This window comes from Impatiens glandulifera, chromosome 1, assembly GCF_907164915.1.
Source record: "Impatiens glandulifera chromosome 1, dImpGla2.1, whole genome shotgun sequence".
Classification (NCBI taxonomy): Eukaryota; Viridiplantae; Streptophyta; class Magnoliopsida; order Ericales; family Balsaminaceae; genus Impatiens; species Impatiens glandulifera.
The window spans coordinates 9,090,352-9,234,530 of record NC_061862.1 but is presented as its reverse complement, the minus strand read 5'-3'; the positions used below and the strand labels follow the sequence as shown (position 1 = coordinate 9,234,530).

General features: G+C 32.3%; 13 protein-coding genes, 1 long non-coding RNA gene, 1 other non-coding gene and 1 pseudogene across 21 annotated transcripts; 8 read left to right on the top strand and 8 right to left on the bottom strand.

Annotated features, from left to right (window-relative positions):
- Positions 1–1,907: 1,907 nt before the first annotated feature.
- LOC124941223 (RNA polymerase II C-terminal domain phosphatase-like 4) lies at positions 1,908–2,939 on the bottom strand. Its single transcript, XM_047481538.1, has one exon. It carries the CDS (start codon positions 2,937–2,939, stop codon positions 1,908–1,910), a length of 1,032 nt encoding a protein of 343 aa, XP_047337494.1.
- Positions 2,940–9,404: 6,465 nt separating this feature from the next.
- LOC124918782 lies at positions 9,405–9,822 on the bottom strand. Its single transcript, XR_007097520.1, has 3 exons — positions 9,724–9,822; positions 9,560–9,637; positions 9,405–9,480 (listed from the first exon to the last, which is right to left on the bottom strand). It is a non-coding gene; the product is annotated as an uncharacterized LOC124918782 (long non-coding RNA).
- A 21,339-nt stretch (positions 9,823–31,161) lies between these two features.
- Positions 31,162–32,824, top strand: LOC124941139. The gene is made up of 2 exons (XM_047481445.1): positions 31,162–31,908; positions 32,153–32,824. The coding sequence occupies exons 1-2, from the start codon at positions 31,162–31,164 to the stop codon at positions 32,822–32,824; spliced, it is 1,419 nt and encodes a 472-aa protein (XP_047337401.1).
- Positions 32,825–47,610: 14,786 nt separating this feature from the next.
- LOC124941032 lies at positions 47,611–52,296 on the bottom strand. Its single transcript, XM_047481341.1, has 8 exons — positions 52,264–52,296; positions 50,909–51,079; positions 50,522–50,594; positions 49,625–50,124; positions 49,114–49,170; positions 48,412–48,525; positions 47,747–48,331; positions 47,611–47,637 (listed from the first exon to the last, which is right to left on the bottom strand). The coding sequence occupies exons 1-8, from the start codon at positions 52,294–52,296 to the stop codon at positions 47,611–47,613; spliced, it is 1,560 nt and encodes a 519-aa protein (XP_047337297.1).
- A 49-nt stretch (positions 52,297–52,345) lies between these two features.
- LOC124922005 (glutamyl-tRNA reductase-binding protein, chloroplastic-like) lies at positions 52,346–54,404 on the top strand. Of its 4 annotated transcripts, XM_047462718.1 has the most exons (12): positions 52,346–52,393; positions 52,480–52,557; positions 52,637–52,735; positions 52,828–52,920; positions 53,038–53,133; positions 53,225–53,290; positions 53,371–53,455; positions 53,536–53,603; positions 53,705–53,770; positions 53,979–54,029; positions 54,155–54,219; positions 54,307–54,404. In XM_047462718.1, exons 2-12 carry the CDS (start codon positions 52,501–52,503, stop codon positions 54,368–54,370), a joined length of 810 nt encoding a protein of 269 aa, XP_047318674.1. In that variant the 5' UTR covers positions 52,346–52,393; positions 52,480–52,500; the 3' UTR covers positions 54,371–54,404. The 4 variants fall into 4 exon arrangements, with proteins under 4 accessions (XP_047318674.1, XP_047318678.1, XP_047318675.1 ...); XM_047462722.1 differs by lacking the exon at positions 54,307–54,404 and having other exon boundaries at positions 52,637–52,723; positions 54,155–54,223; XM_047462719.1 differs by lacking the exon at positions 52,346–52,393 and having other exon boundaries at positions 52,637–52,723.
- Positions 54,405–54,594: 190 nt separating this feature from the next.
- Positions 54,595–55,771, bottom strand: LOC124922006. Of its 2 annotated transcripts, XM_047462724.1 has the most exons (3): positions 55,502–55,771; positions 55,058–55,438; positions 54,595–54,950 (listed from the first exon to the last, which is right to left on the bottom strand). In XM_047462724.1, exons 1-3 carry the CDS (start codon positions 55,649–55,651, stop codon positions 54,825–54,827), a joined length of 657 nt encoding a protein of 218 aa, XP_047318680.1. In that variant the 5' UTR covers positions 55,652–55,771; the 3' UTR covers positions 54,595–54,824. The 2 variants fall into 2 exon arrangements, with proteins under 2 accessions (XP_047318680.1, XP_047318679.1); XM_047462723.1 differs by having other exon boundaries at positions 55,058–55,771.
- Positions 55,772–66,816: 11,045 nt separating this feature from the next.
- Positions 66,817–69,101, top strand: LOC124921273 (annotated as a pseudogene).
- Positions 69,102–77,622: 8,521 nt separating this feature from the next.
- Positions 77,623–78,994, top strand: LOC124921306 (transcription repressor MYB5-like). The gene is made up of 2 exons (XM_047461943.1): positions 77,623–77,964; positions 78,049–78,994. Exons 1-2 carry the CDS (start codon positions 77,660–77,662, stop codon positions 78,680–78,682), a joined length of 939 nt encoding a protein of 312 aa, XP_047317899.1. The 5' UTR covers positions 77,623–77,659; the 3' UTR covers positions 78,683–78,994.
- Positions 78,995–83,768: 4,774 nt separating this feature from the next.
- Positions 83,769–83,884, bottom strand: LOC124923139. The gene has a single exon (XR_007098153.1). It is a non-coding gene; the product is annotated as a small nucleolar RNA snoR98 (small nucleolar RNA).
- A 311-nt stretch (positions 83,885–84,195) lies between these two features.
- LOC124920936 (40S ribosomal protein S28-1) lies at positions 84,196–84,955 on the bottom strand. 2 transcript variants are annotated; one of them, XM_047461524.1, is made up of 2 exons: positions 84,812–84,955; positions 84,196–84,607 (listed from the first exon to the last, which is right to left on the bottom strand). In XM_047461524.1, exon 2 carries the CDS (start codon positions 84,601–84,603, stop codon positions 84,406–84,408), a length of 198 nt encoding a protein of 65 aa, XP_047317480.1. In that variant the 5' UTR covers positions 84,604–84,607; positions 84,812–84,955; the 3' UTR covers positions 84,196–84,405. The 2 variants fall into 2 exon arrangements, with proteins under 2 accessions (XP_047317480.1, XP_047317482.1); XM_047461526.1 differs by having other exon boundaries at positions 84,196–84,604; positions 84,812–84,894.
- A 2,400-nt stretch (positions 84,956–87,355) lies between these two features.
- LOC124940871 (fatty acyl-CoA reductase 2, chloroplastic) lies at positions 87,356–89,896 on the top strand. The gene is made up of 9 exons (XM_047481321.1): positions 87,356–87,719; positions 87,811–87,914; positions 88,012–88,211; positions 88,277–88,377; positions 88,468–88,681; positions 88,764–88,925; positions 88,989–89,070; positions 89,164–89,564; positions 89,660–89,896. Exons 1-9 carry the CDS (start codon positions 87,356–87,358, stop codon positions 89,817–89,819), a joined length of 1,788 nt encoding a protein of 595 aa, XP_047337277.1. The 3' UTR covers positions 89,820–89,896.
- Positions 89,897–91,839: 1,943 nt separating this feature from the next.
- LOC124920810 lies at positions 91,840–92,899 on the top strand. The gene is made up of 2 exons (XM_047461372.1): positions 91,840–92,481; positions 92,557–92,899. Exons 1-2 carry the CDS (start codon positions 91,863–91,865, stop codon positions 92,754–92,756), a joined length of 819 nt encoding a protein of 272 aa, XP_047317328.1. The 5' UTR covers positions 91,840–91,862; the 3' UTR covers positions 92,757–92,899.
- Positions 92,900–95,033: 2,134 nt separating this feature from the next.
- Positions 95,034–95,801, top strand: LOC124922461 (calcium load-activated calcium channel-like). The gene has a single exon (XM_047463188.1). The coding sequence runs from the start codon at positions 95,113–95,115 to the stop codon at positions 95,695–95,697; it is 585 nt and encodes a 194-aa protein (XP_047319144.1). The 5' UTR covers positions 95,034–95,112; the 3' UTR covers positions 95,698–95,801.
- On the bottom strand, positions 95,766–108,471 carry LOC124922459 (kinesin-like protein KIN-7K, chloroplastic). 2 transcript variants are annotated; one of them, XM_047463186.1, is made up of 24 exons: positions 108,321–108,471; positions 107,852–108,097; positions 107,664–107,761; positions 106,706–106,795; positions 105,863–105,915; positions 105,653–105,718; positions 105,521–105,574; positions 105,151–105,210; positions 104,058–104,136; positions 103,179–103,246; positions 102,820–102,882; positions 102,630–102,734; positions 101,478–101,582; positions 100,472–100,579; positions 100,258–100,401; positions 99,519–99,701; positions 98,692–98,850; positions 98,345–98,545; positions 97,628–97,768; positions 97,400–97,525; positions 97,269–97,319; positions 97,014–97,061; positions 96,552–96,746; positions 95,766–96,466 (listed from the first exon to the last, which is right to left on the bottom strand). In XM_047463186.1, the coding sequence occupies exons 2-24, from the start codon at positions 108,067–108,069 to the stop codon at positions 95,900–95,902; spliced, it is 2,982 nt and encodes a 993-aa protein (XP_047319142.1). In that variant the 5' UTR covers positions 108,070–108,097; positions 108,321–108,471; the 3' UTR covers positions 95,766–95,899. The 2 variants fall into 2 exon arrangements, with proteins under 2 accessions (XP_047319142.1, XP_047319143.1); XM_047463187.1 differs by having other exon boundaries at positions 97,628–97,759.
- A 28,953-nt stretch (positions 108,472–137,424) lies between these two features.
- LOC124921047 (zinc finger protein GIS) lies at positions 137,425–138,699 on the top strand. The gene is made up of 2 exons (XM_047461648.1): positions 137,425–138,102; positions 138,243–138,699. The coding sequence occupies exons 1-2, from the start codon at positions 137,585–137,587 to the stop codon at positions 138,535–138,537; spliced, it is 813 nt and encodes a 270-aa protein (XP_047317604.1). The 5' UTR covers positions 137,425–137,584; the 3' UTR covers positions 138,538–138,699.
- Positions 138,700–143,216: 4,517 nt separating this feature from the next.
- On the bottom strand, positions 143,217–144,078 carry LOC124922209. Its single transcript, XM_047462974.1, has 2 exons — positions 143,590–144,078; positions 143,217–143,526 (listed from the first exon to the last, which is right to left on the bottom strand). The coding sequence occupies exons 1-2, from the start codon at positions 143,783–143,785 to the stop codon at positions 143,336–143,338; spliced, it is 387 nt and encodes a 128-aa protein (XP_047318930.1). The 5' UTR covers positions 143,786–144,078; the 3' UTR covers positions 143,217–143,335.
- Between the last annotated feature and the right edge of the window lie 101 nt (positions 144,079–144,179).

The window sequence follows — 144,179 nt, the reverse complement described above, 5'->3', positions numbered from 1 at the left end:
TATATTTAAATATATGTTTTTTTATTATAATAATTTTATATAAATATATGGAATGGATGAGAGAGAATGAATAAAATGATTAAAGAGAGATTAGATTGATGAGAGAGAAGAGATAAAATAATTAAAAATAAATGAAATAGATTAAATAGATGAGAGAATGAATAAAAAAATATTTATAATTGATGAGAGAGAAAATTGCTGAGATTATAATTTTAATGGAACCAATTCCTGTTCTACCCACCTGTTAAACATTTTTTCCTAAACTACTCACATTTCTCAATCTAAATCATTAATTTTCCTTTTAATTACACATCTTCCACACCAATCCACTAATTACAATATTTTATAAATATAAATATATATAATTAAAATTAATAATACATATATTAAATAAATAAATATATATATATATATATTATTTTTACTAAATTTTATAAATATATTATATAATTAAAAATAAACATTATAAATTAAATAATTTAAAATAATATTATAAACTAAATTAAAATATATTACATATACCTTTAATATTATATATTAAAATAAAATATATTATATTATATAAATATTAAAATAACATATATATTACATAAATATTAAAATAATATATATATTTTTTTTACTTGATTTTATAATATAATATATATAATTAAAACTAAATATACTAAATTAAATAATTAAAATAAATATTATAAACTAAAATAAAATATATAACATAAACCTAAAATAAAATAAAATAAATTACCTAAACTTTAAAATATTTCTAAAAGTAATCAATTTAAAAAACCTTAAAATAAAATAAGTTATATAAATTTTAAAATATTTATAATATTTTACACATTTACGTAAAATATAAGTGTTATTTTAATATTTACGTAATATATGTGTTATTTTAATATTTATATAATATAATATATTTTATTTTAATATATAATATTAAATTTAAAATTTTATGTAAGTATATTATTTAGTGTATAATATTTTATTTTAGTTTATAATATTTATTTGAATTATTTAATTTATAAAGTTTAATATTAATTATATATTATATTTATAAAATTAAGTAAAAATAAAATATGTGTGTTATTTTAATATTTATGTAATATATGTGTTATTTTAATATATAATATTAAAAGTTTATGTAATGTATTTTATTTTAGTGTATAATATTTATTTAAATTATTTAATTTATAATGTTTAATTTTAATTATATGTTATATTTATATATATATGTGTTATTTTAATATTAATATAATATATTTTATTTAATATATGTATTATTAATTTAAATTTAAATTTTATATATTTATATTTATATTTATAAAATAGAATAATTAGTGAATTAGTATGGAAGGTGTGTAATTAAAAAGATAATTAATGATTTAGAGAGAGAAAAGTGAGTAGTTTGGGAAAGTGAATGAAAAGGTGGGTAGTTTGGAAAAAATTGTTTGAAAGTAGTTAGAACAGTAATTGGTTCATTTTAAAGGCTGAGGAGGAAGATAAAGAGAAATTTGAGTTTAAACGCAATTTGATTTTGATTATAATTTTTTGCTTGAGCTTATTAAAAGTTAATGTAGCATAAGCAGAGCTGCTTATGCTAATAAACGCTAAATCAAACATGCCCAAAAACATATCCTAAAATAATAAGATTAGAATGATGAAAACAAAAACTTAAAATAAATAACAATTATTTCAAATAAAAACTGTCTAATTAGTCCCAAATAAAAACATATCTAAAATAAATAACAATTATCTAAAATAAAAATGGAAGAGAGAATACTTTTACTTCCATATAAAACAATTTATTGAGCACTTTGTCTATCAATTCTAAATATAAAGAAATATAAAGATTAAAAATCAACAAACCTTTAATTAATTCTCTTCGTTTCAAACTAAGGATTGAAAATTTAAGAATTTAATTTATTACGGTGATGGTTGAGTTCTAAGTAATACTTTCTAGCAAACTTAATCTTGTGCCTAACATCGTTCTCATGAATATAAAATCTCTTGCAATTGAAAAACTTTCTATGAAGTTTCTTTAGTGTCGTCAACATAATCAACAACTCTATATCGTCGTCGTCATTAACGTCGTCGTCATTAACGTAATTAGAGGAGTTTTCCGTTGACTCGGTCTTTTTTTGATTCTTTTGCCAATAATAGTAAGGTTTAATTTGTAACACATTATCCTTGTGTTTTGGCCAAACAGATTCATTGTCGTCCACAATCACCACTGCTTTCTCTTCCCCTCCGAGCACGACGTCAAGATTCTTCTCGCCTTTGGTTGTGCAGTCATCCCTTGAAATAACCCTCCAATCAAAAAGGGCCTCATCCCGATCAACCATATTTGCAAAGGCATTTGCGTACGATCTACTTCCCAAAGTGTAAATATAAAGCTCGAACAACTTGCTCATTTCTTTTAAGAAACATGTCACATATGGTCTTATCTTCGTTAAGATCTTCCTCTTCTGAGAAGTAACAATTCCTTTTTCTTTGAGGGATTTGGAGTCCCTAGTATGGTCTTCCTTTAAAAAATCATCGAATGAGATGGAATGAATTAAAGTATTGTCAAGATCGAGGATGAGAGAAAGCTTCTTCTTTTCGATGAGGTTTGTCCGATAATTAGTGCAACGGAAAAGGAAAAACTCCTTTTTAGTTATAGAGAAATCGTCAAGCACATATTTAAGTGGTATCCTTTCATCAACATCAACGTAGTTAGTCATTGTTGGTGAATTTGAGGAAAGTTGCCAACCGCAAACGAAACAGAGGCCTCCCACGTTGGCTCCTCGATGATCGCATGATTGCTTCAAATCTTTATCAAATCGGCGTCTTTTCAAAGCCCTCATCCCCCTTTTGAGATCTTCCGTCGCCAAAACTAAGCCCGCTGACTGATCGATCATTATTGTAGGATGATCATCATGAACAGCCGAGGTCAAGGTCATCATTATTAGGGGAGTAGGAAACAACTAAATAGGTAGTAGACGATTCTCAATAATCATAACTGAGGCTTGAAACTAAGTAAATATATATTATTGAAATCTGGATGGATATTATAGTCTCTTATAAGTTATAAACCAAGTCAAGTTTATAAAAAAAAAAAGAAGATAAATTATAGCCAAAAATATATTAATTAAAAAATAAAACTAACCATTTAAAATAATATTAGATTTAAGTTTATATATTTAATCTATATTTTTGGGCTGACTTAGTGAATATATCTTGAAAGTGATGTATACATTAATTAATCTTAATTTTATTTACTTAATAAAATGAACTGTTTCTTTATAACTTTAATTAATGAAAATATTCACCAAAACAACGCAAAATATAGATGAATTCAAATCATTAAATTAATAGGACAAAATAGTGATCACTTCAAAATTAAAAAACTAATTTCATTTATTTAGAATCAAATTTTGACCTTTTAATATAATATTAGAAAAGAGATGGCTATTCAGAATCTAAAATTTGAATTTGTTTGATTTGTAAGATATATTTATATATTATTATTTTAATTGGTAATATATATATATATATTAGTTTGAATTTTTTATTAATAGAATTCTTGTTTAACAAATATTTAACTTTTAATGAAATGCACATTTTTAATAGTATATATTTAGATAAAAATAAATTAAAATAGAGTAATTGATTAAGATATTGTAAAATATAATATTATCATATTTTTTTTGTTATAAATTAAAAGAATAACTAATAGCTATTTATTTATTTAATTATAGATATACAAATTTTAATATAAATAATATAAAGTTCTAAACTTATAACTAATTATCCTAATTCTAATATTTAATAACAAATTTCATAATAATCTCTAACAATATTATTAAATAAATAATAATTCAAATTATGTGGTAACTAGTGCATTCAACAATTAATGATTTTTTTTTAAGCCTAGACCAACAGTTAATTTTCTTTATTATATATATATATATATATATATATATATATATATATATATATATATATTTAAAAATAAAATAAAATATCCAACGAGAACTAAGCCTCAACGAGAACTAAGCCTCAAAAATCGGTTTGTAGCTCATTTGTTTTCTTAAAATTATTTAAGCATAAAGAAAAGGAATAAAAAAAATAATCAAATATTGGTTTCTCTTTTATTCATTTGAAGAATAAAAGTGATTACTTATTACTAATCATTAATAAAATCTCTCCTAATTAAGTCAAATTTAATCATAATAACAAATATAGGAATTTTAATTCACTCAAAATTAATATATATATATATATATATATATATATATATATATATATATATATATATATATATATATATATATATATATATATCTAATAATTTTAGGGAGTTTTGATTAAGTCTTTCCCATTCAATACTCAAAATTATAATATATATATATATATATAATATTATTATTATTATTATTATTATTATTATACTTTAAGTTAATTTGAATATATATAAGAATAAGTAGATACTTAGTTGAATTATGTGTTAACTCGTTCATAAATTTAAAACGGTTAAAAATAAAATAAAAAATATGTTTGAAACTTACTCCCTAACAAAATAAACAAAATAAGAACTAAATTAACACGAGACATTTTAACGTTATAAGTTTGAATTTTTTAAGTAACTAATATATATATATATATATATATATATATATATATAAATAATTAATGAATAATGAATTCAAATATTGAAAAATGAAATAATATCCCACAATAAATTATCACCATTTTTTATCTCAAAATTTAACTTTATGCCTTCATTCATATTAATTGATTTTGTATAGAAACTAATAATTTGATCAATTACAAATGGTTAATTTTTTACATTATTAATTTAAGATTCAAGAAACTAATAAAAACAATCTAATTAATTTGATCATTATCTATTTCCACTTTATGACTTGGAGTAATACTTACTTGCAGACTTTATAAACTGTCTAATATCCTTGTCATGAATACAAGTCTCCTCCCATGATTAAAGAACTCTATATGGAAATATCGTCAATGCCATCAACATAAACATTAGCTCTCTATCATCGACGCAATATATGGGAGTATTTATAATTCATTGTGGGTACGTAACACATTCATCCTACACTAGTAGAAAAATGGGTATTAGTAAAGATGAAAATCGTTAATAAAAACCCCCAAAACCGTCACTAATAACGTTCTGTAACGACGAATAAAACCATTACCATTCGTTACAGAAACGAGCGTTACTGATACTAGAAGAGTATCAGTAACGACTTTCGACAACCGTTACTAAAACTCTTCCAGTAACAGTAGCATTAGTAACAGTTTTAGCCAAGGTTAAATCGTTACTGATAAAATATTAGTAACTATTTTCTTATTTGTAAAATCGTTACTGATATATTACTAATAACTGTTTTCTTATTTATAAAACCGTTACTGATATATTATTAATAACGGTTTTCCTATTTATAAAACCATTTTTGATATATTACTAGTAACGGTTTTCTTATTTATAAAATCGTTACTAATATATTACTAGTAACGGTTTTCTTATTTATAAATCCGTTACTAAAAAACATAATCGTTTTTTAAATTTATTTTTGAATATTTCATATTTTTATCTATATAAACAATAATAATTATCCAATTTGTCAAAACCACAATCATAATCCAAAAATTACAATCATCAATCCAAAAACTACAATCATAATCCAAAAACCACAATCATCCACAAAGCACAATCATAAATCCACAATTCATCAATCCACATAAACCATAAACTAACCATACTTCAAAAACCACTTAAACCATAAACTAACAAGACTTTAAAAATGACATAAACCATAATTAAACTAACACTAGTAAAAATAAGAGAAACAACAACAGTAATCACTGTCGCTAATGGTCAATTTCCCGTCGCTAAATAACAACAACGACAGTAAAGATGCCTGTTGTGTAAAAATAAATCCACGTTTTACAAATATCTAGTTAAGACAGGATTATTGTTACTTTAAACTTCACATCATATTGATTTCATACTAATAAATATTCTCGTACTATCTTTGTTAACAGGTACGTACAATACCGCCAAGAAAACTCTTCAAGTCATTCAAGGGGCTGATTTCACAGGTAGGTGACCTTACGACCCGAGGGGGGTCTTCAGGGAGCCGAGGAGAGTTAAATCATGTCACAATATCTTCTTTCATACCAACCCAGTCACAAGTGGAGGATGATGCTGATGATTTCGTTGAGAGTACGTTTGCGGGGGTAGAGTAATATCAGGAGGATGAGGAGGCTGAGCATGAGGAGGAGCATCATGAGAATGACCAGTTCACTCTGGACACTACTGGTACTAGGAAATTATTAAAAAATATTTATTGTTTATAATGTTTTTGACCTAATAATATTAATTATTTGTTTTTTTACAAGTTCTTCCTCCACGCGTAGACGAGGTCGGAATAAGAATATTGAGCTTGCTAAAAGGGCTCAAGGATCTAAAGTGCAACTGACTTTCGGAGACATGGATGGGAGGTCAGATGGTGATGCGAGGCGTATGTGGTCTCGATATGTGGGGTCAATGGTGCGGGACCCTCAACTCATCTCGCATCGCCAATTAAAGTGGAGAGCTTTGAGTACCGACCAACTCGATTCACTGTGGCGTGTTATGACGGTAATAAATTGAACCTTAATTAACATTCAAATAAAGTTTTATAACATTTGGTGATTTTATATTTCAGGATCTATTTGAGAATACAGAAATGTCTATAGATACGTTTAGAGAGGCCGGGATTGCACACGCCAAACAAATATGGGATAGGTGGCGCTCCGATTTGAGTCGGGATTACGTCTGAATTCATAACGGATATGAGGCGGCCGTGCTTGCGAATCCACCACCATGTTATGATCCAACAGATTGAGAGTTCCTCTACAGACACCACTTCTTCACCGAGAATTTCAAGGTATACATATAATTTCATAATTGAAATATGTACTAACGACACTAGTTCTAACTTCTTTTTTATTTTAAAAGCAGAAAAAAAGCTCTATCAATATTGGCAAAAGAAAACAAGTGAAGTTTCTGCACCATACAGGCAGTAAACCATTTTCGTGCGTAGAAGAAGAATTTGTAAGTATATTATTCAGTTATACCTATTATAAATAATTTAAATAATTTAACTAATTTACTGATGAACACTAACTAAATTATTTGTACAGACGGTTGAACTCGGATGTCCACCAACTATCATAGAGAGGTTCAGAAAGACTCAAACTCCGAGACCCACCGTAGACAACCCGATCCCGACATTGAACCCATTATCACAAGAGAAGATCGTAAGTTAATAAATAAATTTAATTGAAAATTTAACAGAACTATATATATACATCTTATACAATAAAACTTTTAAATGTGCAGGCGGAGATGGAGCAAATAATTAGTGAAACACCCGATATCTCCGACTTTGAGGTGACCGAGAAAGCCTTCGGGCCCCAACGACACGGGCAGGTGATGGGTATGGGGTCAGGCGTCCGGCCATCGCGCTTTCACGGTGATCGGCGGAGGAGCGGCAATTCTAAACGTGGAGGGCCGTCGTCGTTAAGAGAAGAGAACCAACAGCTCCGGGCGCGGATCAATAAACTCGAAGAGCAATTTCAAGTTAATAACGAAAGAACGCAACAACATATTGCAGAAATATTATCAAGGTTATTGAATCAACCACCACCGTCGAGTTAGTACGTTTTTATGTAGTTTTTGGATAATGTTATCGTGTTTGGAACAAGTATGCTGGATTATGTTTTGGATTAGTACACGTATTTGTAATACGTATTAATTTAGAATTTTAGAAAATGTAATGAATTTTTTTGATTATTGTATTTATTTGGTTTGACTGATAATTAAACAGGTTAAGAGTATGTAAAAAACAAACAAAATATTAAAAAAACTGTAAAGAGGAAATACCGAAAGATATGCATAGATCTTTCGGTAAAGGTAATAAAGCAAAACCGAAAGATAAGCATAGATCTTTCGGTAAAGGCAATAAAGTAAAAACCGAAAGATATGCATAAATCTTTCGGTAAAGGCAATAAAGCAAAACCGAAAGATATGCATAAATCTTTCGGTAAAGGTAGTAAAGAAAAACCGAAAGATATCAACAAATCTTTCGGTAAAGGAAGTAAACAGAGCCGAAAGAAAGTAAAGCAAAGCCGAAAGATATACATAAATCTTTCGGTAAAGGAAGTAAAGTAGAGCCGAAAGATATGCATAAATCTTTCGGTAAAGGAAGTAAAGCATTTCCGAAAGATTTTAATAAATCTTACGGTGAACGTAGTAAAAAGCATTTTCGAAAGATTTTACTAAATCTTTCGGGAAAGAATATACCGAAAGATATGAAATATGTCGGCTTAGGTCTCTACACCTTTACCGACAAGAGCAATACTGACTGATGCCGACAATCTGACGGGTTGTCGGTAAAAGACTTTTACTGATAGATATATGGCTTTTACCGAAAGGTTATACTTTCGGTTAAAGGTCTATTTTTACTAGTGAAGGTCATGACTCTTCCTAATGTATGTCGTTTCTCTCATCCACCTCTCACCAATTTTGATCGTGAGTTCTACTCTTTCTAACCTCTTTGATTAATTTATAGATCTCACTTTCAACTTCTTTTGATTTGTTTGTTTGTTTATTGATCGATCTATCTTTCTCTTCAAATTGTCTACAATGAGCGTTGGCATTCTTGCTCCAAGTATGTTGTTAGATGTTATCATGTTGTAAATTGTAATGAATTAATTGATTATCTTTGTTGCTCATTCATTGAATGAATTCTTGTCCTTCTCAATGAGGGACCTTTGTGAAATTTGGAGTTTCTTAGACAATAGAAGAATACCAAGATATCAAATCAGAAGTGAACCCTCCTTGATGCCCATAATATTGAAAATTCACTCCTTCCCCTCCTCCCGACTCCATCATAAAAAGAAAGAATTTTATCTTCATTAATAAATAGACCTGTAACACAAGAGAAAATAGTTAATACTTCCTTAAAAGTATGTATGGATTCCATGTTCGCATTGCCACGAAAAAATATCATCGGCAAAATAAATATAAGTAATATTCTCCTCCCTACATAAAAGATCCCTACATAAAAGATGGTGGGCGTATGAGCAATTATTCAAAAGTTTTTTGAATATACTATCAAGGATTTTAATGATAAAGACAAAATAAATGAAAAGAGAGTATCTCCTTGTCTCATCCCATTTTCCCCTTTGAATAATCCACCGTGGATACCATTAATGCTAATAATGAAAAAGGTAATCGTAATGCATTGCATAATCTAATCAACAAAATATTAGAAAATTCAGAAAAAATCAAAAATTCATTGATAGTGTTTGATATGCTTGAAAATGAGTATTTTTTAGATGCTTATACACAATAGAAAGCAGTCCAAAAGAAGTGTTTGCTAGCAAAGTTCGAACTAGTTGAACTGGAGGTAATTGAACAGCTTTCTCCTACAAAATTTCAATTCAGTCCCTTATCTCAAATATTAACCTACTGATCAATAACAGATGTTCTTAACAATATAGAAACCTGATGAGTTCGGATCAGCTGAAAGATGTCCAGCTCATGATCATCAGGTTCCCCCATCCTTTCACTCGATCAGCTGAACTGATGGATCATTGACAAACAAAACGAATAAGCTCAACAAACAGCAGCGTATAATCGTGTATCATATATAATTTAAACAGGCATACCTTAGATGGAAGAAGCCATGGCCGATCCGAGGATGAGAGAGAAGACGATCCTAGTTTTTTTTACCTAATACATTTATTTATCCTACGTAGTACCTGTGTTCTTGAAAAGATTTTAATAAAATAATTATAATTTTAATCGGAAAATAAATATAAATATAGATATTTTATATTATATTATAATTTTAAAATACATCTTTTAAATTTAAAATTAATAATTAAGATTACAAATTTTAAATTTTTTTATTTTTTATTATCCATCTAATTCAATTTTTCATTCCTTCGTCCCTTTAATTTGAATTTACATATTCTATCACATCTTATCTTTCAAAAAAATCACCATTAACACAATCATTCCTTCAATCCATCAAATTCGCATCCACATATACCACCATCATTATCATTTTACGAATGAAGACGACAAATTAAAAAAAACTTAGTATAGTTGTGCGCATAAATTTTATTTGAGATTAAGGTGTTGCTAATAAAAGAAAAGACAAAGCTATATGCATTAAAGGAGAGTGTTTTAAGATATAACATGGAATTAGGCATCCCGACCTAATGTGGAGAGGTCTACCAACCATTTCAACCACTCAATTTCAAGATGCAGTTAAGGATCAAAGAAAAAAATTGGATAAAAAAAACATAAAATTAACGACAACGGAAATTGAACTCATGAAGAAAAAACATTTATAACATTATGTCATGTGACACGTGCTACAATAATAACCAATTTTAAAACATTACATTCTAAACTTAAAAAGTTATTTGCCTCAAAGTGACTCGACATTATCTTTGAACATTTTGCTCCATTCGCAACTCGTCATATTATGACCACCTTCTACCATCACATTGTGCATTTGCTTCATCTGACTCATCATTATCGACCAACACCTACCATCACTTTGAACATTATGCACTAACAAACTCATCATTATTGGCCACCTTTTACCCTCACTTTGGGTATTTTTCTCAAACTGATTCGTTATTATCGATCACAATATATCCTCATTTTATCATTTGATTCATTTCGAACCACTATTCCATTAATCTCTCAAATTCACACCCACGAATACTACAATCATTGTCATCTTAATATTTATAATACCCTTCTAAAATATCACCATTTCCTTAATACCTCACATTCAAGGTGAAAATCATAATATAAATTGGAGAATGTGAAAACCCTAAAAGAGGTTGGATACTATTCATATTGAAACTATTTTTTTTTTAAAATTAATATCACAACGATGTGATCATGTTGTGTTAACATCTTCAAGGGAATAATCTGATTTCCTAATTAAATATTGATTAGTATATTTTCATAATTTATTATATATATCATATTACTTAATTATTTATTAATAAAGTGTCACTTAATCTTATTTATTTGAATTTTAATGCGAGATCAATTTGTTGAGTCAAGTGATTAGTGATATTAATTAATTAATAATATATATGTTATAATTTGTTAAAATCTTTTTTTTTGACGAACTTGAAAAATCTATAAAAAAAATAGATTAAAAAAATAATTATTATATTGAGAAGTTAATAGTATTTGTTATATAAATGAGAGTAATAAAATATTATTCAATTAGTAAAATATTATTCAATTTCTACTTATTTGAAAAGTTAAAAACATTTTGCTAATCTATAATTTATATATTAGTTTAGTGAGGATTAGATATTATTTATTTTGAGAGAATATGAAAATGTTAACTTAATTGAATCAATATATGTTGAAGTTTATTTTGTGTTACAAGAATAGTAAATTAAGACTGATAAACAAATTAAATTTTAAGAAATTATGATCAGCTAATTCAAGCAAAATCTAAAATAAAACAAAATTAAAGAAAAAAAATAAAAATAAGACCCAAAATCACCTAGATCATGAGGCCTAAATAATGGCCTTTGGGTAAAAAAAACAATCCAAGGCCATGTAGGCCTTTTTGGTTTTGACAATAAACCCACATTTAAAAGAGACCTTCAGTTTAAATAATAAACCAAGACCAAATAGGCCTTCTGATTTAAATAGTAAGCCCAAATCCTAAAAAACTTCCTAGCTAAACAATAGATCCTCCAGAACAATCATCGTTCTGTTAGTAAAATTCGGAGGGCCGTGGTCCAAAATCCACAAACCCGATCATCGATTTCAGAAGAAAAAAACGTTATGCCTTCCATGTTTTCCTTTAATACAAACAAAATATAACTTGAATAGACTAAATGATTCTTAAATTTAACAACCAAAAATTAAACTAATCTCAGACAAGAACAAACATTCAGGAAATTATCTAAATAATGAAAATAAAGACCAGAATCTTAAATTAAAAATGAAGTTGATTTATGAACTTATCTCTTCTTATAGTGAGTCTTTTCGTTGACGATTAATAGATTTAGAATGTTAGAAAGAAATAAATAAGTTGAGAGACTTTTATATGTCAAACTAATCTCTATAATGTTGTAAATGCATACACTCTTATTTATACCAGAACAATTACAGGCAATTACTTATACTTATTATTCAAACATAAAACATTTCTAATTATATTTATACCCCTCATGTTCATGTTGGGAGATACAAATTGTGCATTCAAAGATAGTTCTTGGTAACGTTTTGGTTAGAACATCGACAATTTGGAACCGTCATGGAATGTGAGAGAGTTCAACTAGCCAATTGTTGCGATATGCTTTGTTCTATCGTGGTGAACCGGATTTTTGGCGATACTAATGGCTGCAAGATTATCACAATAAAGCTTAATTGTAGTATCATTAATAACACCAATATCTCTTAGAACTCTAACGACCCAAAGTCTTTCACATAACCCAAGTGTAAGAGCTCTCAACTCTTCTTCGACACAACTTTGAGATACAACTTATTATTTCTTGCTTCTTCATGTCACAAGATTGCTTCACACATAAGTGCAATAAGCCGAAGTGAATTTTCTATCTGTGATGTCTCCGGCCCAATCATCATCCGTAGAAACTAACATATCATTGCTTTCATTTTTAAGGAACATTAATCCTTTACTTGAAGTGCCTTTAATATATTTCAAAATTCGATAAGCTGCATCCATATGATCTTGAGTTGTGTTATTCATGAACTGACTCAAAACACTTACTGAGAAATCAATATCGGGACGAGTATGTGATAAATAGATTAGACGACTTACTAGTCTTTGATATCTTCCATTATCAACTAAGACTTCATTTTTTCTTGATCCAATCTTATTATAAGGGTCCATAAGAGTGTCAATAGATTTACAACCAAGCATTCTTGTTTCTGTCAACAAGTCTAAAGAGTATTTCTTTGAGACATGAAAATACATATAGATGATCGGGCAATCTCTATGCCAAGAAAAGACTTAGAATGTCCAAGATCTTTAGTGTTGAATTATCTCGCTAATGTCTTTTACAAGACTGAAAGTTCTGCCTCATCATCACATATAAGTATAATATCATCGACATATATAATAAGAATTGCTACATTTTTCTCGTTGATATTTTGATGAACATAGTGTGATCGGCTTTACTATGAGAATATCCATAATTCTGATGGCTGATTTGGTAAACTTGTCAAACCACGCTCGTGGATATTTTTTGAGTCCGTACAATTATTTGTGTAGTCTACAAACCTTGTTTTTAAGTTACTTAGATTTCAAACTTGGTGGAATTTCCATGCATACTTCTTCTTCTAAATCTCTATTTAGAAAGACGTTTTTAACATCAAGTTGGTACAACAATCAATCTTTATTTGTTGCCAAAGTAAATAGGATTCTAATAGTATTTAGTTTTGCTATAGTAGTCAATGTCTCCTCATAATCAATACCATACGATTGAGAGAATCCTTTTGCAACGAGTCATGCTTTAAAATGTTCAATTGTCCCATCGGCATTATGTTTTACCTTAAAACTTCATTTACACTCAATCGTATTCTTATTCGAAGACAAGTCACAAATATACCAAGTACCATTCTTCTGAAGAGCTCGCAATTCATCTAATATCGCCTCTTTCCAACGAGAATGTTGAAAAGTTTCATCAACATTGTTAGGAACTTGTACATTATCATGAGAGGCAAGACAATATCGATATTGAGATGAAACCCTTTCATAAGATACAAAATTATCAATCGAGTGTTGAGTTCAAGATCCATGTCTACTTCTCCAAGCAATAGGTAAGTTAAGAATATCATCATCAACATAAATAGGATCAAGTGAAATGCTAATACCTAAGTGTTCTTGTAGAGTTGGATTTAGCCTTGACATTGACGATTGATATGATGAAGAGTGTGTTCGGTCTTCAGATGACATTGATTTAGGAGTAGAGGTGGAAGTGGAAGAAGTAGGATTGATAATAGTAGTGGAAGATAGAGAATTATCAAATGTTTCTATAATGAGAGTGGAAGATTGTGAAAAATATTGATATTCATCTTGATTCTCCTCCTGAATATTGAAAGCCAAAAAATAAGGTTGATTCTCAAAAAAATATAACATTTATGGCGGTGTATATTTTCTTAGTGGAAGGAGAATAACAACGATATCCTTTTTGGAATGGTGCATGCATAACCGATGAATATGCATTTTTTGAATTTATGATCAAGTTTTCTTCTATTTTGATGGAAGTAAACAAAGGAGAATTGGTTGAGACAACGTCTAAGATGAAAAAGATTGTTAAACCCGGTGTTACACGGTTTATTACTATTTTTTTTTAAATGACTTATATTTATTTAATTAAAACCAAAAAAGGGACAAATATACATAATTAACTCATTAGTTAAAGAAACAAACAAGAAACAAGAATAAACAAAAGTAGCATACATCATAAAGGAAACAAACAACCAATCACATCGCCTTAAATTTTGATAATTTTGTGACTTCCACAAACTTGTTAGGTTTCAATTATCTATAGTTATAAGGATTCGCCTCCAAGTGTGTGTGAATGAGAGTTTGACCATCAAGAACAATTTCTCTCCAAATTTGTTATTCACTTCTTATAATCCTTGAGAAAATTATTGCATTTTTTCTATCAATAATTGATAAACAATAGTACCAAGATAACATTTTAAAACATTAGAGTAGAACGTTTCACCTTTGAATTTAACCAGTGCCTATTTTTTATATGAAACCAATTTTCAAGAAAATAACGAATCCTGAAAGTTTGAATGACCACATGGCAGACTTGGCGTATCTCAAGATTATTCAAAATATTTGAAGATGAAGAATGATTTAGAAGTGAAGCAAATTATATTGGATTACATGTTTTGGATAAATGTTGCGATTTTTGTGAAGATTATGGCTTTCTTGATGCGTCTATTGAGAATTTGTGATGCTGAAGATAATCTTGCAATGGGATATGTCTATGAGGGCGTGTGTGCACGTAATGCAATGAATGATATATTTTTTTTAACAAAAAGAGACTTTACAAGTCTTATATTGATATCATCAAGGATAAGTAGAGATGTATGTTTTGTCAACGTATTCAAATGCTAGCACACCAATTAAATATCGTCTTTCAATATTATCAAGACACTTATTGCAAACAAATTTTTTTATTCAAACTATACTTGATTTTGCAACCCTACAAAAGATGATAAGCAAGATAGATGGAAAATTTTTATTTCATAAAGTTGAACATTATAAAAATCGTAGACTACCATATTTTACACGTAAAATGGCATTGAATATGTCGAAGTCTCTAAATCCAGGTTCTTACCAATTTTGTATGTAATTCATAACTTTTGTATAAATAAAAATCAATTTATCTTTTATATTTATCTATTATGGACAATTGATAATATCATTTTTAACAGATGCATGGTGAAAGTCATTTGGAGGAAGTACCCTAACTTTACAAAAGTTCGCAATTAGATTCATTAGTCAAACAACTTCTTCATCAGGTTGTGAGCGTAATTTGAGCACATTTGATTGAGTTCATTCAAAAAGAAGAAATAGACTAGAGCATGAAAGACTTAATGACTTAGTCTATATTCATTCTAACTTGCGAATGCATTGAGCAAGAACCAAAAAACAAATATTGGTATAAATGAATTGGAAATAATGCTAAAGGAAGCACTTGTTTGTGCTGAAGAACAAGGTAAAAAATATGGGAGTAAATTCGCTTCTAGCTACAGGTTTGTAATATTTTTCATATTGTGAATTTGTGATATTGATATATTCTTCAATGTAAAATATTATCTTACTAATATTGTTAAATATTTTGTAAAGATGATATTACAGTGATTTCTATTGTTTGAACAATTTGGAGAATGAAGATTGACTAATATAACCATTGTTACGAGAAGAATAATATGATTTGAATATTCAATATTGTGGTTGCTAACTTTAATGTTTGGATTGAAATATTCGATATTAACAATGCTGTTAATATTATTGACTAATTATTATAAGTATATTTGGTGTGATTGATGTTTTGATTGTACGAAATTATGCTATTTTATGTGATATTAGTTTAATTTACAAATTATTGAATTTAATTAACATGTAATTGATTATTTTTGTGGATGCCTAATTAATATATATATATATAATTTAATTTATGTACTCAATATATTTAAAATTAATTTTTTAAATAAATAAAATTCGGTTCAACTTGTGGTTCAACCGGTTGGACCGAAGTTTGCCCAAAAAAACGAATTGATAATTGGGACGGTTTTTAGAATAATGTGTATAAGGAGATATTTAAAATATATATATATATATATATAATGATGCTTACTTTTTAAAATGTTCGGATTGTCGGGTCGAGAACTGCGATTAATTTGAATATATATGTGAGAGTAAATTAAAAATATTATCACATTTTAATCGTAATTTTTTTTCTCAGTTTTATATCTTTACTCGTGCAGGCTACATGCTAATTTCAATAATATTTACTTATTTTCAAGCCTGAGTTGTGATTGCTGAAGATTATCTACATATTTTGTTGTTTCTAGTTAATTAAGGGTTTGTTGATCTTTAATTGGAAATGGACAAAATTATATATATAATTATGAAAAGTTAAAATTACCTTTCATAATGTTTGATTCAATTTTAATTTTATTTCATTGTAAAAGTAAATGTTTTACAACTTTTTTTTCTTTTGAAATTTATATATTGTCTTAAGAAATTATTTTTTGGAAAAATTAAATTATTTATTTTAATCACTTGATTTTTTTAAAATTATTTTGAGATAAAATGAGTACAACATTTATCCCAAATAATTTTATTTATTTATTTGGCCATTGTCCTTAATTAATTAGATTTTAATTATCACAATAATTAATCTAATTAATTGTTTAATTAGGTTTTGACCTTGAGATTAATTTTTTTGATTTTATTTATTTGAAAATAAATCAAAATAATTATTTTAATTTTATAAATTGGATATGTAAATTTTTAGTACTTACAGGTCTATCGAGAATAAAAACTTTAACTGGTAAACATTGGTTTGTTTCATTTGTGGATGATCACACTCGTTTGACTAGGTTATTTCTAATGAAAGAAAAATCAGGAGTCAATGAAATTTTTAAACAATATATATATATATATATATAATGATGCTTAATTTTTAAAGTGTCCGGATTGCCGGGTCGAGAGTTGTGGTTAATTTAGATATTTATGTGAGAGTAAATGGATACTTGGGTCGGATTGTGGGTTGACCCGTCCATAAACTTAAAACGGTTAAAAATAAATTTAAAAATGTTATTTGTAGGTTTCGAACTTGCAACCTAATAAAACAAGTACAACTTTTTAACCAACTAGGCTAACAACACTTTATATTTAAGATTTAACACCAAATTTGATGAACGCGAGACATTTTAACAATAAAATTTCAAATTTTTAACTAACTAATCTATATATATATAATGATGCTTAATTTATAAAGTGTCCGGATTGCCGGGTCGAGAGCTGTGGTTAATTTGGATATTTATGTGAGAGTAAATGGATACTTGGGTTGGATTGTGGGTTGACCCGCCCATAAACTTAAAACGGTTAAAAATAAATTTAAAAATGTTATTTGTAGGTTTCGAACTTGCAACATAACAAAACAAGTACAACCTTTAACCAAATGTGATTGAGATGTGGTTTGTCGAGGGATAATAAACCGATATCATTTAAAGTGGTTAAAAAAATATGAATTAAATATTTAATTGACCACAAGTGTGAGGTCACGATGCTAATTATTAAAAAATATGAATCAAAGATTTGATTGACAAAGTGAAAGTGTAAAGTCACGAAATGAGAGATTCATTCGGAAAAAATATGTGATAAAACATGTGAGAAAATAAGTTGTTTTATCGAAGTGAATAAAATGTAAAATGAGAGCGTTATATTTTTTATTTTAATAAATTTAAACATTGAATAAATATTATTATAATTTTTTTAATTTATTTTATTTTTATCATTATCCGTGTGCATCGCACGAAAATTTTCCTAGTTCCACATAATGATTCAAACAATTTCAATGTGGAATACTTGTCATAAAAAAAGGACAATGCCAAAGAGTTTTTTAATGACACTCTTGGTCAATTTCTTTCTATTAAAGCCATTGTTCTTCGTAGTTCATGTGTTGACACACCTCAACAAAATGGGGTTGTCAAAAGTAAGAACCGCCATCTTCTCGAGGTTATACGATCTCTCTTATTTTTGTCTAATTTGCCTAAATATTTTTTGGGAAATGTTGTCTCTACGACAGCTTATCTTATCAATTGAATGCCTTCAAAAATACTCAAATTTCAAACTCAAATCCAATATCTTTTATCATTCTTTCTACACACAAAGTCACTTCGTCTACCCTCTCTCTTAAAGTGTTTGGATGTTCCTCCTTTGTTCACATCCATCACGATAGGAGAAGCAAAATTCAAAAAAAATGCATATTAATTCATCGGTTATGCACCATACCAAAAGGGATATTGTTGATATTCTCCTTCCACTAAGAAAATATACACCACCATAGATGTTACATTTTTTAGAATCAACCTTATTTTTTGGCTTCCAATATTCAGAGGGAGTATCTAGATGAATATCAATATTAAATCTAGATGAATATCAATATTTTTCACAATCTTCCACTCCCATTATAGAATTATTTGATAATTCTCTATCTTCCACTACTATTATCTCTCTTAATTCTTCCACTTCCACCTCTACTCCTAAATCGATGTCATCTGAAGACCGAACACACTCTTTATCACATCAATCGTCAACGTTGGGACTTAATCCAACTCCACAAGAACACTCAAATATTAGCATTTCACTTGATCCTAGTTATGTTGATGATGATATTCTTAACTTACCTATTGTTTAGAGAAGAGGACAGAGATCTTGTACACCCAATTGGTAATTTTATATCTTATGAAAGTTTTCACCTCAATATCGATATTTTCTTGCCTCTCATGATAATGTATAGGTTCCTAACAATGTTGATAAATCTTTTCAACATTCTCGTTGGAAAGAGGCGGTATTAGATGAATTGAAAGCTCTTCAGAAGAATGATACTTGGTCTATTTTTGACTTGTCTTCGAATAAGAAGGCGATTGGGTGTTAATAGATTTTAAAGGTAAAATATAATGCCGATAGGAACAATTGAACGTTAGGAGACATTTGCTCACATAGCCAAACTGAATACTAATAGAATCCTATTTACTTTGGTAGTAAATAAAGATTTTGGTCGTTGAACCAACTTGATGTTAAAAATGTCTTTCTAAACGGAGATTTAGAAGAAGGAGTATGCATGGAAATTCAACCAGGTTCGAAATCTAAGTCACTTGAAAACAATGTTTGTAGGCTACAAAAATTATTGTACGAACTTAAATAATCCCAACGAAGGTGGTTTAAAAAGTTTACCAAATCAGTCATGAATTATGGATATTCTCAAAGTCAAGTTGATCACACTAAAATATCAAACAAAAAGAATGTAACAATTCTTATTGTATATGCTGATGATATTATATTTACAGGTGATGATGATGCAGAACTTTCAGTCTTAAAAAAGACATTAACGAGAGAATTCAACACTAAAGATCTTGGACATCCTAAATTCTTTTTTGGCATGGAGATTACCCGGTCATCTAAAAGTATTTTCATGTCTCATAGAAAATACTCTTTAGACTTATTGACAGAAACAATAATGCTTGGTTGTAAACCTATTGACACTCTTATGAGTCATTACAACAAGATTGGATCAAGAAAAGATGAAGTCTTAGTTGATAAAGAAGATATCAGAGACTAGTAGGTGGTCTAATTTATTTATCACACACACGTACCGATATTGGTTTCTTAATGAGTGTTGTGAGTCAGTTCACAAATAACCCTACTCAAGATCATATGGATGCGGTTTATCGAATTTTGAGATATATTAAAGACACTCCATATAAAGGATTAATGTTCCTTAAAAATGAAAGCAATGATATGTTAGTTTATATGGATGCTGATTGGGCCGAAGACATCACGGATAAAAAATCCACTTCGGCTTATTGCACTTATGTGTGAGGTAATCTTGTGACATGGAGAAGCAAGAAACAATCAGTTGTATCTCGAAGTAGTGTCGAAGCAGAGTTGCCGAAGCAGAGTTGAGAGCTCTTACACTTAGGTTATGTGAAGAACTTTGGGCCGTTAGAGTTCTAAAAGATATTGGTGTTATTAATGATACTGTACAATTAAACTTTATTGTGATAATCTTGCAACCAATAGTATCGCCAAAAATTCAGTTCACCATGATAAAATAAAGTATATTGAGATCGATAGACACTTCATCGCTGAGAAAATTAACAATGGGTTAGTTGAACTCTCTCACATTCCATCACGATTCCGAAATGCCGATGTTTTAACCAGAGCGTTATAAAAAATTGTCTTTGAATATTTATGTGCCAAATTAGGGATGCACAATTTGTATCTCCCAACTTAATGGGTGTAAACGAGGAGTTATGATTGTGGGATGTGTAAATATAATTAGAAATATTATATGCTTGAATAATAAGTATAAGGCAACTAAATAATTGATATGGTATAAATAAGTGTAATATGCATTTACGGAAAAGTCTTCGCTAATTTCTTTGTCAAAGAAAATACTCACTATAAGAAGAGATAAGTTCATAAATCAACTTCATTTTTGTCTTTATTTTGATAATTTCCTGAATGTTTGTTCTGGTCTTAGATTAGTTTGATTTTTGGTTGTTAAATTTAGGAATCATTTAGTCTATTCGAGTTCTATTTTGTTTGTATTAAAGGAAAACATGGAAGGCATAACGTTTTTTTTCTGAAATCGATGATCGAGTTTGTGGATTTTGAGCTTAGACTTAAGAACCGCGACCCTCCGAATTTTACTAACAAAACGATGATTGTTCTGGAGTGAGTTCTAGGTCAAGTTATTGAAAATCTGATTGACTAAGTTGATTGACTAAGTTCGTGTGTGCGTTCGATTTATTGGTGCTTCAGTTATAGTGCTGGATTTATTGTTTGCATTTATTTATTTAGCTATTTCTTCATGACTTTCATTTGTGTATCAACTAAGAAAAGGTAGTTTTTGCAGATAAAATTGTAAACATAACTTTGCCAACATGAACAGAAAAGAGAAATTGTAAACATAACTCTAGTTATTTCTTCAATGACGGACTAAACGAAGTTAATATCTCTCTAACATTCAACAAGCCCATCTAAAGACTGCAATTCAAGAATAAAAGAGGCATGGCTGGCCCCTACCTAGATTCAAGTTAAGTAAAAAATTGTAAATGTAAATTAAAAGTTTGCGGTGTTATCCTAAGTTGAAAAAATTTTAACGTGATTAACACCAAACAACTAAGAGAGCATCTAAATAAATGTAAATAGAGAGTTTGCGGTTAACAACTGAGAATAGATTAGAGTTGTATAGAGAATAGAAAGAATAAAGAAGAAGAAAACCTTGACGGTGTAGCCTCTAAGCATAAGTTTCTGAACTATTATACGGCCAACACGGTTAGTAGCGCCAACGACCAAGACGATGGTGTTCTGAGCACCTAGAATAGCGAATTCGCACATCGGTCCTCCTTCGTGTATTAGAAGTTCGACCTCGTCATCGGAACGATTTGTCCTGGAGATTTGCCCCAATCCGGAGAACTTACGTCATACCTCGTCGAATATCTGTCTCGACCGCCTCCCTAGCCCTACCGGATTCACGTCGTCCAAACTGATCATCGGTTGCTGCGTTTGTTGTTGATTTTCGATTTCAGCAATATTGACGCTTTCCTCCTCCCCTTTGAGGGCTTTCATCTCTCTCTAAGGATTTCTCCTCCCCACAAAACCCTAGATATTTCTCTAATAGGGAATGGGAGAAAATAAAATAGCGCGCAATCTTTAATTAGTTTAAGAGAAATTGGTGTAAAGACCAATCGCTATTATGAAGGTAGTTACGATTGAAATTATAACAAATCGCTACAACCTTGATAATAGCGATTGGCCACCAATTGCTATTATTGCTAGCTATTACCCCATTTTTTACTAGTGTGATAAAATGACTAAAAAATGATCATATACTTTTCACTCAACAATTACCAATTGCCTTATAGTTTACTCCATTATCAGTAACAAGTTAAACAACATTGTCAACATCCGTCCACTCAACAATCTTAAAAAATAAGTTTCACAATATTGAAGCATCTGAGATGAAACCTGATGCATTAACAGACTTGACAAATGTAATCCTTTAGGACAAAAACCAAAAATTGATTAATTACCTTTGTCTACCAATTGTCCAACCATCTGTCATAATTGTGCATTATGTGTCCCTTCAACATTTTCTATAATCCTCAACAATCAACTCCGCTAATTTTTTGACATCTCTCAACAATCCAACACGCAAAACATGATATGTTGGATGTGTATATTCATGACTCATTGCAATACTCTTATTAATCACTATTTGAAAATAAGGCTAGTTCAATGCATTAAATGGAATTCCAGCATCATAAAACTATTTTTTTAACTTCGACAAAAAGAGTTTTGTCTTCAAGTAAATTCTAAATCTCCCGATATTGCTTCAATCGCAGAATATGATGCACTTGACTCACAAAATGAAGCTATTGTTGCAGCCATGCTAAGCCAAAACCCTAAATTTTAAGGAAAGTCCAATTGACCTAAATGTGAGTATTGCCGTAAAACTAGTCACACAAAGGATCGATGTTGGATCCTACATGAAAAACCCACCAATTACGATGATTGGTTCATCTAGTCACTCAGCTGGTACAACTAGTTAGGGGATGTTTGTTTCTGTCCAAAATACAAACAATTCTCAATCTCTAAACCATCTAGTAATGGTTTATCCCTGTTTGGTTCAAGAAGTGAAAAACATAATGAGTTAAATAAAAATGGAAAGGACCTATTTGGAATTAACAAAAAAAGAAGGAATGCATTGTGAGCTAAATAAAAATTCTGAAAATTAGATCATTAATTCCGGTGCTTCTGATCATATGACGGGTGATAAGTCAATTTTATTTAATTTTACACAATGCCAAGATATTCATGGAATTAGAATCGCTAATGGTAAATCAATTAAAATATTTGGGTTTGGTTCACTTTATATTAATCCCAAATTATTTTTAAGACAATTTTGTATGTACCAAATCTCGATTGCAGCCTATTGTCTATAAGAAAACTAACTGTAGATTAAAACTACAATGTTAATTTGTATCCTCATTATTGTGTGTTTCAGGATACGGTTTCAGCAATGATGATTTACAATGTTGAGTTGTGTTCGGGACTCTATGTTTTACGCGAAAATCTGTCTTATGCCTACAGTTTTCTTTCTACTACTCTTAATGTTACTTTTGGTCAAAATGTTAAAATCATGTTATGACATTATAGATTAGGTCACCCTAATTTCATGTATCTTTCAAAACTCTTTCCCGAATTATTTCTTAATGCGAAATTTAGTTCTTTACAATGTGAATTGTGAAGTGTGTCAATTTGCTAAATATTATTGTGATCATTTTCCTCGATTATCGTAGATTGCATATAAACCATTTTCATTGTTTCACATTAACATTTGGGGTCCATCGAGAATAAATTTTTTAACTAGTAAACATTGATTTGTTTCATTTGTCTATGATCACACTTGTTTGACTTGGTTATTTATAATGAAAGAAAAATAAGAAGTCAAGGAATTTTTTAAACAATTCCACACAATGATTCAAACACAATTCCAATGTGGAATACTGCTATAAAAACGGAAAATGCCAAAGAGTTTTTTAATCACACTCTTGGTCCATTTCTTTCTACTAAAGGCATTGTTCATCATAGTTCATGTGTTGACACACCTCAACAAAAGGGGTTGCCAAACGCAAGAGCCGACATCTTCTCAAGGTTACACGATCTCTTTTATTCTCGTCTAATGTGCCTAAATATTTTAGAGGATGTCGTCTATACGCCAGATTATCTTATCAATCGAATGTCTTCAAAAATACTCAAATTTTAAACTTCAATCCAACGTCTTTTATCATTCTTTTCACACACTAAAGTCATTTATTTTACCATCACTCCTAAAGTGTTTGAGTGCTCCTCCTTTGTTTACATCCATCAAAATAGAAGAAAACTTGATCATAAATCCAAAACATGCATATTCATCGGTTATGCACCATTCCAAAAAAGATATCGTTGTTATTCTCCTTCCACTAAGAAAGTATACACCTCTATTTTTTGGCTTCCAATATTCAGGAGGAGAATCAAAATGAATATCAATATTTTCCACAATCTTCCATTCTCATTATAGAAACATTTGATAATTCTCTATCTTCCACTACTATTATCAATCCTACTTCTTCCACTTCCACCTCTACTCCTAAACCGATGTCATCTGAAGACCGAACACACTCTTCATCACATCAATCGTCAATGTCAAGGCTAAATTCAACTCTACAAGAACACTTAGGTATTAGCATTTCACTTGATTCTATTTATGTTGATGATGATATTCTTAATTAACTTACTTATTGCTTGGAGAAGAGGACATAGATCTTGTACTCAACACCCGATTGATAATTTTGTATCTTATGAAAGGTTTTCATCTCAATATCGATATTGTCTTGCCTCTCATGATAATGTACAAGTTCCCAACAATGTTGATGAAACTTTTCAACATTCTCGTTGGAAAGAGGCGATATTAGATGAATTACAAACTCTTTAGAAGAATGGTACTTGGTCTATTTGTGAATTGTCTTCGAATAAGAAGACGATTGAGTGTAAATGAATTTTTAAGGTAAAACATAATGTCGATTGGACAATTGAACATTTTAAAGCACGACTCGTTGCAAAATAATTCTCTCAGTCGTATGATATTGATTATGAGGAGACATTGACTACTATAGAAAAACTAAATACTATTAGAATCTTATTTACTTTGGCAACAAATAAAGATTGGTTGTTGTACCAACTTGATGTTAAAAACGTCTTTCTAAATAGAGATTTAGAAGAAGAAGTATGCATGAAAATTCCACCATGTTCGAAATCTAAGTAACTTGAAAACAAGGTTTGTAGACTACACAAATCATTTTACGGACTCAAAAAAACCCCCACGAGCGTGATTTGACAAGTTTACCAAATCAGTCATGAATTCTAGATATATTCTAATTGTAAAGTCGATCACACTATGTTCATCAAAATATCAAACGAGAAAAAGGTAGCAATTCTGATTATATATGTTGATGATATATTATACTTACATGTGATGATGAGGAAGAACTTTCAGTCTTGTAAAAGACATTAGCGAGAGAATTCAACACTAAAGATCTTGGACATTTTAATTCTTTTCTTGACATAGAGATTGTCTGATCATCTATATGTATTTTCATGTCTCAAAGAAATACTATTTAGACTTATTGACAGAAATAAGAATGCTTGGTTGTAAATCTATTGACACTCTTATGGACCCTTACAACAAGATGGATCAAGAAAAGATGAAGTCTTAGTTGATAAAGGAAGATATCAAAGACTAGTAAGATATCAAAGACTAGTAAGTCATCTAATCTATTTATCACATACTCGTCCCGATATTGGTTTCTCGGTAAGTGTTGTGAGTCAGTTCATGAATAATCATACTCAAGATCATATGGATGCGGCTTATCGAATTTTGAAATATATTAAAGGCACTTCAAGTAAAGGATTAATGTTCCTTAAAAATGAAAGCAATGATATGTTAGTTTATACGGATGATGATTGGGCCGGAGACATCACAGATAGAAAATTCACTTCGGCTTATTGCACTTATGTGTGAAGCAATTTGTGACATGAAGAAGCAAGAAATAATCAGTTGTATCTCAAAGTAGTGCCGAAACAGAGTTGAGAGCTCTTACACTTTGGGTTATGTGAAAGACTTTGGGCCGTTAGATTTCTAAGAGATATTGGTGTTATTAATGATACTACAATTAAGCTTTATTGTGATAATCTTGCAGCCATTAGTATCGCCAAAAATCCGGTTCACCACGATAGAACAAAGCATATCGCTGAAAAAGTCAACAATGGGCTAGTTGAACTCTCTCACATTCCATAACGGTTCCAAATTACTGATGTTCTAACCAAAACGCTACCAAGATTTATCTTTGAATGCACAATTTGTATCCCCAACTTGAGGGGTGTAAATATAATTAGAAATATTTTATGTTTGAATAATAAGTATAAGTAATTGCCTATAATTGTTCTGGTATAAATAAGAGGGTATGCATTTACAACATTATCGATTAGTTTGACATATAAAAGTCTCTCAACTTATTTCTTTCTTTCTAACATTCTAAATCTATTAATCGTCAACTAAAAGACTCACTATAAGAAGAGATAAGTTCATAAATCAACTTCATTTTTAATTCAAGATTCTTGTCTTTATTTGCTTTATTTCGATAATTTCCTGAATGTTTGGTCTTGTTTGAGATTAGTTTAATTTTTGGTTGTTAAATTTAAGAATCATTTAGTCTATTCGAGTTCTATTTTGTTTGTATTAAAGGAAAACATGGAAGGCATAACATTATTTTTTTTAAATCGATGATCGGGTTTGTGGATTTTGGACTTAGTATTAAGAACCACGGCCATCCGAATTTTACTAACAGAACGATGATTGTTCTGGAGGGTCTATTGCTTAGCTATGAAGTTTTTTAGGCTTTGGGCTTACTATTTAAATCAGAAGGCCTATTTGGTCTTGGTTTATTATTTAAACTTGAAGGTCTCTTTTAAATGTGGGTTTATTGTCAAGACCAAAAAGGCCTACATGGCCTTGGATTATTTTTTTTTACCCAAAGGCCATTATTTAGGCCTCTTGATCTGGGAAATTTGACGAAATGACCTTAAAGATTGGGTTATTTGATCTGTTGGTTATTTGTTATTTTTTTTTGCGCTCGTGGTGCTCTATTTTTTTTATACAATTCTGCCCTTGTCGCGAAACGCTAAGTGACTTAGCGTTTTGCTAAGTGGATTAGGGGTTTGTATAAATACTCAAATATTTTAATTTCCTTAAATTTCTTTCTCTCTCTTCTCCAATTCTCTCCTTCACTTCACAGTGGCCGGCGACGACGGCGGCCGGCGGCGACGGAGTTTCCTTCACTCCATACAAATCTATACAGATCAGATTTACAAGCTCTTCTAACCTAACTAATTCATTTATGTTTATCTATTGCTGATTTCTAACCCTAAATCTATTTTGCATGCAGGTTTCTGATTCTAGGGTTTATGTGCAGGTCTCCGATTCTAACTATTTGAAGGTCGTCGAGGTAGATCTTCATTTCAGATGTGATAAACAGTTATGTTCTTGTTTACATTTTCTTCATTTCAAAAACCTTTTCATATTTCGTTTATGTCCATCATTTTCTCCGTTTTGTTGATTCTTATTTGTTATATAGTTCATATTGGTTCATGTTTGAGCATTTCGTTAGGTTATTATTTGTTATTCGTTCATATTTGCAGAAAATCTCTGTCTGATAAGAGCGTATGTGTTTCCGTTTCAGATCTGCTTACCGTTTCGCTACGGACTTACCGTTTCGCTACGGACTTACCGTTTCGCTACGGACTTACCGTTTCGCTACGGACTTACCGTTTCGCTAAGTAGTACCTCGCGATTCGCTAAGTGTCAAGATTTTTTGTTATTTATAGTTAATCATGAACTTCATTTGACAAGGTATCTACATCACTTCATGGTTATGAAGAGAACATGTGTTAACAAAACAAACCTTCTAATTTTACATTGGAAACATTTAGATTCTTCAGAAAATGCCTTTGAAGAATCTATCATTGACCTCCAGATAAGCAAAGATTGGCTGACTTTGATTTCGTTAGTCGTTAAGCTAAAGAAATAAATTTCAAACAATTTTCTCTTATCTGGAGTTCAATGATAGCTTCTTAAAGACTTTTTCTGAAGAATCTAAATGTTTCCATGTAAAATTATAAGGTTTGTTTTGTTAACACATGTTTTTTTCAAAACCATGACTTTGTTGTTGATACCTTGTCAAACGAGATGGATTACCTATGAAACCAATAAAAAATTTTGTACTTGACGATTCGCTAAGTACTACGAGCTCCAGCTAGGAGAATGGTTTGAATTCGATTTCGTTATTAAACAAATATAGTAGCGAAAACGTATTCAAACCATCTTCTCTTAGCTGGAGCTCGTTGACCTCGCGATTCGCTAAGTACCTCCCGATTCGCTAAGTACCTCCCGATTCGCTAAGTGCCTCCCGATTCGCTAAGGGCCTCCCGATTCGCTAAGTACCTCCCGATTCGCTAAGTGCCTCCCGATTCGCTAAGTACCTCCCGACTCGCTACGGAAGTTGAAGAGACGCGCGTACGCACACGCGCTAGACCTTATATATTCAAAAATTTCAGAACATTTCATTTCAACCGCCCCGACTGTCTCTCTCTAACCCATTTTCTCTTCACTGAATCTTGTCAAGGCCGATCATTTCTTCTTTCTTCTCGTTCGTCATTAAGGTTTGTTCATTCTTCTCCCCGCCTATCATTTTCTGCTTTTTTGTTCATGGGTTTCGGTTTTTGCATGTTAAGTGTAATGTTAAGTGTTTCTGTTCAGTATATTTTTTTGCCATTAGGGTTTCTGTTCAGTATATTTTTTTGCCATTAGGGTTTCGCTAGGTACCTCCCGATTCGGTAAGTACCTAGCGATTCGCTAAATACCTAGTGGTGGCCGATCATTTTCTGGTTTTTGTTTATGGATTTTGGTCTTTGCATGTTAAGTTTAGGTGTTTGTTTCAGATTTTTTGTTTAGGGTTTTTGCATGTTAAGTTTTATTGTTTGTTTCTGATTAGTTATGTATGGTTAATGCTGTCTTATGTTCAGTTAACGGTTTCGCTAGGTACCTCTCGATTCGCTAAGTACCTAGCGATTCGCTAAGTACCTCCTGATTCGCTAAGTACTTAGCGAATCGGGAGGTACTTAGCGAATCGAGAGGTACCTCCCGATTCGCTAAGTTCTTACGGTGTATGTGTTTGTTCTTACATTTTTGATGATGTTATTTCCTTTTGTAGATGGAAGAAACAACTGTTACTGAGTTTCCCGATCGGATTTCGTGGAAAAGTGCCCTCATCCTGAAGAAGATTGTTAATAAGTTCGAGGAAATGGATCTTCTGGAGAGTGTGTACAATACCTAGTTCAGATCATTATTCACAGCCCCCCTCTTGCAGTTCTCAGGAACTATTGTACATCATATGTTGATGAGGAGGTTAAGCTCAAACTCCAAGGAGATAACTTTCATGGTGAATGGGCACAAGCTTGTATTTGGTATGAAGGAGTATGTGTTGGTCATCGGCCTATGTTTCGGCATTTATCTTGAGTTGGACCAAGAAAAATTGCGTTGTTGTCCACCTCTCTCGGTGAAATACTTTAAAGGGAGCATGAGTGTGAAAATGTGCGACTTCGAGAAAGCTTTTTTCAAATGCAAAGACAAGGAAGATGCATTCAAGATGTGGCTGGTATGCCTGATTTGCCAGTACCTATTCACATTTGACCCAAAAAGAGTTATATTTCCAAAAATACTCAACATGGTGGAAGACAAGGACACTTTCCTCCAATATCCATGGGGGAAGGTCATCTTTAGAGCCACCCTCAAGGGTTTAAACAAGAACATGAAACATCTCAGTACCTCATATTTTGACAAGAAGGAGAAGGCTGAAGATCCTTATGCTCCTTTTGCATATAACATCTATGGGTTCGCATTGGCACTTCAAGTGTGGACGTATGAGGTCATCGAAAACTTTATCCCTAAATTCGCCAGAAGGAATCAGATTAATGACCCTCTACGCCCAAGGTTGTTACTCTATCATTCCAACAGGAAAAACACATCGATCGAGGTAAAGACTGCCCTAGAGACCACGGATGTGACTGAGATGGAAGAGTCCTCCATGGAGAAGAGGTTATACAGTGGTGATGTATTTGAGCAAATCGACGAGACAACTGATGATTTTTTTGAGGGATTTACTGGTGGGAAGGTAATAAAAGATGATTTTGATGAAGATGAAGATGAAGAAAGTGAACATGAAGAAGTTACTCTGAATCCCCCCAAACCTGCCACGAGGAAGAGAAAGGCTGATGCTACTCTTAAAGAAGCAGCCATTTTGAAGAAGAAGTTTGCTTATGAATCGATTCCGGCCCGCATTCTTACTCCCCCCTCCGCGACCTCAAGTCCTCGGGCTGACACACCTTCTCCTCGGGCTCCAACACCTTCTGTTGGATGTGAATTTAATGAGATGAAGGAGGAGCTGAAAATAGAGATGAAAGAGGAGATGAAAAAGCTGAAAACAGAGCTCATCAAAGAGCTAAAAATCACAATCCAACAAACTCAAGAAACTCACCTTGAGTCGTTCAAGAAGATGGTTTTTAATATGTCCAAACAGTTGTTAGATAAATCCAACAAAATGATGTCCATATTATTAACCAGATTAGATGATATGGAGGAGAATATAAAGAAGAAGAAGAGTAAGAAGAAGGATTCTAAGAAGGCTGTGAAGGTCGAAGAGGAAAAGACTACTGAGGTATGGAGATATTGAATTTTGCACTTTACATTTCATTTCGCTAAGTACATATCTGATCTGACTAGTACCTATTTTGCAGGTTAAGGATTCTAAGAAGGATGTCGAAGTTGAGAAGAGCAAGGTTGAACAGGAGGAGGAGAAGAAAGAGGTATTCTGCGTACTTGTCGTTTCGCTAAGTTAATACTTGTCGTTTCGCCAAGTACTTGTCGTTTCGCTAAGTTAGTACTTATCGTTTCGCCAAGTACTTGTCGATTCGCTAAGTTAGTACTTGTCGTTTCGCTAAGTTAGTACTTGTCGTTTCTCCAAGTACTTGTCGTTTCGCTAAGTTAGTACTTATCGTTTCTCCAAGTACTTGTCGATTCGCTAAGTTAGTACTTGTCGTTTCGCAAAGTACTTGTCGATTCGCTAAGTTTGTACTGACCAGAATTTTGCCTATTTTGTAGGAGATGATAGCGATGCAGGATACTGTGGGGGATGATGAGAAGGTGAATGATGGGAATGATGGGAAGAAGGACGATGTAAAGGAGGACAATGAGAAGGTGGAGGACGAACAGAAGGTGGAGAACGATGAGAAGGTGGATGATGATGAGAAGATGGATGAGGCTAAGGTGGAGAATGATGAGAAGGTGGATGATGATGAGAAGATGGATGAGGCCAAGGTGGAGGACGATGAGAAGGTGGAGGATGAACGAAAAGAGAACGATGCGAAGGTGGAGGACGTAAAGATGGAGGATGAGGCTAAAGTGGAGGACGGTGAGAAGCTGGATGGTGTGGCTAAGGTGGATGATGTGGAGGTTGATCTGAAACTGAAGGTGAAGGATTTGAAAGTGAAGGTGAAGGATGAGAAGAGTGTGGATGTGAAGGTACAGACAAATGAGGAAATTATGGGAGGAGATGACAATGATGACGATGATGATTTCCAGTTATACAATACTCCTCCTAAAGGAAATTATGGGAGGAGAGTGAGGAAGCCGAAAAAAGATGACTCGTACACCAACCCTTCCTTGTCAAAAATGCCCAAGACAAAGGATCCAATGAAAGTGAATCACCTTCAAAAATTTGAAGATGAGCTGCTGGATAAAGTAAAGGCGTGGTTGGATGATCCAGAAACCGATAATTTGACAACGGATGTACATACTTGCCAAGAAAAGAAGGATGTGTTTGTTAGAGTTTTAACAAGGTTGACATGGCTTGAAGACACTGTAAGTCGTGCAATTCAATTCATTATTCATTAATACTCATCGTTTCGCCAAGTACTTATCGATTCACTAAGTAGAACTCGTTTCGCCAAGTACTCTTCGTTTCGCTAAGTACATCTCGTTTCGCCAAGTACTTGTCGATTCGCTAAGTACCTCTCGTTTCGCCAAGTACTCTTCGTTTCGCTAAGTACTTAGTCAATGTTGTTTGATATATACTGAATGTATGTTGTATGCTCCCATTGTGCAGGAAATCGATGCATTCTGCCATCTTTTGCGGAAAAGGATTTCCTACTATCCCAAGACATATAAAAATTCACATGTGGCAATTGGGGATTTCTTATTGGCGGACAGAATCAGGCGAGAGCACAGGACTTTTATTAAGGATCCTGCTAACTATTCAGTCGCCGAATTCAAAGACTATTACATGGCATCACCACATAGATATATGCCAGAATGTTCAACAATTGACGATGTCTACATGCCTGTGAACATTAACCAGAAACACTGGATTTTGTGTGTAACACGTCTTCAAAAGTACCGCATTGACGTGTACGACTGTGATGCCTATCTTTATAAGAATCTGGATCCTTATTTGAAACCCTTCTACGACATGATTCCACATATATTCGCAAAGACAATCACTCCTGGTGAGAGGGTAAGGTATCCTAAATTCAACTTCGAAGGCCCCATCCAACCAATGACTTACAAACGGTTACCACACCCCAAAGTGAAAACCGCTGCAGCTAAGGTTGGAGAAGTCCCACGGGCAACAGAGAGCGGGGACTGTGGGGTCTTCACGCTAATGTATATGGAACACTTGACCGCTAATCAAGCCGTCCACAATGTGACCTCAGAAAACATGGGGTTTTTTAGGCAGAAGATGGCGGTCAGGTTATTCCATCAGATTATGGAACCTTAGTGTAAAAATTATTTTGTGTAAATTGGATAACTTATTTTGATGTATTGTAAACCTTGATGAATATTTTGGAAGTTGGATGATAAATTATTTTGAACTTGAATTGTAGAAAACCTTCAACGTAAAAAACAAGTGTAACCCTTGAATTGACCCTTCAACGTACAAAAAAGATAACCTCGAATTGACTCTTCGTTTCGCCAAGTACTCTTCGTTTCGCTAAGTTAGTAGCCTTCGTTTCGCTAAGTTAGTACTCTTCGATTCGCTAAGTGCCTCCCGATTCGCGAAGTACCTCCCGATTCGCGAAGTACCTCCCGTTTCGCTAAGTACTCTTCGTTTCGCTAAGTTATTACTCATTGTTTCCCTACTCATATACTACTACTAGAACATACAACATAAACTTTAAACCTGAATTAACAACATAGTATCTTACGCATAGTATCTTACCAGTACCATAGTTCAATTAACAACATATATTACAACATAGTATCTATCAAGCTAAAGGTTCATATTGTTGAGATGATGACTCATGCTGCTTAGATGATGAAGCTCTTGCAGTAGATGGTGCAGGCATCACTGCTTTACATGTTGCCCTATTATGTCCTAGCCCAGCACATGAGCTGCATCGTCTCGGGACCTTACGGACCTCACCCTGGGATGACCTACGCTTTGTTTGTGGCCTGCCTTTCTTAACCTTCACATTTGGTTTAAGACACGAACGTTGCTTGATATGTTCGGGAACATCCCAATTTTCTTCATCACTGGGAGGATAACATGTCTCGGCATATGAATTTATCCAACACTCAGTTGTGTAATACCTGTGTGCAGGGAAAATATAACGAATTATTAATTGGTTAAACAGAATGAACACGTGAGCTAAATATTAATACCTTGAACAGAAGTCATAAGAAACCAAATTCCGACTATGGGCAGCAGCCATTGCATGCGTACAAGGAAGACCCGAAACTTCGAATACTCTACAAGTGCAGTTCATGTCTTTCAAATTGACTTTGAAATGGGACTGATTGTCATGCACATAAAACTCGAATCGGTTAAGCGATTGGACTGTATAGAATCTGGACTTCTCGAATCCCTCACGTAACACCTTCTCATAATTTGGAGATAAAACTTCTTCGTGATTAGACGCTCTTTCTCTTCTATCGTTAAACCAATGTTGTATTGTGAATCTTAAATACTCAGCCATTTCTGAAATGGGATACTTTCTGGCTTCCCTGCTCTGACTATTAAAACTCTCAGCATAATTGCTTGTGAGTTGATTGTATCGTTTAGCGGGAAAAAATGCTCTACTCCATCTTTGGAACCCAATTTCTTCCAAATAGGCAGCAATCCTGTGATCTTTAACCTTGATCTTGTCAAACCACCGATTAAATTCGTGGACAGTGTACGCCCTTGAAGCCGAATCAAACTCCGCATGACACTTATCACTTTTGAATTTGGCCACAATATTCGTCTTTATGTGATATGTGCACGCACCGTGGTCTGCTTTTGGGAAAACAGCACACAAGGCATTAGCGATGCTTGGGTGTCTGTCGGATACGAAGACGAGATCATCAACTAATCCAATTGCGTCTCTCAGTTTTTGCATGAAATAAGTCCAGGAGTTATTATTCTCTGAATCAACAACGCCGAATGCGACAGGATATAGTTGCTCATTCGCATCCAATGCAATAGCCACCAATAATTGACCACCCACCTTGTGCTTAAGAAAACTAGCATCAACACATAATACAGGACGGCAAAAGGATTTGAAACCCCTAATTGAGAGGCCTAGGGACATGAACATATACTTGAAGTGGCCGAGCTCGTCTGTCTGTATGTCGGTTATGGTACCAGGATTACACTTGTCCAACATGTAAAGGTATGATGGCAGTATTCCATAGGAATCCTCTACCGTTCCTCGCACAGCTATTAAAGCATTTTCCCTTGCCATCCATGCCTTATTATAAGTCAAAAATATCCCATAAGTTGTCTGCATGTCTTCAATTATTTTCTTAGGCAAGTGGTTATGATGATAGTCCATGTACTTGCTCTTCACGCACTGCCCAATAACCCATGCTGGTGTTTGCATTTTTTTCTTGGGCCTCGACAAAACTGAGCATGAGTGTTGTTGCTCAAATGTCCGGATCTCAAACATCTCAGAAAACTTACCTTTCACAGCCCGCAAGCTCCACTTGCATGTCTCATCCAAACATTTGAGTTCCCAAAGATTTTTTCTTGACTTCTCCACTTTGAATTCAAAATGATTGGTCATCGCATATTTATATAGAGCAAGTTGAAGTTCTTTTTTATTTTCAAACAACGAACCGACTTCCAATACGGTTTCACTAGTTAATGCCATCGCAAATGTGGGGTCTGGCGGTGATGGGTCTGTCGGGTCTGTCGATGGTGTACCCATTGAAGATTGTCTTGCACTAGATGGTGTACCCATTGATGATCTTCTTGCACTTGTTGGTGTACCATTTGATGCCTTTCTTGCACTAGTTGGTGTACCCAATGATGATCTTCTTGCACTTGGTTGTATAGGTATTGATTCTTTTTCACCACTATTAACATGCAAGTCCTGAGTAAGTGGGATGTGGACAAAGAAGTTTCTCCGACTTCATTTTGACTTTCAACAAAGAATTCCAAGGGTACAACAGGTGGAACAAATTTCTGAGTAAGTTGTGGTGGTAGTATACTTTCTTGAGTTGGGTATGTAAGTAGTGGTATCTTTTCTTTAGTAAATGCTGACTTCTTCACTACAGATACACGCAATGGTGACACTGTTCGAACCAAAATCAAGCGTGATAGATATGTGTTCAAATCCCCATCATTATCAATAAAAACAGGTTTTAGATTTCTGATATTCGGAATATCATACTTCACTTGGAGCACTAAATCGTATGTTGATATCTGGAGATTAAGTCTATCGTAGAGTATATCAAGTAATTCAGCATAACGAGTACTTTGGGGTAGATCAAATGTTTTGATTGAAGATGCATCAAAATACAGTATTCCATCAGCATCAAGTTTCCACTCTCCACTATAGAAAACGAAAACTTCAGCTGCAATAAAAAAACATGATTTGATTTAGAGACAGATAATTAATACTTCGCGAATCTCTAGGAACTTAGCGAAATGGGAAGGCCTTCGCGAATCGTTAGGCACTTGGCGAAACGGGAAGGCCTTCGCGAATCGTAAGGCACTTAGCGAAACGGGAAGGCCTTCGCGAATCGCTAGGCACTTAGCGAAACGGGAAGTAAACCTTAATCAATCTCAGAAACCGAACATCAATAAAACATGCTTAAAATAGACGTACCTATTGGAACAGTGCTCGTGCACGTCGTCGAGCTCATAGTGGATTTCGAACAAACCGTCGCCGCCGAGATCTCCGACGAGTTCGCCGCCGCCGCCGGAGTTTAGAGAGAAGGAGGAGAAGAGCGGGAAGAGAGAGAAGGAGAAGAAAAGAAATGAAAAAAAAGTACGGAGGTTATATTAAATAGTAAGGGTAATCTGGACATTTCACATATCGTCACTTCGCGAAACGCTAAGTCACTTAGCGTTTCGCGACAAGGGCAAAATCGTCCAAAAAAATAAAATCACCACGAGCGCAATAAAATTATCAACTTACCATCAGATCAAATAACCTCATCTTTGAGGTTATTTGATCAAATTTCCCCTTGATCTAGGTGATTTTGGGTCTTATTTCTATTTTTTTCCCTTTAATTTTGTTTTATTTTAGATTTTGCTTGAATTAGCTGATCATGATTTCTTAAAATTTAATTTGTTTATCAGTCTTAATTTACTATTCTTTTAACACAAAATAAACTTCAACCTATATTGATTCAATGAAGTTAACATTTTCACATTCTCTCAAAATAAATAATATCTAATTCTCACTAAACTAATATATAAATTATAGATTAGAAAAATGTTTTTAACTTTTCAAATAAATAAGTAGAAATTGAATAATATTTTACTAATTGAATAATATTTTATTACTCTCATTTATATAATAAATACTATTAACTTCTCAATATAATAATTATTATTTTTTATCTAATTTGTTTAGTTTTTTGAAATTGGTCGTAAAAAAAAATTTTTTTAACAAATTATAACATAATATTATCAATTTATATTTATAATTATATATATATATTAATGAATATCACTAGTCACTTGACTCAACAAACTGATCAATTCTTCACTCACAATCACTATAACAAAAAAGACTTACGGCGACGCTTAAAAAGATCTCTGTCAACCCTTAAAAGCGTCGCCAAAAATATTACCGACACTTATTCTTGCGTAAGTTTTAACAACCCTTATTTAAGCGTCGGTACTACTAATTTAAGCGTTGCCAAAAGGTAGAGACGTTAACAACGCTTTTATAAGCGTTGGTAAAAGTAGCTCAAACGTCGCCAAAAATATTATTTTTTTTAAACTAATTTTTTTATCAATTCTTTTAATATTTTGTTTATTTATTTTTGTTTCTACAGTTTTTTTAGATGTTTTAATATTTCAATTTTTTTATAAATTAAATAAAAACAATAACATTTCATAGATAATAAAAATCTTTAATTAGTTAATTTACATGTTATAATTATTTAAATAAAATACATTAATATTTTCAAATAGTCATCTCTCGATGATAATAGTCATCTCTTGATGAAAAGAACTTCTCCGATTATCCATCTTTTACCGCATCAGCTTGTCAATCCTTTACAGCTTGTCAATCCTTTACAGCTTGTCAATCCTTTACAGCATCAACTTAATCATTTTTTGGGATAAATTCTCTTAAACTCTTAAATCTGCATGATCTCCATTTCTGATATACTTGATTTGGTAAAAACAAAGTGTTACTAACTGAACCCAATTGAGGGTTAGTTATACCTGTCATTTATCTTGCTTCTTCTACGTTGCTCAGTTGCGAAATGTTTTGAAATGTTTCTGATCATCTTGTTTAGTATCAACAATCACTGTTAAATCATGTTGAGAAGTTAATTAGGTGTATAAAAATAATAAATAATATTTAAATTATAGAAATTAATAATGAAAAGAACTACACTCACATTTGTCATGAATCCAAGTTTAAACACTCTTTTGGGGAGGCTTAATCCGCTGACATTAACATACATTGTTAGCTAGTAAACAACATGAAAACGCAATATATCCTGTTGATAAACATTGAGAAAATAAATAGTTAAAATATACTATTCTTAAAAAATAAAATTACATCTCTTATTTCTTCTCTCACAATTAAGTTTCAAATCAATAAATAAAAGGTGAACAAGATTTTAAAATTATTTGACACAAAATAATATCCTTCACATTGTTTTTTTCCTTGGAAAGGACCCCAAACAGAAAAAAATACCACCAGAAATAACATAATTTTATAGTCTTGTGCTTTTTCCAATCAAAATTGTATCTTCCTAGATAGGCTGCCTTCCATCTATCCCATTTATTTATAAATCATCTCTTTAAAATACTAAAAATCTAGAATTTACGAAAACCTCCAAAATAAATAATCACAACTTAAGCATTAACACTAACAAATTTGTCAAGTTCTTGAGAATTCTAAAGGTTTTTGATATTGTTCCTGAGAAATTATTGTCAACAAGGATGCATAAGAACAACAATACATTATAAATTCTATTTGAACCACTTCACAAGTATGGGACAATAAAAGCAAAAGAGTTGAACACCTTTAGAGCCACATTATCCCTCAAGACCTTGTCAAAATTAATAGGCAGACATTAACTTGATATCAAATACCAACAAATAATAATTTTGAACCATGATTAGATGTACCTTCATTTACAGAAAATATACTATAGGTCTATACCTATATAATTATATCTATCTCATTTCTTATTAAAATCTCACAATAAAATTAAACATAGACATGGTGTAGAGAAACGTTTGACCATTACTAAACATCTTCAACATATGCAATCATACTATTATTAAAAACTCTAAACAAACTCACTGAATTTAACCTGAGATTATTGGATCCAAGTTGATTGCAAAAAAGTTGCATAATAATTTTATTAACATCTAGAAAATGTGTTTGTTTAACCGCATAATGAGATTTAAGATGGTCCATAATTTATATATTAGACTTCATTTCAGGGATACAAATAATAGAATTATGTTACTCACATATTGATTAAGCTTTGAAGAAAGGATAATGAGTCAGGAATACTCCGAGAAATGTTATGTTGGTTGAAATACCTGTTTAACACATACAAGAGAAAACACTTCAATCTTCCACATATTTACACGAGTAAAAATGTCGCGCAAAAAATATTATGAGAACAAGCTCAAATTAGGTTCACCCATCAGCAAAAAGTCAGATTAAATATTAACATAGTTATAACAATGTCATATTGTTTCATGTATTCTTCTTGTTAAATAATATGGGTATTGGAACTTTTGATTCATTCTATGAGAATCCGATGTCAAACCTTTTAGTAGCTAAACTAATTTATAGAAATGATAAATCAAAATAGTTTTGATTCTATAAATTAAACTAATACATAATAATGATTTAGTCTCAACAAAACAAACTTATAATCAACAAGAACTCTTTTTTATAGCTAACTCCAATCAAGCACAATAATTTAAATTGGAAAAGTTATAGCTCAATAGAGAATTAAACAAAATGAAAAATACTAATACTAATTTATAATACTAATTTATAGATCAAATTCTCACCAGACTTTATTTAAACAATTCATCTTCTTCCTCCAAACTTTGCATCTCCTTGTTGTCCTCACAAATGAGATAGATTCACCTAAAAATACATAAGTTTTTAAATTGTAAAGTTGAAATTGATCATATACATTGATTAATAAAATGTCTTTTTTTCTGTTTCTGTATGTTAAGACAACTTTTTACAAAGTATGCACGATTCAGTGGTGGAGTAATATGAAGTGCTAAACTACTTCCAACTTTAACATTCAAAGAAGGTGAATGATCAAATATTTCAACATAGTTCTAACATTTAACTTACATGCATGTGAATTGCAGCCAAGGAAAGTTACTCTAAAAGTTAATCGCTGAAATCATATTATGTCTGTGTTCGTGTATGTGAAAATTATTAGTATGTACCATGCCTTCACATTAAAATCAAGTGACCATCATTTGAGTACTAGTGAGACATCATTGGAAAGACAAAAATGCTGAAGAAGAAACATGTAACCAGTTGAATAGATTTTCACATAGAGAATGACTAAGACTAAGAGCACATTACACTTCAGAACAGATAAAAACATCAATGGAAATAAAATCATAAATTAGTTGTCAAATGGATAATATAACAGCAAAAAGTTGTAAGAGATTAATTATTAATCATGATAGAGAAGAAATCATAAATAATACCCGCCCGCAGTGAAGGAGAAAATGAGCTCAGAATTAGACGATGATGAAGAAGTCGATATGATCTGAATGTTGCAGTTCAGATCCCCAGCAACAATAACCACCATATGATCAAATTCTCTTATTTCTCCTCTCCTTCTCGATCTCTAACCGGGAGGTGGCACACTCCAGTCTCCATTGTTGAGTTAGGGCTTGTTTGTGCGTGTTTGTAAATGGACGATAGACCTAACAAGCGTTCCGACAAACAACATTACTTTGCTTCTACTTGTGCTTATTTCATGAATGCGTCGCTGCTGAACACAAAAGAATTTAATATCTCATTTTTGTGACATTCTGAACACATGTTCATGGTGGCTGCACTTCCAAAGAAGCCATAGTTGTTGATGCAAAAAATGGGACCTTCCAGTGAAGCCTCGACTCTAATCTTATGATCATGTTCCATCTTTACTTTTTACTACTCTCTGCAGTCAAAATACATTAATATAAGACAAGTCATATTTTGACCAATTAATGTTGGGAAGGAAGAAGAAATTTTGTAGATTTTGTTGGTGTATTTGTTCTAAATTTTATTTAAATTACAGTATCAGATATCAAAAAATTGACATACCGGCCCTTTGATATAGGGTATGGGTTGATATTTAGCCAAATAACCGAACAAGCACGATCCACGCCCACCCTAATCCAAGGTATGTATCGAATTGGAAACTTGATTCAGGTATAAAACCATTCATAGTTTAGTCAATCAACTGGAATTTGTATATCAAGATTTAGGAACTCTACTTAAAGCAAGAACAACAATTATATACTATGACAGAGTTGATCATCCAATTTCTGTGACAAATTTGAAGAAAAATATTTGTATAAGATGGTATATTCAGGTTAAATAAGTAAAGTCCTTACTAACAATTCAGTTTCTTACTGTTAGGAAAGGGTATTGAATTGTGTGTGCTTCAAAGAAATGCGTTGTATGGTCTTTATCTAATTTCAGGTTGTGATTGACTAGACAAAAGATGTGAAGACATACTGAAAATTTCAAATTGTTTCTACAATAAAAACAGTAAATCTGAAAGAGGTCATGAATCATGATACAACTCCATAACAAAGAGTTTTCTCACTAAATCACTATTATCGTAACTAGATATGATAAAACTGAAACAAATAACATAAAAAATGGAAGATATATGACTAAGGTATGACAGAGCAGCAACGAGATTAAGCCACAAACATGGTAGAAAAATCAAAGTTAAAGTTGAAGGATATGAAGAAACCATACAATTTCTAGTCGAAAGGTGAGAAATTGAGCCAAGTCCGAACTTGAAATTGGATCTTAAAAGACAGAAAGAAGAATGAATCATAAACAATTGTAAAAGTTAAAACCCTAACCTGATAGAGGAGATGAAGCGTCTTCGCGAACAAACCGATTACCGACCTCGAAGTATTGAAATAGAGTTGAAATTTAAGACGTTGAAGATAGATTCAAATCCTCAGATAACGAACTAGGAGATCTCAAAACGTGAAAAGGTACTTCAAAGAGAGATTATCTCTCCACTTGGCCCCGATCTCCTTTTACTCTTTTCTCTCTCTGAATTCTGCACGAAAGAAGATATAAACTGATTATTATAATTGACCCCAATTTATTTAATTAACCAAAATTTGTGTATTCTTAAATTTATTTTATTTGCTTTTATATTATCATTTTTTTAACTTCACACTTATTTGTTTTAAAAAATAATTATATTTAATTAACTTAATATCAATAATAAATTAATATTTAATTCACTCAAAATATAAATAATTTATGTTTTGAGATAAAAATAATTATATAATTTTCTTTCATTAGTTAAAAGAATTATATTGTTAAACATAAAATATATTAAAACTAAATGTTATATAATTTATTTGTTTATAAGGATTTTCAAAAATATAAATAAAATAAAATTTATAAAGGTGACAGTAGATATTAAAGGTGGGCAAAACTATTTATTTTTTGGTAGATTTTTACCACGCTTAATATGCGTTGACAATTATGTGTCACCAAAAGCAGGTTTTGTTGTAGTGAATAAAATTCAAATAAATAAGATTAAGTGACACTTTATTAATAAATGATTAAGTAATATGATATATATAATAAATTATGAAAATATACTAATCAATATATAATTAGTAAATCAGATTATTATCTTATTTAATTTCATTTCATGTGCGAAAACACAAAGCCCTAAAAATTGTTGTGCAGGTCAAGGCCAAATAGTAGTATTGTATTTAACATGATGTAACCCTAATGATCAGTACACGCCTCCTTTTATCATTTTCTGTTCGATGTATATTTTGTATGTACTTGGCGCTATCCATCTACGATTTGTTATGGATTGTGAGTTCTTCTTTTAACTTTCATGTTATCGATTATATTAGATAAATCACCTTCTTATCATTGACTTTGAATTTTGATTATTTTACCATCAACTTGAGGTGGCAAACATATTGTAAATCATACATTGCTTTTAAAAAAGGTATTTTATTTTATCTTTAAATTGATATTTCACGAGTTTTAATTTTCTTATTTTTTTTCTTTCGGATAATGGTTTATTCCCTTGAAGATGTTAACACAACATCTCACCGTTGTGATATTAATTTTAATAAAAAATAGTTTCAATATGAATCGTATCCAACTTCTTTTAGGGTTTTCACATTCTCCAATTTATATTATGATTTTCACCTTGAATGTGAGGGATTAAGGAAATTAAATGGTGAGATTTTAGAAGGGTATTATAAATATTAAAATGACAATGATTGTAGTATACGTGGGTGTGAATTTGAGAGATTAAGGGAATAGTGGTTCGAAATGAATCAAATGATAAAATGAGGATATATTGTGATCAATAATGACGAATCAGTTTGAGCAAAATACCCAAAGTGAGGGTAAAAGGTGGCCAATAATGATGAGTTTGTTAGTGCATAATGTTCAAAGTGATGGTAGGTGTTGGTCGATAATGATGAGTCAGATGAAGCAAATGCACAATGTGATGGTAGAAGGTGGTCATAATATGACGAGTTGCGAATGGAGCAAAATGTTCAAAGATAATGTCGAGTCACTTTGAGGCAAATAACTTTTTAAGTTTAGAATGTAATGTTTTAAAATTGGTTATTATTGTAGCCCGTGTCACATGACATAATGTTATAAATGTTTTTTCTTAGTTCAATTTCCGTTGTCATTAATTTCATGTTTTTTTAACCCAATTTTTTTTCTTTGATCCTTAACTGCATCTTGAAATTGAGTGGTTGAAATGGTTGGTAGACCTCTCCACATTAGGTTGGGATGCCTAATTCCATGTTGTATCTTAAAACACTCTCCTTTAATGCATATTGCTTTGCCTTTTCTTTTATTAGCAACACTTAACCTCAAATAAAATTTATGCGCACAATTATACTAAGTTTTTGCTAATTTGTCGTCTTCATTCGTAAAATGATAATGATGGTGGTATATGTGGATGCGAATTTGATGGATTGAAGGAATGATTGTGTTAATGGTGATTTTTTTGAAAGATAAGATGTGATAGAATATGTAAATTCAAATTAAAGGGACGAAGGAATGAAAAATTGAATTAGATGGATAATAAAAAATAAAAAAATTTAAAATTTGTGATCTTAATTATTAATTTTAAATTTAAAAGATGTATTTTAAAATTATAATATAATATAAAATATCTATATTTATATTTATTTTCCGATTAAAATTATAATTATTTTATTAAAATCTTTTCAAGAACACAGGTACTACGTAGGATAAATAGGGAAATTGGACGAAATGACCCTACAAATAAGGGAAATTGCCTCCGTGGTCACCAGATAATTGAAATTGATCTGGTGACCACTTAATTTTTTTTGGACGAAATTACCCTTTTCGCGTAACGCGAAGGGACTTCGCGTTTCGCGAAGTGAGACGCTGTGAAAAGTCCAGAATACCCTTATTATATAATAAAATCCGGCCATCTTTTTTTCATTTCTTTTCTTCTTCTTCTCTCTCTTCCCTTCCGCTTTTCTCCTCCTTCTCTCTAATCTCGCCGGCGACGGAGTTCAACGGCGGCACTCAATGAGCTCCACGACGAGCACAAGCACTGTAACAATTGGTAAGTTTATGTATTTCAAGTTTATTGTTGTTCATTTATGCATTTTCGAATCACTGCGTTGTTTAGGGTTTCATCTGATGATACTTCCCGTTTCGCGAAGTACTTCCCGTTTCGCTAAGTACTTCCCGTTTCGCTAAGTACTTCCCGTTTCGCTAAGTACTTCCCGTTTCGCGAAGGGTTTCCATTTCACAGTATTAATTATCCCGTTTCCAATTTTTCTTGCAGCCGAAGTTTTCGTTTTCTATAATGGAGAGTGGAAAGTTGATGCTAATGGAATATGGTTTTTTGATGCCTCTTCAATCAAAACATTGGATTTACCCCAAAGTACTCGTTATGCTGAATTAATTGATAAACTCCATGAAAGACTTCAAGTGCAGAAATCTACCTATGATTTAGTGCTGCAAGTGAAGTATGATATTCCGAATATCACAAATCCTAAACCCGTTTTTATTGAAGATGATGAGGATCTGAACATATATTTATCACGCTTGATTTTGGGTAGAACTGTGTCACCATTGTTTGTGTCTGTAGTAGAGAAGTCACAATTTACTAAAGAAAAGATATCACTACTTACCTACCCAACTCAAGAAAGTATTCTCCCACAATTTACTCAGAAAATTGTACCAGAAGCTTTACCCTCGGAGGTCTTTGTTGAAAGTAATGAAGCCGGAGATAACTCTTTGCCTCACATCCCACTTACTCAGGACTTGCATGCATCGATACCTACACCACATAGTGCGAGAAGAGCATCAACGGGTACACCTACTAGTGCAAGAAGATCATCATTGGGTATACCATGTAGTGCAAGAAGATCATCATTTGGTACACCATCGACAGACATATCACCGACAGACATATCACCGACAGACATATCACCGACAGACATATCACCGACAGACATATCACCGACAGACCCCTCATTTGCGTTGGCGTTAACTACTGAAACTGTATTGGAAGTCGGTGCCTTGTTTGAAAATAAAAAAGAACTACAACTGATGCTATATAAATATGCGATGGCTAATCATTTTGAATTCAAGGTGGAGAAGTCAAGAAAACATCTTTGGTATGTGAAATGTTTGGATGAGAAATGCAAGTGGAGATTGCGTGCCGTGAAAGGTAAATTATCTGAGATGTTTGAGATCCGGAAATTCGACCAACAACACTCATGCTCAGTTCTATCTAGGCCAGAGAAAAAAATGCAAACACCAGCATGGGTTATTGGGCAGTGCGTGAAGAGTAAGTATATGGACCATCACCATAATCACTTGCCTAAGAAAATAATTGAAGACATGCAGGCAACTTATGGGGTAAATTTGACTTATAATAAGGCTTGGAGGGCTAGGGAAATGGCATTAGTGGCGGTGCGAGGAACGGTTGAGGATTCATATGAAAAATTACCCTCATACTTATACATGTTGGAGAAGCATAATCCTGGTACCATAACAGACATCCAAACAGACGAGGTCGGGCACTTCAAGTATATGTTCATGTCCCTAGGCCTCTCTATTAGGGGTTTCAAAGCATTTTGTCGTCCCGTATTGTGTGTTGATGCCAGTTTTCTTAAGCACAAGGTGGGAGGTCAACTATTGGTGGCTATTGCATTAGATGCTAATGAACAATTATATCCTGTCGCATTCGGAGTTGTTGATTCAGAGAATAATAACTCTTGGACTTATTTTATGCAAAAATTGAGAGAAGCAATTGGATTAGTTGATGATCTCGTCTTCGTATCCGATAGACACCCAAGCATCGCCAATGCCTTATGTGCTGTTTTTCCAGAAGCATACCACGGTGCGTGCACATATCACATAAAGATGAATATCAACGCGAAATTCAAAACTGATAATTGTCATATGGAGTTTGATATGGCTTCTCGTGCGTACACCGTCCACGAATTCAATCGTTTTTTTGACAAGATAAGGGTTAAAGATAATAGGATTGCTGCCTATTTGGAAGAAATTGGATTTCAAAGATGGAGTAGAGCATTTTTCCCCGGTAAGCGATACAATCAACTAACAAGCAATTATGCTGAGAGTTTTAATAGTCAGAGCAGGGAAGCCAGAAAGTACCCCATTTCCTCAATGGCCGAGTATTTAAGATTGACAATACAAGGTTGGTTTAATGAGAGAAAAGAAAGAGCGTCCAACCACCGAGAAGTGTTATCTCCAACATATGAAAAGTGGTTACGTGAGGGATTCGAGAAGGCTAGATTCTATACAGTATCATCGCTTAACCGATTCGAGTTTTATGTGCATGACAATCAGTCTCATTTTAAAGTCAATTTGAAAGACATGAACTGCACTTGTAGGGTATTTGAAGTTTCTGGTCTTCCTTGTACTCATGCAATGGCTGCTGCCCGTCACCGCAATTTGGTTTGTTATGACTTTTGTTCAAGGTATTATTCAGCTCACATGTTCAATCTATTTAACCAATTGTTTAATCGTTTTATTTTCCATTCTTACAGATATTACACAACTGAATCTTGGATGAATGCATATGCGGAGACATGTTACCCTGCTGGTGATGAAGACGATTGGGATATTCCAGAAATGATCAAGGAACGCGTATGTCTAAAACCACCTGTGAAGGTTAAGAAAGGGCGTCCACAAACAAAGCGTAGGTCATCTCAAGGTGAGGTACGTAAGGCTCCGAGACGATGCACCTCATGTGGTGGACTAGGACATAATAGGGCCACATGCAAAGCAGTCATGCCTGCTCCATCTACTGCAAAAGCATCATCATCTAAGCATCATGACTCATCTTCTCAACAGCACGAGCCATCATCTCAACAATATGAGCCTTTAGATTGATTGGGATAAGTTGTATAAGTGTTTTGGATAAGTTGTATTATGTTTTGGATAATTTGTATTATGTTTTGGATAAGTTGTATTATGTTTTGGATAAGTTGTACTCGGATAAGTTGTACTCGGATAAGTTGAACTCGGATAAGTTGTAATCGGATAAGTTGTAATCGGATAAGTTGTAATCTGTATGTTGTATCTAGTTTATCTGTGTACTGTAGGAGTACTTAACGCTTCGTTAAGTACTTAACGCTTCGTTAAGTACTTAACGCTTCGTTAAGTACTTAACGCTTCGTTAAGCGCTTCGTTAAGTAAAACTTGGTTTAAGTGAGTTTAAGTTAGTTACTTGGTACATTGATTTATATGTTCAATTCTTTGGTTTTTAAATATCAGACTACCAACCAACCAGACTACATTAAAACTACAAATATTTTAACATGAAATGTAACTTAAGTTGAAGTTCTACCCAAAAAGTAATACAAGTTCAGAATACATAAGCACAAGTCAAGTTCTATCCAAAAATCAATAAACGATTACAATACAAACTAAGGTTCTGTAATTTGATGAAATAACCGGACCGCCATCTTTTGTCGAAAAAACTCCATTTCATTGGAAGTCACCTTCTCTACACCTAAACCAGCAGTCAAGTATTCCATGTGCATAAGCATAAATACACCACAATCCCCACTTTCTGCTGCTCTAGGGACTTCCCCATTTTTGGCGACTGCATTTTTGACTGGGTGTGGCAACCTTTTATATGTCAGTTTCTGGAAATTGAAATTAGGATACCGTTGTAGCTCAGCATCACTGGCTCCCATTGCATATATTCGTGGAAACATCTCACACAAAGGTCTCATGTATGGATCGAGATTCCTATAAATACTCGAGTCGCAGTCATAAACGTCAATGTGATTATCTTGTACACGAACGACGCACAGTACCCAATGCTTGTTGCCAATGTTCAAAGGCACGTAAATATCGTCTACTAGTGGCCATTCTGGCATATGTCTATGAGGCGCTCCCCAGAAGTACTGAGAAAAGACGTCTGATATTGGAAATTTTTCAGGATCTTTTTTATAGTTCGGGTACTCTCGCCTCATCATATCTGCTAATAAGCAATCCCCTATTGATACTTTACAATGTTTATATGTCTTGGGATATTGCTCAATCCTTTTGCGCAACAAGTGGCAGACTGCGTCGATTTCCTACAAAATGGGGGAAAAGGCAGCATATATCAAAAACCTTATTCATAAGTTAAAGAATTAATATGAAATGCAACACTTACAGGATCTTTAAGCCATGTGGACTTTGTTAGAACTCTAACAAACAACTTCTTTCGTGCTTCGCAAGTAAACACAGTCTTTGTCTCATCATTGGTAGCTTCATCTTTCAACCAATTCTGTAATTGAACCAACAACTCATCATCAAATTTTTGAAGGGGATTGATAGTTAATGGATCATTCGTCTTTGGCTGTTTTGACAAAGAAGGGTTGGTGTAGTCTTCATCTTTCTTCTGCTTCCTCACTCTTTTTTTGGGAACTACTCCTTTAGGTGGAGTGTTGTATAATTGGAAATCATCATCATCGTTCTCATCATTCCCATCCCTCGAATCCTTCCCATCCTTCCCATCGTTCTCATCCTTCCCATCCGTGGCATCCTTCTCAACCTTGACTTTCTTCTCAACCTTCCCAACCTTGAGTTTAACCTTCCCAACCTTGGCTTTCTTCTCAACCTTCTCAACCTTCTCAACCTTGACCTTATCCTTCTTTTTCTCAATTATTTCTTGCATCATATCGGAGAGCAACATCTCCCCACCATCCACCTTCACATCAGTCTCAATCTCCCCACCATCCACCTTTACATCATTCTCAATCTCACCACCATCCACCTTCACATCAGTCTCAATCTCCCCACCATCCACCTTCACATTATTCTCAGTCTCACCACCATCCACCTTCACATCAGTCTCAATCTCCCCACCATCCACCTTCACATTATTCTCAGTCTCGTCCACCTTCACCACACTATCCTCCGCCTTCCTATCCTGCAAAAATAGAATAACAGTGTGGTCAACGTTTACTTCCCGAAACATATGACTTCGCTAATCAAAACTTACCTCAGTTTTATCCTCCACCTTCACACTCTCCTCCTCCACCTTCCCATCCTTCATCTCCATCTCATTCGTCATCATCTCCTCCACCTTCCCATCCTGCAAAAAGAAAACAACAGTGTGGTCAGCGTTTACTTCCCGAAACAACATTTGACTTCACTAAGTAAAACTTACTTCAGTTATATCCTCCACCTTCTCACTCTCCTCCTCCACCTTCCCATCCTTCATCTCCATGTCATTCGTCTTCATCTCCTCCACATTCCCTTCCTGCAAAAATAAAACAACAGTGTGGTTAGTTAAGAACAACAAAAGATAAGTACTTAACGAAGCGTTAAGTACTTAACGAAGCGTTAAGTACTTAACGAAGCGATAAGTATCTTTATCTTACCTCAGTCTTGCCCTTCTTTTCCAATTTGCTCTTCTTCTTCTTCCTCTCCTCCTCCATACTATCTAATTTGACAATTAAACTGGCCATCCTTTGGTTGGATTTGGCTAATAACTGTTCGCACATACTAACAACCAACTTTTTCATATAAGCCTTGTGATTTGTTTGAGTTTCTTCGTAAGCTGTTTTCATCTCTTTGAGCTCCTCCTTCACCTCTTTGATGAGCTCCTCCTTCAGCGCTTTTACCTCCTCTTTCAGCTCTTCACATTTACATTCAACAGAAGATGTTGGAGGTAATCCAGGACTAGTAGCGGATGGGGGGCTAGGAATGTTGGCAGGACTAGATTCATAAGCAAGCTTCCTCTTCAGGTTTACGGCTTCTTTGAGATTAAGCGCAGCCTTTCTCTTCCGGGTGTTTGGTTTGGAAGTAGGTTCTTCATGTTCATCCTCAGGTTCACTTCCCTCCTCTTCATCATCATAATCCTCCTTCACTAACTTCCTTTCTGTAAATCCCTCAAAAAATTCATCAGTTGACTCATCTATTTGTTCAAAGTCCTCACCACTGTATAACCTCTTCTCCATGGAGGACTCTTCCATCTCAGTCAGATCCGTTGTCTCCAGGGCAGTCTTTATCTCGATCAAGGTGTTCTTCCTGTTGGAATGATAGACTAACAACCTTGGGCGTAGAGGATCATTAAGCTCATTCTTTCTAGCAAATTTAGGAACAAAACCTTTGATGACCTCATATGTCCACACTTGAAATGCCAGTGCAAACCCATAAATGTTATAAACAAAAGAAGCATAAGGATCAGTACTCTTTTCCTTCTTCTTCTTATAATATTTGTGACTGAGATGTCTCATGTTCTTGTTCAAACCCTTGAGGGTGGCTCTGAAGGTCACCTTCCCCCAAGGAAATCGGAGGAAACTTTCCTCGTCTTCGACCATGTGGAGGATTTTGGCAAATACCACCCTCCTTGGGTCAAATGAAAATAGGTACTGGCAAATCAAGCATACCAGCCCCATCTTCCAGGCATCTTCCTTATCTCTACATTTCAAAAAAGCAGTCTCCAAGTCTTGCATTACTACACTCGTCTTCCCTTTAAAATATTTTACCAACAGAGGTGGACAACCTCGGCATTCTTCTTCGTTCACCTCAGGAAACCTTCCGAAGTTTAGGCCCGTCACCAAGGCGTACTCTTTCATACCAAACACAAGTTCTTGCCCATTGATATTGAAAGTAATCTCCTTGGAGGTTGAGGTTACCCTCCTAAGCAACATGTGATGTACAATAGTTCCTGAGAACTGCAACACTGGCGCAGAGACTATATATCTGAATTGGGTATTGTACACCTTCTCCACAAGATCCATTTCCTCAAACTTCATAACAATCTTCTTAAGGCAGAGGGCGCTTTTCCAAGAAATCCGTCCAGGGAAATCAGGAACGGTGGTTTCTGCCATCTACAAAAGGAACAACAACAAAAATGTAAGATCATATACATAGACCACATCAAACGTTAAGTACTTAACGCTTCGTTAAGTACTTAACGCTTCGTTAAGTACTTAACGCTTCGTTAAGTACTTAACGAAGCGTTAAGTACTTAACGAAGCGTTAAGTAATTCGCGAATCCCTAAACCAGAAACAATAACCAACAACCAGAAACAAACATGCAAATATAATGCAATAATCAATAACCAGAAACAAACATTAAACGCTAAACCTAACCAATATTAAACCAATAAACTGAAACAGCCAAAACCCCTAAAACTAAACATGCAAATATGAAAACTCATAACCAAAAAAAGACATGCAACAACCAAACTAAAACTAACCTGAGATTTATGGGGAATCAATGATAGAGAGGGAGGACACGAGGGGGACGGGCAGATCGGCCTTGTCAATGTCTTCTTCAGTGTGACGGTTGTAGAGAGAGAGGAATCGAGAGGATAGAAGAGGGAAAATGGAAGAAATGAATGTCCAAATGTTTTATTTTTTAAAATATATGGTATGGCGCGTGCATATACGCGCGCCTCTTCGTCTTCCTACGCGCGCGTGCAGAAGTGTTAAGTACTTAACGAAGCGTTAAGTACTTAACGCTTCGCTAAGTACATAACGCTTCGTTAAGTACTTAACGCTTCGTTAAGTAACTAGCAGAAACGATATCATCTGCAAATATCATCACAGCCAAAAGAACAATCAATAAGATGAACAAACTAATAAACCAATATGAACAAATATGAACATATATGAACAAATATGACCCAATATGAACAAATATGATTCAATATGAACCAATATTAACCAATATCACCAAAAAGAACATATTTAGGGTTAGGGTTTCATTAAGAAATACAAATGAGAACATAAATCTGTTATATAAACATAGATTCGGGGATTAGGTTGATTATCTTGTCGATTTATGCTTGAGGGCTCGCCGTCGGCGACAAACTCAGGAGGAAAGAAAGCATGAGAGAGAAAGAAAATGAGAGAAATGAAAAAATTTGAGTATATATATCAAGACTTTTTCACTTCGCGAAACGCGAACTCCCTTCGCGTCACGCGAAAATGGTAAATTAGTCAAAAAAAAAAAAAAAAAAAAAAAAAAAAAATAAGTGGTGATCAGATAAAAATTATTAAAAATTACCACTGATGCAAATAGGCCTATTTGTAGGGTCATTTAGTCCAATTTCACGATAAATAAATGTATTAGGTAAAAAAAACTAGGATCGTCTTCTCTCTCATCCTCGGATCGGCCATGACTTCTTCCATCTAAGGTATGCCTGTTTAAATTATATATGATACACGATTATACGCTGCTGTTTGTTGAGCTTATTCGTTTTGTTTGTCAATGATCCATCAGTTCAGCTGATCGAGTGAAAGGATGGGGGAACCTGATGATCATGAGCTGGACATCTTTCAGCTGATCCGAACTCATCAGGTTTCTATATTGTTAAGAACATCTGTTATTGATCAATAGGTTAATATTTGAGATAAGGGATTGAATTGAAAATTTGTAGGAGAAAGCTGTTCAATTACCTCCAGTTCAACTAGTTCGAACTTTGCTAGCAAACACTTCTTTTGGACTGCTTTCTACTTTCTCCGAGGTTTTAGATTCTGTAAATTGTGTATAAGCATCATGATTGTGTCTTACTTGTAATTTGATAGGCATCAATTCTGATTTTTAATCCGATTTCGATTTATTCACTAGGTGTGTGAAGGTTACCCATCAGGGATTTTGATTGATTTTGCTTGTGACGCTGATGGATCTCCAATATTAGCAGTTAGCACTGTTCATGCTAAGGTCTGGAGAAGAATTGTTTATTTTCTTGTTTTAATCTTTCTTCTTAGTTAATGTTATGTTGGTGTGAACTGTGAAGTCAAAATGTTGAACTTTGGTTTACTCTTTTATGATTTGCAGAATCTTTTATGTAATCCCAAGTGTTCATTACTTGTAACAAAAGACCCTGGAGACAGGAAAGACTTAATCGTAACACTTTATGGTGATGTTGTTTTTGTAAGTCAGTTTTCTCAATCCTCAAAGTTTGATCTTTCCGAGTCTACTTTTATGATAAAATCCTGATTCATTTACAAAACAAATGGTGTAGGTATCAGAAGAAGATCATGATGCAATTCGTATGGCATACTTGGCTAAGCATTCAGCTTCATTTTCGGTACATTTCAATATGGGAATACCTTATTTAATTTAGCCTTCATAAAATGAATAAATTGAGCAGGTATTTCAACTATGCAGGCTGATACTAGTGACTTTCAGTTTGTACGTATTGTACCAAAACTTGTACATTATGTATCGTCCACAGCTGCCTCGGTATCAGGAGGTTTGTCTAAGTTTTTAACTTTTTTATGTCAAAATGTTGTATGAACTGCTTGCTAAGGATCTGTATATTTGGACTTTCAGTGTGCAGCAAAGATGAGTACAGCAAAGCTAAAGTAGACCCAATATACCAGTTCTCCAAGCCTATTGCTGTATTAACTAACTACTAACATTGAGAAATTCATATTTTGCACTGCATTTCTTCTGTTATTTTATAGCTCAATGTTGTTAAATCATTTTCCTGTTTTGACAGTCCCACATGAATAATGATCATGCAGAGGAGACAAAGCTAATTGTGCAACACTACTCCTCTATTCCGGTAATTTATATATGTTTTAAAACTCTCAGATAAATTAGGAGATGAGATTTATCACACAATTGTATAGATAATTAGAAATATTTTCAGTAATGATTTGCAAAGCTTGAAAATACATTTTTTTTCTCTTTTAAATGCTTATAAGTATCTAAAAAATACTCATTTTGAAGCATATCAAACACAACATTAATGAAATGTGATTAAAATTCAGGTTGATCATGCTCTTATGCTGGATGTTGATAGTGTTGGCTTCAATGTTAAGGTGAACTTAAATTTACCTATTTACTCATTGTCTTTCGGTTTTGCTCTTTAACTATGCAAGTAGCCTGCTTGCTTGATTAATGAAGCTATACATGGTCAATTATGGAAATTCATTTCTCCTCTTAGGGTGGCTATAAAGGGAAGACTTTCAAGCTTCGAATTCCTTTCCCTAGACTCGCAATAGAGAGAAAGTAAGTCAGTCAAAAGCTTGTAACTCCAATTACCCTGAGAAATTTCTTTTATCATTTGTTTATGGACTTGTTTTTAACACTTTGTAGGGATGTAAAGACTCTAATAATTGAAATGCTTGAAGTTGCTACCAAGTCTTCTCAACAAAGTTAATGCCAGGGCCATTACAATAAAGGGGTGCTTTTTAGAAAAATTGTACATCCTTCAATTTAATCAACTAAGGAATCAAAAGTACAAAGAAACTGTTCATAGTGGGCATTTGGCATAATAAGCTATTTGTGAAGAGATGTATTGATTATTGTTGTTGTTATTATTAGTTTAATCCAAATTATCCACTTTCTTAGCATTATTCCAAGTACATTGGATAAGAGAAGACATTTTAGCATATAAAATTCCCAAATTAATATATTATTTTTCAAGCTTCTGGTATAAACAAAGGGGCTTACTTTACAAACACAAAAGCAGAGAGAATCATCCAGAACAAAGCAAAGCCAAGCCAAGCCAAGCCAGACAAGATACAGTAATTTTACAGAAACTGAGCATAAAGAAGAACATATATATGATAATATTTATTTACAAGAGATGAAGAAGGGTAAAGGCACCATTTTTAAAGACCATCATAGTAACCACCAACAGTGATATGGGCTCTGGCTAAAGGAACAGAGACACCTCTCATAGCTGAGATTGCTCCATTCATTTTAGCAGCATGTTGAGTCATCACTTGCTTAATCCTCTGTATATACATACAAACAAAACAAAAACCCAAACATCAGACAGACCATTTTAAGATTTCATTAAAGAATGATATGGTTTATGATTTATGAGAGATGGGATCAAAACCTTGTCATCGGCATAGATCTGAAATCGGATATCTTTTTTGTTCTTCTGTTGAGTGCCAAGGACTATGAAGCAGAAGGTTGCAGCAGCAACTCCAAACGAGCAAATCGCTCCGATCCCATTTAAGCTCCTTTTCCATATGTTATCTTTTGCCTTGTCATGATCATGATCATGATCATGATCATCGTCGGTGACTTCTACTACCTCGTTTTTCATCTCAAATTGGAAGGAACCCAGATCAATCTGTGGTAACGGTGACCGGCTTCTGGACTTGGGTGAGTCTATTTTCATGTCGACAAATTCATTTTCCTTGTTGAAGGAAACTTGGGAAACTATATCATCATCATGTTCGGTTTCCACTTCGAACTTGGGAGCTTCAACTTTCTGATCAAAGACGATATCTTTCGCTGAATAAGAAGGAGAAGAAGAAGGGTCGAGATGAATTACCTGTTTGTGGGAATTGGGTGACGGACAGGAGAAGTAATCGGCCTTGAAATCGTCTGATGGATCGGAGGAGACGCCGGCGCCGGCGCCGCGAACATCATGGATTTCTAGGAAAGTATAATCAGGGAGGAGCTCCCACTCGTCAAGATCCATTATTTCATCTGAATCTATCACTACTACGAAAGGAATTATAGAAGAGTTTAAAATACTTTTCAACTTTCTTCTTTCTCTCTCTAAAATGAAATGGGGTTGAATTATTATTGAATGTGAATATGAGAGTGATGGCTTCAAATCAATCTACAGAATTTCACTGCAAGCAACCACTACTCATTATTTAAGACTCATTTTAATAAGAATAATTAAGATATTTTAATTATGATTTTTAATATATAATTTATTTTTAGATCATTATTTATATAATTTTTTATTTTAATTTAACATTATTGATAGTTTTTTTTGTGAAAAATATAATTATGGTATGGGATAGCAAACAGTACTCTAGTAATATTTTTTATATTTAAACTAGACATAATTAGTCCAAATAATATTATGACAAAAAAATGGTTCAATTGATAAATGTGGTTTAAACTTGATTCGTTTTATTAAATTAGGTTTAAATTTTAAATTTTGTCATATAAATCTTAAATTATCACAATTTCTAGTAAAAGAATAAATGTTCATCTCCTCGTTTTAATGTAATATTTTTATTTCTTAACTAATTTATCATATTTGTAAAAATAAATAATAATTTTCTCTGTTTTTAATATTTTCATCTATTCTCACGCATTACACAAAGTATTCAACAATTTAGTACGAGTATATCTCAAAAAAGTATTAAATTTATATAAATACGTCCAAATTGTTATATCGTACATAAAGTTAAGTTGTTTCAAACTTTTATAAAAAATAAATAAATCTTATCTCTATTTAAATTTTCTTAAATATTTTTTATGAGCACCCATTTTTTTAGTCACTCAAACTATTTTTAACAAATTATAATGGGTAGATTTTGAAAAAAAATACTTCATTTGAAAAAATTAAATACAAAAGGTTTATAAATATTATTTCATTTATAAAAGTGACAAATTAATTAGAAATGCCCAAAATATTAGAATTATTATAGTTCAAGTCTCATCTAACCTAATTCAAAATTCAAACTTTATTTAATAAAAACGAGTAAAAATTCAAACTTTATTTAATAAAAACGAGTAAGTTCAAGCACTGAGAAAAAGAAAAATTAATAATATAAAAGGATAATCTATTAATATTATATTTGGAATAAATTAGAAACCAAACAAGTCCTTCTATAGAACAGTTCAATTTGAATTAGAAGTTCTGAATAATAATAATAATAATAATAATAATAATAATAATAATATAATGAAAGATCTTATCCTCATTTAGACTTGAGAGGGACAAACGGTGGAGATGGTCCATAGTCCATACCCGTAGGACCCATTCCATTTAGTGATCCCTTCGATTGGGGAACCACCAGATATTTTATATTTCAAGAGTAAAATATTTTTTAATATAAAATAAATTATTAAAATAACCCTAAACACAAAAAAAAAAAAAAAACTGATAATTAATTAATCAAATCAGCTCAGTCACGATTGTTTTTTTTGTTTTCTTTTTTGGCTAAGAAGTCCGTCACGATAATAATGAAAGGAAACGTCACACAAAAATTATATAATTCAACTAAGGACTTTCTAAATGTGATTACTTAGGTTTTTAAAAGAAAACTGAAATATTAATTAAAAAAATATTGACCAAAGTTCATTTCAAAACACCCAAAAATTGGAATTGGATTTCGATCTGAAATTTAGAAGAAAAAACAGTCTAAAAGTTTATATATATGAGAGAGAATAGTGGATAAGGTAGAGCTAATTAATTTAATTAATAAAATAATAATAATAATTATGAATTATATAAGTTGAAGCCTGCAAAAGAAGAAGAAGCTAATGTAAACGTGCAAGTATAACCAGAAAGAGACAATTAAGTAATTCCATATTAATCGTCAATAGTTATGCCTTAAAAAAAATTAAGAATGTGTATTTAGTTTAGTTTCTCAATCTTTTTTTTGTTCATCATTTTTCTTGTCAAGATTTGACCATTATAAAAAATAAAAATAAAATAAATAAATAATAATTAATAGTGTTTCATCCTTTCTTCTATTATGCTATCTATAGAGTATGATATTATTTTATCAACTTCAAGAAAATATGAAATTTGTTAAAAAAAAAAAGGAAAATTTGTGTTTCCTAAAAATTTTAAGCATTGTTTTCCAGTGCAAACGGGGACGTGTATTTTTTTTTTTAATTATGTTTGTAAAGCCAACGTGTGACTGATATTATTACAACAAATCATTAATTTTTGATGTCATTTGGAAATTAAAAAAAAATAGTAAAATTCATTAAAAAAATATGTTTAGCCAAAAATATTGATAAAAATTTTAATGTTCAATCATTTATTGTTAGCAAAATTCCACTTAGAAGTGGATAATTTGAGTCAATTTTAGAAGCCTAATAGAAATAATGAGACAAAACAAAATTAGTGGAGGATATTGAGCCTTCTATATAAGTTTGTGGGCAAAACTTTATAGCTTAAAAAAACAATTTAAATTAAAATGATATTATTTTTATAGATGGATAATAATAGTGTTAGCTTTTTATTAAAGAAAGAATCAATTTATCAAATCATATCATTTAAATTCAATTTTTATGGTCCAATAATAAGTTTCTTGTTTCAAATATCCCAAACAAGCATTAAACCTAAATTGCCATTTGTGATTCCGTAATAAATGTGCAAAGTAATGGACACATCATTCATCACATTATAAAACATGATATTATTGGTATGTCAATTGTAATGTGCAATAAATAATGAGTATTTTTGAGTGTTTGCTAGGCTATAATACCATGATTCGAGCTCTTTTGTTGTTGAATGTTTATGATAAAAACTGATTTTTTTAGAAAAAAAATTCAGTTTGATTTAATTTAAAAAAAAAAACTAGTTTTTTAAATATATATATATATTGCCTTAATACTCTGTTACGACTTGTTTCGTAAGATGTGTTTTGGGTTCAAGAATCAAGTTCTTGATCTATAAGACCGGTGGAAATTCTACAATCAAAGGGCAGCGGAAAGTTTTCGATAGAGAATTTGGGGGGGGAAGGGATAGAAGAATCAAGGGTGCGAAGAGAATTACTGTTGGTCTATACCAAACAGTCCATAATAATAATAATAGACGAATAAGGGCGAAGTCACATCTTCATCATTCTATTCATGGGTCCTTGGGGAAGAAAGATCATCCTTATATAGGTGATGTCTTGCCCCATAATATTCGGTTACAACAAATACTAGAAAATAACATAATTCGGTTTGTAAAATAGAAAAGGAAAGCAAAACAAAATATTAATACAACAAAACAGAAATCTGGCCCATGTGCACTATAGGACCGAGACCGGGTGCCAAGAAAGGTTGCTAGAATTTATTCTAGGACCGAGGGCTTGATGTGTAGGCCTAACATACTCTTATATTGTTTAATAATAAAATTATTAAATAAGAAGTAATTTGATATTTTGTGTAATGAATATAATGATTTGATTTGTGCTAATTATATTTTTGGGAAAATCTCTAAATAACCAATATGGAACGAGCTCTAATACTATTTTAGTTTTAATTATTATTTATTATATTCACATAATTCGATTTAATTTACTATATCAAAACCACTAATCATGTTTTTAGGACTCCTTTACTTATAAAATTAATGTGTTTTTTCCTCATATAAAAATGAATCTAATGGTTATGGGAGGCTCATATATAAATGATAAGATTACAAATTTATGTACTCTATGTCCATTCAATTTTTATTTGTAATGTTTCTAAATACCACTTATTTTATTCTTTAAGAAAAATTAATATGGTCTAAAATAAAGTTTTGATTCTATCTAATATAAATCAAGCTATCATAATAATTCTCTATTTTTTATTTTTTTTTGACAAACTTGTTCTAATCAATCCATTAAACCAAAAAACTAATATCTTCCAAGAGGTAAAGATTTTTAAAATAAATGTAAGATTATTTAAAAAATCTTGATTAATATTTAAAACGTTTCTAAAAATAAATGATCATATAAACAAAATATTCTCAATTTCTTGTTAATTTGAAACATTTTGACACATAATTTTCCTAGACCAAACTTCTTCAAGAGTATTTTTTTTAAATAATCATTATCCTTCAAAAAAAAATTGAAGAATTTGAATGATCTTATTTTTGGGCTTGATCGGGCAATTATCAAAAATACCTGGATTTAACACAAGCACATGACTTCTAGGAAATTTGATGGACCATTGCTCATTGATCAACTCTGTGTCAATTCAACTTCTCCTGATTTGTTCATTACCTTTTGTGGTTGACCAAGTAAAAAATTCTTAGAAGTTGTCGACTTCATGCACTTAATATCTCTAATACAATCATTGAAATCAATCATCCCCTGCGTGACATTAGAATATGAGTTTCGCTCGTTACTAAACCTCGTAATGTTTAAATCCCCCAAATGACCCATGGTTCACTTTTATATACCCGACTCTTCAACATATTCCAAAGCTATTTTCTTTCACCCTCATCATTACTCCCATAGGCCACCACAACCTTTAAATCAATAATCATCTTCTTGCACTTGATATTAACCATGATGACCTGGTCGCTAGAAAATTCCGTATTAACATCAGCAACTTTAATATCCCATGCGACCAAAATCCTATAAATCATATCATTTGAATTGTGAATTAACGCCCAACTACTATCAAAACAAAGAGAGCCAATCCGATCAACATTCTTAAGCTTATATGGTGGATATATTTATATACTAGTACATAAGTTATACTATAATATTTTGCCAATCTTGATCAAGAATAGACACACCAATAGGTAAAATTGGTTCTAATCCATGTACTTGTAATGACGATCATCAAGTCGTTTCCCGTTTTACTACTGTACGTTCTCTCTATTTTCTTCCCAATCATCAATAATAATATTAGTCACTCCTCCGCCACTCCTAAACCTCCACCATCGATGGCCGATTGTACTAATCTAGTCCTCAAAATGGTTGATTGCTTGTCTTACATCTACACCAGAAGTACCAATAAGAAACTTGTTGTTCAGGTATCAAAAGTGTTTTAAAAAATAATGCTTAATGTATTTGATACGCTTTCAGAAATAGCGCTCAATTTAGAATCACTTTGAATGTTACCAAGGCCATGAGTTTACTTAATGTCTGTTGTCTCTCTCATCCACCTCTCACAAATTGCGATCGTGAGTGCTATAGCTTCTAAAGCTCCTTGATTCATTTCTAGATCTCACTTTCAACTTCTTCTGATTTATTTGTTTGTTTATTGATAGATCTATTTATCTCTTCATTTTGTCTGCAGTGAGAATTGGCTTTCTTGCTTCTGGTATGTTGTTAAATGTTATCATGTTATAAATTGTAAAGAATTAATTGATCATCTTTGTTGCTCATCCATTGATTGAATTTTTGTCTTTTTCAATGAGGGACCTAAAGTGTAATTTGGAGTTGCTTAGACAATAGAGGAATACCAAGATATTGAATCATAAGCGAACCCTCCTTGATGCCCATAATATTGAAAATGCTCTCATTCCTCTCCTACACGACTCCAACATAAAAAAAAAAAAAAGACTTTTATCTTCAGTAATAAATAAATTTGTAACACAAGAGAAAATAGTTAATTGTTCCTTAAAAATATTTATGGAGTCCACGTTCGCATTATCCTCGAAAAAAAGATTGTCATCAAAACAAATATGAATAATATTCTCCTCCATACATAAAGATGGTGGACGTATGAGTAATTTCTCAAATGTTTTTTTGAATATACTTCAAGGATTTTCATGATAAGGACAAAACAAATGAAGAGAGAGGATCCTCTTGTCTCACCCCATTTCCCCTTTGAATAATCCACCGTGAATACTGTTCCAAGGGACAATAATACAGCGGGATTTTCTTAACTTTTTCAACCCTTGCACGACTTATTTCGTGCATCAAAATAATCAGCCAACTCCCAAGACTTATTTCTTGCACAGAAATAAACAACTAACTCACAATAATCAATAAGTATGCAGAAAAGAGAACACACACAATTACGGGCTGCGCCCAACTTTATCCTTGTATTAAATCTCAACTCAAGTCAATATAAAGGATATAAATGCTCAAGGTTGCACACAAAATAGACACTCACTAGCTAGACAATATTTATTGACCAAACTCGTGTATCTTCTTTTCTCACATCAATAAAATAAAAAATTAATTAGCAATATTGAATGTATAATTTTTTTTATAAATAACAACAAAATTAAATTATCAGTTTCATTAGTTTTTATGTATTTCAAATTTACAATATATCTCAATGTAATAAAAAACGCTTGATACTAGTCTTTTCTAGTATAGTTAAATTGTTATTTATCCTTATTCTAATATCATTTTAAACCTTTAATAACATATAAATAAACAATAATGACAAATTTTGTAGGTCTAATTTTTATAATTTTGTTTGCAAACATTGTGACATATAAACATTTGTCAATATATTATAAATATTTATCGGGTTTACATGAAAATACATTGTAAAACAAATTATGTATATATTATATAGGTACCATTTATAAAATTAAAATTAAGTGATAAATAATATAGGCACCTTTTAGGCTTTTCCATGTATAATTTTTCAGCTTGAAAACATCAAATTTCACCTCTTTTTATTTAGAAGGAATGAAAATTAGAAAATAGTGTGTATAATAATAATTATAATTTTTTAAATATAGCAAACATACTTATCTTGATACGAAAGGCAAGATAGGAAGGAGTTGGGTCACAAACGGGCCCACAAACGGGCTGGCAGTTGGACCCCATATGGTCTGAACGGAGGGCTCTTTCTCTCTCTTCCTCTATCACCGGACTTGAAAACTTCATCAAATTTAATTTAGTTCTTGTCTCCTCTCATCAAGAAATTTTCCAATAAAAGGACAAAGAAAAAATACGAGTATATAATTGTATGAATGGTTTTCCAATATAAAATATTTATTTCGTAATGACCCTCCAAAATAACTTACTTTTTTTTTTATTTTCAAAATAATCTAATTTTGTTTTTACAATTATAACATTTTATTAAATAATTATAAATTTAATTTAAATATATATTATTTTTATTATTATAAATTTAATTATTTATATTTTAATATATATTTATATATTTAAATTATTATTTTACACAGTATAATAAATATTTACTTACAAAAATATTTGTTAAATATTTTGGATGATACTAATTTTACAATAATTTTTTTTATTATTTGATTATTTAATTTGATTTTAATTGTGTTGATTTTATCAACATTTTATACCTAATTTAAAATATCACTAAGCATATACACAATCTTTCCAAAATAATATATATATATATATATATTGTTTATTTTAAAATTAATTATATGTAAGTATTAAAAATCAACATATCAAATTTAAAAATAATTATTTTTTTTTTTTGTTAAATAAATCAAATTAAAATAATTAAAACTAAGATAAAAACTGAATAATTAAACTATTAATTAGATTAATTATTATAATAATTAAATCATAATTAATTAAGAATAATGGTCAAATAAAATAAATAAAATAATTTAGGATAAATGTTATATTCATTTTATCTCAAATTAATTTTAGAAAAATAAAAGGAATTGAAATAAATAATTTAGGATAAATGTTGTATCCATTTTATCCCAAATAAATAATTTATTAAATCAAAAAATATACAAAAATAAAATAAATTGGCAAAATATATGTCATATTTATTTTAAATATTTTTTTATATTTTTAAAAATTTAAAAACAAAACAAAAAAGTTGAAGAAAAATCAATTTCAAGCAAACCCTTAAGATTAAATAAAAAATATATATATAATTCAGTGTAGCCGAAACTCAAAAAAATCGTTGCATCAAGAGTCATAGTCTTCAGATAGGCATTGAATTTTCATCCAACGCCCAAAAACGCATTGGGTCGCCCGCTGCAACGGAAGAAGACGCGCGCAGTGAATCACCAAACGGTTGCTCCAACGTCGTCTCCTCCAACATGGACACAAAGCACGCACACTAACAGAACGCGGATGGAACACTCACCGACCGCGCGCGTGCCCCAAAACGATGTCGTTTTGGCTCCCCTTGGAAGCTCAAATGTGGAAGCCCGAAACGATGTTGTTTCCCTATGTCTTCGTCTTCCTCGCAACGTCAGACGGATAAAAACAACAATCATCTTTGATTTTTCAAAGATGGAACTCTATCATTTCTCCACATTTTGACATTGTTCAAATGCTGAAATGATCACTCTACTTCAGTGATCATTTCTCTTAAGCCTATGATCTTAATCATGGCCTACACCAGCTACTAGCTGGAAAACAACCAAAACACCATTATGGTTGTTTGACTCAATGAAGCCCACTTGTTTCTCAAACCGACATTGGGAAGCTATAAATACCCTCTCTTGATCAATTTGAAGGCAATAGATCCACTCTCAAGCCTCCAATTGAAAATTTTCAGAAATCTGCTATTAAAGTTTCAAGCTTCTGGATTTTTATCAAATATGTGTAAGCCCTTAAAGCTTGGATCCAGGCATCTCAAAGCTTCCTTAAGGTCTAAAGAGTGTTCTCTAACTTTTGGTAAGCTTCCAATCATCCTCCATATCAAATTACTAGTTTGAATTAAATTTTTTATATTTCAGTTTTGACAGTAATGTATATTGTCTACCTATTTAATTTTTTGATTGAGAAACAATCTTAGGATCATTTGTGAGCTTTCTGTTGAGGCAAAATATAATCAATCGATCTAAATCAGAAAAATTCAAATTTGAATTTGAAAAATAAAAATCGAGTTTTCTGTTTTTGAGTTAATGTTCAAGAACATCAACTCAGAATGTTTCCCAACATGTTTCTAATGATGTTGGGAACCTATTTGGATCATGTTTGATAATAAAAATAAAAATTTAAAAATTTAGTTCTTGAATTGGTCAAAACGAACAACGAGTGCTAATGTTTTGGCACCAATCAATCATATGAAGTATAAGGAAGTTATTAACAAGCTCATTACACTTCATTAAAACCTAAAACCAAAAACCCGATTTTTGGTCTCAAAACTGTTTTGATTAAATGGAACATCATCTAAGTTGAATGACACATTGGGATGATGTTCATAATGTTCTTTAGAGCTTTGTGAAGCTTAACAGGTCCTAAATCAAAATATTCAGGCATCAATCAAAACTACAAAATCTGCAATTTTGGTGTTCTTGGGGACCGGGAAAACTTGTCAGGACCGAGGAAAATTTAGCCCAGGTCTAGCTAGGACCGAGTGATACCGGTCCTTACGACCAAAATTTTTAGCACAGGTTCAGTCAGGATCGAGTGTTCTTCGTCCTGAAGACCAGAGCCGGCCCTGAGTTTTGGGCTGTTCCAGCCCCGGTAAAAAAAATGGATTTTTATTTTTCCCTAAGTCTAATTTTAAAAAATTGATAAAAAATTCTTTTTAGTGAGATTTGAACCCATAATCAAGTAAAAGTGACAAGTTTTATCTTAAACCACTATGCTTGGACAATTTATGTTTAAACATAAAATAAATTTCTTATTTGTTTTATTAAATGGATTGCCCTAGCTCGAGGGCTTGCTAGGCTTACCCCACGATCGGTCCAACTCAGGACCGATAAAACCAAGCCCAAGGCTAACCCAGGTCTGAGGAATCTCGCACTCGACCGAGAATTCTCAAACCTATGACCGATGAAGTTAGCCTCAGACTAACCAAAACCTATGATTTCCACACCCAATTGATTGACCGAGGATCTCCATACCCCAATCGAGGGAATTCTGACCTAGGACAAAGGGCTTTAAGCCCCGACCGATAAAAATTGAACTTATGACCAAGGACACCGATCCTAGGGTCTGTTTGGTTGCACATTTAATTTTGAAAATTATTTTCCAAACCATTTTCTAAAATTAAAAAAAAATAGAAAATGATTTTAGAATATTTTCTAAAAAAAATATTTTGATAAGGGCTCGTATGAGATTTATTCTTAAACCCTAATGCCTTTTAAACTAAAAATTTTCAAGTATATTCCTTCATAATCAACGTCATCAGCAATAGGTACCAATATTTAAATATTGTTGTTACAATTTTAAATACACGAAAACATGTGCATATCTAAGACCGAAAAAATAATTTGTTAAAATAAAACGTTATAAAACTTATTTTCAAAAGTAAGATTTTATAAAGTAGAGACCGTTTTTAGAACAGGTACGGAGGATGAAGCGCGAAAGTTCTTTCCTGAGTATCACCAAACTACGAAGCAAGACGAAACTTAGTTAAAAATACGTTTGTATACGTATGCCTTTTTATTAATTTAAACTAAAAATTAATTGATAATTTTTTATAAAATAAATAATCTTTTAAATTAATTATTTTTAATTGATTTAAATAAAAAATTTCTTGAATTAAATTATTATTCGATTATTTCAAATCTAAAAAATTATTAAAAAAATCAATTTTATAATTAATTTCAAACATGTCAGAATTTTGTTAAAATATTTTAAATAAAATCATCGAATTCTATAATCAAAAATAATATTTATTATATTATATAAAATAATAATTTAAATGTATAAAAATATATTAAAATTTTAAATGTATAAATAATAATTTCTTTCTTTCTTTTTTATAACTCAAAAGATAAATTTAATTATTTATATTTTAATATATATATATATTTAAAATAAATAAAAGTATAATAAATAATATATATTATACATTTATATGTATTTGAAACTGATTAAGTAATTATTTATTATATTATATCAAAAATAATTTAAATGTATTAATATATATTAAAACATAAATAATTAAATTTATAAAAATATATATATATTTATAAAAAAAAGGGGTTAAAATCTGAGTTTGAAAAAATAAATAGGTTAATTTTGGAAGGTTAACTCTCCCTGTTATGTTGAAACCACCCTATAATTGGATTGTAAACATTGTTCAATGTAAAAAGTAAAAACAGTTTAACTCTAGAAAAAAGGTTGAGGGGTCCAAACATATTTGTTAGATAAGTTCAATGGCATATATCAATTGAGTCACTTTAAAAAGTGAAGACAGATCATCACCTTCTTGTTCCGTTGTTTTCTCATTTGATTCTATTCAAATCGTCCCCACTTTCCACCACTCTATAACCGTCACCATTCACGATTCACAAATCACGTTTTTTACATTCGTCGGCCGATCGTAGAAGACAGTGAGCTCGATCAGCGGGAGGAAGGAAGAGAACTGTTGCAGAAACAAGTTACAGAGAAGAAAAGATATGAGAGAAATCATAAGTGTTCATATCGGTCAAGCAGGAATTCAGGTTGGAAATTCATGCTGGGAACTCTACTGTCTCGAGCATGATATTCATCCTAATGGCATGATGCCTAGGTTAGTAGCATCTTTTCATTACTGCATGCATTACGTTTATCTGTTTTTTTCTTCAGATCATCCAATTTTTTCATTATGTTGTTCATCGATCATATTGTACATAGTTAGGCTGGATTTGCAGGCACTATAACTATTTACTTGCTTTGTTTCGTTCATCTATGATTATTATGCGATTATTGTTTTACACTTTTTTTCTGTTATATATACCTGCCATTGAATTTGTCTGCAAATCAAAGCATCGCATGATATGCTTTGTTTGATGAGATCTTTGCGCGACCTTGTGGATTGCTGTCCAAAGCAATTTTGATTGATTTTGGTTCTATTCTAGAAATGGATATCTAACCTTTCTGTGCTGGAAGCAGTTAGAATGTTTAGCTTTTAAGATGAGATCGAGAATGTTCTTAACAATTGTATTATGGTTGTTCTTTGTTTTGTTGTAGTGACTCCTCAATTGGTGTTGCACAAGACGCGTTCAATACTTTTTTCAGTGAGACCAATTCAGGGAAACATGTTCCAAGAGCATTATTTGTTGATCTGGAGCCAACTGTGGTCGATGAAGTTAGAACCGGGCCGTTTAGACAACTCTTTCACCCTGAACAGCTTATTTCCGGCAAGGAGGATGCTGCTAATAATTTTGCGAGAGGACATTACACAGGTAATTAATGATTTCATTGGTTACAAACTGATGTTTTTATTATTAACATTGATTCATGTCTGTTATAGTTGGCAAGGATATTGTTGACATATGCCTGGACAGAGTGAGGAAGTTAGCCGACAATTGCACTGGTCTTCAAGGATTCTTGGTCTTTAGTGCTGTTGGTGGAGGCACTGGTTCTGGATTAGGTTCATTGCTTCTTGAACGCTTATCTGTAGATTATGGGAAAAAGTCCAAACTTGGGTTTACAATCTATCCTTCACCTCAGGTATCTATCTATCTATCTACTTTTTGGGTTGATATGAAACCAATTAATTTAGTTTGACATGTTCTTGATCCATAAATTACTTGCAGGTGTCAACTGCTGTTGTAGAGCCCTATAACAGTGTGTTATCTACCCATTCACTTCTTGAGCACACAGATGTATCAGTGCTTTTGGACAATGAAGCTATATACGACATATGCAGAAGATCATTAGACATCGAAAGACCAACTTACACAAACTTGAATCGGTTGATATCTCAAATAATATCATCTTTGACAACTTCGTTAAGATTTGATGGAGCTATTAATGTGGACATCACAGAATTCCAAACAAATCTTGTACCATATCCTCGCATTCACTTCATGCTTTCATCTTACGCGCCTGTGATCTCAGCTTCAAAAGCTTACCACGAGCAGCTATCTGTGCCTGAAATTACAAATGCTGTATTTGAACCTTCAAGTATGATGGCCAAATGTGATCCAAGACAAGGAAAGTACATGGCTTGTTGTTTGATGTACCGTGGAGATGTTGTGCCAAAGGACGTTAATGCTGCTGTGGCCACAATCAAGACAAAACGTACAGTCCAGTTTGTTGATTGGTGAGTTTTTAAAAATGAGTTGATTAATTATTATGGTAGGTTGGCTTTGTGGTTACTAGTTACATTAAAATTTCAGGTGCCCAACTGGATTCAAATGTGGTATTAATTATCAGCCACCAACTGTTGTACCTGGTGGAGATTTGGCTAAGGTTCAAAGAGCGGTTTGTATGATAAGCAACAATACAGCAGTGGCTGAAGTGTTTTCTCGAATAGACCACAAATTCGATTTGATGTATGCGAAGAGAGCATTTGTGCATTGGTATGTGGGTGAAGGAATGGAAGAAGGTGAGTTTTCGGAGCCCGTGAAGATCTTGCTGCACTTGAAAAGGACTATGAAGAAGTTGCTGGGGAAGGTGTTGGACCAGAAGATGAATTAGGAGAAGACTATTGATTGATTGATCGACCAAGATTCTTCCTTCTGCATGTCTGTATGTTTGTCTCTTATGTTTTGTTTCTTTCTTTGTTGTTTTTTATAAGAAAAATCAATCTGTTTGTGATGATTGTTTCAAATTGGTCTAGTGCAGTGACCCATGTAAGTATTTACTATGATTTATCTCTTTTCTCAACTATCATTGTCTGGCTGGCCTAACAATTGGACAATTCAGAAGAGACCGGTTTGGTCGGCCGAGTTCAAACAAATCCAGCGGTCAAAATTGTGGTTTGTAATGTTACGTGCCTTTTTCTCTCTATATATATATAAATTGTCAAATTGAGTTCTTAAAAAATGTGGAATCTATGTTTAAAATTTTACATTTTCGGGTTTTTACTTAACAAATAAAAAAAACTGAGATCATGTTTTTTTAACTATTTTAAAAGTTGTTAAGTCACTGATTTAACTATTGAATTTTAACGAATTGAGAGTTTTTTTTTACTATTCATTTTTTTTAATTTGATAGTTAAATTAGTAATATGAATATTTTATAAAATTTTAACCTTAAATAGTCTCGAATTTTAAACTGTGAGTTTCCATTTTAATTGACAAAGCTTCGCAGATAATGTATTATAAAAAGAAATAAAAGAATGATCTTATTTATAAATATCTCTTTTACCATTTGTCAATATTTGAGTAACAGTGGCCAGTGCTGTTTCATTCCAGACTCTTCAAACAAGACACGAAAGAAAAGATCCCCCATCTTATCTTAGTATACTAATTTAATCATATATCATATGGTTCATAAATTTAATTCATCATTGTGGTCCATGACACCATGTTATAAACTTGAAACTAAAATTTAACAAGTTAATTAAAATAATAACTTTAATGTTTAATTCTTTTAATTAATTTATTCGCTTTTGAATTTAAGAAAATTTCAAATGTTGACTAATATACCCATCTTAAACACGTTTAAAAGTATGATTATTCAGATTTTACTAGTGCCTAGTGGTAACATCTTAAACACGTTTAAAAGTATAATTAATTCATTGATAAGAATGATCTACGTTATGGGATGATTATGATCATTCAAAATTTGTTTATAACTAAGAAAACAAATTAAAGGATATGCCCACTTATTAGACTAGCTAAAAACTTTTTTAAAATAATAAAGAAACTAAACATAACATTTCATCTTTCTAATTGTTTAAAAAATCAAAGGTTTTCAGTTCAACAAGAACGCTCTTGGATCAAACTAGCTTACTAAATAAATAAATAAAACATCCATTTTTGAGTTACCATCTTTCACTATTATGTAGATTAATGACAACCTTTTCATAGAAAGTTTCAATAAACTAGTAACAAACTCAAAATGTTGAAAAACTATATGAGGTAAACAAGTATTTGATAGATATTGTCTTATTCAGTTATTTATTTTAAATAATCTAAAAGTTCAAAAAATATTTATTCATATTTTTATCAACTACCTAACTTAATTAATGAATCAAAATATTAAAATACAATATATTTTATTTAAAAAAGGAATCATTAAATATTCTTACCCAAATTATTTTACTTCAAAATTTTCATTTTAAAAAACTGTACCTGCCAAGTTTATTTAGGAAAATTTGATCAGATGACTCTAAAATTAACCCTTGTCTCAAAACTTATAATCCTCATAAAATATATTTACAAATATAACATTTTTAAAAAAAAAATTGACCATTTTACCCTTACTAATTTTTATTTTTTTATTCATGTTTACCTTTTTTCACCCATTTTTCAGATTTTTTTCTCTTTTCTCCGACCCTGGCTCTCCCTCCCCAGAACCCCCTTCTCATATCCCCGACTCCCCCGTCTACGATCACCATAGGACGTGCAACGTCGGATGTTTCCCCCTCGAGCCCGACTCTCCGACGATCGCCAAGCCCCGGATGCTTCCCCCGCGAACCTTACTCCCCGACGTCGCAACTGTAGACCTGATCGACCAGCATCATCGCCATCAAAATGGGTATGTTAATTTCTTTCATTCCCATTTGGTATGTTTACAATGTTGTGTGAAAATGCTGAAATACGTTTGGTATGTTTGTAATATTGGGTGAAAATGCGCAACACGCAAATTGCGCATCACGCAAATTGCGTTTGCGTCCCACGCTCCACGCAAAATGTGTTTGGGACCCTCCACGCAAAATGTGTTTGCATCTCACGCACCACACCACGATAATATGGTTTTGTTTACTACACTAACATTTCAATTTGTATCAATTGCAGATACCAATTTATTTATTTGTTGTTTTGTCCTCTATGATGGAGAGTGGAAAGATGATGATGGTGTTAGTTCTTTTGTCTCAAGTTCATGCGTAGGTGTGACTCTATCCCTAAATACTATATATGACGAATTAATTGATATTATCATGTGGACAAATTGAGATATGATTTAGTGTTCAAAGTCAAATATAATTTGGTTTTGAAAACTTCTCCTACTGTTATCCGATATGATAGAGATGTGATGTTCTATGTAAAAAAATTTCAACTTCACCCTACTAGCTTCGCACTTCTCTGTGTGTCTCTTTAATAGAGAAATCATTACCTTCACACCTAACTCATTAAAGTAAAATACCATGAGAGGAGGTTCTTAAATTCCCTATATTTGAGCAGGATGTCTTACAAAGTCAAAATGACATACACCATGTAGATGAAGAACAACAAGTCTCATGTTTGTGTCCGAGTGAATTGGTTGCTAGTAACCCTCCTTCTTTTGCACCCCGGCAACCCATCACTTCTCATATGAAGAAAACATCCAGCCATATTGAGTTGTTTGATTCATTTAAACCAATCGAGGTTGAAACACGTGCTCAATTACCCCTTGAAAGTGGATTGGAAGTGAGTACGTTTTTTTAGGACAAAAAAGAACTTCAATTGAGGGTGCATAGACATGCAATGGTTAATCATTTTGAATTCAAAGTGGAAAAATCAACAAAAGATCTTTGGTTTGTGAAATGTGTGAATGAGAACTGCATAGACATGTAATGGCTAATCATTTCTCCTCCTCCTTCTCCTCCTCCTCTTCCTTATTCTCAACAGTCTTCTAAACAGTCTCATCCTCTTGGCCATCAAAATACAATTTGCGTGGAAGGCAAAATGGAATTTGCGTGGAGCGTGAGGCTTGGGGCGCAAATCAACCTTCTTGGTCATCTCCGCCTCCTCATCCCCGTCCTCCTCGTCCTGCACAATCAAAAAATTAGATTAATATACATTGAGCGTGGGGGCTTGCGTGGTGCGTTGTGCGTGGGGGTGGTGTGTGGTGTGTGGGGGTGGTGCGTGGTGCGCAAATCTACCTTCTTGGCCATCTTCTCCTTCCTATTCTTAGTCAACTCAGCCGCCTTCCTCCTCTTGGCCAACTCCATCAGCCTCTCCTTTCTCTCCTCCTCCTTCTTCTTCATCTCCTCATCATCCTTCCTCTTCTTCATCTCCTTCCTCTCCTCATCCTCATTCCTCTTCTTCCTCTCCTGCCTCTTCTTCTCCTTCTCCTTCTCAGTATCAAGTGCAGTATCAGCCTTAGACTCCTCCATTAAATCAACATTCTTTTGTTCTTTTATTTCCTTAATAATGTGATTATAAGATGTTGATTCTTCTTGATGAGCTTGATTTCAGTTTTAATCTCTTTACATCCTTTTTCAGCTCATCAAGTTTGGCATCAGTATGGGTTTGAGACACTCGATTGAGTGCACTAGATGTAGAATTTTCTTGATTAGTTTGAGGAGTCGTCGCAGAAGGGACTTGCTGAGAGCTGTCTTGGCTAGTTTCGTCGGTAAATTCAGGGTTGAGAGCTGGGGACTAATAAGTCTCCTCTTCTTGGTCGGCGGTTTGGGAGTCCTTTTTTCTTCTTCATTCTTTATCTTCCTCCCATCCAATTCAAAGAATTCATCATAAATGTTGCCTCGCATATCTTCAAAGTCCTCCCTAGAGTACTTCCTCTTCTCCTCTTTAGACTCATCAACTTTGCTGAGAACATTGCACTTCTGGAGGACAGTGAATACCTCCTATAGGGAATAACTCATGTAGGATATATAGAGCAATATCCTTGGGCTTGTAGGATCTTGTAGTGTCCTTTCCGCAAATCTGGGGACAAATGTATTGATAAACTCATAGGTCCACACTTGGAAGGCTAGTGCGAACCCATGTAAAGTATACGCGACGTCACAAACGTTTTTCTTCTTCTAGGTTTTCTTCTTGGCGAGATATAACCCTAGAGGTGATTAATATATTTTTCAATACCCTTTAGGATTGCTCTGAATGACACATTTCCCCATGAAAATTGGAGGAACATCTCCATGTCCTCCACCATGCAAAAGATTTTTAAGCTTACCTTCCTCCTATTATCAACTACGAACAGATACTGGTAAATGAGGAATATGAGCCCCATCTTCCATGAATCCTCCTTATCAGAGCATTCGACGAAAATGGCTTCAACCTCTCTCACTCTAACATCCATTTTACCCTTAAAATATTTGCGAACAAGGGGTGGACATATTCTTCAACCTCCATGTTTTCCACCAAAAGAAATCTGCCAAAGTTGAGGCATGTCACCAAGACATAATCCTTCATGCCCCAACAAACCTCCTCACCATTGACCAAGAACCTTATCTCCTTCGAATTTGAGCTGATTTTCCTGATAAGCATCTGATGGAGTATGGTTCCTGAGAAAAATATCGTCGGGGCTTTGAATAGATACTGAAATTGGGTCTGCAAAGCCCTATCCAAAAGATCATGGTGAGTAAATCTCTTATTTATCCTTGTCACCCTGAGAAAAATATCGTCGGGGCTTTGAATAGATACTGAAATTGGGTTTGCAAAGCCCTATCCAAAAGATCATGGTGAGTAAATCTCTTATTTATCCTTGTCAAGCTGGTGCCGGTGGATTTCCATGAAACACGGCTAGTAAAATTATTATTAATGGTTTCGGTTGGTGCCATGTGCAAAGAAACAGTTGGTTAGATTAATGTCATATACACCATGTTTGACGCAAACCAATGCAAAATGCAAATTACGTGGGGACACAAAGTGAAAACTACAATTTGCATACCCACGCAAATTACATTTGCGTACCACGCAAATTTGTGTACTCACGCAAATTGCTTTTGCGTACCACGCAAATTTCTTTCAATCCATTCAGAAACAATGTTCACAGACCAATCTAGAAAAACCCATCATTCAAACCATTCATTCAACATGCAAAACTATAGAATTCACTAAACCCTTGCTTTTGTGTACCACGCAAATTGCTATTGCGTACAACGCAAATTTCTTTCAATCCATTCAGAAACAATGTTCACAAACCAATCCAGAAAAACCCATCATTCAAACCATTCATTCAACATGCAAAATTATATAACTCACTAAAGCCTAAAACCCTAAATACAAAAACTATAGAATTAACTAAAACCCTAAAACCCTAAAACCTTTCATACTCAACATGCAAGAGAGTCGGGCGAATGTTGGGGGAACTAACATGAATGTCGACGAAGGTCGGGGAGTCGGGCTAGCGGGGGAAGCGTTCGGGGCTTGGCAATCGTAGGGGAGTATGTAGTCGGGGGAGTCGGAGCGGGAGTCGGGAAGGGAGAGCAACGGTCGCCAGAGAAGAGAGAAAGAAAAATGAGAAATGGGGGGAAAAGAAGGTAAACATGAATAAAAAAAATTATTAAGGGTAAAATTGTCAAAATTTTAAAAAAATGTTATATTTGAAAAAACATTTTATGAGGGTTAGTTTTGAGACGAGGGTTAGTTTTAGGGTCATTTGATTAAATTTCCCTAGTGGCAACAAGAGGTGGATATCCCCCAAGCCTCCATGAGATCCTGGGTTCGAGCCCGTCAGGCGGCAAGTTTTGCGCCTGGTTAATTGGTTAAGTATGTTTGCGGGCTATGTACTTAACACGCGGGGATTAGTCGCACTCCATAGGAGCAGCGGAACTCAGCGTTCTAAAAAAAAAAACATAAAGAATGTCAATTTTAGGCACCAAATTTACTCATTAAGTTTAAAAAATTTATCAATATATATATGAAGTTGTGCAAATGTGTTAAATTTATTCAAATTGACCGAAGTTGTCCATGTCACATAATATTCACATGTTTTTTTACTTTGCATTATTCCATTTAAGTATGGAATAAAAAAAATTAACTTGAAAAAAAATAGTAGCCTTAGGAAAAAGGAGATTTTGGGGATGGTGGTGTTATTTCTTGTGAAGATGACGGAAGAGAAGGAGGCCTGAGCGATAGTGTTTGACGTTCTCTATCTTTTAAGATTTTTCGATGTTGCTTTGAATATGAGAATGAATGATTTATGTCAATTCCTCTTCTTACGTTATGTTTGTAAGTTTTCTAACCTGATCCAGAAACATAAATTAATTCATTTTTGTATTATTAAATATGATAGAATTTTGAATTTTTGCTCTCTTAATTACATGCAAAGAACCCCTCATTTTGTTCTTTGTTCATCATACTGTATTATTCCCTCTTCTAGCCTAGCGACAACAAGAGGTGGATATTCTCAGTCTCTCGATGTCCTGGATTCGAGCCCGTCAGACAACAAGTTCTACATTTGGTTAGATGGTTAAGTGTGTTTGAGGGTTATGTGATTAACCCACGGTCCCATTTTTTTTTGTTCACCATATTTCAAGCATTACGTACATTATTACTTAACAATGACAATGGATACAAAATCTACCATCCAAGTTCAAGTGGAGACGAAAAACCTAGAGAAATCAGCCTTGAGGGAGGATTTGACCAAAAACAGAAATCTCTAGGTACATGAATTAGAAGAGAAAGAAGAAAAACTAATTAAATTCTCTTTTTACGCATAACAATATTGTAACACCACGTGAAATTAAACTAAATACAAATTGAAAAGGGTTAGAATAGTGAATTCAATAGCTCTAATTAGAACAACCTACCATTAGATGATGATGAACATATAGAATCTTAAGAAGAAGGGGTTGAATTTAGAATTTAGTTTGGTAAGTTATGTGATAGGAGTAGACTAGTTTTTTTTTTTATGTTCACCATATTTCAAGCACTACACTATTACTTAACAATGACAATAAATAAAAAAAATCTACAATTCAAGTTCAAGTGGAGACAAAGAAACTAGAGAATGCTTCTAAAATTATATATATTTCAATAATCAACCTTGAAGGGATGATTTGACCAAAAAAAACAGAAATCTCTCAATCCATGAATTAGAGAAAGAAGAAAAACTAATTAAATTCTCAATTCTTGCGCGTAATAGTGTTACACCACGTGAAATTAAACTCTAGACAATTGAAAAAGGTTAGAATAGTGAATTTAAAGGCTCTAATTAGAACAAAGCACGATTAGATGATGATGAATATATAGATTTGAAAGAAGAAGGGGTTGAATTTAGAATATAGTCTGGTAAGTTACATGATATGAGTAAACTAGTTCATTTTTTTATGTTCACCATATTTCAAACGTTACACTATTACTTAACAATGAATACAAATCTATAATCCAAGTTCAAGTGGAGATGGAGAAACTAGAAAATGCTTCTAAAATTATATATACTTCAGTAATCAACCTTGAAGGGAAAAACATAAATCTCTCATTAGAAGAGAAAGAAGAAAAACTAATTAAATTTTCTATCTTTACACGTAAGATGTAACACCACATGAAATTAAACTCTAGACAGATTGTAAAAGGGTTAGAACAGTAGATTCAAACGCTCTAATTAGAATAAACCACAATTAGATGATGATGAATATATAGAATCTTAAGAAGAGGGGGTTGAATTTAAAATTTAGTCTGGTAAGTTACATGATAAGAGTAGACTAATTCATTTTTTTATGTTCGCCATATTTCAAACATTACACTGTTACTTAACAATGACAATGAATACAAATCTACAGTCCAAGTTGAAGTGAAAACGGAGAAACTAGAGAATGCTTCTAAAATTATATATACTTCAGTAATCAACCTTAAAAGGAGGATTTGACCAAAAACAGAAATCTCTCGATCCATGAATTAGAAGAGAAAGAAGAAAAACTAATTACATTCTTTATCTTTAGGCGTAGTGTAACACCACGTGAAATTAAACTCTAGACATATTGAAAAGGATTAAAATAGTGAATTCAAATGTTCTAATTAGAACAAACCACAATTAGATGAAGATAAATATATAGAATCAATTCTCTCTTCTAACTTAACGACAATAAAAGATGTATATTAACCCTAAGTATTTCGGAGACTAATTCTCATGTAGCAGAAAAAACCTACTCAAATTTTAACATCATGTCAATTTGAATAAATTTGACATTTTTCTACTAATAAAAAAAAATTGACAGTCACTTGGTTAACCTTGTGAGTAAAATGGACATTCTTCTATTTTATTTTAAATCTATATATTTCATTAAATATTATTACCCAAGTAATTTTAAAAATAAACAAGTTTATTTAAATAAACCGTGCATAGATTAATGATTGTGTAAGGAGTTAAAATTAACGTTCATCAAACAAAACCCTAGATTTTGTTTATGACCAATCAAAAATGTCCTAATGTTACCTAGTGTTAACATCATTTCCAATTTGGAAACAAGTACACATGTCATTTTGATTCACATATCTTACAATATTATATTATATATATATGTCAATCATTCAATACCTTAGGCCTTATCCTCTACGAGAGCAAATCATTCGAAAAACTTTTCATTATCGCTGTTGTTTAGAGAGAGAGAGATGAGAAATCCGGGTTCATCATCATCATCGGTTGATCGTAGTAGTACGTTGACAGCATCTTCCAGCAAAGTTGGACTGAAGAAAGGACCTTGGACTCCTGAAGAAGACGAGCTTCTATCAAACTACGTCAAGAAAGCAGGCGAAGGACGCTGGAGAACGCTTCCCAATTGCGCCGGACTCCTCCGTTGTGGAAAGAGCTGCCGCCTACGATGGATGAACTATCTCCGACCATCCGTCAAACACGGTCCTATCGCTCCCGACGAGGAAGATCTCATCCTTCGCCTTCATCGTCTCCTAGGAAATAGGTCATTTTTCTCTCTCTCTTATTGTTTCAATGTTGTAAACAATCAAATAGAAACTAGTACCCTAAAAAAGTCAATCTTGATTAGGTGGGCTTTGATAGCCGGAAGGATACCGGGACGTACTGATAATGAAATTAAGAATTATTGGAACACCCATCTAAGCAAGAAGCTGATCAACCAAGGGATAGATCCAAGAACACACAAGCCCTTGATCATAATAAACCCTAACCCTAATCCTAATTCATCAAGAAAAGTCATAGTTCATCATCCTAGTCCACCATCATCGTTTGGTCCAAGCTCATCGCAGATCCCCATAAACCCTAATCCCAATGTTTCAGGGACGTTAGAATTTGGTCACCCTCAAAGACAGCACCCAGCGGTTGATCATGTAGACAAGATCAATAGCATTACTCATCAAGATGTAGAATTGAATACCAATGACATGCAAAATAATAATGGTGTTGATGATGCATTCTCTTCGTTCTTAAACTCTCTCCTAAACAACGATGAAGAGATGAACATCTCAAATCAACATTACCAACAACAAATGATCACAACAACCTCAATGCCCGAGGCGGCATATGATTATGACAACATGATGATGATGTCAAACTGGGGAACTGAATTAGCTTCAACAATGGCAGCAGCTACTGATGGTGTCAAGATGGATCAGGGTAAAGGGCATCAAGGGTTTTGTAACCCTAATTTAGATTATATATAGTATATATTATATAGGTATGTTTGTATAATACATATGCAAGATAAATGCAGGTGTAATTAGTATTATATGGACTAGCTATCATATAATTGTTGTAATATTATATTGGACTATATATCATCAATATATAGTAATGAGGTGTGCATCTCTTTTGTATGTGTTCTCTATGTGCAATATTTATATATGTTGAAATATACCACTGCAATAACATATTAATAAGCAGAACAACTTATTCCATATTTCATGTAAATTTTGTCTCTTTTTTGTTGTAGTAATATTGGCAATATAGTAATGTGTAGTTTTTTTTTCACTCCATATTTCAAGTAAATTTGTCTCTTTTTTTATATAAACATAGGAGTTTGAGACTAGGAGCACCATCCACCTAGGTTGGAGGTGCAAGGTTGATGCAAGGGAAGCCCTTTGAGTGGATGTCATATTCGGAAAATATCATCTAGGGGTTTATTTGAAAATTTACAGTGCAGCATATATATATAGAAACTTGCGATCGATAGAAATGTTTTGACTACTATATATTTCATGTTCGGAGTTAATGATTGTGGATGAGCTTATTGTTGTGATGGCTTGTGTAACTATGAAAGATAAAATAAAACTTTTTTTTTGGAATGATGAACAAATTTATTATTACATTTATATGAATGTGTAATATTTGTGGTGAAAACAACCTAATAAAAACAGTTCATTACAAATAATTACTTGTCATGAATTAAAAACATAAATGAGTGCATTAAAAGAGAAACATAAAAATAAGAATATTCCAAAGTTCTCAAGCACATGGAACATAATTTGGGTTGTGCATGATATTCCTTAATGCATAGATCCTTTATAATTGTGTCTTTTTAAGGGAAATAATTAAGCAAATGAGTATATATTTGTAATTTTCCCAGCTCTTGCCCTGTATCAATTATTTTGGTTCTAGAATTAACAATCCATGATCATATTTATCTAAGAAGAAATGGACTAATTGTAGGGTGGTGATAAGAGATTTTATCAGCTCACTCTCATCTTTGTGTTGGCTAGTGTTACAAGCGTAACTTGCTGGCCTCGGTCTTGGCCTGATTGCGGAAGGCCAGGACCGAGTGGTGCCTAAAAAGAATGTCGCGGGTGTGCGGCATGGGCACCGGAGTGGCGAAATGCGAAGTGTCGAAAGATTCTGCCGGGGCGCGAGTTTTAAAAGACAAGGACCGGGAGATGGATACTAGCATGCGGGTTTGTCTCGGCACGATGAGGAGTGTCGAGACCGGGCCGAAGGGGGTCGTGTGCGTGCGACCTAGGGCCGAAAGAGTAACAACAGCCGGCGCATTGAGTGTGCGCGTAGAAGGTGGGAAAAGTGTGGAGAAGGAAGCATCCGACCGAGGAGGGGAGGACCGAAGACCGAGGACCGAAGCGTTTCAGCATGGGCCAGATCATTGTGCATGGGTCAGGCCTCGACCAGAGATTGGGCCTTGGGCCAGTGGTGGACCGATAATGTCCCGATCCTCTGGGCGACCGAAGAAAGGCGCAGCGTTAAGTCAAGGATGGAAGAAGTCTTGGCCGAGACCGAGTATTTCGGGAAGGCCCGGTCAAAGTCCTGGCCGAGACCGAGTATTTCGGGAAGGCCCGGTCAAAGTCCCTATAATTTCGGAAGGCCAAGTCTTGGATGACGTTTTCAGCCAAGACTTAGCCAAGAGCTTTCTCCGTCTCCAAGTTTCTTACTGTTATTCTTAAGGGCTATAAATATATCATGAGCTGCACAAGGCGAAATAGTTAAGTTTTGGTAGAGAGAAATACCCACAACTAGTGAGCGTCTTTTTGTGTGCAGCCTTGAGATTTATAGCCTTCTTTGTAATCATATTTGTGAGTGAATATATTTCAAAGTTGGGCATTCGCCCGTAATTCTGTGTCTTTCATATTCTGCATACTTCTTGATTGTGTTGTGAACTTGCTGGTTAGTTTCTGTGCGAAAAACTAACCTCGGTGTTGGAGTTGGGCTGACTGTTTTGGTGCGCAAAACAGGCCGCACAAGGGCAGAAAGTTAGAAAAATTCCGCTGCATAATTGCCTTTGTGACAGCTAGGCACTAATGTCTCATCATAGCTAGACCAAATGAATGGAATATCACAATTGATTAATTTAGTTTTGAAGGTGGGGTGTCTTTTCAAAAATATTTGCTCTTTCACAATTATTTTCCATTCAGCTCTTACAAATGTTGAATCCCTAATTTCCTTTACAAAGGGAGGGAATGAAATATAGTAATTTAGTAATTTATAGTAAAACTATGTTTAATACATAATTTCCTTTACATGTTCTTTTTTACATTTTTTGAGTTATGATTAATTATTGTTCTTAGAAATTTGATATATAGTCATGTTTCTCATTATTAAACTTTGAAGTGGTTCAGGTTCATTTTTTTTTTTAAATGTTTTATTATTATAATATTATCAAATGTTGTTGGAAAATACATGAATACACCGGTATTGCAAAAATAAAGATATATCAATGATATAAACTTTTTGGATAAATCTCATTGGATGGGAATAAAAATATACATACATTTAAACTTCTAATTATATCTTCATTTTCATTTGGAATGTTTTTAATATTTTTAAAACTTAACTAGTTGATTTGTAAATAATGTTAAGAAAGTTGTAAAAAAAATGTACAAATTTAATGAAAAATTAAAAATAAATATAATATAAAATTTTGCAATTAATGTTGCAAAATTGATGGTTAATTATTGTAATTATAAACTAGTTGTAGAATTATTAGATGAATATATTGCGATATATATATATATATATATATAAAATATTCAGTATATTAGTTATTACAAATAACGTTGAATTATATAATTTTATAAATTATTGTGGTTTATATTGAATATATTTTTATTATTTAATAGATTAATCAAAGTTAAAATTTAAAATACAATTTTAGTTATAAACATAATTACAAATGTTTATTTGTTAATATAGAAAGAATGCAAAACATGTTACATCATCCTTATTAGTTACAGTTTTACAGAAAATGAATATTTGTTTTCCTACCAATATTGTTGAAACTATTATTACAGAAGACGTTGCAATTTTACAATAGGGCTATTTGTAATATTTTGTATATACTTAGTTTTAGTTGTGAAGGTCGTAAATATGGTTAAAAGTATTAGTAAAGATATTTTTAACTGAATTAATATTGCAATCACAAATGTTATTTTATATCAGTTTTTTTAGTGGTATTTTGATAACTTTTTACATATAAGATGGGATTCTAGAAATTCAGGTTAAAGATCTAGAAAGAGTGTTTTATTAGTTATGTTGATAACACTTAACACTCATAGGGTTGTTAATCATTTAGATCACTCACTAAATGGAGAAAACCACTTTAAATTCCTAACCATCATAAGAATAAGAAAAAAAAAGGGGGAAATAATATACTTTTAATATTATATTCCATTAGTAAAAATCTAAAAAAAATATAATTATTGTAGATTGAGCCAACATAGAAATTTGTATATCAGTTAATTGTGTCTCACATAAACAAAATACATATATATCTAAGTACTTAAAACATGCCTAATTTCATCAACAAATTGAATATCCAATCTTTATCTATCTTGACTTGAAAAAAATAATTCTAAATGAGGGTTTTTTTGGCCCATGAATTAATGTTGTGATCTGACATGAAAGAATATTTAGAAATAGCTCATTTCTTAAAAATAAACAATTATTCATGTCAAATCTAATTTATTTTTAATCATTTAAATTAATAATCAAAATATTAAAATACTTTTATTTTATTTTATTAAATTTAAATTTTAAATATAAAAATTATAATAATTCAACCAATTAAAAAAAAATAGTATAAAATACCAAATATTCCAACATTAAACAAGCTCGCTCAGGTAATATTTTAGAAATTTATTGCAATGAGATTTATCTATCTATACAGAAAATCTGTTACATATTCATCTTAATAATTTTAGAGCAAAGAATAATTTAGCAAGGGAATTCTTTAATCATGGGATTAAGATGAAAGAAGTATCATTATTATTAGAAGCATACTTATATTTTTTATTGGTTCATTCTTACTTAGAAGCATTTGAACTTAAAATAATAATGTATAAAAAGTTTGGTAGCCGTATTTCAAACTAGGACAGTCAAGTATTTGGTTGAAAAGCTAAGATCTTGGATTTGATTGACAAACTCAAACATTGTTTACTTCTAATGGGCTTCAGTTTCTGCTAACTTTTATCGAACAAAAGTCATGACTAATTTGATAAGGACGTGAAAGCTGAAACAATTAGCGAAAACAAGCATCACTAACCTGAGAGACCATTGTTTCTGATGATTGGAGCAACAATCTTCTTGACAAGTAGTAAAGGTTTCGTGATCAGTTACCAAAAAGAGAAAATGAGCTCATTCTAAGAAGATGACACAGAATGTTTATAGGTGACCTGACTGACATTCATGAATCATGACTGAGTGCAGAAAGTGGTAGGTTAAAAAAATTGCATGAGGAGGGGTATATCCGGAATTCAATATGGTCCAAGAATAATGTTTTGACTGGCAGATGCCAAAATTTTAATGATTTGAAAATTCCAACTATTCAGTTCAGGGGGTTTTCACCTTTTGTCCTGTTTAAAGAGACGGCCAAAATACAACATTCATACACACATTACCCTTGAATGGACACCAACCATTTCTCTATCTCATTAAAAAAAGTCTGCCCTTCAACAAAAGAAGAACAGATAGGAGAAAACAAACATATTATGGGTTGGTAACAAACATTTAGTCAACAACAAATGTGCACCTTATATAAAGACTCAATTTTGAATGTGGGTTTAGCATTTAAAATTCCAACAAATTGACAGAAGCAACCAACAAGACAACAACTAAAGAAAGAGAAAAAACTATGAAGTAGCCAGGCAGCAGCTCAATGGTTAGCATTGGAGTGGACACAGCAATGTAAAACCTCCAAAGCAAATTCTAATGACTTAGAACGGTGAAAAATCAAAACATTACTAATGGGTGGTGGATATAAAACTAAAACAAATCCATTAATATATATATATATATATGCATCTGTTGCAATTATAATGTAACAGAAGAGCCAAACTTGTTGAACCATATTCAGTGGAAAACAAGCATTAAAACTCTTGTAGTTTTAGCTGGGAAAATATGTTTAGAGATAAAATAGCTATCAGATAAATGGAGGTAAAAGTCTCCATAACTACAGCCATTCCCCTTTCGCAATTACTATGGTTTATTAACCTGATATGAAAAGGAGCAGTAAATTTGTTTCATACTTAATCATAACTTCCTACAACAGTAAAAAACCAAGAATCAAGATCTAAACACTACTGTCTCAAACAATATAAATCATCTTTTACTATATTCCATCACAAAAATCTAAACAAACCCTAGAATTTCTGAATAAAACAAGTAACATATAAATCAGTTTTGAAACAATTTTTTAAGCAAGGAGCAATTCAAATTGTTACCCAAGAACATAAATTGAATGAACATCCAACAATCTAAAGCTTGAATTGAATCATATTTAAACAAAATTCATAGAAATTCATCAAAATAATTAAACAGACCAGACAATTCATTCTCGCAAACAAAATAAGTAAAATTCCATAATTGATAGGTTCAAGTAACAAGATTTGCTAGAATTATTGAACACTGATGAAGACTTTGTTGGCAAAGCAGAGGCAAAGCCAATGAGAAATCACCGCAACCTTCTTGCTTCTCTCTCAGACTCAAGAAGAGTAAGCACATCACCCTCCCTGACTGGTCCCTTGACATTCCTCATGATGTATCGGTTCTGATCATCAAGAAACTTGACTCTCACCTGAGTCACCTGTCCCCTAGACCCAGTTCGGCCCATAACTTTCACAACAACAGCATGCTTAATCTGAGACTCCATACTTCTGTTACAAACAGTATAAATCTTATCAACTTCCTCAAAAACATGGATCTGTTACTAAAGACATCAAATTTGAAGGATCTTTTCATCTAAATCTTACAAAACATAGACTCAATTTATGTTTTCCAATGATTAACAATTGTGAGTAAAACAATCCTAAATCCAAGCAATCGTACACATAAAAGATGAATACAAAACAATGACTAACCTGGATGAGAGGCAGAGAGAGAGTTAGCTGAAGAGGGAAGTTCGTTCTTCAACCGGCCGCTGGAATGGAAGAGAAAATGAATTTAGGGTTTAGAAATCGATTTTATACCGGGAGAGAGATTAGGGTTGTTATGTCATATACCAATTTACCCCTAAAGAAAAGAAAGTCAGTGTTTTTTCATGGGCCGAGTCCATCTATATAAGTGTTTGGCCCAACAATTAATACTTATTATTATGGGTCCAATACTAAGGACCAAACTACTTTAGATTTGAACCATATTACTTTCCTAAGCTCATTATATTATATTTAAATGTTTATAAATTTTAAATTAATATTAAAATTTTATAATTTTATAAATTTATATAATTTTAATATTAATTTTAAGAGTTTTTACAAAAAAATTTAAAAGTGAATTTTTATTTATAAATATTATTTATTTAAATAATGAATTCATGTCATTTATTTTGTAAATATAATTTTTTAGTTAATTATATATATATAACTAAGACTTTTTTTAAATAAAATTTTACTATTTGAATTCGATATTTTCTCTCAACAAATATAATTAAGATAATGTTTGATAATATCACTTATTACTTAATTTAATATATTAAAATTTATTTAATATAAATTTATTTGACCATATATTAATAATCTAAAAAATAATATATCTAACTTATTTTAAAAGAGACCAAAAAACTAAATACGTTAATCTAAACATTTAATAAAATTATATAATTGCGTTATGTGTATTAGGTTTTTTATTTTATTTTCTTAACAGTAAATAAACTTCTTTATTTTTATTTTTATTTTTAATTATAATTAATTAAATTTTTAATGTTACAAGATTAATTTAAAAAATTATTTTAAAAAAATGTGATCATATCTAAATTATTTATAAAAAAATGAGTTTATAGAGATTATTAATATATATATATATAATAAATTATAAAATAATAATTTAATATATAAATTATAAAAAAATATTAGTATTTATTTTAATTATTTTTTATTTAATATATTAAATTATATAATTTAATATATTATATTGAATTTTTTAACTAATAATTAATATATAAATATAAATATTAATTTTAGATATTATTAAATTAATTCTCTTTTAAATATTGAACTTAAAATTTAAATGTTTTTATTTAATTAATTCATTTTTAGTTTTAAATATTTAAATGCTTATAAGTCAATATTTCCAGTTTTATCAAACATATAAGTATAAATTCTTATTACAAAAACAATTATTAAATCTTGATTTTAATTCTAGGGTTAAAATCACAATATTTATTTTTTTATGTTTTTATTAATATTTTTATTTTGTCAAATTCATAAAATACAAGTTATAATACAATGATTTAATATGTTAACTCAAATGTTAAAAGGTAAAAAATATGGTTTAATAAATCAAATGCTTTGAGTTACTAAATCAAAGTAAATCATGTTAATTTTTTAAATAAAATTAATAGTTATACTATAAAATTAATATGTCAATGAGGAATTTAATTAGTTCTTTTATTCTTCCTAACTTGCATATTATTAAACAAACTTCAGTTAACCTAATTAAAAGTATAATTTTATATTTTTCTTCATATATTTTCAAAATTTCTTACTCAACCATACTTTTCTATCATTAGAAATAAATGTCACAATTGTAAACACTGAAACAAATTTATAAATAAGATTACAAAAATGATTTTTCACAACCTTTCCCAACTAATTTTCTTACCCAAAAAAATCACCAAAGTTTTTTTCTTACCCATAACCATAAAAGAAGAAATTGCAAGCACCTATATTTAGTTAAAAAATGAAGAAGTTGACATCCAATAAGCCCTCAAATTACCTTCCTTTGAAGTACACACCAAATAATTCAACCATGACATTGTTTGAGCACTTAAACAAGCCATAAAATTTCCAAAAATAAACAACTAATCAACCACTTCATGACAATGCTTTCTCTATTAAGACTTTAATTATTCATGTATCAATATCAACTACCATTACAAATTTACAAGACTTTTTTTACTAGTTTTTCCAAACCCATACTTTAAAGTTTTAAATAGCTTTTTGGATAATCATATATATTGGAAATGACCCATTTCATATATTTTGATATATATAAAAGTGGTAAAAAAAAATGATGATGGTCATTTTCTTGAGTAAGTAAGAAAAAAGGGCTGTCCTTGATAGATATTCTCACACACTCTTTCTTCTGTGAGTAACCAAAAATTTATAAAGCGCCAAGTTCGCCGTAGGTGAGAAGAGACTGAAGGGGTGGCAAAAAGAGAGCCCATGCATCGCCAGTTCCCTTAAAACCTCAACCTACCCATCTATCTTCTCTACTAAAACTAAACCAAACCCATATCCTTCTTTGGTTGTTAACTTGCTTAATTTCTTGTTAGTATTATTAGGAAGGAATTAGGAAAGCATTTGGTTTCAGCCAAAAAAACCTGACCATTCCCCACACTTCCATTGCAATACACCCTAGACTTTGATTATTCTCTCATTCCTTTTCTGTTTCCATTTTTCTCAGTCATGGGGGCTGTCTCTGTTCCTTCATTCTCTTCAATTATCCCAAAGAGATGCAATATGCTTGCTTTATCCATTAAGAGTGATCAAAAGAAGTTCCTCTTGTGCTGCCATGGTGGTGCTGCTGCTGCTGCTTCTGGTCCTGCTGGTCCTCTGGGGAAGGCAATCAAATCAAGCAGTCTGTCTTCTGCTTTGACTGAAAGATCAACAACCTCTTCTGCTTCTTCTTCCATGGATTCTGCTAGTTTGGTTTTATCACCAAATGGGAAGGTTCCTAAAATGGTGGAGATGCAAGACGGCATTGGAATTGTTCAATTCCTTCGTGGCAAGAGCTTTCTCATTACAGGCGCAACTGGGTTCTTGGCTAAAGGTAATTTATTAAGCTGATAATATTTCAAAAGAAAAAAGTGTGTTTTGAATATTTTGAAGATGACTAGCTACATGATTTATTTATGACACAGTTCTTGTTGAGAAGATACTAAGGACTGAACCAGAGGTGGATAAGATTTTTCTCCTGATCAAAGCAAAGAACAAGGAAGCTGCCATGGAGAGACTGAAAAATGAAGTGTGTGTTTATAAATTGGTCTACTTCCAATAATTTTATACAACATGGTTGATTGATCATATGATTTTTTTTTGTTTTTGTTGATTGAAATATACAGATCATAAATGCAGAGATCTTTAAGTGTCTTCAACAAACTTATGGTAAATCCTATCAAGCTTTCATGTTGAGCAAGCTTGTTCCTGTCATGGGTAATGTTTGCGACAATAATATTGGGATGGAGGATAACGCGGCCAACATGATCGCTCAAGAGGTCGATATAATCGTCAATTCTGCTGCCAACACCACCTTTGATGAAAGGTATTTTTTTTCTTTTAATCAAATTCTTTGTTTTTCGTGATGACAATTTGGAATTGAATTTGCAGGTATGATGTTTCTCTTGACATAAACACAAAGGGTCCGACTCGAATCTTGAACTTTGCAAAAAAATGTCACAAGTTAAAACTCTTCATTCAAGTATCAACCGGCAAGTACCTCCGAATTCAAATCCAAAACAAACAAAAGAAATCAATCTAACATTATTGTTTATATAATAATCTTTATCCATGCAATGCAGCTTACGTTAATGGACAAAGACTGGGACGAATAATGGAAAAGCCATTCGCCATTGGAGATAGCATAGCTGGAGAGAGCTCCCTCTTTCAATCTTCAAACATAGCTCCCCCTACTCTTAAAGTAGAAGATGAACTCAAATGGGCAATGCAATCTAAAGATGCACTTGGTAACAGCTTAGCAGCATCTCAGAAAATGAGAGAATTGGGACTAGAAAGGTGAATTCTTTTTCCTGCAATAAATTTTTCGTAGTAAATTGAACAGATACTTCTCATTTTTGTTGTTGAATTGAACAAACAGGGCAAAGAAATATGGATGGCAAGATACATATGTTTTCACAAAGGCGATGGGAGAAATGCTCATTGATAGTATGAGAGGAGAAGTACCAGTTGTGATAGTCCGGCCAAGTGTTATAGAGAGCACTTACAGGGAGCCATTCCCCGGTTGGATGGAAGGAAACAGGTAAATTCAGTTTCAATTTTGAATTAACTAAACTTGGTTACTATATAAAATCAAAATTTGCAGGATGATGGATCCAATTGTTCTCTACTATGGAAGAGGCCTTCTGACTGGCTTTCTTGTAGATCCAAAAGGGGTCATTGATGTTGTAAGTATTACGTAACTAAACTAACTAACCCATTTGGTTTTCTTGATTTATTCAACCTTAAAAATATGATCTTTTTTTGATCTGTGTTTTCAGGTACCAGCAGATATGGTTGTGAATGCAACATTAGCAGCCATGGCTAAACATGGGTCAAGTTCAAAATCAGAGATAAATCTCTATCAGGTGGCTTCCTCTGTGGTGAATCCATTGGTTTTCAAAGACCTGGCAAGCCTGTTATATGATCATTTCAGTTTATCACCGTTTTTGGACGCGAAAGGGAGGCCAATTGAAGTGACAGACATGAAGCTATTCACTTCCATGGAAGATTTCTCTTCCCATTTATGGAAAGATGCTAATAGGAGAATTGAGTCGGCTTCTGCAACTTCGAATGGAAACTGTAAATTGGCAAAGAAGCTTGAAAACATATATAAGAAGACAGTGGAGAAAGCCAAGCATCTAGCTGACATATATCAGCCTTACACCTTTTACAGTGGAAGGCAAGACAATGAAACAATAATGATTAATGATGTTTTGATTTTGATTTTGATTACTGAAACTTGAATTTGTTTTTGTTTTGGGGGAGAGGAAACAGGTTTGATAACTCAAACACAGAGAGGCTGATGAAGTTGATGTCTGAAGAAGAAATGAGAGAATTTGGATTTGATGTTGGAAGCATAGATTGGAGGGATTACATATCAAATGTTCATATCCCTGGTCTCAGGAAGCATGTTATGAAGGAAAGAAGGGTGTAATAGTAATTTACTAAAATGTTTTCTCTCTTAATTCCTAATTCTTATTATTATTAAATGTTATAATATCCTATCAAATATCAAAATGGATGGATATGTTATAAATCCTTAATTTGTATTCATAATCCCTCCTACTTATATTTACTAATCTTTCTACTTTTATTTATGTAAATGCATTATTTTCTCTTCTTTATTTTAATAAATGTGTAATGGCTTATAAATAATATCTATGATGGTTGAATTGTTTAATGAATTATTTTTATGATTATGATAAAAAAAATTAAGTGTCATTAATCGAACTTGAATCATTTTTGTTAAATCGAGCTCGAATTTTGAATTGTGGTTCAAACTATCCAAATTTTAGTAGTTTAGATCAACTAAAATAGATAATATGTGAATAATATTATTTGAACGTATTAATTTGGATGTAATTTTTTACTTCCAAATATTTTCCCAACAAAAATTATATGAAATCGTGAACAATTTGTAGCAATGTCCACATGGAAATTATCAATATTTTGTCAATGCATAACGTCTTGTTCAGACAATGAGACTTGTTTGCATCCTACAAAAAGTAAAAACTCTATTATAAGATGAAGTCTATATAATGTTTAATCTCTTTTCATATTTAATTCGGCTAGTGAAACCACTAGACCGAAGATTAAACATGTTCTTAACTGTGAAATTTCTATTTCTTAACTGTGAAATTTCTACATATATCAATGAAAACAAACTTAAAATACGTTATAACTAGACTTTTGACACTACACTAAATGTCGTCCCAAAATCAAGTCGAAGAATCATCCTCACAAATTCAAAATGAATCTATAATGTTCACGAAAACTTTTTCATATAAAATAAATTTTCCTCCAAATGTTACACCCCGTTGAATAATTAGATAAATTGGCTAGAACGAACCCAAAATTTAGAGTTGGGGTGGGTTTGAAAAATAAATTAAGATTGACTTTAAAAAATAACGAGAAAAATTTGGATAAAACGAGTAGATAAAAGTAAAATTTATCATTTTTTAATAATTAGATAAACAAACAGTGAATTATATTGAATTTTTTAAAAAAAATTAGGGTGATGTCACATTTCTATCGTAAAAAATGATTGTTTTTTTGCCCACTCGAATCCTTACATAGATCCGTCCTTGGTGAATCAACCTGAACAATCATTATCATACACCAATCATTATCATACTTATATCTGATTATCGATGCCCAAAGACTATTCGGCTTCATTGTAAATCTACTACACTATTTTGATAGAAGAGCCTTATTAAAATAAATAAGATCTCGAATATCTAGACCTTCTTGATCTTTAAAACATTTAACCTTATCCCAACTAAATAGATGACAAAACGATGAGTTAGAAGATCCCCATAAAAATTTACATATTATTTCTCCATTTTCACCGCCACACCTTTGGGGAGAATGAATAATGACATCATATATGCGGGCATAGATGACAACACACTTTTAATAATAATTAACTGACCCCTTTTCGAGATTATTTTACTTTTTTATCTAGACAATTACCTTTCATTTTAGTGATAATCGGGTCCCAAGAGGCCTTGAATCGTAATTTAGTACATAATTGCATACAAAGATATGATGACGGAAGACCACAATTTTTGAACCTTAACATATTTGTCAACCTCATCATTTTTTTATTCAAAACATAATTTGAAAAAATGATTTATGACTTATTAATATTAACTCGAAGACCGAAACATTCACCGAATAATCATAAAATATTTCGAAAATGTTTAAATTCTCATAGGTAGCATAAACAATGTAGAGCGTGTCATCGACGAAAAATAAATATGACAAAATAATATCTTCTTGACCACAACAAACTCCACGGATGAGTCTCTGAGTGTTTTTTTTTTTTTTTTTTTCGAAAGTCATTCCTTTAGTTATAAATTAAATAAGTAAATTTTTAATAGATGACAATTATAATTAAAAGTGGAATTTTTAATTGAAAAAGCAAACCCTTACTATTTATGGAGTGACCATGAGACTGAAGTTACAACAATTAATAATGAAGTTGAATTCCGTTCTTTCGCCTCTCTCCTCCTCCTTACCCTGTCTCACCCCTCATCGCCGGTCGTCGTTTGGCCTTCAGCCTCATCTAAACCTTTCTTCTAAGTACAACAACCCCTCTCTATCATTATCTCTCCGACGAACGGGTTCCTCTCCATTTTCTCGTTTATCTCGCAATGTCAAATCTCCCATTGGCGCAGCAGCAGTTCCTTCGAGAGAAGAGGAGGAGGCACCGTCTTCAGCTATCCATTTCCAAGAAATCGTCGAGAAAGACTGGTCATTTCTAGAATCCGAGGGCACAAACTTCGACCGGATAATATCGGCTGGAGAAATACGAGAAGATTCGAGGGTTTTAGTCTGTTTGGGTTCGGAAGGGTTTGTGGATCGAGTAGTCGAAAATTGTTCATCACCCAAGTTGTTGCTAGTCGTTCATGAGTCGTTGTTTGTGTTAGCCGGTATAAAGGAGATGTACGACTCTGTAAAATGTTGGCAAGGAGAGATTATTCATGTTCCTAGCAAATGGGAAAGTTTTGATGTGGTTTTCCTTTACTTCCTTCCAGCTTCACCTTTGAAGCTCGATCAGATTCTCCAAACTATTTCCTCTCGGTGTTCTCCAGGTATGATTCTTCTTCAATTGAGTAAAGCTTTCCTTTTGATGTTGTGTTTAATTGTGTAACTTGTAATGAATTCAGGTGCTAGAATCGTGATAAGTCATCCTCAGGGGAGAGAGGCATTGGAGGAGCAGAGGCGGCAAAACCCTGATGTTATCGTCTCGCAGTTACCCGATAAGGGGACAGTGGAGAAGGTGGCTGGTTCTTGCTCATTTGAGATGAGCGAATTTGTAGATGAGCCTGGTTTGTATCTAGCTGTGTTGAAGTTCAGCAGCTCATAGCATAGTGGAACTGGTTTAATAGAATTACATTCAGATTTCCGCATATAATTTGTTGTTTTTGTAATCAGAGAGAGTGTATTGGTTTTGGATTTGGCATTGAAATATTCAAACCTTCCTTCTTCTTCAATGGTGTACTCTTGTCATCTCTGTCTGTCTTGCTTAGTAATAGATTTGAAGAACAATTTCAATCTGACCTATGATAACTCTGCTAATACCTTCTTCTCTTTCAGTTCAAGATTTCATAGTCTTTTCAGCATTGTCCTCCTCCATCTTCTCAAGGATTTTGTATGATCATGGTGTCACCCAATCTTCATCTAAGGGGCAGGGCCATTTTTTTTAGCAGCCTACATTTGATCCATTCAGCTGTAGACTTTTCCAAGACCAATAATTAGAACATTTAGAGTTCAAATGCTCAGTACAAAGAAATGGCAACAATAAAACCAGTGATCGCTATTGGTAATGAATGTCAGTATCAAAATCAATTGGTCTTGACTCAGGGATTGGGAGGATGACAATGATTTTGATGAAGTGGGGAAAATAATTCAAAGACGAAAGTTCGAGTTTTAGAACCACCTAAATATAAGGAGAGACTAAGTTATTCCAGCTACTCCTCAATTTGTTCACAAAGAAGTGGAGATCCTAGATGAGATTGCTCCATATGGTTAGTTGATTTTCTTTTATGCCAACTTTTTTTGTAGATGTTTGATGTTGTATTGATTGGATATAATATATTTAAACTTATGATAATTATTGTAATAAGTTATGTTAACAATTTCATTTGGTTTATTTATCAGATAAGTGGTCACGCAGATCAATAAGATCTAATTAAAAACACACACCATAACAACTCAGGTAATAGAGAATTTGGTCTTGTTGATATTTAATGACATTTTGGGATAAGATACTATGGAGATTGAACATTGGTAGGAATTTTGATTTTGGTTGGAGTACTAGTTACTTTTTTCATTTAAGTGACCATTTGTGCTTTATTACAATTGTAAGTCCTAAAATTTAGTTATAAAATTAAAATATTTAATTATAATTAATTACATTAATTATTGTAATAATTGAATCATAATTAATTAAGATAATAAATTTTTTTGAGAGAAATATTGTAATTATCTTATCTCAAATTAATTTAAAAAAAAATCAAAGAGAATTAAAATAAATAATTTAAGATAAATATTATATACATTTATCCTAAATAAATTATTTATTAAACTCTAAAAATATAAAAATAAAATAAATGAACAAAATAATGTCATGTTTATTAAAAATATTTTGTAAATTATAAATATTTTAAAAAAATCAATTTTAAACAAGCTCCAATGCTGGAAAATGACCGGAATCTGGTGCAGCCGAAATAAAAAAACTCAGTGCAGCAAACCTCACAGTCATCGGATGAGCAATGAATTACCATCCAGCACCCAGCATTCAGCCGCGTAGCCCGCTACAGCGGAAGCGCTTCCGCGCAACAGCAGATCAGCAGATGGGCGTCTCAACGTCGTTAACTCGGACGCAACGGCGCAGACGGAACGCGGACGAAAAACTCAGACGTCCGCACCTTCGCCCAAAAACGACGTCGTTTCGTCTAGTTTGTCTTTTTTCTCGCGACGACGAACAAGTTAAGAACCAATTTCATCTTTGATTTTTCAAAGATAAAATTTTGTCGTTTCTGATCATTTCCCTTACACCCTGAAAGGATGATCAAACAAAAGATGATTATGGTCTTTTGACTCAATCAAGACCACTTGAATTTAGAACTTGAATTTAGAGTCTTATGATTTTATGGAATGAGCGACTCAACTACTTTTGCATTGTTTGGTAGTTGGTATATATAGTTTTTTTATAAAGTGTGTTCGAGCTAAGTAAGTGATATCGGAGTAGTTGATATCTAGAGTCTCTTATAAAGAATGACTGAGGTTAAATGATGTCAGAACATTAAGTAATTATTAAGAAATTTGATTTGAAACTAATGATATATCAATTTTAAATTTACCTCCTATTATTTTATGTGGACTATTTTATCTTTTTTTTTATTATTTTTTATTGACTCACCTCAAAAAGTTTAAGAAATGACGGGAATTAAATATTAATTTAAAATAAATTATTTTTTTGATTGGATGATTTAATTATTTATTGAATAGAAGAATGTGATTTCAGTAATTATAATTTGAATTTATTTTAGAGTTATACTGGATGAGGTGAGAAGTGAGGAAGAAGACTTTGTTTAAGGCCTTAAAAAGTTAAACCAGTTGGATCAATCATCAAAACCCCCCACTCCTCTTTCCTTTCTTTCTCTCTCTCTTTCTCTTTGGATCACAGCAGCTGAGTATTGATAGATCTTAGCAGAGCTATGGCCGCTACTCTCTTCTCTCATATGAAGTACGGAGATGGACTCACTGTTGTTGGAATCTCAATCTGCACAGCTGTGATCTGCGAAGCCATCTCATGGCTCCTCATCTACCGTACCAACTCCTACAAATCTCTCAAATCCTCCATCGACAAGGCCTCCAAGAAGCTCGAGACCATGAAAACCGACTCCACTCCCTCCTCAAAACTCAATCTCAAGAAATCCAAAACCAAGAAGATCGATCGCGTCGAGTCCACTATCAAGGAATCCAGCCGCGATCTATCTCTCTTCAAGTTCAAGTCCGGCGCCGTCGTTGCCCTAGTCCTCTTCGTCGTCTTCGGACTCCTCAATTCCCTTTTGGAAGGCAAGACCGTAGCTAAATTGCCATTCATTCCCATCAGACTCGTCCAGAAGATGAGCCACAGAGGATTGCAAGGAGAAGATATGACCGATTGTTCCATGCCTTTCTTGTACTTTCTATGTTCCATTAGTATTCGTACTAATTTGCAGAAGTTCTTAGGATTCTCCCCGCCCCGTGGAGCTGCTGGATCTGGACTTTTCCCCATGCCTGATCAGAAAACCAATTAATGCTTTTACCCCCCCCCCCCCCCCCATCTTTTTATTGTTTCTTCCACTTTGTTTTCCCAATAACACTCTTTATCTATTATGCCAATTTGCTTCTTTCTTTCTTACTTGAGCAGTTCAATACCTTAATTGTCATGTCAGAAAATGGAAGGTTTCTAATTACACACACACACACGCACAATCACACATTACATTATCCAGTCAATTAGTTCCAAAGTTCAAGTGGGTCAGTAAGATCAGTTTCAGCTTCATGAGTTTTCTTAAGCTTGGCCACAAGCACCCACATGTTAGCTAGTTCATTCTCAAGATTGGCTTCTTTTTGTTTTGATTCTTCTATCTTTCTATGTAGCTCACCTTCTCTTTGCTCCTTTTCTGCTAAAGCAGCTTCATATGAAAGTTCTCTCTCCCGGTTCATTGCTAGCTCTCTCTTGACCTCTGCTGGTAGAACAGCTGGTTCTTTTCGTTTCACATGACTGTTGTTGTTGTCGATTCTCCTGATATTTCGAGGAGTGGAGATGGGTTTACGTTGTTGTTGTTGTTGACTAGGAGAAGAACTCTTTTGTGTTGTTGCGAATTGGGCAGTTAAATTTTCATTGCGTGTCATGAGTTTTGCAACTTCTTCTGATAATGCTTTAAGCTCAACTGCTGCAGCAGAAGCTAATCCTTTTGCATATGAACTCTCTTCTGCCAGCTTCTGGTTTCGAAGTTCTAGCTGCTCTTTTTCCTCTGTTAATTCAGCTACCTTTTCTTTGAGTTCTTCTATTTCTTTTGTCTGCAGTCCGAAAGGAAGAGGGAATAATGAGTTCAGTTAATTTGGGACATACACACTTAAATTGTAATAGATAATAGAAACGAACCTTTGCCTGCAGCAGTATCGTTGAATCTTTCACAACCGAACCTTTTCCATCCATGCAAATTTCACCCTGCATAGATTTTAACTCATACAGGCGTCTAGATATGTCCAATGGGCTCACATTCTTGAGCTCTAGAGCGTCCGAGAGCTGCTCTTTCAAAGATGCTACTGTTTCTTGCATTTCTTCGCATTCATGGATCTGACATGCAATAAACTACTCATTAGAATGGATTCTTGTACTAGTAATACAAGGCGTTTTGATGAAGGTGGGTATTTGCATCATCAACTAAATTACTAAAATACACTCTAATTTTAAAATCATTACCAATTTTTCATCAAACGAGTTTTCTTTTTCCTTCAAAAGATCAGATTTAGAAGAAAAAAAAGGGACTACATCAAACAAGCTCTAAGAGGTACTAAATAGACTATGCACATATTTTCCAGTATTTGTGAATTTGTGACAAACCTTTTCATCAAGTTGATCTTGAATTACTCTGTTATCAGCAACTTTAACCTGATTAAGAAAAGGAAAATATTTAGATAGTATAATTCAATCCCCAAGTATAACTTTCTCAACACACGTTTTTATTTATATATATTTGTGGCATCATAAGCATAAAAATTGCAATCTTATTAACCAGATGAACACAAAGATTTGTTCTGTTACTGAACAGAATGTTGGGGAATCAGTTAGAACTCCTATCACATGCAACTCCATTACCTCAAGTTCGAATGACATGTCATTTAGTTGGGGCATTAAATCAGCCACAGTCTGCAGCACGAAACGAAAATTTGGTTATGCTGCTAACAAAATAATTAGTTGTAGGCAAATATTTGAAAATCAGAACTCACCAGGGATGCTTCCACATTCTCCACCTTGTCATGATATGTGATCATGGAATCAATTATTTGCTTTTCCAACAAAGCAATATGATCGTTCTTTTTCTTGATTGTATCATTCAATTCTCTTATTTCCTCCTTTTATATAAGACAAAGATGACGGGTAATGAAAATTGTATTATAGTTCTGTTCTACTCCTGAAAAAGATAAATGTTAAAACCAAGTGTAGAAGAGTCTCACATGAACATATTCTTTCTCGGGATTGCTTGAAACATCCAACGATAATCTTTTCAATGCACTGAAATGGAGTGACACCTCTCCAGATAAGATCTTCTGCTGCTCCCTCAGGAGGTCAATTGACGTTAAGCTTGTCTGGTATGACTTAGAACACAAAAGTAAATATATCAAGCACCAATATATTCAATACTATGAAATGTTAACATAAGCTGAAATGTTATGATCCTAGACATAATTTTGCACTTAATGGAAGTTGTAGAATGAAATAAATCTGAAATTAGGAAAACACCAGAAGAAATTAACAGTTTCCAGTTTTCTGGATAGAAAGAAGATACAACGAAACGTCGATGGACCACATTTTCTTTGAATTTTTCAGCCTTAAGTTTTTCCTAAGAGGAGAATCTGCAAGAACACCTTATTGAGAACTAAAATGTGATGACTAAAGTTTCCCACAAATTTTCTTAGGCCTTGTTTGATCTCGGGTTATTTGAATATAATGAATAAATAATTTCTTATTTTAAAAAGAAAACAGAGACTATATTTTAGTTGTTGATTTGAATGATGTGATTGATGAATATATTGTTAATTGGACAGTGGGTTATTTGGAATAAATCCCAAATAACCCACATCAAATATGGCCTTACATGCTCTAGCTGTAATCAGTAAGTATGATCAGAACATTTGTTGATTTGAACTGAAAAAACAGTGATTGTTTCATACCGCTGGAGTATCATCAAAACTATGAGGTCTGGCCTCCAAAGGATCTGCTGCGGCGCTCTCTGAGAGATGAGAATTTGATAGGCAAGATTCGCTTGGAAGATTAACACTTTCTGCTTTAGGAGTTGAAGGCGTACTAACAGACTTGAATCCACTTGATTTATCACTTGCGCTTGCCAAGGTGCCTACACCACTATCTCGCTTCTGGGAAATCATAATGTAATCAGTTGATATTCCATTGATTATTAACAGAAAATTTTATGCAAGAAATTTTAAGCAAGAAATTTTTCACTCAATATCTAATATTTTTAAGAAATATTAATATGTTTGAATCTGCATAATCAACTTACACGTGGCTTTAACCAGTTTAGAAGCCCGTTCTTCCGGGCTCTTTTATCCTCCTTCGCTGTATCATCTGGAGTTTCAACATTCCCATCAACAGAAACATACACATCTATGTTCTCCTCTTCCAAAATCAGGTCCCGTCTTCTATGAGGGAGGTATGCAAGCTGCAAGTTAAATACAGTTGGTGATTGTCAAGTTGTTTAGACTAATATAGAAAAAATAATGATTAACCACCATAAATATCATTATGGTAAATATGCAAGAAATTTGTTAACGGACTATTACAATTACACCACCAATTACCTATTACATTCATAATTATTTCTTCCACCACTGTGGGCAACCATTCATGTTAGAGACCCTTTAGTATTCTATCTAGATCAATCAATGATACAGATATATGCAAACCTTTACACTTAATGCAGTCCAGAAACGACAGAGATTCAGATAAACATCATCAAAATGTTATTTCACTACGAATAAGACAAGTACACAAATAACATAAAAAATACTGTACAAAAACAAGAACAATCATGATTTAGTCCTTAAATTTTATGATTTCTGTAAACTAACAAGTATTTTAACTATAGAATCTGCCTTATGACAGAAAATCCTCTACAGCTATCTGAAAAGCCAAATCAAGCAATATACTACACACACAAACAGAAAGTGGATGGACCTAGGACATTAAGTTTGACCAAGAGAGTACCATCTTTCAAAAATACAACCATGACTTAGTAAGTAGGTTGTGCACATTTCAATAATGCTGGGATGAAGAAGATGAAAAACAGATAAAAATTAAGAAAGAAGGGGCATGATTGCATTATGATACCTCTTCTTCACCAAATGAATGCCTTCTCCTTGGACCAGCACGGTGTGGAAGCCTTGGTGACTGCGTATCTTTTGTGGACACCAAGATTAACTTTGTTAGACGTTGTATTCTGGTTAATAATGCACCTTTGGTTTCCTCTTCCTCTTCTAATCTTGACTGCATCTTGACTTGACCATCTTCGAACTTAAGTTGCAAGAAAAACATCCTCAAGTCATTTAAGTTCAAAAGTTTTGACTTGTTATAGCAGAATTATAATATCTACGCATGTGATTCTATTGAATGTCAATGATAAATGTAAGACTGCAGTGGTATAGGAGGATACATCTAATTTGAATGTAACTGGCACCTACCACTCTCTTACTCTCCACAAAACCAGGCACTAATGGAACTCCAAAATTTGTTTATGAAACATTCAAACAGTTATATACTAATAATATTAAGTTATAGATACCACTTAAATTGGAAACCAATATTTCAGACAATAGAAAGCTCTAATGCTTCAGCCTTTAGGGAAAGTTATATACTAATAATATTAAGTTATAGATACAAAAAATGATTCAATTAGTAGCAAAGACATGATGCAGAACATAAAAGGGAAAAAGTATATTTACCAAGTCAAAATCCATTCAAAGACGTAGTATACTGTCAGAGAATCTAATCTAACTAGTCAGAAAGTGCAATGGAACATTAACCTTTAAGGTCACAAGGGAATAATAAATGTCAATGGGCAAAAGGGTACCTTCTGTTTCAAGAGCTCAATGTCATCTTCTCCTGCTTCATGTAGTTGAGGAACTGAGACAACCCTCTTTAGTTGTTCTAGCTCTTCCTTCAAACAGCGTATCTCATTTTGGTATTTCTTGATGAGAGATTTTTCATCAATTATCTGGGAATTTATAGAATTAGTTATGAACCTGATAACAACTTTTAAAATGAAGAGTAAGAATAGTCCCTACCTTATTTTGTGCCGCTAGGACTTCTATATGCTTTGCACGGTGAGCAAACTTCAGTGTGTTGTGGGTCTCCTCAGTACTACTTGAGGAGGGAGTAACAGTGCAAATGAGCTGTAAAGTCAAAATGGTACAAGAGTCATAAAATTACTTCTTTTTTTAATTTAATCATGTAGGAGACTAGCACAGCATTCACAGTCACCGCCATGACCCTCCAACTTCAATCATAAAATTATTATCACAAGCAAAGGTATACATCTTTCTTTTTATCATGGAAAAGGCTCAAACACCTATTTAACATTGAACCATGCTCATATTGCCTATCAAACTTATTCAACTCAAACGTCATCCTATAGAGATAAATTTCTTGGAAACCTTTTTTGGTGTTACTTCCCTGTTAGGTTATTTTCTTCTGCCCCTGGGAATATTCTCGAATATCATGCTCATCATTTTCCTTACAAATAAAGAGAGGGAAAAGGGGGAAGGAAGATGATGGTGGTGGTGGTTCCATCTGGAGTAAGTTGGTAGGCAGAGAGGCTAAGGGAGGTTGGGTTGGAACCAGTGAGATAGGTTTTGAAACTCTCTAAAAATATACATGTCCACTATCTAACCACGTAGTTGATTACTTGACGTAGACAAAATGTGTCTTGAACCAATTGAACATTTTTAATGGGGAAAATGTGCCAATTTAAAGCTCAATTGGTGTTTCAAGTTTTTTGTAAATATAATAGACTTAATAGCTAAGGGGGTGATAAGCCATGAATGATGTTTTAGACGTTCAGCACCACAGAGTTGATTTAGACACAAAGGATGATTTGAGTCAATTGAAGATGAGCTTTTTGTGATGGTCATTTGAATTTGTCATTTAAATCATGTTGAAACTAAAGAAATATATTCTTCAAAAAAATCTTAATATATTCAAATCTAGTAGGTTTTTGCATAAGAATATGTTTACTCGAGTATGGACTCGAAAATGCTTTTCTTTGTGCAATTGATAGACAGTGAGGCTTACAGATACACGGCCATGACCACTTAATGAAGACTGAAGAAGCCTAGTTAATTTGGAGTCCCTATATGGTACATGTGATGCTCTCCCATCGGTTAATTTTGATATGACCTGTCAATAGACAGTTTATTCATCAGGATAAATCCAACATAGTAAAAATGATATTTTAAGTACTTTGGCCAGCTAATCAATAGGGATTACATCATACACATACACCTCCACATTGTCTGCAGTATAAACATAATTGTCAGGAGTCATCCTCAACCTATTATACCAATTAAAGAGTGGTGGAACAAAAATATATATTTGAGAACCTAAATCAGAAGTAGGTCTAAGGAATGTAGAGAATGTTTCAAGCTGCAAGTTATTTAAAAACTAGATAGCACCATTTTTGTCAAGCCAATTCTGCCCAGGTTAGTTAGTGTTTTACATAGGCAGTTATACATAAAACTGGGATAACATGCAAGAAGAGAACAACATTCACAGGCATCCTTCTATGAAAATATAACTAAACAAATAATTAATCTCTTGATTTTCTTAGAAATAAATGCCAATGCAACAAATTACTAGAACATTTTAGTATTCCTTTAGACAGATAGCTCTAGTTATAGTCACATACTGAAAAAACATGAAACATTCATTAATAATTCTCAGAAATTAATCAATGCATAATTAGCATACATGGAAGAAGGTAACATCGGTGAATCACTTGAGAAGAACATAACTTTATAATAAGATGCTAGATACTGGTCAATGCTAGTAACAAATAGGATAATGTGCAGTGAGGGTAACACCTAGACAAAGGCTGAAGCAATTGTTATCTTCCCAAAAAAGAGAGTAGTTTTTATGAATATCTGGAGATCAAACAACCAGCCTGAAATTATTAGTCATCATTAAATTATATGAAACACGCAAATATTAAATATTCTTCACCTCTCAGGTCTCCATGTATTCCTTCCAAATTTAAATTCACAAATATATGAACACAATAATGAAAAAATTAAATGGAAAAGAATAACTATAAAAACAACATTTGAAATAGTGAGTTTAATGACATAGAAGGCAACTATATATAGAGGAGATAATTAGTTGGTAGATCAATATGATATATAGTTGCTGAAAAGAAATTGTGTACACAATTGATGGTTGTAAACTCACAGTTCCAAGAGTAAGCAAACTTTTGTTAATGTAAGATCCTTCTCTTCGGCGCACACCAATAGTTTCAGCTTTGGAGCTCTCAGAACCTGCTAAATCAATTAGATGCTGCACATGTATGCAAACAAATAGGATGGTTAATTAACAACATTAGTTGTCAATCCTTCCGGAAGAAAATTGCATAAGAATATACCAATTGTGACAAGCTAACAGCTTCGCCTCCACAGTTTTCACCAAAAGGGCTGCTCTCAACAGTCTATTGGAAGAACAGTTGCACATACATGATAAGGCATATAAGCAGACCAGAGCACCAATAAACATTTAAGTTGGAAGTTATAATATCTATCCATTAACATTGCCGCTTCAGGTTTATGTGCAAAAGGTATCTACTTAAAATTTGCTTCCCAAATATATGGGTAGATTTGGGAAGCAAATTTTAAGTAGATACCTCATCCTGTTATCCCCAACCAGTTGAAGAAATGAAGAAGAAACCCATGCTAATGGATTTAATGAAAGAACTGTCTAGCCTAGAAGTCAGTGTTGTCCACTTACCAGTGTAAATATTGTATGGCTCCTGCTGCTATGTAAATTGAAATTTGTAGAGCCAACATGCCTGTGTTCTGTTGTAGAAAGCTCTAGTAAGTTGGGAATGAAGCAAGGAACAGTTACAAAAGAAATAAGAGTACGAGCCCCAGTAGCAATATCCCAGGCATGTATCCAGTTTATCTAGTGTTGTCCACAAGTCACTGTCATAGTGAGAGGGACAGAGCAATAAGAGAAAAAAGGTGCCAAGTAAATCTCAAGTATGTAGCATATATATATCCCTGATTCATCTTAGGCTATCCTAGGATTAGAGAGCAAAAGAATACTCTGTATGATATATTCCAACTTCCTAACGTTTCTTGTCAAATCCATGTTCACGACAAGTATGCAAATACCCAATGACCTTGTTGTATGGGAAGTGACCAGTGATATTTGTATGTTGAATTTACCTTCCAGAGTTAGAAGTTGACTTCCATGTAAGGTGAAACTTAGAGTAACAATTTTATTAGAAGAAATTAATGACAATCCGGGCTTAGCTTCAAATTAAATTAAGTACAAGAAGACCAGCATCATGAGATATTTTTGTTTTAAATTTATGTGCCCAACACTCTCGAGAATAGGCAGAACAAAGAACCTTGGTTTTAGTTTCCACAGTGTTCATAATCCAACAGTTGTAGACTTGTAGTAAAAGCTTCTCATGAGGAAAAAACTTAAGAAAATCACAAAAGACGTAGCTTTGCACTGCCTGGTCGTTTGCATGTAGATTGCTACCAGCTTTAACATAGAGTGTGGACATTCCCTAAGAGAGCCAGCCATCTCTTGAAGTTGGGGGCTTGATATATAAATGTACTCAATAACCTTTGAGATTAAATATGATTAGAATTTTACCTTCTCCAGCAGCAATAAGAGACAGAGCATGAGCAGGGGATAATACAATTTCATCTTTAACGCCTTCAACAAAAGTTCCCTGCATCCAGCAGTGTGATAATCATTACCACTTTACTAAATGAATCAATCAGAGATTTCTGAAGCATAAAATGGATATGTCAAGCCTGTATATATCTCTTGTTAGGTTATAAGTATAAGGAAAAAACATTCTATTCAATTTTTCTCTATTGAAAACCTGATATACATTCATATTCTACACTCTGATCAACTTTCACATGTTCATCAAGGAACTTGGTTCTCCTATATTCTATATCAGAGAATATAGGAGCACAGGAATACCACTAGCATTATCTACTCTTAAACTTGTGTCACACGAATAATTTATTAGCACACGGACAACAGCACAATGCAAACAGGTTCCGAAAACAGCTGCTCCAGTCAGAGCAGCAGGACCTTTCTTTCTATTTATTTTGGTAAAGCAACCATAAATGTTAACATGCCCCAGCTTGAAGATCATTGATAGTTGGGAAAAGATGTATACTCTATTTCTACTATACATTTCAATGAAACTGATTATGCATTAGCTCTCTTAATTGATCCATATTGTAGGCATGGTTTGCCAAACAAAGCCCTAGAATAAGAAACTCATCAAATGTTGCAAAAAGATATTAGGATGAATAGCCAAATGTAATTCAAACATAATATAAATAAATAAATAAATCATCTAGGACATTAGTTATTCTCACCAGGATAACTCCTCCATGACCTAGAACTTGAGATGTATGGTTTATTTGGAGTTTATATGGATATATGTAAGCCTTGATTATTTCATAAAGACATACATACCCGTTATATATTTGTGAAAGAAGCATCACAACAAGCACTTATCATAACTAGCTTGAAAGTAAGGAAGTTTGTAATGTTTATGGGTACTTTGATCATGTATAACAGTTATAGGTTAAAATAAGATAAATATGGAACAGTATGGCTACTTTTACCAAAGAAACCATAAAACAACCAAAAATGCAGAACTTTGTAACTTTATGAAATAGCAAAGAAGTGAAAATTAAGGCGTAAATAAAATGTAGGGAACCTGAGCATCCTCTCTGATTCGTAGATTTTGTCCAACTGGATTTAACAAGTCATTAATCACCTGAGGTTGAAGAGTATTACATCCCTATTAGTATTACACTTGTACCAAGAGTTAGAAGTGTCATTACCACAGTAGCCTAGATCAGTGAAACAGATATAGACCGACACATTTACAGTTATAATTGACAAAATAATTCAAGACAGTGATGGGAAAATTTGGAAGACAGTTATAATAGATTACATAGTTCTTTAACTGGAAGAACTTAACAAAAGTGGTTTCGATAAAGTAAATGTAGAAAACAAAACAGTTGAAAACACAGAATAACCAAAGAGTAACTGTCAAGAGTTTGAAATAAATATCAAAAGATTACCTCATTATAGATCTCCAAATATGAGACATGGAGAAGAAACTCTCGATTTGGAGTCTGAAACAGATAATTTCATTGATATTTCTGCTTTGTCAGGTGCAATTGTTGTTGGAATACAAATTAAAAACAAGTTACCTCTTGAATGATACTAAAAACATCTTTCACTGTTAATGGGATAATACCAGGAGACCTCTGATCACCCTGTGTAATAGTAGCCAAAACATCACAGGAATTAGATTATAGTTAAGACTGGTGTAAATACGAAAGTGAGAAACACCTTGCCACTCCAATGCTAATGTGAATGGAAAAACACAAACACAATAGTCATGAAAGAAGGGCTTGTACATGCATAGTGTGTGTCTTCCCACTGCTCGTCACACCATAAGCAAAAATTGTGCCTGCTCATAGTAGAAAACATAAAAAGGAATAAGCCGCAAAGATTACATTGGTCTCAAAACAAGGCTAGTTTAGGAGGTAACTTGTAATTGACATAAGAACGATGTTGCTAATGCAACATCCTTAGCCACTTCAGTAGGATGAAACATTTACAGAGGTATAATGAATGCACTTTTTGTATCACGAAAAGTCTGAGATAGACTTTCCTTAACCTAATTAATGTACAATCATACCACGCATTTGAAGATAACAAGAGATAGAAATGATATCATATATACTATGATATCAGCTGGCCAGAATAAATTACAAATGATTTTGTATCCTTTACCAACCCAATACGTATGCAAATTGTTTCCCTCCACATTCAACCTGCGCAGCAAGTTGAAAAGGAAAAAAGCAACATATCTTGACTGAAAAACTGAACCTCGAGAAGAGTGTTGAATCATTTGATCAAATTTTACATGTATTCAGATTGAAAACATCCTCTATAATATATATCATGCAATGTTGAAGATTCAGCCTCTACAGATTATGGTTACAAGCAAGGCAATACAAAGACAGTAAATTGATAGTAATCAAGAATCAGCTCTTTTTGACGTGTAGAGTCATAGCATTTGATTATCTAAGAAGGTAATATTTGCTTAACTGTTTTTCTTGACCGAGTTGCTTAGTCTCTTTTGTTATTTCCTTTTTTGGCTTTCCATTTAACCCAAATATCTTCTCAAAATACTTTGAAACTCGCAATGATGTGCAAATAAGACCAAAATAAAAGATAAATATACTAATATGTACCATTGATGCCCTCCATAGCACCACTGACAACAGATTGTGCAGCAACATCATACACTTGCCTTGTGGTGGTTGTGGGGCCAAACACTCGATCTGGAAGACAAATGAGGAACAATGATAAATATTCAGAATGCACACTAATCAATACATGTACTATTCTTGCATTACCTACTACCTTCGACTTGAACAACAACAAAAATAAATTTTGTGGAAGCTGGTTAACTAGTTAAAATGTTGAAGAAACTAACACCATACTACAAAATTGACTTATAATATATTAGCCTGATAACTTTTTGAACTAAGCACACATGATATTATTGTATCTACATGTGAAAGTTACTGTCTCTCTTCCAACTTCCTTTTACTAAATTTAAAGATGCTAGTGAACAGTTGAGAGCAGCTGATACAGGACTTTAGGAAGGGAATGATAACTACAATAATAATGTTATCATTATGATAATGAAAAAATGAACAATCAAGTTTAGCCTTCAATATAAAACTAAGAACATATACAAAAGTTAATTTATAATAATGACAATTTAAATCGTTCATAAACAACAACAACAACAACAAAATAACGAATAAAGGACTTTTATAATTTAGCAAAGATCTGCTTCCACTTTGACTGAACTTGAATGATAGTACAGACTACTAACAAAACCTAGAATTAGGAAAATGCAAAGTTCATGAATGATGCAGCAAGACACATTGGCATTCTGCAGTTTAGTCTTTGACAACTTTGTTAGGATTGCTAGATGATGAAGATGAAAGTGATTTGACATTTATAGTGAAAACCTTCATGAGATGAGACACATTCCAAGCAGCTATATATTGCAGTAATTGATTGCTAAAACTGCTAACACGTGTCAATAAAAGAATGTTGCAGATACAACACTGGAGTATTTCCGTCCTATTCATTCAACAATTTGATTATGTTTCTATTGCATTAGTTTTGCGTTACCATAAGCATATGCTACAGAAGGATTATGCTCATTCCGCACAATACGTTCTCCATCCGCATACCAAGCAACTTCTTCCCCTAACCGGATTTCCCTCGGACTACATCAAACACCAACTTAAATATACAATTTGAAAAGAGGCGAAAAAGCAATTTCTAAATGTATATATTATAAGTCAATAAACGAAGACCTGAGAGGACGGAAACGAACAGTAACCGTTACATTCTCCTTGGATCTCTCTCCATCTGAGTGGAAGTGTTGTGGCTTACTTCTAACCGAAGAAACCGCTGGCGAACTCTGTCCGTCTTCCGGATTTTGCTTTGAAGAAGACGTAGTGGAAGACGAGTGAGAGTTCATAGCTGTTTTGGAAGTCCATCTCTTTGATTTTGCTCCTTGTCGAGAAGCCATTGAAACTTAACTCAAACGAGCCAATAATCTGGAAAAAGTAACACGGAATCAGTTGATAATGTAGTCTTATAATAACACAATTATTTAAGAGGGAAGAGATCTGAGAAAAGAAGAACAGTATCATCATCGTCATTAGCAGAATAACAATTAGAGAGAAAGTGAGACTTAAACTAGGGTTTTAGCTAAGCCTTTTGATACTTTCCATGAAAGGTAAACTGCATTTCAATAAGGCGAAGAGAGAGAATGCTTACGAAAATGGAGGGAAGGAGCTTCTTGTGTATATCCGTGCGTTCTTTCTTTCTGTGAAATACAGGTGGCTTGGTGTGTGTATATATATATATATGTAGAGAGAGAAAGTGAATTCAGTAGACAAAGGGTTGAAAGACCTCCATTTCTATGTCCAGGTAGACAGAGAAGAGAGTGAAAAGCTGGCATTATGTGTTGCACATTTTTATTTTAAATGTCATTGTAATAAATATTACTATTTAAAACTATAATTAGATAAGATTAAATAAAAATAAAGTATATATGTTTTGACTTTTAAGAGTTTTAATCATTTGAATTGCGTGGGTTAATTATTACATATTAAAACAAAAGTATTTTTATAAACCTTGTTTATATTCAATTTATTTAAATAACTGAATTATTTAAAATATTAACGATGAATCATGATTTTGAAAAGGTGATATTTTTTTTAAGGTAAAAATGACTTAAAGTTATTGATATATAATGTTAAAATAAAAAATAATAATTTATAATAAAAAGTATTTTAATTAATGAATAAAATAATGTAATGAATAAGATATTAAAGGATATAATATTTTTGGATTGGGGATGATTGTTAAAAAAGCGTGAGTTATTTGAAAATTAATAATTGGTAGTGATTTTGAGGAGGTGAAATATTTTTAGTAAAAAGATTTAAAAATATTAATATATAATAATAAAATAAAAAAATATTAATTTAAAATAAAGAATTTTTTCATCTTTTATAAATGAATATTTTTCAAAAAAAATATATATATAAAATATTTTGATTAATAAATTAAATGATATAACGAGAAGGAGACGACTAATTTAAATAACACAAACAAAAAAACCTAATTTAAGTTATTTAAATAATACAAACAAATAAAAAATTATTTCAATGGACTATCTTTTTATTGAATCACTCGATATACTTAAATAAAATACTAAAATAATATTTCTTTTATTATTATATATTAATAATTTTTGTAGGTCTTTTAAAAATAATATCTCTTCTTTGGGTTCTAAAAAAAACTTAACAAAAATTAATTTTTTAATTAATCATTTCTCAATAATTACTTCACTCATTTCATTAACTAAAATACTAAAATAATCTCTATTTTAAATTATTATTTTTTATTTTATTTATATATATCAATATTTTTTTAAGTATTTTTATCAAAATTAGTCATCACATCATATAAATCATCATCAATTATTATTATTATTTTTCCTATAAAATTTTTAAAAAAACTCCAATCCAAATACGGTTATAGTTCCACTAAAGCCTTAACCATTGAGTTTTGATAATGTATGTGGTAAAATTGTAATTAGAATATATATTATCATTTAAAGTTAAGAATTATAATTTTAATTAATATAATTTTTTAATTTTCAATTAATATTATTAACTTGAAATTATAATTTTAATATTTATTCTTTCTATTATTTTTTCAAACAAAAACATTTTATTGATTTGTCATTTATAATATTGATGTCACATAATTTTTTAATTTTTTTAATCTATAAAGTTAATATATATATATTAGGAATTGGGAGCCACTTCAACTACTTAATATTATCAAACTAATATCTTAACGACGTTAATAGTATTTATTATTCAAATTGTTTTTATTATAATTTTTCAAGCATAAGAATTATAAATTAATTAAAATATTATTAAAAATAATAATTAATTTATAAGTATTTTCAATTATTATAGAATTGAAATTATAATTTTAATACTAATTTTAATTCTAATTTCCCTCATCCAAATATACTCTATATTATAATAAATTCAATTCAATTTTACAAATTATTTTTTTGTTATGCACTACCTCATTCATAATGTGGCACTATAGAGGGTCAATTCAATTTTATTTTTATATGGGAAAAATCATATTGAATTTTTTATTTGTTCATATTTTATCTCAAAATATATGAAAAATATTTTTACAAGCTCTACATACTACATACAATTTCCATGGTATGTTGCCTTCAACATAATATAAAACTTTGTTTCCTCACTTTAAAAATTGAGTATATGCTTTTCTCCCTTTCTTGTTAGGATTAGAAATTATGTATTTTAGATATATTGTATAAATAACCCATGAAAAGAATAGGGCATTTTTCTTTGTGATTTGTTGTTCTCTACTATGCCATGTAACTGTTTCCACTTTCTACAATTCAAAATGTGTATAGAAACTTTCACTAAAGTCATATCCAAAGTTTTTTTTTCTAAATGTCCTCTTTTAATTTTCAATTTATTTAAAAAAGTAAGTAAAGATAGAATATATTCAAATAAAGACATGAAGTGATATAACTATCAACTTCACCTGCCAGCCTTGCTCTTTCAAGTGCATACCATAAACCTAAATTAGAAAATGGTGAGTTTGGTTAGTAAATATTTTCTTTCTTTAGGTTTGCTGGACTAAATTTTGTTTTGAAATATTTATGTGTTTAAATCCAGATTGAGACAATAAAAACTGTTTTTAAATGGGCCAAACTATCATTAAAAAAAAATGCCAACCAAAACTCCAAGCATATGCATAATGCATTGCAGGAAAGGGACCCCCTTCAACCAAAAGAGCCCCCACCTTAACATACCAACCAATAATAGCATTATCAAAGTGATATCAGCTATGTTAAAGAATATTAATGCTACCAAATCCATCATACATCATCAATTAATATATATATATATATATTAATTGATATATATATATATATATATATATATATATATATATATATATATATATATATATATATATATATATATATATATATATATATATATATATATATATATATAGAATCCTACCAAATTCATCAATAAATCATTTGTCATATAGGAGCTAGGACGGTCCACTTCAACAAATCATTGGCCTAATTAATTAATAATTAATTAATTGGTATATAAGAAGATTTTTGCAATGAAGTGTTACATATAATCTACAATAATGGTTATGACCAGATAACATCAAACCAGCCCACTAGTTATGATTAGATAACCTCACTTACTTTGGCATGGTTTTGCACGGTGAGGTTGGTTTTATGCGAGGTAGGATTGAAATTTATTAGGTAATATTCGAGTTTTTAGGTAGTTGCTGTAAATTTGAATTCAGACGACTGATATGTTATAATACATATTTGGTTTACCATCCCGGTTATTTTCTGGTGGACTATCTAGTTTGAGAGAAATTACCGAACTTTCAATAAGTGTAGTCGTTCGGTTCGTATAATCCATAATGTTATTATTATAACGTTTTCTGATATTCGTTCTGAAAAGTCGGTAGAGTAGGTCAGAGAGTTATTCAACTTTTAGAATATTTATGAGCTCGATAATCTATTGAGTAACATGTTTGTATTATTTTCTTAATTTCGATTTTTTTTTATATTTTTTTCATTGATAATTTGTCGTCATGTTTAAATGATTCTTAATATTCTTAATTTATATGGATCAATTAACAAATAAATAAATAAATCAAACCAACCCAAAATAATACTAAATTAGAACATCTCAACCAAATAATTTATGATAATCATTAAAATAAAGAAGAAAATTAATGATTAATTAGATCGTTAATTATATGGCCAATGGAACTGAAAAATAAGCAAAATGATCAACATAATTGAGTTCATTTCTGAAACATCATACTATGGACTCAACCCAAGTATATTCTGTACATAGAGCTCAACTCAGTAATCAATACAACACTATCAGCCCAATATGGCTATTATGTTCTATATAGAGCCCATCAATTTATTTGGGACCAACAAAAGTAATCCATATCATACAATTTGTTGGTTAAAAAAGGAGATCCAATTTGAAATACATAAGAATATAATACAATTATTTAGCATTTTCTTGGAATATATTTTTACAAATAAACAAATATTCATTTTCTACAATTATCAAATAGCTATTTTACATTTCAAGGTAGCTTATCTATTTAGAGTCTTGCTCAAATATTTAGTTTCAATTTTCACTAAAATTACTTTAAATTAAAGATAGGACTATAATAAACAAACTTTAAAAAACAATTTTAAGTCGGGTATAGATTGAGGTTTTTTAAAAAATCTAAAGGGAGAAAAAAAATAATATTTGGTGATAATTTTGAGAAGTTAATGATTATTTTTGATAAAAAAAACTTTAAGGGTATTAATCTATATAAATAAAATAAAAAATAATAATTTAAAATATAAGGTATTTTAGTGTTTTGGTTAATGAAATGAGTGACGTGATTGTTGAGAAGTGATTAATTAAAAAATTAATTTTTGTTGAGTTTTTTTAAAAACTCATAGAAAACAAATCCTTATTTAAAAAATTAATCAAATATAAATAAATCAAAATAATAGTACAACATATCTTAAGAAATAAAGGTACCATCTGAGCCCTGCCAGAGGTCCTACTATATTAGGGTTAATTTGATGTTACCACACTACCGGTATCCCACTCATAAAATGACACATATACATAAAAGTGAAATACCGTCTTTCTTATTTGTTGAATTTTTTTTTTTGTACATGTGACATTTTCTTAATAGATATATGCATTACCTGTATTGGTAGCATCTCTTATGATTATTTACATAACTCATATATAATTTATCATTACATCATTTAAATTATCAACAATACTCTAAATCAAACAATCTCTAATGCATGCTGTATTTCTCCTTATACAATTTGATAAATTATTTATACCATTTAATCCAATGAGTTAAATAAAAATAATTTGGTGGTTATTCCAAACCACTATAGTTCAAACAAGACCTTTATATATTATCTCATGTTTTAATAAATAAATTATATATATTATTTAAATTTGTCTTTAAAAATAATTAATATATATGTAAAGATGTTTGATTAAATCCTGAGGAGAAGTGACATTAAAAAGTGAGGGAAGCACAATAATGCATGCCTAGACAAGGAGATATGAAAACTGTTATATTTTTATTTACTATAAATAAGTAGGTGTACTAGGTTACTTTGATTGATTAATATTTGTTCCCACACAAAATGAAAACATATGTCTATTGATTAGTCAAGTCGGTAACACATGACTGAACGACCGACCGCAAGCTAGGTCATGGCCCATGGTCCTTGGTCTATTAATTAATTATCTACAACCACAAATGATCATGCATGCTTCCTCGATCTCTATCTACACAGATAAGAAAGTTACAAGTCTCTTTAATTTATTGTCCCCTGCTCAACTAACTCAATTAATAATACTATTTTGTTACGTGGTTGTGGCCCTCTCTTTAACTATTTAGCTCAGTCTAATATTTTTTCTTTTTGTTTTAACTTAGGAAACTAGTAAGATCCAACCAACATAACGTTTTAAACGAGGATAACTCATGATTTCGGTATTTTAAAATTATTTTTATGACTTGAACTATATTAATAGATATAAATATTCATACTATAGAGCTGGCTTAACTTGATATGAGTTTTTTTTTTGGATTTTTGCCAAAATAATCGTAGACACTAAATTTTTTGTCACCCAATTTATAGAATTCTTTTAAATAATTTTGAGGTAATAAATAATTTTTTAAAATTTATAAACTCATTAAGGGATTAAAATAAATTAAATATTATTTTGAATAAAAAGTTGTATTCATTTAATATAAAATAGTTAAAGTTAAAGGCTATATATAAATGAATTGATTATTTAGGGAAATTCATTTAATATAAAATAATTAAAGTTAAGGTTATATATAAATGATTTGATTATTTAGGGAGAATGAATCCCAAAATAATTATATATAAAGTCCTAAAATGAAAATATATATATTTATTTATTTATTTATGTATTTTTCATATAATAAAAAAATAAAGGCAAAGGGCCAAACAGAGCTTTGTTTGTCCCATATCAAACAAGACCTAAAGCCACTCGGACAAATCAATGCACGCCAGTTGGACTAATGTCCAAGGCACAACGCCAATGGAACGCTGACAAAACGTCATAGACTGCGCTCAACGCGTGTATACGACTCATCTTTGTATTATTATTCGCGTCAAGGATAAGTATGGCCAATATGTTTAAAAATCCCAAACGCTTATCTTTGTCCATACTTAACCAAAAGAGAAACTTTCAAGAATCAAAATGATCACACTAGTTGTATGGTCATTTCACCTACCAACATAGGCAGAATCATTGCCTAAATGAATTTATTTCGGCCGAGCAAGTTGAAGTTATTAAAGACTTTTATTCGGAATTCAATTGACTCAAGCCATCAATCGACCTTGGCTAACTATAAGGGGATCCCGACCAGGACGAAGAAGAGAACCCAACCTCGAGCCATTAATAAACCTCCAAAAAAAAATCCGCTATTAAAATTTTTTCAAATTCAATTTTTAGAATTTTTTTGTGCAAGCTTCTAAGCTCGGTTTTGATTTATTCAAAAGCTTTAGCAAGTGTCGAATATTGTTCTCCAATTCATTAGAAGTTATCATTCATGTTATGAATCAATTTTTTTTACACATCTAAGTTCACGTGTTCTTTAAATTTTTTGATTTCGAATTAATCATAAAATTGTTTACGAATTTTATATTGAAACCAATTCGAATCAATCTAAATTAAAAAAAAAACCCAAATTTATTTCAAATTTTAAAAAATTACAGTGCCTCTTCTTCAGCTCTAACTCAAGAATGGTCATTTAAAAAAACATACTATGAATTTATAAATGATGTTTGAAACGTTTTCAAATTAATCCAAAAGAGTTTGAGACATGTTTGCTCAAACAAGAAAATTTTCTAAAAGTCTCGTATTTTAATTTTAGATGAACAAACAATTCATTTTAAATTAGAACCTTAAAACTCCAATAACCATATTTTGTGCAAGCCTCTAAGCTCGGTTTTGATTTATCCAAAAGCTTTAACAAGTGTCGAATATTATTCTCCAATTCATTAGAAGTCATCCTTCATGTTATGAATCAATTTTTTTTCACATCTAAGTTCACGTGTTCTTTAAATTTTTTGATTTCGAATTAATCATAAGATCGTTTACGAGCTTTATATTGAAACAAATTCGAATCAATCTAAATTTAAAAAAAAACCCAAATTTATTTCAAATTTTAAAAAATTACAATGCCTCTTCTTCAGCTCTAACTCAAGAATGGTCATTTAAATAACATACTATGAATTTATAAATGATGTTAGGAACATTTTCAAATTAATCCCAAAGAGTTTGAAACATGTTTGCTCAAACAAGAAAATTTTCTAAAAGTCTCTTATTTTAATTTTAGATGAACAAACAGTTCATTTTAAATTAGAACCTTAAAACTCCAATAACCATTTTTTGTGCAAGCCTCTAAGCTCGGTTTTGATTTATCCAAAAGCTTTAGCAAGTGTCGAATATTGTTCTCCAATTCATTAGAAGTTATCATTCATGTTATGAATCAATTTTTTTTACACATCTAAGTTCATGTGTTCTCTAAATTTTTTATTTCGAATTAATCATAAGATCGTTTACGAGCTTTATATTGAAACCAATTCGAATCAATCTAAATTAAAAAAAAAACCCAAATTCATTTCAAATTTAAAAAAAAATTACAGTCCCTCTTCTTCAGCTCTAACTCAAGAATGGTCATTTAAAAAACATACTATGAATTTATAAATGATGTTAGGAACATTTTCAAATTAATCACAAAGAGTTTGAGACATGTTTGCTCAAACAATTTTTTTTTTCTAAAAGTCTCATATTTTAATTTTAAATGAACAAACAGTTCATTTTAAATTAGAACCTTAAAACTCCAATAACCATTTTTTGTGCAAGCCTCTAAGCTCGGTTTTAATTTATCTAAAAGCTTTAGCAAGTGTCTAATATTGTTCTCCAATTCATTAGAAGTTATCATTCATGTTATGAATCAATTTTTTTTACACATCTAAATTCATGTGTTCTTTAAATTTTTTGATTTCGAATTAATCATAAGATCGTTTACGAGCTTTATATTGAAACCAATTCGAATCAATCTAAATTAAAAAAAAAACCCAAATTTATTTCAAATTTTAAAAAATTACAGTGCCTCTTCTTCAGCTCTAACTCAAGAATGGTCATTTAAAAAACATACTATGAATTTATAAATGATGTTAGGAACGTTTTCAAATTAATCCCAAAGAGTTTGAGACATGTTTGCTCAAACAAGAAAATTTTCTAAAAGTCTCGTATTTTAATTTTAGATGAACAAACAGTTCATTTTAAATTAGAACCTTAAAACTTCAATAACCATTTTTCCGATAATATACAAGTTTTTTGTCGTAGTTCGGTTGATATCATTGTTGGTTGAATGACGATCTTAAAAAATGTCAAACAAGTTTCAAAGGGGAGGAAACTCCCCATGTCCTTAAATTCACGATCAGAGCCTCCTACTCAAAAATAAAACCTACAATTTTTGGTATGGATGAAAGCATAGCTGGCCCCGAGGTTTGGGCTGCCCTAACCTCGGTAGAAAAAATTCGATATATTTTTTTTGTTGCCCTAAAGTCTAGTTTTAAAAATTGATAAAAAAATTCATTTTTAATTAGATTTGAAGCCATAACCAAATTAAACTTTAAATGCATATCTTGAACCGCCAAGCTATAACCATTTATGTTTAAAATTACAATAAATATAACTAAATCTTTTGATATTTGTAACAAATAGGCTGTCCTGGGGAGTGGACTGCCCTAGCCCGAGGGCTTGCCGGGCTTACCCAGGACCGACCCTGGATGAAAGTTAAAAGATGAAGCGGGACCCGACCAAAACCTGACATCCAGCGCCCAAGACAACTGGGTAGTCCATCCTCGCGCGTCTCCCCCTACATTGACCAATTATTGAATTGCATTGATCTCAACCCAGACCGCGCCCCAACTAACCCAGAGCGCTCCCAAAATGCATCCCTCGAACCCGTGGTCCACCCCACGTCTAGTCCAATGACCTTTAGGCTTTTGTTTTAATCCTTTTAATCCATTTAGATGCTCTAAAATATTCTTAAAAAATCCAAAAAAAATAATAGAAAACACCTTTAAAATATTTTTAGAATATTTACCAGAAAGAAATATCAAAAAATCGCTTGGATATATTTTTTAAATCTAACTTCTTCGGTTGATATTTTTCAAATACCATTCTCTATAATTTTCGACATAAATAAAAGACATCGACATTTATTTAATATTCAAAAAATTAAAATGTCAAACATAAATATATATGTCTAGAATTTGATAAATAATTGGATAAATAAAACGTAAAAATCATTTTTTCTAAAATAGTCAAAAATTTGTGAAGTAATAACCGTTGAAGACATATTGCGTAAGTCCTTTCCCGAATCTCTGAAATTACGTTTGTACACAAATAATATTTTCTTCATTTTTTTTTAAATTAAGTGCCGAATCTTAAAATCAATAGTACTAGCCATTTTAAATTAATTTCTCAAAATTATTTTAAGATAAAATTTCTTTAATAAGATTTATATTTCGGTTTCTTGTATCTTTTACGAAATTTGAGAGAAAAGTAAGTTATGAGATTTTAAAAATAATTAATTTGTCTAAAATTTAATTTAAATATTAAATATTTTAAAATTAATTATTTAAAAATAAAAAATATTACACACCGACCGCACAACATTTCGGGTGCTTATACACTTATTTAATATATTTTTTCATTTTTTAATCTCATTTATTTAAATGACAAAATGACCATTAAACTTTAACGCGCCAGTTAGGCTAAAGTCCAAGGAACAACGCCAACGGAATGCAAATATAACATCATAGACCGCGCCCAACATGTGTTGTACGACTCATCTTCGTATTATTCTTCGCGATAGGATAATCACAACCAAATTCTTTAAAAATCGGTCGATACTTATCTTTGTCCATACTCAACCAAAAGAGAAACTTTAAGAATCGAAATGATCACACTAGTTGTGTGGTCATTTCACATATAATCATAAGCATAATCATTGCCTAGACATATTTATTTCGGCTGAACAAATTGAAGCCATTAATGATTTTTATCCGGAACTCAATTGACTGGCTGAATATAAAGGGGGATCCCCTACCAATACGAAGAAGAGAACCCAACCTCGAGCCATCAATAAACCTTCAACAAAAATCCTCCATAAAAATTTCTTCAAACTTTTCAAATTTAGATTTTTTTTATGTAAGGCCTCTAAGCTCGATTTTATTTATCCAAAAGCTTTAACAAGTGTCGAGTAGTGTTGTCCAATTCATTATATAACATGTTGTAATTCATGCTATGAATCAAAATTAAATTTTACACATCTAAGTTTATATGTTTTTTAAATTTTTTAAATTTTGATTTAGAATTGATCATAAGATTATTTATTATTGAAGCCAATTCAAATCAATCCATTTAAATTGAAAAGGCCCAAATTTAGTTTCAAATTTTAAAAAAATACCGGGGCTAATCTTAAAGAGTTTGAGACATATTTTTTAATTTTTTTTCTTCTAAAATGTATCGTGTTTGAATTTTAAATGAACAACCAATTAAGTTCAAATTAGAACCTTAAAATTCTAATAACCATTTTCCCGATAAAAATACAAATTTTTTTCGTAATTCTGTTGATATTCTTGCTAGTTGAGTGATGACCTCAAATAATGCTAAACAAGTTTCAAATGGGGGAGAAGAAACTCCTCGTCTTTGGATTCAAGATTTGAAACAACCGCGCCTCACCTAGTCCATTATTGCGCGTCTCCTCCTTCCCTCCCCGCATTGACCAATTGTTGAATCGCATTGACCCCGACCGCATCCCAGCTAGCCCAAAGCGCTCCCAAAGTGCGTCCCTCGAAGCCGCGGTCCACCCCACATCTAGTCCAATGACCTTCAGGCTTGTTTGTTTTAATCATTTTGATTTAAATGTTTTTTTTTTATATTTAGAGTCTCTAAATTATTCTTAAAAAACGATAAAAAATCTTGTTTGGATTTATTTAATGTTTAAAAAATTAAAATGTCAAACATAAATATATGTAAAATTTTAAAAATAATTGTATAAATGAAAAGTAAAAATCCAATTTCTAAAATAGCCAAAAATTTGTGAAGTAAAGTTCTTGAAGAACATAACTGTGTAAATTTTTTTTGAGTGTCACCAAACATTGAACCAAACATTGAAGTCAAAAAAATCTCTGAAATAAAGTTTGTACAAATAAAGTATCTTCTTAATTTTTTAAAATTAAGTGTGGACTTTAAAATTCAATAGGCTAGCCATTTAAATTAGTTTCTCAAAATATTTTTTAAAATATATTTTTTAATAAGAGTTATCATTTCGGTTCCTCGTATCTTTTATGAAATTCGAAATAAGAGTAAGTTACGAGATTTTAAAAGTAAATGATTTGTCTAAAAATTAATTTAAATATTAAATATTTTTAAATTAATTATTTAAAAATAAAAAATATTACACTGACTACACGACATTTTGTGCGCTTATTCATTTATTTAATATTTTCTTATATTTTTATCTCACCTATTTAAATGATAAAATAATTATTAAACTTAAAAAATTATTTTTAAAATCATGTAAATAAAATAATAAATTTATTCAAAATTCAGGTAAGACTAAATAAAAAATCAAGCTGAGAAATATATTAAGCTAGTTAAAAAAGGAAAAAATAAATATATTTATAATAATTATAATTCAACTTATATGGTTAATTTTTTTTTTTTTTTTTTTTTTTGTATATATTATAACATTTGACCAAAAAAAATCTTGAATCTTTTATTTGATTTGATTTTTTTTGTGTGTTAGAGATCGGAGGTTAATTGACATCTATATAAACTAGAGCCACTGGTGAAAAAGGGGTCAAAACCGAGAGTTAAAACTCTCGGTTTTGACCCTATAACTTTCGGTGAAGACACCTTACCGAAGGTTTTAGTAACCCTCGCCATCCCTCGGTATTGACACTGTCGGGACTTTGAAAAGGAGAAAAACCGAGGGGTTTACAAGAACTTTCGGTTTTTTCTGTGTTTGGAAAAACCGAGGGGTTTACAAGAACTTTCGGTTTTTTCTCTTTTGGAAAAACCGAGGGTTTTGCAAAGAACTTTCGGTTTTACCTGAAGAGGAAAACCGAGAGTTATGTACAAAACTTTCGGTTTTCCTCTTCGGTTAAAACCGAAAGTTTTGTAAATAACTCTCGGTTTTCCTCTTCTTGTAAAACCGAGAGTTTTCCACTAACTCTCGTTTTTCTCCTTTTCAAGAAAACCGAAAGTTATATTAAAACTCTCGGTTTTTACCGGAAGAGGAAAACCGAAAGTTTTGTAAATAACTCTCGGTTTTCCTCTTTAGGATAAAAACCGAGGGTTTGTCATATAACTCTCGGTTTTCTCTTTGGCTTGAAACCGAGAGGTTTCTAATATCTCTCGTTTTTTCCAAAAAGAGAAAAACCGAGAGATTTCACTAATACTTTCGGTTTTTTCCCCTAAATTTTTAAAAATGTGCGGATTATTTTGCTCGCAACCAAACCTAACCAAAACCTGTTCAGCCAAACCAATATATTAATGATAAAAGAAATGCAGCATACATTAAACGATCACATTAATTGATCGTGAACATTACAAAATTCGAAACCAAACTAATATTCCGAACAATCTGTTATAAATTCAACCTATAATGAAAACATGTTTTGAATCGAAACAACCTTAGCTTGTGGGGGGAGGTGGTGGTTGTTGCCTCATATATAATTCGATTCTCTCCATTCTCGCGTTCATCTCTGAGTTCTCCCTCTCCATTTTCTCGGTAATCTCTGACTTCTCCCTCTCCATTCTTTCTGTAATCTCTAACTTCTCCCTCTCCATTCTTTCCACAATTTCTTGCTTTTCCGATTGCAATTCTTCCATTTTCTGCCTTCTTTCTTCATCTCTCTTCTCCAGTTCCTCCAGCTTGAGCTTCATTATTTCATTCTCTTCTAACAATCGCTGACTGTTTCGCTGTGAACTGTTTCCACTCCGACGATCCTCACGAAAGTGTGTGGGCCGGACGCCTGATCCCATTCCGAACACTACCCCGTGTTTTTGTTGTCCGAACACCCTCTCCGTCAATTCAAAATCCGATATTCCCGGTTCGTTACTAACAACCTCTTCCATCTCAGCCTGCACAATTCAAATAAAATATCACTTCTATAATAAAAAACTAGACTTATTCAATTCACTTACAATTTTCTCTTGCACGTGTTCGTCCGGGACGGGTGTTGGGTTTTCTTGGGTCGGTTTTGGTGTACGGGTCCTCTTGAATACTTCAATTACAGACGGTGGCCGTCCCATTTCAATCGCCTGTTGAAATAAATGATTTATATAATTAATAACAATCTACATATTAAGTTATTACAAATAATGTACTTACCAACTCGTCTTCAATTTGTGCAAACGGTCTACTTCCCGTTCGATGCGGGAATTTTAGATTCTTCCGATTCTTCATATTTGTAGTACTGTGTTTCTGTATTTGAAATAACAAATTAAGTTAGATTAATTAATATCAACTTTTATTTGAATTATGAAACCGTACCTTAAACGTTTCTGTGAAGAAATGGTTGCGACACACAAACTCCCAATCATCTCGATCGTAGTCCGGTGGAGGATTAGCCAGTACCGCCGCCTCGTCTCCCTTGTGGACGCGGATATAATTCTTGTTCAAATCCGACCGCAATCTATCCCATATCTGATTGGCGTGTCCCAACCCGGTCTTTCGAAAATACTCAATGTCGCCATTAGTCGCTTCGAACGGATCCTGAAAAAAATAACATCCAAATGTTACAAATAATTATTTAATGACGTAATGTATATTAATCAAGTTATAAGTATTACCTTGATCGCAGTCCACAGTGAATCCAATTGGTCTGCACTTAAAGCCTTCCACTTGAGAAGACGGTGTGAGACGGCTGCGGGGTCCCGGATAATCGACCCCACATGTCTAGACCACCTTGTCCTTCCCACGTCTGTACCGCCTGGCCTCCCATCCTTCTCTCTAAACGTTAGAGGGATCCTCGTCCCCGCTAGCCTCTTAGACAGCGCAATATTCTTGTTCTTCCCCCGTCTTTTACGGGCAGAAGATTCTTCAAAATTATCAAAATCTTAATTAAATATGTCAATCAATTGGAACACTAACTAATTTGTAAACGAAATACCTGTCGATGATGGGTCGGGAGTGGTCCCGTGCTCCTCCTCGTGATCCTGCTCCTCGATAGGCTCCTCAAGACCCTCGTCTTCAGCCTCATCGCTCGGTACGTTATCAGCGTATGTGCTCTCTATAAACTCGTGGAGCTCATCATCGTCTTCAGTCTCGTATGTTCGGGGAGGCGCAGTAGCTATCGGGACCACAGGAATCGGTGGTTGGTCTCTTGAAGACGATCCTCGTTGCTTTAACAACTCGGATTGGGCAAGTAGGTTTTGGTAACTCTTATCCAATTTCTTGGGTGTCTTCCTCATACTCTTCCAAGTTGTTTTAGGACCTTCTGACATTCTTAATTCACATCATTAATAAAATTGAGTGAATAATTGAAATAAAGTAGTAATAAAAATGAATATAAAGTTAAAAACATTATTAAATCTACCTAATTAATTAATCTGAACTATATGTTTGTAAACCGCGGTTTTATTTTTGTCACAATCTTCCAACCGGGTCGGGCTGACATATCAGGGGCGTAGAATACTTGTTTTGCTTGACTCGCCAATATATACGGGTCTTGACTTTGGGTTTTCAAAATTCGGTTTACATTTACACTTACGAAGCCATATTTGTCCACTTTCACTCCTAGTTCCCCCGAGTGTGTATCAAACCACTTACATTTGAATAAAACAACTCGTTTGTGAGAATAATATTGTAATTCGATTATATCCGTCAAAACTCCGTAGTATGACATAGTTTCAGATCCGTTGTACCCCTCAACAACCACCCCACTATTTTGAGTTGTCAAACCTTCGTCGTGTTTTTCTGTACAGAATTTGAATCCGTTTACTTTACACCAAACATACATAGACGAGTACATACTTGGACCTTCTCCTAAGATCTTGAGGTCTCTTGATATGTCGTTCATTTCTGTTAAATGGGCGACCTATATATGTATCCGAAATGAAGTTGTTAATATGAATAAAAAAAGTTAGGATATATGGTTTGTAATTTACTCACTCGATGTTTGAAATATGCGGCAAACGTTTCTCCACTTGACTCGTTGTTATAATCTCTGCAAATAGATCGAATGCTAATTAGTAACACTCTTTAATGCTAATTAGTAACAGCAACTTTGAAACTTACATGTAAAAAGGTTCTGCTTCGGGACAATTTTTCAAAATGTAAGAATGGGCTGTCACTCGATCTATATAATCCAAGTTGTATACTTTTCCGTTGGATAGGTCTTCCAATGATGCAAATATTGAAATCCCCGAGATTTCAGGTTGTGCATTTTCTTGATCTTGTTCCTCCATATACCTGGCACATAAGCTAATACTTTCGTTAACAAGATAGCTCTCGCTTATAGAGGCTTCGGGGTGGTTATTATTCCGCAAATATCTTTTCATTGTACCCATGTAATGTTCAAAGGGATACATCCATCGATACTGAACAGGTCCTCCAAGCAAAGCCTCAAATGACAAGTGAACCGGGAGATGCATCATGATGTCGAAGATTGACGGCGGAAAAATCATTTCAAATTTGCAAAGTGTCAATGTAATATCCATGTACAATTGTTCCAGGTCCTCTTGAATCAACTCTTTGAAGCACAACAACCGAAAGAAACGAGACAAATTTACTAACGCATCATACACATACTCTGGAAGCAATCCACGAGTTGCTAAAGGAATTAGATATTCCAACAAGATGTGACAATCGTGACTCTTTAATCCCGAAAGTTTTTTCTCTTCCAAATTTACACAACCCCCGATATTTGAGCAAAACCCATCAGGCAACTTGAGATCTTTCAAGAAGTTACAAAGACGTATTTTATTTTCGGATGTCAAAGTGAAAGGCGCTTCTGGATAATGAACAACTCCTTCATCATTTATAGGATGTAACCATGATTTTATGCCTAAGAGTTCTAAGTCTTTACGAGCTTTAGGACCATCCTTAGTCTTCTCTTTCACATTCATTATTGTTCCCAACACGCTATCACAGATATTTTTCTCAATATGCATCACATCCAAATTATGTCTCAATAATAGCGATTTCCAATAAGGTAGACGGAAGAAAATGCTAAGTTTGTTCCAATTGTCTCCCCGCGTTTCATGATATATCTTGGTTCTCTTGCTCATATCCGCACTAAGAATAATGTCTTCTAGGTCTCGTGCTTTCTCATAACTTTCTTGCCCCGTTAACAATCTAGGGGGATCCCTATAATCAGTTCGACCATCAAACGATTCTTTATCCCTTCTGTATTTGTGCTTCGGTGGAAGGAAACGTCTGTGACCCAAGTAACATTGTTTGGAACCATGAACCAATCGAAGGGATACCGTGTCGTTGTTACAATAAGGACAAGCAAATTTACCTTTCGTACTCCAGCCTGATAAATTCGCGTATGCGGGAAAGTCGTTAATGGTCCACAACAACGCCGCTCGCATGTTAAAGTATTGCGAGGTGTGTGCATCAAACGTTCTCACACCTGTTTGCCACAGTTCATGCAACTCTTCGATCAATGGTTGGAGAAATATGTCAATTGCATCTCCCGGACTCTTTGGACCCGGAATTAACATAGATAAAATGAAATTGCTAGAATCCATGCAAGTCGTGGGTGACACATTATAAGGGACGAGAATTACCGGCCAAACACTGTATGATTTTTTCCCATTTGCAAATGGCTGAAACCCATCGCTTGATAAACCCAGTCTTACGTTTCGAGATTCTGAAGCAAAATCTGTATAATTTTCATCAAACGTCTTCCATGTTAAGGAATCAGCGGGATGTCTCAACGTATCACTATCAACTCTTCCTTCTTTATGCCATCTCATCATTGGAGCCGTTTTTGAGGACATGTATAGTCTTTGCAGTCTTGGTATTAAAGGGAAATATCTCAACACCTTTTTTGGAATGAATTTCCCGTTTTGCTTCTCCCGAACTGTCCCACTTGTTTGGTCGACTTTCCATCTTGAAAGACCGCAAACTCTGCACGAATCTTCATTTATGTCGTCCTTCCAAAATAGCATACAGTTGTTCTTACACGCGTCTATCTTGTCATATTTTAGCCCGATATCAGTAATGAATTTTTTACTTTCGTAGTACGAGTTTGGCAATTCAGCGTCAATCGGTAATATGTAGTCTTTAAGCAGACACAGCAACATATCGAACGAAGAATTCGTCCATTGACATACATTTTTTATGTGAAGTAGTTTCAGTAGTGCCGATGATTTCGTTATTCGAGCACCGTCATACAATGGTCGTTTGGAATCATCAAGCAATTTATAAAATCTATGCGCATCTTCGACTGGTTCATGGTTATCCGGGCCGTCATTAACGTTTGGGAACATATCGTTTATAAATTCGTGCATATAACGTTCTTCGTTCACCTGTTCATTAACTGTATTATTCATCTCCTGTATCGGATCGTTGAATTCCGGCACGGCATCCTCCGACTGATCATCGTCGTCATCATCATCGTAGTCATCGGCATCTTCATCGACATCTTCATTAACCACTTGAGTAGTACGTCTCTTTTCTCCATGAAAATACCAATACTCATAATGGATATTTATTCCATAAACGATGAGGTGAGTCTTCACTTCGTCTATTTCCATAAACGGCGTGTTCAAGCATTTCACGCAGGGACATTTCACGGTTTGTCGGGATGTATTCCTAACAGCATACTCGAGGAATTTGTCAACACCTTCCTCGTAATCTGGATGATCTCGACGTAAGGTCATCCAGCTTTTATCGGGTACTTCCATATTTCTAATAAAATGGAAAACAACCCGCAATATTATTAACTTAAATTTGTCTAAATTAATTAGGCTTACATAATGCTAACATAATTTCTACCTATTCTATCATTATCCAACCAATATTCAATTTAATCTAATATTATAACCAAAATTACACATAAACAAACAATAATAAAACCTAACATAAATTTAACTTCAATCTAACATACATATATTCTAACATTATTTCATTCATACACATTTCAAAACCTATTTAAATTATAATTCAACATTATTTCATTCATACACATTTCAAACCTAATCTAACATAATCTAACATAAATCAAACATAATACGTAATCTAACATACTTCAAATAAAACATAAATCTAGACTTAAATCTAACATGAGAATCTAACATAAATCTAACATGAAACTAACCTAATCATATAATAAACCAACAAGAACTAACCTTGCACAAACAGAGCGACGAACAAGATCAGTGGATGTAGATCGACGGGCGGGCAGCGGGCGACTGAAATTCCCAATCCAAACCTAATAACAATAACCAACATTAATATAACCAAATTTTCATGAATCAAATCAAAATAACCTAATGTATAACATATCATTACTTAATCTAACCAACAAACAATCAAACCAATCAAACCAACAAACAATCAAACCAAATCACAACCAAATCAAAACCTAAATCAAACATCAATTAAACCTAAATCAAAACTCAAATATTTAACCCAAATCAAAGCAACCAAAATCAAACAAATAACACAATCCAAAACAATTTCTAAACTTTTTTAACAAAAATATAAACCTAATCTAACAATAATCCAACATAATCTAAACAAAAACAAAATCCAACAACCAATTTGAAAAACCTAATCCAAATCCCAATCCAAAACCAAATCTAAAAATCCAATTCAAACAAATTCAATCCAAATCATACAAATTTCTAAAATCAAATCCAATTCAATTCTAAATCTAATATCTAACATAATTCCAATTAAATTCCAAAAACTCAAATCCAATCTGACCTAATCTAAAATGTAATAGATTCAATCCTAAAATCTAACTAATCTAACCTAAAATCCAATCTAACCTAAATTCAAACTAATATATATATATATTCAATAACTAACCTTCTAATAGCGGAAGTCTCCGGCAGCGGTCTTCAAACTCCGGCGGAAAGCGACGGTCTTCAAACTCCGGCGGAAAGCGGCGATCTTCGAACAGCGGCAGCGGCGATCTTCGAACAGCGGCAGCGGCGGTGTTCAATCGGTCTTCAAGCCGAGGGATCCTCGTCGTCTTCGGCTGGATAGTGGGCGGCGCGGAAGGACGGTCTTCAATCGGCTGGATAGTGGACGGCGCGGGAGGGACGGCGCCGAGGAAGAATCGGCCGGAGAGATGAGAGCGTGGAGAGAGAAGAGGAAACGGGGAAAAAAAGAAGGGTTTTTTTATATTTAAAACGTGATTACCGAGAGTTATACCAAATCCTCTCGGTTTTTATTAAATTAAATTCCGAGAGTTAATTGAAAACTCTCGGTTTTTGATTTGAATTCCGAGAGTTTATACTAAACCTCTCGGTTTTATTTTTTGTTTTTACAATTAAATATAAATGCCAAAAACCGAGAGTTGTATATTAAACTCTCGGTTTTTTTTGTATTTTTACAATAAAAATTAATTACCCAAAACCGAGAGTTGTATATTAAACTCTCGTATTTTTTTTTTATATTTTTTACAATTAAATTTAATTGCCCAAAACCGAGAGTTGTATATTAAACTCTCGGTTTTTATATTTTTATAATTTTTAAAAAACCGAGAGGCTTTGGTAAATCTGTCGTTTTTTATGCATATTTCCGAAGGTTATATATTTAACTTTCGGTTTTACAACATCACAAATTATTAAATTATTTGGTTTCTCACTTTCTAATAACGTTGAACAACATTAATTTAACACATTTGATATCCTTAAAACATTTCCCAATTCATATGATCAAACATTACACAAATACATAGGATAATCAAACATAAACATTCATATACACTTCTATATATAATCAAACACATTCATAAACATTTTAACATTAAAGACAATCTGAATTTTTAAAATAAAAACACACACTTGATTATATTACTTAGGAGTCTAGATTGGAAGGTAGAAAACCAAAGAATTTAACAATTTTTCAAATGCTAATTCCGAAAGTTATATAATTAACTTTCGGAAATATCCATCAAAACCGAAGGGTTTATATAAAACCCTCGTTCTTGAGAAATGTAAAATCCGAAAGTTTATAGAAAACTTTCGGTTTTGATTGTTATTTTCGAAAGTTAATTATATGTCTTTCGGAATTAGCACTTGACAATTTTTTAAATTCTATGGTTTTTCACCTTCTAATGACCTATAACAATATTAATTTACCACATTTGATGTCTTTAAAATATTGCACAATCCATATGATCAAACATTACATACATTCATAAGATAATCAAACATGAACATTCATATAGACTTCTCTATAATAATCAAACACAATCATAAATATTTGAACATGAAACACAATATTAATTTTTAAAATAGAACACGAAAATGATTATATTAGTTAGAAGTTAAGATTAGTGGGTTAAAAACAAAATAATTGAACAAACTAGGTAGTGTTAAAACCGAAAGTTATAAAATTAACTTTCGGTTTTGATGTGTATTTGCGAAGGTTTTAAATATACCTCTCGGTCTTGACCTTGATCAGAAGTTTTTTGGGAATTGTTAAATCCGAAGGTTTATTTGAAAACCTTCGGTTTTTACCCTCCCCCATACTTAGAAAATTTTCCGATATTTTTAATGTAAGGACAAAACCGAAGGTTTATTTGAAAACCTTCGGTTTTTACCCTTCCCCATACTTAGAAAAAAATCTGAAAATTTTAATGTAAGGTCAAAACCGAAGGTTTATTTGAAAACCTTCGGTTTTTACGGTAAAACACCGAAGGTTTATTTGAAAACCTTCGGTTTTTAACCTTCCCCATACTTAGAAAAAAATCTGATTTTTTAATGTAGGGTCAAAACCGAAGGTTTATTTGAAAACCTTCGGTTTTTACCCTTTCCCATACTTAGAAAAAAATCTGATTTTTTTAAGGTAGGGTAAAAACCGAAGGTTTATTTGAAAACCTTCGGTTTTTACCCTTCCCCATACTTAGAAAAAAATCTGATTTTTTTAAGGTAGGGTAAAAACCGAAGGTTTATTTGAAAACCTTCGGTTTTTACCCTTCCCCATACTTAGAAAAAAATCTGATTTTTTTAATGTAGGGTCAAAACCGAAGGTTTATTTGAAAACCTTCGGTTTTTAACCTTCCCCATATACTTAGAAAAAAATCTGATTTTTTAATGTAGGGTCAAAACCGAAGGTTTATTTGAAAACCTTCGGTTTTTACCCTTTCCCATACTTAGAAAAAAATCTGATTTTTTTAAGGTAGGGTAAAAACCGAAGGTTTATTTGAAAACCTTCGGTTTTTACCCTTCCCCATACTTAGAAAAAAATCTGATTTTTTTAAGGTAGGGTAAAAACCGAAGGTTTATTTGAAAACCTTCGGTTTTTACCCTTCCCCATACTTAGAAAAAAATCTGATTTTTTTAATGTAGGGTCAAAACCGAAGGTTTATTTGAAAACCTTCGGTTTTTACCCTTTCCCATACTTGGAAAAAAATCTGATTTTTTTAAGGTAGGGTAAAAACCGAAGGTTTATTTGAAAACCTTCGGTTTTTACCCTTCCCCATACTTAGAAAAAAATCTGATTTTTTTAATGTAGGGTCAAAACCGAAGGTTTATTTGAAAACCTTCGGTTTTTACCCTTTCCCATACTTGGAAAAAAATCTGATTTTTTTAAGGTAGGGTAAAAACCGAAGGTTTATTTGAAAACCTTCGGTTTTTACCCTTCCCCATACTTAGAAAAAAATCTGATTTTTTTAAGGTAGGGTAAAAACCGAAGGTTTATTTGAAAACCTTCGGTTTTTACCCTTCCCCATACTTAGAAAAATATCTGATTTTTTAAAGGTAGGGTAAAAACCGAAGGTTTATTTGAAAACCTTCGGTTTTTACGAAAACAAAACCGAAGGTTTTCAAATAAACTTTCGGTTTTGGCGATGCGGTTTTTTTTAAAAAAATATGAAAAGTCAACAAAACATAATTATTTAATAAAACATATTAAACCAAACCAAATAAACATAATAACAATAATTCATAAATATTAAAACATAACTGTCATAAACCCATAATAAATCCATAATAAATCTACAAATTAATTATTAGATGGGGTGGAAGGAGCGGGTGGTTGATTCAGTCGACTCCTCAACAAGACAAGTTCTTGTTCGAGATTCTCTAATCTCTGAGACATTTCGGCCCGGTCCGCTTTGATTTCACTGAGCAAACGACCTCTTTCGGCATCCCTTAGTCGGATTTGTTCCATTTCCAGCGTCATCTTTCTGACCTCTTCCTCACGTGCCGCAATTTCTGATTGTGTTATCAGATTCTGGTAACACGGATGCAGTTTCTCCGGTGTACGCCGAAGTCTCTTCCATGTCGAATCATCACCCATATCCTAAATGCATTTCAGATATATGTATATATATATATATATTCATTAAACAAAATAACGTAAACTAACATAAATCTAGATCTATAATATATATATACAAACTTAAGAAAAATCTAAATCTTACAATAAACAAAACAAAAAAACCAAATCAAACAAATTACCTGAAGAGAGGAGAAGAACCCGCGGCTTGGAGGAGGCAGGCGGCGGCGGAGGCGGAAGAGAGAGAAAGGAGAGAAGCCGAATGAAAAAGAGAAGGGTTAGGGTTTGTATTTTATAGAGGTTGAGGCCGAAGGTTTTCATAAAACTTTCGGTTTTGATATAAGTCAAAACCGAGGGTTTATTATAAAACCTTGGAAAAACCAATTTCAAAAATTTGATTTTTTTTTATTGAGCAAAACCGAAGGTTCTTTGTAAAACTTTCGGAAATGAAATTTTCAAAAAAGGCAAAACCGAAGGGTCTTTGAATACCCTTCGCAATTAAAAAACCAAGGGATTTCAAAACCGAAGGTTTTTCCTAAAACCTTCGCAAATAACCCACACCCAACACTTAGAATTTTTTTGGGTTTTTTGGGAAGGTAAAAACCGAAAGTTCTTTGTAGAACTTTCGGTAATAATTAACAAACCCGAAGGTTTTACACCCCACTCGGAATCTATTTTTAATCCCGAAGGATTTGTTCCTCTCGGGAGTATTTAGGAGAGGTTTACAAAACTTTCGGGAAAAACCGTCGGTAAAGGTCCTTTTTTTACTAGTGAGCTAGAATTTCAATTATATTGTTGGTTTGAGAACTTAATATAAAGAATTAATTATAATTAGATTTTAAATTTGAATTCTTATAAAATTATTAAGAAAAAAATAAAAATAAAAATTTATAAATCTCTTAAAGTTATTACATTTTTAAACTCAAGGTTTATTTTTTTAAATAAATTAACACGACATTTAATATTACTTTTCACTCTAATTAAAATATTGGAAGTGACAATAGAACTTATTAATTTCATATATCCTTATTTATAATTGTAATTCAATTTTAATTTTTAAACAATTAAAATTGAAATTATAATTAACTCTAATTCAGTTAAATTCATTCTCACTCTCTTAATTTTCGTACATAATCTTATTATTTATATAATAGTCATCTTTGTAAAATTTGTGGTTATTGTTATTTTCTTCAAATTCTTAATTAGCATAATAATATAAATAAAAAATTTAGAACTGTTATTCTTAATTGGGAAGCATTAATTAATTAAACTTTCATATATAATTTAATTACATTAAAAAATTGAAACAAACAACAAAATTGTATAATTAAACCTAATGGTGTAAGCGGTTCGGTTCATTAACCGAAATTCAAATTCAAATTGTCGACGTCGGTTTACTTTTAAACTGTCGGTTAGATCGGTTCAGTTTGGACCGGTTTAATATATAAATTTGATCTTGTTTTTGGGTTATAACAACGTGTATTATTTGAATGTATTTAAAAACAAGATTCGATAACATAATTCATGAATATTAAAAAAAATTTAAAACACAAATGTATATATACTAAGAATTATTTTTCAATAAAAATGAGTCAACAATTTTAAAATTAAATTTATCTATTACTAATAATTAATATTTTTTTATAGTCTACTAATCCGTTCTTATGTTAATGATATTCTCTCACTATTATTATTTTAAATATGTCTTATGATTATGATGTAATACACATTACTCACCATTGTTGATTTAATGTTTGATCTATGTATATTAATTTTAAATATTTGGTCGGTTTGAGCGATTTCAATAGTGTTGAACCGACAAACCAAACTGTTGGGATCAGTTTGGTAAAAAATGTACCTTAATGAATTTGGTTTAGCCGGTTCGGTTTGATATTCGGTTCTGTTTGAACGGTTTCAGTTTGGTTTAATCGGTTACTTACACTCTTAACTATACTGACTAGCTACTTAAATTATAATTGAAAACATAACCAACCAAAAAAAACTTAATATTATAAACAACCTAACTTTGTTGTGTCAACTTCTAAAATGAAACGAGTGGACCCTAAAACAATGACAGGAAGTAAAGAAGATGTTGAACGTTATTGTTCTTCCATCTCTTTCAATTTGATGCTTTCATCCCTGTCTTATTTGTTAAATTATTATTATTATTTTTTTTACTGAAAGCAACATATATATACATGAAAAATAACATTAATTAATTAAAAAATATATATGTATTGAAATGACCTCGAAGTTTGTGAGGGTTAAAATGCTATTCATAACTCTTTACAAGTTTTCTAAGACGTGACATATAAAGAAAAAGGGGACCAGAGGCGGATAGATATATTGCATTCATCTCCACATATATAGTGTTTAATGTAACATCTGACAAAGAAGAAGTTGTGTTCTATATATAAGTGGTCCACAAAATGCCCACAATTGCAGAATGCAATAATAGTTCTAATAATAATGTGATCAATTTACTCAATTTACTCAATTTACTCAATTTACTCAATTTACATCTTATTATTTTACAATTACTATTATTTTTACAGATTATTGTTATGGTAAAACAATGGTTGGATCTATAGTCTATAGGTACTATGGTTTTGAAAAGATAAAATAGATGGTTAATTGGACAAATTTTAGACTTTAAGGTCCAATATGATTTAAGACTGTAACTATGGGACCGATAAATATGACCTTTTTTTGTCCCCATTTACCGCGGTGTGTAATTGTAAAAAAGTTGATATTATTGACAATTGAATCAGCTTTTCACAAAAGACTAACCCTGCAAAATATTTTTAAAAAAGAACTTATTATAAAAAAAATTGAGATACAAAAGTCAACAATCTCGTACAGTTACATAACTTAAATCTACCTTAAGAGAAAATTAATGCATTATCTGCATTATTTGACAATTAATGCATTATCTCAAATTTGTTAATATATATATATATATATATATATATATATATATATATATATATATATATATATATATATATATATATATATTGATGTGGGTTATTTTTAAAATTTTAAGATTCTTTATATTGATTCACAATGAAATAAATATAATTTATGACAATGTTATCATAACAAACTTATTAAATGAAAAAAAATCTAAATCATCCTCAAGAGTAAGGAGCACCAAAACACTCCTACAAAAGTCATGCTACCTAAGAAAATAGAGGTATTGGTGGGGATTTTCCATCATCATCTATGATAAATTAACTACCAAAAATACAATAAAATAAATGAATATCATAAAAATTAAAAAATAAAAACTCCCAACAAAGAAGTAAAATCTCTAAAATCAACTATTTTGTGTGCATGATCGGTTTACTACTTTTGGTGGAGCTCATCTTCTCTTTGGGTACATAATCAAACATCATTCCTCATTATCACACATCATTTGCCTCTCTTTTAGGATCTGAACTCAAGGTCCTTTTATGACCAAAATCTTAATATGTCATTTTAAACCAAACACAACCTTAATATTAATTAACTTTTGGATTTATTACCCAATTATCAATTGTAGCTAGTTTCATCCTTGGTTTTTGGGGTTCTTTTTCTAAAAAATCTGATTGATTAAATTTTTTAGAAATTCAGTTAATTTTTTTTATTATTATTAAAGACCAAGCCATTTTTTCTTCTCTCTTTTCAATGACAAATTAATTTTAAATAACTAAATAAATGGTATTTTTAATATTTTAATAGATTAAAAAAATAATTAAATAGATGAAGTGATGATAATTATGTTTTAAGTAAAAATCCTTTAAAAAACTTAAAAACCCAAAGATCAAACAAGCTCTTAATGTATATTCATCAATTATTATAATCACTAATCAAAATATAATTAATTCTTTATTTATTTTAAAGAAAAAATCATTATTTTATAAAAAAACTCATTTAATCTAAAAATTAAACAAAATCAAAATATTTATATATGTATACAAAATGTCTATTTAACCAAATAAACTATACTTCTTGCAAATGTCTCATTCATAAACTATAATTATATTTTTTTGATTATGAAAGGGATAAACTATAAATTATAACAAAAAAAAAAATGTTGTTTTCAAAATTTGAAGTGTCCAATACAAATATATATAATATTGATTTGAATTTAAGGGAAAAAAGAGAGGATAATAAGTATAGACGTGGATGTATTTTGGTTCAATGAAAATGAAAATGAAAATGAAAAGAAACAGGTTTAAGACATGTTTGGATGAGAAGAGAATTGTTGTATGGATCGGAGATATGGATGCATGCAAAGCAAACGTCTTTTTCAATCCAACTAGCTAATGCAAAATGGAGTTATGATGACCATGGAACACCTATCTTAATTAATTTCTCCGACAGCAACTCTCTTTCTCTCTCTTATAGTTATACGGCCAAATTTCGATGATGTTAACTTATGGGTCTAGTTTCTTGCCCATGGCTTTTCCACTTTGCCAATTTTGTCACTCAAACTAGCAATCTTTTCTTTTTTACAAAGATCATAGTTTCTACTTATTCAGATTTTCGATTGGGACACTTCATTGCTTAATAATTCACATCAATTCTTTTTTATATTAATATTCAAATATATATGTAATTAGCTATTAGATAATGTTTTAAGAACTATTTAAGAGTTATTGTAACTAAATATTTTTTTTTTATTATTTTTCGCATGAATTACATAACTCAATTTATTAATTAAAATATTAAATATTTTAAAACATATATTTTATCATTATATATTAATATAAAAAATAAAATATTTGAAAAAATGAGTTACCATCGTTAACATGTTTTTTTCCTATATGATTATTTGGATAATATGATTTTATATAATTTTGAAAAAATGAGTTTTTATTTTTATAAAAGTACTTAGAGATATTATTATATAATAATAAAATATTTGAAATACTCGTAGAATCAGTTAGAAAGCTAATAACGGTTTTTGAAAACTAACACGGGTTAATCTTTTTATGTTCGTGACTTACCATCTTTCTTTTTCTTACATAATTGTTTTTCATTAAATTTAATTTTTCTGATGTCATGGTTTATTTCATTTTGTTTAAACGACTCTCATTTTCAATAAACTATAGATAATTTTTAAAAAAATATATTTTGAAAAGAAATATATATACATAGAATCTTGAAATTTGAAAATCTTAAATTGTTTTTTCTTTCTAATATATAATTAATTAACCATTTTTTTACAAAATAAAAGAAATATGAGAACCTTTATACTCTAATTTGTTTCTTTTTCTTTTTTTTTTTAAATTGGAAAGATAGCACCATCCTAAACTAATGATCTTCTCATTTCAATTTAGTTTTCTTAATGATAATTAAAATGGTGACATTTGATATTGTTCATGGTTATGTTGAGTTAATAATAATAATAATAATAAAAGAAGTTTATAATGAGGGGGACAAGTTGCAGTTGAGATGAATGGTGGAAGACCTTATAAATGACATAAGCTATGTATACATATATAAATACATAAAATGGTCCCTATATGTTTATATATTGAGGTTGAAGAGTCATGAGTCGTCTCTAAGCTCTGATGCAAGTGTGACTTTAATGAGCAAAGAGGGGGGCTTGTTTGAATGAAGGGTTGCTGTTGTTGTATATACATATATGTATGTATTTCATGTGGGCCTTTAATTTTGCTTTCTCTGCCTGCACCTTCAAATCGATCCAATTGATATGCATTGTGGGTGGCCCCGACCGAAGATGGTGACATATCCTACAAAGCTAGAATTATGAGGTTTTGGAGTCGAGGAATAATTGCAAAATGGGACAAGCATGCAACCCACCTTACCCCTCCTACACTAGATTCAATTTCCCATTTTCACTTCTTTTTATTTCATTTTCCCATCTTCATTTTCAAATTCATTCATTCATTCATTAAACTTATATAATCCAATCCAATCCAACCTTGTAACAATAAAACTCACTCTCATGCCATGGCTCCACAATATGAGGAGGGTTTACTTTTTAATAATCATTGTACTCCTCTATGAGGGTACACCCATTACCTTAATTTCCTATAGCTACTTTCTTAATTTCCTCGAATTAATTATAATATTAATCATATTGTCCATGCCCTCGTGTAGAATAAATACATCATGACAAAAATCAAACTGTAACCATTAAATTATCAACTATGGTAAGCTTAATTAATTACAAATATTAATCAGTTAATTATAATGAATCAATTCATCTTCTTCATGAGGACCACTTAATTTAACAGACAATTAATAATAGTCATCACCCATCACCCATCAAGAACTCACTTACCAGTTACCATGGTCCTAGAGAGAGACTCAGTAATTTCATTTAGGTCAGGAATCCGGTAAATATATATTTCACTGCATGCTCTTAACTCTCACCACCTAACCCTAGTTTCATTTTTGTTCCTTAAACCTTCCCTAGCTAGTTGAATTATTTAAATAATATAACATAATCATATTTTTTCTCATAATTTTTTAAGTAACCCACTATAAAATAAGGTCTAATTTTTAAAATTACTCAATTTTTAATAATCAATAACAAGACTGGAATGGATGACGTCATTAGATCGACATAAATTGAAAAAGCTACAATAAAGAAAGAATTCAACCTCAAGTACTTTTACTGTATATTAATAAATTAAATAAATAATAGAATATATATAGAATAGGATCCGTCGTCTCTTTTGACATTCCCGTCCATCGTCCACACCTTTCTCTCTCTATACCTATCTATCTATCTCTCCCAAGAACATTATACTATTCTAGCTAGAGTTAGGGTTTTGATTCCTTGTTCTTCCTTTAATATATTTAATAATAATAATTATTATTATTAAATATAAACGATGGAGAAGAGCAATAGTGATCATCATCATCAGTCGACTAATATCACCCATGACTTTATGAGAGTAGAATCCTTTTCTCAGTTACCCTTCATCCGACCACCCCCTCCTCCTACTCCCCTTTTCAAAGAAAAACCCCTACGCCTCTTCGGCATAGAATTCAACGGTACTATTTCTACTACTACCACCGATTCTACCGGTGACCAAATCCTTAACGAATTAGAAAATACCGACAAAGAACAAGACCAAGACGGTTCAAACCCTAACGATGTCGCCACCGCTGCAGCAGGAGAGATAATGACCATCGCCAATGGTAACAATAATGGCAATAGGAAGTTCGAGTGTCATTATTGTTGTAGAAACTTCCCCACTTCACAAGCTTTGGGCGGCCATCAAAACGCTCATAAAAGAGAACGCCAGCACGCTAAACGCGTCCATCTCCAATCCGCCGCCGTTCTTCACGGTGCTTTAGGTGGCTGGCCATCGCCAATTCCTCCCTCCTCCATCGCTTATCACTCAAGGTTATAAGTAAATCTTATTAATTAATTAGGTCATGAGTGTGTTTTTCGTTAATAATAATAATAATTACCTTAAAGTGCTTTATTATTTGTAAACCATAATTGGTACTATTTATGGGTTATTAACTTATTAAATATCTTAGGTTGTACGAAAATCATCATGGATCTTACTACACTCATCCGCCGCCAATAAACGGGAGTCCATTGGGTCTGTGGCGAATCCCAACCGTCCAAACTTCTTCATCTTTTCATCGTGACCGTCATTCCATGCCCATGTTCACGGATCTCAACGAATCATTCAGGCAGCCGTCGTCGGCGCCGCCACCACCGTCTTTGATGATCGGAGGACCTGTAGCCGGTCCTTCGCTACGACACTTTTACAAACACAAACCGGCCGCAGTTCAAGATCACCACGTCAGCTTGGATCTTCACCTATAGGCAATTCTCTCTTCTTTCTTTCTTTTTTACAGAATCTTATTACAATGCTAATTTATCGATATTACCATTTATTAGATTGGATAAGATTTTTCTCAAGATAGCTTAATTATCGTTTGACATTGTGAGCATTGTTATTTTAGCGATGTTGTACTTTCGTCTTTTAATATTCAGTAGAGTTTGATTTAATTAAAATGTCTGCAACTTGCTAAAAAAATAAACCTCATTCCAAACAAGACTTTTCATGTGGTCCCATACATTGAATTTTCCATTTGTAGATGTAAGTATATGTAGTACTTGTTGTAGCTTACAAATGTACTGAATGATGAAGCATCTTAAGGTTTTGTCACATAAATTAATTAATACTTTTAACATTTTTTTTATTTAAATAATTTTTAAAACTACAATTTTATTTTTAAAGGTCAAAAAAATAAATTTATTACCGATTTACTAATAATTACATATTAACATGTATAAAATATGTTTGAAAAATGTGATTTTTCAAAAACTAAATATAAAACAATTAGAGCCTAAAAATGGCTCCTTGTGTAAAACTCACACAGATTCTTACACCACAATGCATGTGTGATAAATTTAGGAATGTCAGAAGGAAAGAAATCATCCAGAAACTTTTATGTTTAAATTTTTCTATATACTATTAAGGTAAATTACATTCTTATTTATACAATAGAAATTCAGTTACATTGTTTTATACTTATTATTTAAACATATAATATTTCTAATTATATTTACACTCCCTTTAAATTGGGAGATACAAATTATGTTTCCCTAACATACAAATCTTTAAATATAGTCCTTGGTAGCGATTTGGTTAAAACATCGGCAATTTGGAACCGTGATGGAATGTGAGAAAGTTCAACTACCCCATAGGTAACAAGAATGTTGATCAACGTTGTTGGGAACCTGTACATTATCATGAGAAGCAAAACAAGATCTATATTGAGGTGAGAACCTTTCATAAGATACGAAATTATCAATCGAGTGTTAAGTACAAGATCTTTGTCCTCTTCTCAAAGCAATAGATAAGTTAAGAATATCATCATCAACATAACTATGATCAAGTGAAATGCTAATACCCGAGTGTTCTTGTGGAGTTGGATTCAGCCCGACATTGACGATTGATGTGATAAAAAGTGTGTTTGGTCTTCAGATGACATCGATTTAGGAGTATATGTAGAAGTATAAGTGGAAGAGGAAGAAGTAAGAGTGGTAATAGTAGCGGAAGATGGAGAATTATCAAATTGTTCTATAATGGGAGTGGAAGATTGTGCAAAATATTGATATTCATCTAGATTCTCCTCCTAAATATCGGAAGCCAAAAAATAAGGTTAATTCTCAAAAAATGTAACATCCATGGTGGTGTGTTATTAGTGGAAGGAGAATAGCAACGATATCCCTTTTGGAATGGTGCATAACCGATGAATATGCATTTTTCGGATTTATGATCAAGTTTGTTTCTATTGCGATGGATGTGAACAAATGATTAACACCCAAACACTTTAGGAGGAGGGTAGAAGAAATTAGTTTAGCGTGTGAAAAGAATGATAAATGACATTGGACTGGAGTTTGAAATTTTAGTATTTTTGAAGACATTCGATTGATAAGATAAGCTGTTGTAGAGACGACATCCCCACAAAAATATTTAAGTACATTAGACAAAAATAAAAGAGATTGTGTAACCTCGAGAATATGGCAATTATTGCGTTCGACAACCCCATTTTGTTGAGGTGTGTCAAGACATGAACTATGATGAACAATGCCTTTAGTAGAAAGAAATTGACCAAGAGTGTGATTAAAAAAATCTTTGGCATTGTCCGTTTTTATGGTAAGTATTCCACATTTGAATTGTGTGGAATTGTTTAAAAATTTCGTTGACTTCTTATTTTTCTTTCATTAGAAATAACCAAGTCAAACGAGTGTGATTATCCACAAAAGAACCAAATCAACGTTTACTAGTTAAAGTTTTTTTTATCGATGGACCTCAAACATCAATGTGAAACAATGAAAATGGTTTAGAAGCAATGTACGATAATAGAGGAAAAGGAACACGACAATGTTTAACAAATTGATACACTTCACATTGAAATGAACTAAACTTTGCATTAAGAAACAATTCGGAAAAGAATTTACAAGATACATGAAATTATGGTGACATAATCTATAATGTCATAACATGATTTTAGCATTTTGATCAGAAGTGACATTAAAAGCAGTAGAAAGCAAACTAGAGGCATAAGATAGATTTCTGCGTAGAACATAGAGTCCTGAACACAACTCTATATTGTCAATCGTCGTTACCGAATCTGTATATTGAAACACACAATAATGAGAATAAAAATTAGCATTGCACTCACTAGTGAAAAGTGCCCAATTACCGAGAGTTGTCTCCGAGAGCATTCTAACACTCTTGGTAATATTATTTTTGCCGAGAGCTTTATTCTACATTCAGTGATAATTCGTTTGTTACTAAGAGCATTCATTCGTCCTTGTAAATATTTCTTATTACCGAGAGAATTTCCTATTGATCTCTCGACAATATTCATTTAATAATTTTGTCGAGGGCTTTATTGGGTGCCCTCGGAGAAAGTTATTTATTTAGGGCCTGTCCGAAATAGGCTTATTTGGTTTATTTTTGATAAAGTGACCAAAAAACCGGTATGAAATAGGGTTAAATTTATTTAGGTAGAATAGATTTTGAGACAATTAAGTCCCCATATGTGTTAAGAATTATAAAGGGTGCCATTGAATAAAAAACACTAGGCAACTCCTCCCGCCATTTCCCCTGCTCCTATCTCTCTCTAAGGACGTTTTTTCCAAATTCAGATTGATCGTCTTTAAGCTTATTTCTGCGGCTATATCATAGATTAGGACGCACGCAGCTAGGCAACGATAAGATTCAACATATCCACGTTTCCTTCGACTTTCCACCGCTTCTGTCTTTAGATCTGAAAATCGCTAGGCAACAGTAAGATTCAACATTAACACGCTTCCTTCGACTTTCCACCACTTCTCTTTGTCTCTAGATCTGAAAATCGATTGAGCTGTTGAAATCTACGGTAATATTTCTGATGTCGCGGCTAAATTAATTTCTTTTTGTTATTAGGGTAATAGAAATGTCGTATAAGCCAACTGAGTCTCGGTATCATGATGTCGCTCGTTGGGATGCACATCCAGAACAGTCAAGGTTCTTCCTGGAATTGTTAGCAAAACAGAAGAGGGAAGGGCGACTCCTACGAGGAAATCCCACGACCACTCATTACAATACAATGATTAAAACTTTTTGGAATGAATTTTAGATTCACCACGTGAAGGCCCAATTGAAAAACTATTTCTCCACCAAGAAGCAGCTATGGAACTTGGTGTGCTGGGTCCACAATTGCATTGGTATCTCATGGGACCATGAAAGGAAGATGGTCATAGCGAGTCCTAAGTGGTGGGATGTGAACAAGGTAAGCTCAATGATAGTATGTGTTCTATTGTACAGATTCATTTGATTTTTAATCATGTAGGAGCGTAAGTGGTTATCATCTTTGAAGGACAAAGTTATACCCGACTATAATCTGTTGGAAGAGGTTTTTAGAGGCCAACATGCTGAGGGCCTTCACTTGCGTGATCCATTGGTTCCACGGGTTCCCCCAAACGAAGGAGTAGGGGATTCTTCGCATTCGGAGGATGTTCATTTCAGTGATCCCTAGGAAATTACAAACCCAAACAAGGTAGTTGAAGATCGTAGGAGAACTAATACTACTCCATCCTTAGACAACAGCAAGAAGAAGCAAAAAGGCAAATCCTTAGACATCAAGTCCTCCACTCCGGTTGTCCAGCACATTGAAGAGCTCATGTTAGACATCTTTGACAAGTTGGACGAGAGGAGATCACGTAGATAAGTGGAGATGTCCAAGACCATTGAGAGTGTAACAACTACATCTACACCTACACTTGCAACCTTTGAGGAGGTGATACTTGTTCTCTTGAATGAAATGATGATGGATGTTACTTCAGACATGTTCCAACAGGCACAGGATATGTTCATAGAAAGCAAGTACACGAGGGTGGTCCTGCTCCGTCAAAGGCCAGAGACAAGGTGGGCATGGCTTTTGAAAACTCTAGATAGGCGCAAGACGCATGTTTCAACGCCCTCCAAAAACCATGGCCCATCAAGTAGTCAATGATGTTTGTTCTCCCATCCAATTGTGTGTTCACTCCGAGACAATTTCATTTCAGTTCGTCATGTTTGAATGTTAATTGTTGTGTGTTGAGGATTTTCGGTTATTCAATTTCGTTTAGTATGTTGTGTGATTGTTGTGTGTTGATATAAATTCATGAAAGAAAAAGTTAATTCTCCAATTAATAAACAATTCATAATTTAGCACTATAGGTAAAAGCATACACAATTTCAACCGTTGATGATTCTACATGATTCTGATTTTGAGTATTATGAAATCAACTGTCTTCAACCAAAACCATCTTCATTTAGAGGCATTACATTACAAAAACCAAATTATATACATTAAGGGCCATCATCTGAATTCATAGATTGTTCTTGCTATATTGTCACGATCCACATTCCAATCCTCTTCACGAAGGGCTTCAGGGAAGGTGATCTATTGAGGTCGATGCTAACATCGTCCTCTTCCTCTACTTGTTGTTCAACAGACTCCAAGTAAATGTCATTCATGCGTCTGCGAACGAAGTTATGAAGAGCTGCAGTTGAATCAATGATGGCCAACTGTTTCCAGACTTTGAAACCAACAAGAGAATAGCCTTTTTGAACAATATGTCACTTATTTTTCCAGACGCCGAACATCCTCTCAATCACTGATCTTAAGCCCGAGTGGATGAGATTGAAAAACTCTTCTGAATTATCCGGTGCATTGTGTTCAAATTCATGAGGATGGTAACGCCTATATCTATATGGCGCCATGAACCCTGGCTTGTTCACATAGCCGCTGTCACATATGTAGAATTTACCTGTAAAATACATCATTCAGCTTCATGAAAACGCATATGAGGCTACACGTGTGACACATTTACTTGAGAGTGGCTCTGGAAAATGCAATGTTTCTGTGGTTCTACACGTATTTAGCACATGAGTGTCATGGTAGGACCCCTCAACACCGGATGCGAAGTACGTGAACAACAAATCGTGATCACAAATAGCGAGCACATTGGTAGTAGGGATACGTGGACGGCCATGCCAATTTATGAATTCAACTGATGGAGGATGCATGGGAACATGTGCTCCGTCGAGCACCCCGATACATCCTTGTACTTTAAAAATGAGTTAATTAATTAAAAACAAACTGAAGACAATGGTTGTCCAGATACGTACCTGGAATGCGCGGAGAATGGGCGAAGGGAGTGTGAACTTGTGGTACACCCTAGTTTGATCCACAGGTCTTACCTCATCTACGTACAGTCGATGGAGAGGTACCAGCATCCTCGACAGAATTCTGGACATGGTATCCTTCATGTGTCCAAACGTGATTGAAACTCTAGCCATGCCTCCGGCATACGCAAAGTAGTTCAATGTTATTATAACTTTTTTTTCTAGACATATAGAGCAACCCGTAGTGTTTACATGATAGCGATTTATGAAGACGTCTACAAGTTCTCGCAAGTAG

Bases quoted from the DNA above. Each gene is read 5' to 3' on its own strand.
- LOC124941223 (XM_047481538.1), bottom strand. From the start codon at position 2,939: ATGACCTTGACCTCGGCTGTTCATGATGATCATCCTACAATAATGATC.
- LOC124941139 (XM_047481445.1), top strand. From the start codon at position 31,162: ATGCAGGATACTGTGGGGGATGATGAGAAGGTGAATGATGGGAATGAT. The intron at 31,909-32,152 runs GTAAGTCGTGCA...CCCATTGTGCAG, and splicing joins TGACATGGCTTGAAGACACT to GAAATCGATGCATTCTGCCA.
- LOC124941032 (XM_047481341.1), bottom strand. From the start codon at position 52,296: ATGACCCTACAAATAGGCCTATTTGCATCAGTG. The intron at 50,125-50,521 runs GTGACCTTCAGA...AGGGATTTACAG, and splicing joins TCCGATTTCCTTGGGGGAAG to AAAGGAAGTTAGTGAAGGAG. The intron at 48,332-48,411 runs GTAAGTGTTGCA...CCCATTTTGTAG, and splicing joins CCACATGGCTTAAAGATCCT to GAAATCGACGCAGTCTGCCA.
- LOC124922005 (XM_047462718.1), top strand. From the start codon at position 52,501: ATGGGGGAACCTGATGATCATGAGCTGGACATCTTTCAGCTGATCCGA. The intron at 53,291-53,370 runs GTACATTTCAAT...TCAACTATGCAG, and splicing joins AGCATTCAGCTTCATTTTCG to GCTGATACTAGTGACTTTCA. The intron at 53,771-53,978 runs GTAATTTATATA...ATTAAAATTCAG, and splicing joins AACACTACTCCTCTATTCCG to GTTGATCATGCTCTTATGCT.
- LOC124922006 (XM_047462723.1), bottom strand. From the start codon at position 55,651: ATGGATCTTGACGAGTGGGAGCTCCTCCCTGATTATACTTTCCTAGAA. The intron at 54,951-55,057 runs GTTTTGATCCCA...ATGTATATACAG, and splicing joins AGATCTATGCCGATGACAAG to AGGATTAAGCAAGTGATGAC.
- LOC124921306 (XM_047461943.1), top strand. From the start codon at position 77,660: ATGAGAAATCCGGGTTCATCATCATCATCGGTTGATCGTAGTAGTACG. The intron at 77,965-78,048 runs GTCATTTTTCTC...AATCTTGATTAG, and splicing joins CATCGTCTCCTAGGAAATAG to GTGGGCTTTGATAGCCGGAA.
- LOC124920936 (XM_047461524.1), bottom strand. From the start codon at position 84,603: ATGGAGTCTCAGATTAAGCATGCTGTTGTTGTGAAAGTTATGGGCCGA.
- LOC124940871 (XM_047481321.1), top strand. From the start codon at position 87,356: ATGGGGGCTGTCTCTGTTCCTTCATTCTCTTCAATTATCCCAAAGAGA. The intron at 87,915-88,011 runs GTGTGTGTTTAT...TGAAATATACAG, and splicing joins TGGAGAGACTGAAAAATGAA to ATCATAAATGCAGAGATCTT. The intron at 89,071-89,163 runs GTAAGTATTACG...CTGTGTTTTCAG, and splicing joins CAAAAGGGGTCATTGATGTT to GTACCAGCAGATATGGTTGT.
- LOC124920810 (XM_047461372.1), top strand. From the start codon at position 91,863: ATGAAGTTGAATTCCGTTCTTTCGCCTCTCTCCTCCTCCTTACCCTGT. The intron at 92,482-92,556 runs GTATGATTCTTC...TAATGAATTCAG, and splicing joins TTCCTCTCGGTGTTCTCCAG to GTGCTAGAATCGTGATAAGT.
- LOC124922461 (XM_047463188.1), top strand. From the start codon at position 95,113: ATGGCCGCTACTCTCTTCTCTCATATGAAGTACGGAGATGGACTCACT.
- LOC124922459 (XM_047463186.1), bottom strand. From the start codon at position 108,069: ATGGCTTCTCGACAAGGAGCAAAATCAAAGAGATGGACTTCCAAAACA. The intron at 98,851-99,518 runs GTATCATAATGC...TTTAACTTGCAG, and splicing joins ATTCATTTGGTGAAGAAGAG to CTTGCATACCTCCCTCATAG. The intron at 98,546-98,691 runs GTAAGTTGATTA...ATGATTTCCCAG, and splicing joins TAAACTGGTTAAAGCCACGT to AAGCGAGATAGTGGTGTAGG.
- LOC124921047 (XM_047461648.1), top strand. From the start codon at position 137,585: ATGGAGAAGAGCAATAGTGATCATCATCATCAGTCGACTAATATCACC. The intron at 138,103-138,242 runs GTTATAAGTAAA...TAAATATCTTAG, and splicing joins TCCATCGCTTATCACTCAAG to GTTGTACGAAAATCATCATG.
- LOC124922209 (XM_047462974.1), bottom strand. From the start codon at position 143,785: ATGCATCCTCCATCAGTTGAATTCATAAATTGGCATGGCCGTCCACGT. The intron at 143,527-143,589 runs GTAAATGTGTCA...TGTATTTTACAG, and splicing joins TTTTCCAGAGCCACTCTCAA to GTAAATTCTACATATGTGAC.